We start from the raw sequence: 105,698 nt of genomic DNA, 5'->3' as shown, positions 1-105,698 counted from the left end.
AGTTCTGTACGACAGTGTTAAAGTATATTTCTCAAATCTCGCTGATTTCATGAACGTACCCTGAAGAAATAATTTGGGAGTTATTTGGCTGCTGAGATAAGAAATCCGATTTTGACAAAGGAACCAACATGGAATTAAGCTTCCTCAGAGCGCCCCTATTTCCACGCCGTTCCTGCAAAGGTAATGCATGCGAGCACAGTTAGTACCTTGGAACATCCACTAGGACATGGCTGCCAAACTTATGCGTTCGTTTTAAAAAATAAAATAAAAAAGACGAAAAATAAATCTGCACGACAGTTCACACAGCTTCTGACGAGGATGCCAATTGCAGAGATCTTGTCAGAAAGAAAGCCGTGGAGAAGAAAGAATGTGTTCACATTCCATACCGGCCATACAGTTTCTCTTAATGTTAAATGACACAAATGCTGAAAAATCAATAAATGATTACTCCGTAATTATGTGTGACAAGCCCAGTATTTCTTGTTTCCTTACTAGTTTCTCTCTTGGCGTATAATATACAAAAGTAATTTTCAACTTCAGCAGAGAAATAACCAAAAATTTGCCCTTTTGTGGTAATAGATTTTTTTCCTTCCATATTGGAGGGACTGTACCTAGCGAGTTTGCTTAATGAAGGAAAAACTCGCATCTAGGCACTTACCTTCGCTAGGCGTGTTGCGAATTCAGATGTCAGCAGCATGGATGATTGTTACAGATTCCTCGATGGTTAAACAGAGTGCGTCCACTTATTAAATTATTTTCGTTTTGTCAACGTCATGACTGCGTTCTACGTGCATATAGCACCCGTTGAAAGAACAACCGTTTAAGACAATTTGGAGAATTTGGCCGTTTTTGAGATCTTTCTCGGCAAAATTTTGGGCGTTAACACCAACCAAACGCACAACAGCTCTGTCTTCCTTAGAATACACGTAGGAGAATCGATCTCGTTAATCAAAACTATGAATTACCACCCTAAGTATAGGTGTGGTATTGTATTGTATTGTATTGTATGGTATGGTATGGTATGTTATGGTATGGTATGGTATGGTATGTTATGGTATGGTATGGTATGGTATGGTATGGTATGGTATGGTATGGTATGGTATGGTATGGTATGGTATGGTATGGTATGGTATGGTATCGCAGGTATGGTAGGTATGGTAATTTACGGTATGGTATGACATGGTATGGTACAGTATGGTAATGTACGGTATGGTATGGTATGGAATCGTATGATATGATATGGTATGGTACGGTATAGTATGGTAATGCGGTGTTCAGCGTCTTAAAGCTGCACATGCGCCATGAGAGAGACCGTAGTGGAGAGCCCCGGGTTAATTTTGACGGGGTCTGTTTAACGAGATCTGACGTTGCAGTGCACAAGGGAATAATATGATCTAAAAGATCTATGTTTCTATGTTAGTATGAGTATTTAGACAAGTAAAGTATACATATGAAGGTATTTCTCCACCTGCTGCCTGATCAGCCAACAAGCAAAATGTGCTTAGGCAGATCAGAATTTATGAATGTGTACGTATACAGACAAATAAAATTTTGATTTGATTTGATTTGATTTGAACATTTGCTAAATATCCAGCTGTTCTGCCACGCACATGGATGTGCATGTTCCTGTGGCGTTCAACAGGCGTATATTTCCTGCCTTGTTGATTCTGAATCTCGCTTCTGAGTGTAGATCGTTGGCGGATATCGATTACGAGAAAACCGATGCATACATAAGGTGATTACGCCCAATTTTTTTTAAAATAAAAGAAAGAAAATGTACAATAAGAACAAACAATTACTATGTTCGCCAAGAACCTTCTCTGATAGGTAATTCTTGGCCCCGTTAGTTTCACTGGAAACAAAATCCTTATAAAAAAGCCTCATAAATTACGATCTCATGCTACTACGCGCGTCGCAGGTCCTATTCCAAAGCATTCCAAATTTGTTCATGAAATTTGATGTCACGTCCTCTATTTTCACTGTTGCTCTCCATCGACTAGAAGTTACATGTGCGTTACGCTTGCGCGTCCTGTAAGAAAGCCAACTTAGTGCAGCAATCAGCCACGTCTATCACGAGTTGTCTTGAGCAACCCCAATGGGCAGTAATACATGAGTTAATGAGAAAGGCTACTGGACCCGCATAGTTGTGCAGGACTTATAGAGTAAAGTTGGTCCACTGCTTTAGTAAGTTAGCTAGAGTAAGCGCAAAAACAGCAGGCATGTAGTTTTCAGTCATCCGCGAACAAGCTGACTGGGAGGGAACAAGTTTCTGTGTACTAGGAACAAACATGGCGCACGTGTAGCTTCGCACGTGTAGCTCGCAGCTTCCATTTAAGTTCGAAGAAGTTTAGAGGCAGAGCATACCGCACGGCTCCGGATTAATTTCGACCACTTGTGGTGTGGTTCTCTACCTGCACACCGCAGTTCATAAATGTAGCCTCCGATGCCGCTATTGAGCACCCGCGCGTGTTCTGAACAACCGAACGCTCCACAAACTAAGGCCCCACGGGGGGTATTACTGTTCCGAATAAACTGACTACTTTGATGCCAAATAGGCCCCATGAAAACTAGGGCCTTGGTAAGGCGAGGACTGAGCAATCGGAAGTACACAGAACGAAAAAAACGCAAAAAAAAGGCAAAGAATGAACGTGAAGCTAATATTGTTAGTTACTCGAAGATCGAATTAAGGGATCAAGATGAGCAGTTTCGCTTTCGTCGGGAAGCGTTTTGTGCCATCATAAAGACAGCATCAACCAAGTGTCACTCGTCCTTCAATGTGCTTAATGAACGAACATTTCTCAGCATGTCGCCTTCACAACGCCAATAACCTAACGTTACTACCACGTTTGTAGAAAGCGAGAAGAATGCGACTGCTTTAGGGCTCGTGCTTTGTTTCACGTAGAAGAGGAGGAAGAACCTGCTGGACCCATTCAGAACGCATCGCGAAGCCTCTCGCCTGAGCGCCGTCCTTTACATGCTGAGGCGGCCTTCTCTTTCGGGACGCGTTATCCCTGGGCACAGCGTGTACGGATCGTCACGAAGCTGTTACTCGAGGCCGAGGCGCTGCCGATCATTGTAAGTTCTTTTTTCATTTCGTTCGTGCGGCAGCATACTGCGCAGACCTCCTGTCGGTACTCAGAAACCGGCTATGCGCTGGCCTCACAAAATCCCCGGCAGCCATTTGGCACGTTTTCCTGTGGTACAGCAAGCGGATATTATGTGCTGTAGATCGCCAAAGTGATTTAACGTATCGATTTGGCACAGCAGGGCATCGCTTTTCTTGGTCCTCGGTTAATATACATGCAACGCAATTGGATATCTCTCACAGACGCGAAGTGGTGCCAGTAACAACACTATAAGGCCTTGCTGTCAGCATGGGACCCATCTAAAAAAGAACTACGTGAACAGCGGGCTGACTACAATGAAACGAAAAGAGAGGCATAAATTGCTTGCAACGTGGCTAAAGTTCCTCTGTGTTAGTTTCCTTGTAATAAAGCGTATTTATTTTATTTTGGTACTTCTGGCCATGATATCTATTTACTACTTTAAGTGTTTATTTTTGCGTTTTTTTTCTGCTGCCATTGTCTCTTATATCTTTGTGGTACGGTTTTTAAGCATGAAATGCTTTTAGCTCCCGTTGTCGGCAGTGTGGTGACGTCACGCCGAGACCGAGAGCCAACATCTTGGCACTGAATTCCACTCATCTGGTCACTGAAACGAGAGCATCCGGGCGCCGTACGAGATTTAAAGAGACTCTCTAAGAGAGAGGGCCGCTTAGAGCAAGAGGGGAGCTCCAGGGCAAGAAGGGCTTTGGGCGGAAAAACTGCTTCCGCAACATCCCCAAGGATGGCGCTGCGGTCGCACACTCACGCATGTAAAAGACCGGCCGCCGGGCCTTCAGCTCATGACGTTTCCCCCTTTGGCAGGGAGATGTATACACGCTCGCGGAGTATTCGAACGCGCTACATACAGGGTGTTGGTTGGTAACAACTTTATTCATAGTCCTGCAGAGCTTTCGCCGACGGGGCCTTAGGTCTCCCACGTGGGGACGTCGAGGCGCTGCCTCGCCGTCGCCTCGCGGGCCTGCTGGACGGCCCAGAGTTGGTCCCCGAGGCTGGGGCTGCGCAAGGCAGCGGCCAACCGCGGCGGGAGGGTTCCGGAATTAGCACCGTGAAGGTTTTTCTTACAGTCCCAGAGCATGTGAGTTAAAGTGGCTACATTGGCGTTGCAGACCTTGCACATATTTGTCGGGTATGTACCGGGGTAAAGCCTGTGGTATAGTTCCGGGTTGGGGTACGTGAGCGTCTGCAGTTGTCTGAGGGTCACCGCGTGCGCCCTGTCCAGCTTGTCGCTGGGCGGAGGGAAGGTTCGGCGGGCCAGGCAGAGGGCCTTGGTAATTTCGTTGTAGCTGGTCAAGCAGTCTTTGGTGCTATTCCACGGACGACGGTCGCCGGCGCGGTTCGCGAGCTCGCGCGCCTTGGCGTGTGCCGTCTCGTTGCGGTTGCGATACGTCCTCGATACTTCTCCCATGTGCGCCGGGAACCATTGAATTCTGGTTTGGAATTCTACCTCCTGCTGGACTTGCCGGTTCCTCAGGACTTGGGCCGCTCTCTGTGAGATCCATCCTTTGGCGAAGTTTCTAACTGTCTGACGCGAGTCGCAGAGAACCACGGTGCACGTCGGATCCGTGAGGGCGAGTGCCACCGCCGCTTCCTCCGCCTCTTCTGCGCGTTCGCACGCTACACTTGACGTTATGCGCGTTTTGCCGCACGAATCGACGACCGCAACCGCGAATCGCGAGCGTTCTGCGTATTCCGCGGCGTCAACGAACCTTGTCCCTCTATCGTCTCCATGGCTGTGCAGGAGAGCTCTGGCCCTGGCCACTCTTCTTCCCCGGTTGTGTTCCGGGTGGACGTTTCGTGGAATCGGGTCGACTCTTAGCGTTTGTCTGATCGCGTTTGGAATGGCGACTTTCTGGCCTTGTTGTACGTGGTAACGGATGCCGAGACTTTCCATGATCTGGCGGCCTGCTGTCGTTCCCGTTAATCTTTTCACCTAAGACTTTCTGCAATTTTTAAAAATAAGCTATTTGAATTAGATGCGCGATTTTTCTGGCATAGCATTGTCAGTGGTGTAGTACATCATAATTCAACTAAGACGTGCTAACTAGCAGGCTTGTTAACCAATATTTAATAGTTAACTTTTAAACTATTACCATTGTGCTCCTTAATTATTGAGAGGCATGCAGCCCACCGTAAGTAATGTCCATATCCGTTTTTAGAATTTCGAGAACGCGATTATCCTCGGCGCTGTGGCCCAACAAATTTCGCCTACATCGCGCCAAAATACATGCGGTTTGAGAAGCTTGCAGGCAAAGCAACCTCTCCAGTGAACCTAACTCGTCGAAATAGCCAAAATTTGTTGGGCCACAGCGCCGAGGATAATCGCGTTCTCGAAATTCTAAAAACGGATATGAACATTACTTACGGTGGGCTACATGCCTCTTAATAATTAAGGAGCTCAACGGTATAGTTTAAAAGTTAACTATTAAATATTGGTTAACAAGCCTGCTAGTTAGCACGTCTTAGTTGAATTATGATGTACTACACCACTGACAATGCTATGCCAGAAAAAGCGCGCATCTAATTCAAATAGCTTATTTTAAAAAATTGCAGAAAGTCTTAGGTGAAACACCCTGTATATATTCGTGTCAGGCCTGCGTCTCGTCGTGTCCGCGTACGCTTCTGCATCGTACTGCATTTCAATGCCGCCACTGTCACAGCTGCTTAAGCCGAGCAGTGGAGCCTGACAAAAACCGGATACAGCTGACGAGGCAGGGCGAAAGAGATTCCCCAGACACTCACAGGAAACGATTGCGTCCACATGGACCAGTGCACAGTATGTGTGGTATGGTGTGGTGTGTTGAACACTAGACCCATTTCAAGATTTTGTCTAGCACCATCTATAACCAATGTGTTATGCCCGTAAACATTTCATGCTTACTCTCCTCTCGGTTACGGGAGAGGAAAAGATTTTTTTAAGCCTCTTTTTTAACCTCTTCGAGCCTCTCCTAATTTTTTCTGGTTACCTGGTTTTCTTCATCCCTCTTCCTCTTTTAACACTGCCACTTTTGTGTATTCAGATTCCTTAGATGACTCCCTAAAATTAAAAAAAATTCAGGGGGCACTTTGACTGTCTAAAGTGCGTAGAGGCGAAAGCGTTTTTCGCACCACTTTGACTGCTTCTGTGGCACTGGTGGCGCCACATGTAATTGAGTACTAATTACTAAGTGATGACAAATCACTAATTAATGGATAATTACTGATTTGTGCCTGAATACCAATTAACTGCTAATTAATGACGCTTAAGCTTTGCCTTTAGGAGTGGAACTCGACAGCGTGTTGTTGCGCTGCCAGGCAGTCCACGGAACGCCACCACCCGTTCGGCGCGATGCCTTGCGCTTTGAACACTTTTTGGGGAAAGGAAATGGAGCAGTGATTCTCTGTCATCTCGGTGGACACCTGAACCGCACCGTAGAGGAAGGGAAGAAGTGGGAGTGGAAGAAGAAAGACAAAGATGGCCTGTAATGAAGAAAATGAAAATTGTATTTGAGGAAAGGAAATTACGCAGTAACTGTCTCACATATCTCGGTGGACACCCGTCAAAACTCAGGGAGGCACTTTTTTACCTAAAGTACGGTCACTGATGTATGGTTAAGATGTTAAGCTTCGCCTCTAAGAGTGGAACGCGACAGCGTCTTGCAACGCTTCCAGGGAGTCCGTAGAACGCCATCGCCTGTTCGGTTCTACGCCTCGCTCGTCGGTAAATTGGTTTTTGAGGAAAGGAAATGTATCTGTCTCTCATATCTCGGTGGACACCTAAACCTCGCCGGAAGAGAAGGGAGGAGGATGGGAGTGAGCGAAGACACCGTATTCACTAGACGCACCTTTGTTCTTTCCAAACCACCGAGCTGGCATGGCGGAGTGGATAGCATGCTCGTCTCGCACTCCGAAGACCGGGGTTCGATTCCCGAGCTCGACCAATTTCCTACTCGGTTTTATTTATTTAGATGGCCTGACTATAAAAGTTAATTAAGCTAATTGAGTAATTAAGCAATTAACTAAGCTCAGTCCCACTTACTTGGAGCATCACTATACGATCCCTTCAATTGGTTGCCTGGTTACTAGGAGGAGGAGGTAAACTTTATTAAAGAAGAGGTCTTAGGCGCGGATTGGGGTGGTGTTCCCCTCCCCGCGGTGGGCTCCTCTTCTAGGCCGGACGCCAGGTGGCCGACCGACGATGCCGTTCGGCGACCTCTTCGGCTCGCTCTGTGACTCGAAGTTGAACCTCCGGGTCCGAGCTGAGCAGCGCGGCCTCCCACTGAGATTGGGTAGAGAGCTGCAGACTGTGGGATGGCTTGTCTTGAGTACATGAGTATAGGGTGTGCGGTGTGTCTGCCTTTTGGTGCCCACAGAGAGAACAGACGGGGCTGTACTGCTCCGGGAACCATATGGAGTACATGTATGGATTAAAGAAAGTGTCTGTTTGGAGCTGCCGCCAACTGACTTGTTGTGTTTTACTGAGGGATTTATGTGGTTCTGGGAAGATCTGTCTTTCTTTCTTGAAGTGGGTAGTAATTTCTTTGTAGGTTGTCATTCGCTCCTTGGCCGACCTGAGCTCGGGGTAGCGCACCTCCCGGTTAACCACGAATCCTCGGGCAAATTGGTGCGCCGCCTCGTTTCCAGGATGGTCCGAATGTGCGGGGACCCAGATCAATGTTATCTGGCGGGTATTGGAGATTTGTTGTAAGATTTTGATGGCTGCTGAGTGGGCCCTTCCTTTTGCAAAATTCCGAATTGCTGTTTTGGAGTCACTTATGATGCATTTGGCAGTGGTGGAGGTAATGGCTAAAGCTATGGCAGCTTCTTCGGCCTCCTCCGGAAATTTTGTTTTATCTATTGTCGCCGATGCAAGGGGAGAACCGCGATGATCGACAACTGCCAGAGAAAAGGCGTCTCTGTCCGCATGTTCTGCCACGTCCACGTGCGCCGTGTCTTTCTGAACTGAAAATCTTTCGTGAAGTTTTTGTGCCCTAGCCTTTCTTCTGTCCTTATCGTAGTGTGGATGCATGTTTTTGGGCAGAAGAGGGACTGTTAAGTGTTCGTGCACGTGTCTTGGAATTGGCAAGGTGTGTGTACGGATTCCTTCATATTGTGTTCCTGCTTTCTTTAGGATGAAACGTCCCGTTTCAGTGCCTGATAGTCTTTCATATTGTGCAATGAGGTGTGCTTCTATCATTTCCGCTAAGGTGTTATGAATTCCTAACTGTAATAGTTTTTCATTTGGAGTATGACGTGGGAGGTTGAGCGCAATTTTGTAGGACTGTCTAATTAGAGAATCCAGGTCGTCTCTTTCTCTTACTGTGAGGGTGACGTATGGTGTAGTGTAGTTGACTCTGCTAAGAACGAAGGCTTGTATTAGTCTCCTGGTCTCGGCTTCTTTAACTCCTACTCGCCTATTCGCGATGCGTCTGATGAGGAAGGAGATTTGGTTGACAGTGTTTCTCAGTTTCTTAATTAACGTGTCGTTTTTTTGGTTTGACTGTATCAGCATTCCTATACTCCGTTTCATACATAGCTGTCAACGCTGCCAAAGGTACGAAAGTAGTCAGCTACAAAAAAAACAAGCAAAATGTATCTGTCCGCCTCGCGTCGTGGCTGAGTGGTACGAAGCGCGCGCCTGTGTGTTCATTTTACAAAGGGCCTAGGTTCGACTCCCGGCTTGGCTGTTTTTTTTTAATTTCTTTTTATTTTTCTTATAATTATCATTAGGTAGAAAGTCGAAACTGTCAAGCTCGAATGCCTACCTTGAAAAACACTGCGCTATTTGCTTGCGCTGCTTACTTGTTTCGAAGGGAAAAAGCAGTGTAGTGTATTGGCGACGGACGTGATTGCGAAGTGCTGCTCTCGGGCGTTCAGTGACTCTTTTGCATCCGGCACACAATGAATCATTAATTGGGTGGTGATAGAATTCAGTGCGGCGTCGAGTATTCCGAGCAGCTTCGGCTAGCGGCAATCCGGCATTGATCGGCGTACTCAGCGGCTTTAAAGAGAGCGGCGTCTGAATCGGGAAGTCTCCACTTTTGAGCTGTTGTCACAAGGAAAATTCTTTGAAGTGCTTCCGTTCGTGGTAATGTTTTGTATTAATGTCGGATTCGGTGTGTTATGGGTGTGAGCTAGTGCGGTGAGATGGGAATTGTTGAAAGCTGTGTATTTGGACCGTGAGCAGAGATTCCGTTGCGCAGGTCATCGAACGCAACAAGTGGTGTCGTATATTAGTGCACTTGCCGCTGCAGTTGACATTGTTATTGTGAGAAGCCGACGACGAGGTTCCGTGGTTCCTGAATAGGGCGCACAATGAGGTTGACGAAGCTCGCTGTTCGTTCTCCACACAGTAGCTCGTCATCGTCCTCTCGCGGTAACAATATAAACGAGTAAAAATTCGGCTTCTTACACACCAATGAGATGTTAGCGCAGCGTGACTGAACGTTGTGGCTGGCGTTTAATTGTTGACATCCGCTCTCATGTTTTTAATCTTTGTAAATATCATCTTTGTAACTAAAGTTGTCCATTTGCTCGATCGTAATCTACTATGGTTCACTGCTGCCACAACTCACAAGAGTGTAGAAACTGGTGCTGTAGGTTATGGAGTGGTATATATAACATTTGCTACGCGTATCATGTGAGTGGTCTGCAGCGGTTGTACGGTCGGTGATTTTTAGTGAGGAGAAAACAGCGCACCAGGTCTCGGAGGAAGGAAATGCTTCAGGTGAACCACTCAAGCAGACGACATGACCGCCCGGCCTGCGCGGCCGGCCTAGCTGCGAAAACCTGATACAGGAGGGACCGGAAAAAAAAAAAAACTTAAGCACTCTGTTTTGTAGAACATAAAAGAAAAAGCAATATTTTTACAAAATAAAACACCGTTATCATTATACTGCAACATCAACCAACATTTACTTTAATTTTGAGTTCATTACGATTTTTACTTTTGACGCACTACATTACGATGCGGACGAGAAGCGCGAACAGGCGCCGTAGCCTTGGCTGCGTTGACTCCTATGTATGAAACGGAGTATAAGATTCTTAGTGTTTCCACTTCTGGGACGGCTGCCCCTTCCGCGTAGATTTTGATCTCAGGCGCTTTATTTTTCCTTTGACGCTTTGGGTGTAGGATGAGGACTTCAGATTTTTGGGGGGAACACGCGAGTCCCGCGGCTTGTGCCTCCTCTACTACTACATCTGCCGCTTGTTGTAGTGTATCTTGTATTGTGGCGATACTCCCCTTGGTGGTCCAAAGGGTGATATCGTCCGCATACAAAGAGTGTTCTATGTCTGGGATTTTTGCGAGTGCGTGTGCCATTTTGATGAGGGTTATATTGAATAAGAAGGGGGAGAGGACCGATCCTTGCGGCGTTCCTCTGTCTCCTAAGCTGAAGGTGTCGGATTTAATCGCGCCAATTTGAATTTTAGCCGTTCTATCGGAGAGAAAGTCCTTGATGTAGTTAAACGCTCTTTCGCCCACATTCAACGGTGAAAGAGATTCTAGGATTGCTTTGTGTTTGACGTTATCAAAAGCTTTTGTTAAATCTAGAGCTAGGATTGCCCTGGTGCTCCTTTCTTGCTCCTGAGATAGGACTTCGTTTGCTAGTCTGAGCATCGTGTCCTGTGTTGATAAATGTGGTCTAAAGCCAATCATAGTGTGTGGATATAAATTGTCTTTGTGCATGTGAGACTTCAGTCTGTCTAGTATGACGTGCTCTATCAGTTTTCCTATGCAAGATGTAAGCGAAATAGGTCTGAGGTTTTCGAGCGCGAGCTTTTTGCCCGGTTTTGGGATGAATTTAACGATGGCATGTTTCCAAGCCGCTGGGAGTTTTCCCTCCCTCCAACACTCGTTCGCAAAATCCGTGAGGGCTGTGATGGAAGCGTCGTCTAGGTTTCTGAGTGTCTTATTGTTAATGCCGTCTTCTCCCGGGGCGGATGTCGTGCGTATCTTATGGAGGGCTGCTCTTATTTCCGCTATTGTTATGTCAGCGTCCAGGAGGGGGTTAGGTTGTCCTTTATAATCTGGTAGTGACTGCGTCTCTCGGGTTGTGCAGAAGTATTTCTGCTGTAGCGTGTTGATAATGTCTTGATCCGTGCCTGGGTCCATGTTTAAAATTTTGGTGATTTCCCTTTGAGTCGTAGCTTTATTTGATTCCGGATCAAGGAGATGCCGCAGAAGATTCCACGTCTCTCTCGTGCCTAGATTGCCATTTACATTTTCGCACATATGGTCCCATTGCTGCCTTGCGATTTCTGCGGAGTGGTGTTGAATTTCTTTTGTGAGTGTGAGTATCTTGTTTCTAAGCTTTTTGTTGTATTTTTGTTTAAGCCATCTTTTTTCTAGGCTTTGCCTTGCCTCCCACATGTGTGTAAGTCTGCTGTCAATCGCATTTACGTCTAGGTCATGTACTAGTTCTTTAGTGGCCTTTCCCACATCTGACAGGAGGGTTTGTGTCCACTGTTCTAGGTCTGTGATCGGTTCCTGATTTTGGTCGCGGATCGTCCTAAGTTTGTCCCAGTCGGTGATCTTGTTTTTTCTGGGTTGGGGTTTGAGATTGGCAATGGCGATTTTAGATGCTATGATATAATGGTCACTTCCCAGATTTTGTCTGGTGTTGCTCCAGCTTAAGTCTGGGAGATTTTTGCCTATCGTGAGGTCCGGGCACGTGTATTGGGTTAGCCCTCTTTGCTGGATAAAATCAATTAGGGCCGTGCCTTTCTTAGATATAGTTCCGTGTCCCCATTGCACGTGTTGAGCGTTGAAGTCGCCCACAATTAGGGTTGGGTTTTGGCCTGCAATTTGTAGGGCTTTCAGTATAGCGGCTTTTGCTGGTCCAGCCTGCGCCCTGGGGTGGCTGTATGCGTTCAGTATGAACAGAGAAGAGGAGTTTCTTTTGCTGGGTAAAATTTCGATTAATATACAGTCGAGCTCTACGTTTTCAATTTCGTGGTTAACCACGGTAAGGTTTCTATGTACCATCGTAGTGGTTAAAGGTTGTTCTGTGATGTGACATGGCAGAACTGCCCGGTACCCTGGCAGTTTTAGTCGAGATATTCTGGGTTCTTGGATCGCTATTACGTCAGGTTTTTCGGATTGCGATTGAATATGTAACTGCAGATCTGCTTTTTTGTTGCGCATGGATCTGCAGTTCCACTGCCAAATTGTTATGCTTTTAGGATTGACCATTTTGCTGGGATAGATCGATTGGCGCCCCTTGAGCTGACGGGGGAAGCCGACGTAAAATTTCCTGCAAAATGGTGTCGATTACCCCGAACTTGTGATTTACATCCTGTATGTGTTGTTCGAGTCTTTGTGATAAATTGTCAACGGTTTGTGTTACGTTATCGAGTTTCTGACTGTGCTCTTCCACTTTTTGTTCGAGTTTTGGGACTCTATCCTCCAATGAGGGATTTCTAACATCAGCTACTGCTCGTTTTTTGCGAGGTGTTTCTTCCTTGCTTACTACGCTTACTGGGGTTTCGACTGTTGCGGACACAGTTGTTTCCATTTCTGTAACTTCCTGCATGGCAATTGGTTTTGGCGGAGGGTTCTTAGATTTGGCGGGTGCTTTTAGTTTACTGTTTTCCTGTTCTAAGTGTTTGATGCGGTCCGTAAGTATTTGAATGTGGTGGAGTGCCTGATCGAGTTTAGACTGTAATAACTGCAGCTCCGTCCCCTTTCCGTGAGAGGCCACTCCCGCCCAGCTCACCTGTTTCGGTCCGGGGCTCTGCGTCCGGCTGCCGGTGCCGCTGTCACCTCCACTGCGGCTGCTGCTGCGTCCGCTGCGGCTGCTGCTGCGTCTACTGCGGCTGCTGCTGCGTCCGCTGTCCAAGGGCGGGAAGGAGCTCGAGCGGTCCTTTCTTTGGGTGGATGTTGAGTCGTCGCTGGTCCGGGATTTTGATCTTGATTGGTGCTCCGACGTTTCAGTGGGGGGTCGTAGAAATCTTTTTTTGCAGCTGTTATCGCCTGTGCGGTGCCCTTCTCCACAGACAATGCAGACTGGGTCGCAGATTTATTCTTTGAGGTGCTGGTTTCCGCAGTACGGGCACCGTTGTTGCGGTGGCTCTGGACATACGTCTCTTCTGCAGTTCGTGCACGCCTCTACTATTGGAATGAAGGGGTAGACCGGATACAGGACGCCGAAGTATATGATGCTATCTGGCAATTCATCCGCGTCGAAGTGGAGAAGGAGGGACTTTGATGTTCTTCCCATGGTTCGTGCTTGGACGATTTCAGGGTTTCTTTTGCGAAGTTCTTTCATCATTTCTTGCTGCGTTTCGCCATCGTAAGCCCTGTAGATGATGCCCTGCAAGGCCTTGTCCGGAGGAGCGATGTACGACGTCATGATGATGTCTTTGCCTTCCAGCTTGATTTGTTTGACTGCGACGTAACGTAGTGCGTTTGCCTGCACCGGCGTCGATATGGTGAACACATTCTTTGTACAGTTCGTTCTGGATTGGTCTTTGTCAGCCTCGGTCGCGGTAATGCCGCTAGCTGATGCAATAGCTTGCCTGATAGATTTCTCGGTGTAGCGCGTGATGTCTACGCCACCCGTTGGTCTGTAGATTATCTTATAGTCTTCCTCCGGTAGTCGTGGAAGCGGTTTCTTAGGATGGAGTGGAGGGAGAGGTTGCGCCTTCGACTTTTCGGTCTGCTTATTTGGCTTCTGAGCTGTTAATGATACAACTTTGGGGTCCTGATTACGGTAAGACACAATCGTTTTCCAATCGGGCGTCTCGAATTCGTCTGGGGAGGCGTTCGTCCCAGCTACGGCGTACTCCATGACTGCCGCCGTGGCGTTCGCGCCGTGGCGTTCGCGCCGCGCCAGGCCTGGCGTTCGGGTAAGCTAGGGCGCCGGAGCGACGCTGGCTTTAGACAGTCGGAGCTCGGTCGCCCGAGCTCCGATTTGCTTAAAGGAGGTCTTGAAAGGACTCACGCTTCTTGTCCGTGTGTCGGAGTCGAAGTATCCTGGGTTTTTTCCTTGCAGAAGGTGCTCGAACGCGGAGCCCATACGAAGCACATGCGCCTCCGTTGGCCCTCTCCATGGATGGTTACTAGCCAAAGTACAATTGGCCCCGTTTGAAATTCGCGCACTGTGACGTCACGACTGTTACGGCCAATTGAAAAGCGTGACATTTCTGTCGACAACTGCTGCTTACAACGATGAGACATTAAAGGCTTTCGCCTTAATATGTCGTGCAGACAAGCAGGTTCATGTTATGTTGCGTCGACCTTTTTCCAGGACAGCTTGCAGACCTGAATGGCGTCAATGTCGTCCCAAATGCAAACCATTCCAAATGTGGCGGGTAAGTGTTGGTTGCAAATTGCGCACTTCTTAAATCATGCATTCAGAATTTTAGTAAAAGAAAAGAAACTATGAAATCCCTATATTTATTAAAATACGGTCAGAGCCTCCGTGACGTTACCCAATGTCCGGTGGCAAACTAAAGTGCTTGCAACGTGTCTAAGCACACAGCATATCATCAGCTCACCGCACAACCAAAGCTGTTATAGTAACGCAGATTAAAATAGTACAGGATTTCAAATTCCTGACCGTGACTGCCGTACAAAAACGCCATCGTCATCGCTATTTCACCCCCTTCCGAGATGAGTTCATTGCAGCACAAAGGTCTCTCCTAGTGGCCTCTAATTATTCGTGCTTTGCGCCAGCCGCGACCAGGAATGGGGGCGCTAGTCACTGTATGGACTGAATGGGGATGCCGATAAAATTATACTACCCATCCTGCGAAAACATTTCTCTGCAGTCGAGCTTCCACGCATTCACAACGTATTGACGAGCGGTTTGATTTCCTGAGCATAATCTCCGCAATCACAGTGGGGGGAAAGATTCCTAACTCTGTCTTCTAACATGAGGAAAATCTCTCGCAAGAAATGCTTGTTTCAAGATGAAAGGCAATTATGTCATCGCATAACTGACAAGACTGTTCAATTTCATGTCTGCATTCCATCGAGTCGATTGGCTAATCCTCCTACCATCAGTAGTGCCCTTTTATGTTGCACCCAACTGGGAGTTTACTATGGGCTGAAATTTTGAACACAAAAGTGCACAATCCTAATAACTCAAGCACCACATCATGTAGCTCAGAAAAGCAGATTGTGTTGAGTTTTTCTTCCAAATTTCGGGAGCTTGCAGCTGATAGACTCTGCACAGTTTCATGAGAAAAGGAGAACGGCAGATCGCAAGCCACCACCGAGTGTGCACAGAACTAAACTGATTCGAGACTCGGCCCTCCTCCCCGTACGCAGACATCGTGGCGGCGCGTTACGTGTTCGCCGTAGCGGGCTTCTTCGGACTGCTGCACCTGTACGTGCAGCGGCTCAACCTGAGCGTCGCCATTGTGGCCATGGTGCGCATGACGGGCGACAAGAACCTCACTCGGGACACTGGCTGCAACTTCGAAGACGTGGGCAACACCTCGACCAGGGAAATGGTATGGGGGCGGGATCAAGTCTTGTTCTCTGATTACCTTGGGCAGCAGGGGGAAGCGTATGATTCGTGCACCTCCTCTGCGATTTAGAACAAACCTTGTAATGTTATTTGCGGAACATTTTGAGCCATGAGCTAGTGAACATGAATGCATCTGTTTTTATACGCTCTCTAATCTCAATAGCCAACGCAAATGAGTCATCGAGCATTATCGCGCATTATAACTGCATTTGTGGTTTCACCACACCTGATTGAATGTAAGAAGCTACCGTTGAGATGATGCCGAATAAATTCTATATGGCCTACTTATACGTGGTGCAGAGTTGAGCCAGCTGGCTCGCAATTACACAAGTAACCAGTTAAAGGCACCCAGAGTAGTATTGGTCCAGCCAAGGGGCTGAGTAGATCTTCGAGAGACCCTGCGGTGAGGAAAATCTCGATATGACTTTTTAGTACAGACAGCGATGAAATTCTGCAGACAAAAAAAAAATGACCCAACGCACGAAGCCAGTTTCATTCACCCTGCACTTGGAACTGTGCCGTGTGCAGGTGGGCGACTTCGACTGGGACGAGCAGACCAAGAGCTCCGTGCTGTCGTCGTTCTTCTACGGCTACATCCTGCTCCAGTTTCCGGGGGGCCGGCTGGCGGACCGCTACGGCGGCAAGCATCTCATGGGCTCCGGCATCCTGGTCTCGTCGCTGCTCACGCTGCTCTCGCCGGCCGCAGCCAGGCTCCACTACTCGGCGCTCATGCTCGTCCGTTTCCTCATGGGCGTCGCTGGGGTACGACATTCTCTCTGCATTCCTCACCCCTGTGCCTCGCTACGATCGGCTGCTTTGTCAGGTTGGGAGCACCAAGGGACCAAAATGCGTCGTTGGTCATAAAAATGACGTCACTTCCGGCGAAGGCATCAACAGCTGCTAATGCCGTCGCATTGCTAAAAGATAATGAAGTCTGGTGCCCACGAGAATTTTTTTCTCCGCGACACTTAAGCGATCGGTCATTATTGCAGCTGATGCGATCGGCTTAATTGAACCCTGACTGCCTGAGACTAGCCTATTATGATGTTGGTGCTGACTTCTATTTTGTATTTGAAATTGCAATCCTTTTCTTTCTTCATTGTTGTTATGCTTGATGCGTTCTATAGGCTTATTTTACAATAGTATTTTGTTGTTACACCCTCGACTGTTCTTATTATTGTATTCTGTGTACCGATTCTAATATAATTATAATTTTGTTATTTTTGCCAATCCTGATGAGGCCCTTCTAAGGTCCAGCAGTATATTCCAAATAAATAAACAAAATAAATAACGAAATGATGATGATGTATTTTAAGAGCGCAAAGACTTTTTTGCAGCAAAGACTTTGCTGTGGGCAATGACGAAAGTTCGCAAATCTATTATAATTGACGTAGAAGTGGTGGTAGTTTCGATCGCACCGAATCGTGTTCATTGCGTAAATTATGCGGTCATTTCAATCAGTTTAGGTGCATCTCGCAAGGTGGGGTGGGATTCAGACAAGATAATAATTGCTACTAGTATTTTCCTAAGTGCATCCACGTGGGCGTTGACAAAAAGAAAACTGTACAGCCTCCCCAAACCTTCTCATTCAAAATAAAAAGCTCTTGACTTCATCCAGCTGCACTGACGCGCTCACGAGGTTATTAACTGTAATCATTTTCTTCTTAAAATGCGCGGTTGGTTACTTTTAGGAATCGTAGCACGGTGTACAGACCTTGTTGCTTTTTTGAAAAGAAAAGTGATGGCTGATAGGAAGTAGAAGTGGTCCCACTCATGATCATTTCCGTCAGCAAATGACCAACTTCGGTAAACGTGAGGACTACGGCCCAGTCCACGGGCAGCCCACTAATTTTCACTAGCATTGAAATGGGGCCGAATTGAATCTTATCCTTCCTCCGTGAGTTGATCCGTTTTTCGCCTCTTCTGTGTATCTGAAGCGCTCCTGTAGATGTTCACTGTGCTTCCAAAGATGCACTTATAGAAAATTTGTATGCCTTTCGTAACAAGCTTATGTGCTGGTGTGGAAGTGTTCCATAGGTCTCGCAAAACATTTCTCCAAATGTTGTTGAAATCATCTTGGATATTTTCCTTTATATTTCAAATTACACAGTGATCTTCACTGGTCGCTCAGTAACCAACTGCTTTCCTCACAATTTTTCCACGCTCAGTAATGGCCCTCATTCGCACGCCACTCAAGAGTTAGTTCCCCATGCGTGTAACTCTCCCGCGCGGATGCTGTTTAGAAGTAACGCAGTCTAACGCCAAAATGTGTGGCAGCCAAAGGCTTTTCACCACACCCTTTATAGCGCTCGCGTCATTCACTTTGCTTAGTACTGGCCGTTCTGGCTGCTATCTTAAGGAGATCACAAAACGGTTGCCGCGGACGGGAATTGCTGTGCATCAGTGAAGATGTGGAATTACAATAAAGAAATAGCTGCAAAACTAACCTGCTCTATACTATTTATAACGCTTAGGAGGCGCAAGTTCATGAGCCAGCTTCTGGTAGAATCAGCGCCAGCAATAACAGCCATACTACATCTGGTGCAGGATAAACGCCCCTACACTGACCTACAATTAACCCACGATGCGCCAGCTGCCGCTACCTTGGCGCCGTAAACAATGTAATCTCACCTGTACAGCTGACTAACCGATGTCTAAAGCTGCGTTAGTCTTCTCATGGAATCAAGTCATTTACCCTAAGGAGGAACCGGTTATCCTTCCTTCGCATTACATTCCCTGCCCAGGCCATTTATTCTTGATTTGCGCTAGGATATGATTAAGTCACGTTTTTTACCCGACGTACTCTGCTCATCTCAAATCTCTTAATGTTAAACATCATCCATTCTACAGCTGGTTGCGGTGTCCTCATTTTCCTTTGTAGCCTACTCGTTAGCTTCCAAGTTTCTACTCCATAGGTGAGTATTGCAAGAGGATACTGTAATATGCTTTCCTCTTGGGTAATCCTGGATAGTTGCTGCTCATGACCTGACTGCACAATGTAGAACAGCTGTCTTAACGAGCACTCGCCGGGCGGGCTCTTCCGCAGGGCTGCTGCTTCCCAGCCATGCAGTCGATGCTGGCCCAGTGGGTGCCCAAGGCGGAGCGCACCATCATCTCCAACATCGTCTTCACCGGCTCCTTCACCGGCACTGTGGTCGCTATGACGTCAACTGGCGTCATGAGCGACTCGGAGGTCCTCGGCGGCTGGCCCTCCGCCTTCTACGTATTCGGTGAGCGTAGTCGCGAACCTACGTTTGCGAGCTCAGTGGAATTTTCCGTTAATACGTACAGAATGTACAGTCGCGTACGGCACTTCATAGGATCTGGTTGCGTGGCAAAAAATTGGCAGTGGTTCAGCTCTGGTTAAACCTGGAGGATTGCTAAAGCAACGAGGAGAGACAGAGAGGGGATGGAGAGCGCTCGGCAGCAGCAGCGGCCCCGGCACGTTAGCTATGCGCCGCTACGGCGCATGTGCAACTGGCGAGCGCGGTGGCGGCAACTCTGAGTCACCCGCGCAACGACGGCGGCGGCGCGCCAGCTGTGCGCCGTGTGACGTCACTGCTCCTCTCGCATGCGCAGTATGGCCTTTCGTCAGCTCCGCGAAATGGCTCGGCGACTCGCGTAGTGTTGCTTCCGCAACAAAAACAATTACTGCGCCGCCTCTGTGCTCAGTCAACTGATAGCCGTACCAGCGGGTGCAGACTATATATCCCCTCATGCTCCTAGGTAGTTCAAGAGATGGTTCACCTCACCGCTCTGCTAAATCGGATCCCGTAACCTTTTTGTCTCAACTGTGCACCGTTTGCCAAAAGTTTAGAGACCAGTGGATTGGCTTCTAGGCTGCACACCCTGGCTTTTTATTCAACCTCAGCTTTTCAAATCTCTTGCAGATGAAGGGAACTCTGGTCCTCCCCCTCCTGAACGTTACGCTTCTAAGGATGCTAAAAGACACCCCCCCCCCCCCCCCTTCACGACTTATACGCAAACTCGCTTGGGCTCTAAACTTTTGACAAAGCTCGTAGAATCCGCAAGAGTGCTTAAGTTCTGCCCGCAAGCAGCACCGGCACAACGCGTGTGTACCATTTTTGCATACCAAGTGCGAAGCAAACGTAGGCTGAAAAAAAAATAGTCGATTTTCTCGACGCAACAAGGCACAGACTGAAATGCATTGCAGGAAAGACGTAAGGCATTTTTGTACGGCTCAAAGATGCTGGTAACCGCACACTGGTTTATACCATGGCCTTTGGCTGCTCGACGTGCCCCTGTCTTCGGCCGCTTCCGAGCTTCGAACTAGGCAGTGCGCATAGTCTTTCTGGCTGATTAGGCGGCTTCGGCAGTCTCTACCATGTGCCGCTTTTCTTAAATTGATAGCCTGCTCGGCTTCCTTCGCCGCTGCTAGTGCTTTGTGGTCCTCGCGTTCCGTCATTTTTACTTTTCGTGATGGCGAGCGCGTGTAGTGTCCCTCGCTGTTTTCGCCGTTTAACTCGCTATAGCATTTCGTGCGCAGAAAGCATGCGGTGCTGCTTTGTAGCATACATCTTCAAGAGAGCTGAAACTGAAAGGACTGCTTAACAGAAATGACGACTTATCACCTGCATGCGTATGCTTTGTAGCATACAGTGGTTCTGCTGCAGGTTCATTTGCGCTTTCGTAAACAGCTGTTCCCTGTTGGCATTCATCATCATCATCAGCCTGACTACACCCACTGCAGGGCAAAGGCCTCTCCCATGTCTCTCCAATTAACCCTGTCCTTTGTCAGTTGCCGCCACTGTATCCCCGCAAACTTCTTAATCTCATCCGCCCACCTATCTTTCTGCCGTCCCCTGCTACGTTTGCTTTCTCTTGGAATCCACTCCGTTACCCTTAAGGACCAGTGGTTATCCTGCCTTCGTATTACATGCCCTGCCCAAGCCCATTTCTTCCTCTTGATTTCAACTAAGATGTCATTAACCCGCGTTTGTTCCCTCACCCACTCCGCCCTCTTCCGATCTCTTAACGTTACACCTATAATTTTCCTTTCCATAGCTCGCTGCGTTGTTCTTAACTTAAGCTGAACCCTCTTTGTTAGCCTCCACGTTTCTGCCCCATAGGTGAGCACCGGTAGGATACAGCTGTTGTATACTTTTCTCTTCAGTGATATCGGTAAGGTACCATTCATGATCTGAGAGAACCTGCCATATGCGCTCCACCCCATTCTTATTCTTCTAGTTATTTCTCTCTCATGATCCGGATCTGCGGTCACTACCTGCCCTAAGTAGACATATTCTCTTGCTACTTCCAGCACCTCGCTACCAATTGCGAACTGCTGTTCCCTTGCTAGGCTGTTGAACAATACTTTGGTTTTCTGCATGTTAATTCTTAGCCCCACCATTCTGCTCTGCCTGTCTAACTGATTGATCATGCTTTGCAGTTCTTGTCCTGCATGAGTGGCTTAGCAAGGCAATGTCATCAGCGAATCGCAATTCACTCAGGTATTCTCCATTAACTCTTATCCCCAACTCAATAAACATAGGTTATTAGGGCGATAGTAGAAACGCATTTGGTTCATCGAGTAACGACAACGACGATAACATGAAGCTCTCAGTGAAGCTTCCATATGGCTGCAGAGAGTGTGATCTGGTAGAATTGCGCATGCAGGTGATAAGTCGTCATTTCTGTTAAGCAGTCCTTTCAGTTTCAGCTCACTTGAAGATGTATGCCACAACCCATTTTAACATGTTTTTTCCACGTTCATAGATTACTGCTTTTTGAAAGAATCCCTTTAAAGGTCTTATCAAATATGATTAAAACTCACTTTGTGCATTTTATTTATTCAGTAGTAAGCGATCATCTATGTGGCTTTTAAAGCGCGCCTTTGAAAACAAACGGCTTAGCTAAAAAATACGAGCGCTTTAATGTCCCTTTGGTACAATATACACTCCAATGAGATTCAACAAATTTTTCGAACGACTTTACATAGTATCTCCCATCAGTTGGCACGTGCATGTGCTTGAATGCGCTTGTTTACAACCGAAGTTCTTGCGTTTTATGAGCAGTATAATGCCATGAGCAATCAGCACCAGCTTTCGTTATGTGTGCACTGGTCGCTGTGTAATCTATTCACGACTCTTCGTTATCCTTTCAATCCCAACGCGGGGCAGGATTAAGCGGGTGTGCCTGGTGCGTCATGTGGTTCCTGCTGATTCACAACAGACCTGTCGAGCATCCGAGGATCACCCACGGCGAGCTGATGCTGATCACCGGCGGCAGCGTCATCATGCAGGGATCAGCAGTCGTAAGCAAGCTTCGCACTTCTACTAGAAAGTTACGCCTGAAGTCATCTGAGCCAACTTCTGTGTGAAAGATCACTTGAGTAGTCTGCATCATTGTTAAGTTTCTTTTTTAAGCCTGCGTCATTACGCATTGGCCGCACCGTGCTTTCGATTACGTCATCTAAGGTTTGAAAGGTCTAAATACGTCATCTAAGGTTTGAAATGCAGTCCTGTTAGATAGAGTCGCAGTGACGAAGAAATGCGCCTGCCACATTCTTTTCGACACTCTACTTTGTTACATGGAAAGTTAGTCACGATGCTGGCATGATGAATGCGGATCAAAAAAAAAAAATGTCGAGAACATCGCAGCTGCCTGAAATAGCTAAGATATATATCTCACTGTCACAGAGTGCGGTCATCGAAGAGCAGAACTGGCGGATTCCCGAATGACCTGTTAGAGTCTACTGCTCACATCAACGTGCGCTTCGCTATTGGCACGCAGACACGTTCCTGTCAGTGTCCATGCAAACGATATCACCGTAGTGTAGACCCGCATTCATTATGTTGCTGTGTGTGGCACATAGCTTTCACTTTTCGACACAGCGGACCTGTCCGAAGACTTAGATCTTTTCTTTTCATTGAAAGAGTTCTTGACACGCATGAGTAAAGAAGTCAAGGGCGCGCCGATTTCAACTCAAATTCCTCATATTTCATAACAAAACCAAGCGCGCTGTTCGAATGTTTGCCACCGTTAACTAAAGGACACAGTAATGTGCCGCGATTATTCTCAGATGTATTCGGTCAGTACACTGACCTGAGTTGGCGATGGGCGCGTTCAGAGGCTCCCGATCCCCTGGAAGGCGATCGCGACGTCTCCGGCTGTGTGGTCTCTGGCGGCGACCCAATGGGCGCACGCCTACGGCTCCTACACGCTCATGACTGAACTTCCCAACTACCTCAAGAACATACTCGGCTTTGGACTTACGCAGGTGAGCGGTCATCCTGTCTTGCCCAGTTAACGGAGCAGACTCAGAGAAGAAATCGTATTCAGGGAAGGAGGTTCCACGCTTCATAAACTGTCTACTTGAATTGGGACGCCGTCACCTGTCATGTGGAACCCGTTATCCCAGTTGTATTGATACTCATCACCCGTTACGGTTTATTTTAATTGCTCTTTATTTATTAGCAACCGGAAGGCGGAGCGTTACCTTCTCTAGTAGAACCGCATACTCCCACCTAAACTACTACATTCATGCCTGATGTTAAATCGCGCCAGTAACAATAAGTTTAGACGCTGGAATTGGACATGGTGTATTGGGAACGGTGTATGCACTGGAAGACGCGGTGTATTCGTGTATCCTCGGCGTATGCTTTTCTAGAATAACAAGGCCCCCACAGCAAAGAGGTGTTCCACTACTGGGGGAACAAAGTAATTACGCCATCCACTCTTTACCAATAATAAGGCTCATCGTGGGGAAGCTTGTACTACAGACGTGTGTCAATCTTGATGGTGGCCCGCAGAACGGAATCCTGAACGGGGCTCCGTACCTGGCGTTGTCCGTGCTGTCGCTAATCATCGGCTGGATCTCGGACGCCATCAGACGACGCAACTTCGCGACCGCCACCACCATCCGCAAAATATGCGACTCTGTCTGTGAGTCGCCAGCAGAACGGGCTGTAATTGTGTTGATCAGGACACAGATTTCCTCGTAATTTGTACTTTTGCTGTGAACATTATCTAATCTTAATATTGTACTTTGCTACCTTTCCGTTAATACTTCAACATAATAAATTTTTATACGTTCGCTGTATTTATTTTAAGCGCAAGTTCATTTCAGAGGTACAGTCGGCGTGTGCTAGTTAATTTGGATCTCTTTTCTGATAAACGCACTTAACTGTAACGAATCCGTGAGAACTGTATATGCGAAAAAAAAACTTTTCCTTTGAAGACAACGGTGCCAATACCATGATAAACCATGCGAAACACTCCTAACTGAAGCCTTGGTAAAAGTATTAGACAATAAATCTAATATCAACGAACTACAGCAGATAAACCTATCTGCCGCAAATTCTCCCGATATATCTGGCATGTTCGCTCGAGATATTGAAAGGATCCTAAGCTTTCGCTTCGTCCAAAATGCGCCGAGTGTGTATTCGTTTTTTCTTTCTCTTGCGTGTGCAGAATGTTTATAGCAATGATGCATACGGCGTACGGCACCCGCTTTGCGGAGAAAATTATCCGCTTTGATAAACTGCTCGTGGCCAAAGGGAAAGCATGTACACGCGCTCTTTGCAACGCTTGCCCACCGTGCGCGTAATTTCACGACCTTTGGCAAAGGCACCGGAGTCTTAGAGCTTCCTCATGGCTGCTTCGCGTAGCTCTGCTATGCACGACGTACGACATTAATAGAAGCCCACCGGTCGCTAACGCGCGCAGGCGGATGAGAGTTGCCGTTAAAAATTGCATCCCTCTCTTGCAATCCGCTTGCGGAGTATTTTAGTTGTAATCAATCTTGTTTGTACGTCTGATATTCGGTTAGGACGGGCAAGATGGTTTAAAAATGGCTTATGGGGTTTAACGTCCCAAAGCGACTCGGGCTATGAGGGGCGCCGTAGTGAAGGGCTCCGGAAATTTCGACCACCTGGGGTTCTTCAACGTGCACTGACATCGCACAGTACACGGGCCTCTAGAATTTCGCCTCCACCGAAATTCGACCGCCGCGGCCGGGATTCAACCCGCGTCTTTCGCGGCAGCAGCCAAATGCCATAACCACTGTGCCACCGCAGAGCCTGTGCCTCGCAATGGGTGTAAAGCAGCATACGACCATTGCATGTTATAACAGTTTCTCTATATGAATAACCATCGTATTCAGTCAACTTCAGTAGCTCTATTAACACTGACGGAAAATTTCTATGCTCTACCGTTGATCTCCGTAATAGAGAGCACGCTTCACTTCGTAGCTAGCCCTCAATAAAACATCGTAACGCCCCACTGCGGTGGCTCAGTGGTTACGGCGCTGGGCTGCTGACCCGAAAGACGCGGGTTCGATCCCGGCCGCGGCAGCCGAATTTCGATGAAGGCGAAATTCTAGAAGGCCGTGTGCTGTGCGATGTCAGTGCACGTTAAAGAACCCCAGGTGGTCGAAATTTCCGGAGCCCTTCACTACGGCGTCTCTCATAGCTTTAGTTGCTTCGGGACGTTAAACCCCAGTAAACCAAACCAAACCAAAACAGCGTAAGGTTTACGAACAGTGGTGTTTTTATCCGCCACGTACTATAAATTGCTACAACCATATCCCTTCTAGTTCAGAGGCCTTATGCACATTCCCTTCCTTTGTCTCCCTTCATGTACCAACTGCCTCACTTGGTCGACACTTGCAGCGGCGTTCGGGCCGGCGCTGTGTTTGTTAGCGGTGACCATGGCGCCCTGCGAGCGGCTGCTGGCCGTCTTCTGGTTCTGGATGGCCATATCCCTCATCTCGTTCGCAAACTCCGGCTTCAACTGCACCCACGTTGACATGGCTCCTGCCTTTGCAGGTACGCGCAACAATGACGTTGAAGTCGTTAAACATCAGCTTCTGATCTCGTAACAAAAATACGAAGCACCATCTCGAAGTACCGCCCCTTTTGACTCCTTCTGAAAAGTAGAACAAAACAAGTACAAAGGTGTTTCCTTCTGGGAATAGGGGGCGCCCAAGAGACATAACGTTGACGAGTACTAATAACGCTGAGATGTGCGAACATACCGTAATGCGGGCACTAAGTGAAGTATTTCATGCTGTGACGTAAATCTTTACATGCTTTTCATCCTTTATATACGTATGGCACCAAATTTACGTGCATCAAGCTTCAGACTAACATTCATGGAATTCACATGCGTAAAGCATGGAATCCTTCACACGTTTCGTGTTCACTTTTTACGTCTATGTTATCCGCACAGTTATTTTTTTTTTTTCATCGCAAAGTGCACATGTCATTACTGAAGTGAGCTGCGATGTTATCTACATAGCGAAATTTGTCTTAAATTCTTGAGCTTTTCGTGCGTTACCCTCACCCGCCTCCCACCCTGCTGGCAAACCTAAAACGATATTACTATAATTTACTTTTGCAGGCACTCTGTATGGGATCACAAACTGCATAGGAAATACGACAGGAATAATAGCCCCTCAAGTGGTCGGTTTTCTGACCGAAGCCCACGTGAGTATAACGGACAGCACGAAGGTTTTTTTTTTTCTTCCTTATTTATTCCTCCTGCAAAACTTACTCAGGACCAGGTGTTCTGCACTGAATTCATATAATTCGGTGACATTGAGCATCATAGAGTGTGGTCGACAACTCTATAATTAGGAAATGAACATGCGTCTCCACAATATTACTTCTCTCGGTCAGCTGTGGAACTGCGTTACGCACAACTCCATTGTGCTTTATTTTTGCAAAATGTGGTGAATAACTTCATCACTTGCTATCTCAGGTTCGTAGGACATCCACAATGGTCGTCCACTGGAATACCTCGCAAGATGGTTGTGATCTGGTAGATAGCAAATAGCAAACAGTGTGCACGAACCTAAATTCATATAGTACAATGACAGCTTGGTCCACAGCGCGTGGTTCTATTTCCTAGGTACACAATCAGTGCGCGGTCTTTACTTCCTTGTCAACAACATCATCAACGCTGAACTTTCTTCCGAACTATTTAGGCAAAATAAGAGAAATTTTTCTCCTTACTCTCAAAAACCGTGCCGAATTAGATCCCCTATCACCACGACGAAAACACGCTTGCCTATCTGTTTCACAAGCTTTATCACCATGACGTTTTGCATGACGACTTCTTTCAGCCACCTTGCTTCATTTTCCCTCACCGTGATCATCCCTACAAAGTCAATCGCCCAGTGTGTCAGTGATCTCTTTACGCGCAATCATTTATACCTAGAACCATGAGTGACTGGAATAACCTACCATCTGATATTGCTACCGAGGTTCACCCAGACAAATTTCACAAAATGCTGCTTACTCACATCAGAATATAACGTCCCTGTGCACCACTGTATCTTTACAGAGTTAATCCTTTTTTGCTCCCTCGATTACCACTACCTTCTTTCAGATTTTTTTTTATTCTTAATCTGCGCTGAAAGTGGTTTTTCTTTCTGCGTTGTTTTTGTATTCTTACTCTCAACTGTTTGTATTTTTTAGCTTTTGTTGTGCTCTATTGCTGTTGTTTTCTGTTTTTTATTTGTTTCTTTCTGTACTTCAAAAATGGTGTCTCTATTTTAATTTTCTCTTTTCTGCACCTTTGATTTTGAACACTTCTCATCAAAGTGCTTCGTGTGTCCCCCCTATGTAACACCCTCCCCGGAGGGCCTTTAGGGTATTTAGATAAATAAATAAATAAATAAATAAATAAATAAATAAATAAATAAATAAATAAATAAATAAATAAATAAATAAATAAATAAATAAATAAATAAATAAATAAATAAATAAATAAATAAATAAATAAATAAATTCACTGATTATGTTCAGCTTGTTCTATTTATTAGCGTAGCGAGGACATCATTTCCTCGCTCCTACAGCAAACACGTTAGCAAAGTTGCGTAGTCATTCCTTTATATTTTATGCGTACAGCAGTATAAATAATAGTTGGAAAGCTTGGGGAGTCCCGCATGCCGGCTCGTGACAACACCGGTCAGTAGAATAAGCATGGTTAATTGAATAAAGAGCCCTCTAGTGCGAGGACAGACATGCAAGGCGGTGTCAACGCACGTAACTTATCTAACGCAAGTGTGAGTGCCTTGCAAACTCTTGGTTTCACGAAAGCAACTTTACTCAATGCGTTCCAGCGTATTTCATAAGCTGACGCACGCGGTACTAAAAAATGTGCACACGGAAAAAGCTGGCGCAATATCTCTGCAAGCACGGCAATGCCGGTTTGTAAACGTGTGAAGTTTAGAGCCCGCACGCCTGTGATCCTTCTTCCTTGTTCCTATTTGAAGTTAACCTACTTTATGCGTTAATTTCGCATAGCTAGAAGAAAATTACCACTTGCACTCTTCTTTGGCTGTAATTGTACCGTTCTCACTTTCATGTCTATAAGCGAAGTACTGAAGTTATTCAGAATACTAGTGACGTTGTATGTGCGCTAAACTTACTTATTACATATTTAATAAATTAACGGCATTTCTTTTTGCCAACCGTATAGGCAACAGGGATAATGAACTTCACATACATATTCTAGAAACCTGTCCTTGCCGGTAACACACGCCTAGGATATGCATGCTATGCCACTGAAAAGAGGATATCTCTGATGGGTACTTAAGGAGTCACTAAAAGGCAAAGGTATATCGACAGGTTGGTGCCCCAAGAACGCGAATTTTTACCGCGAAGAGAGGTTGAACAAGATAAAAAATTGCGCAAAAGCGAAAGATTGTATTACTACGCCCCTCACTAATTTCGTTAACTGCACATGCTCCATTGAATTCTTCGCCGGCAGCTTTTGGCTCACTCGACAGGGAGTATATAAGCCGGCGAGTAAACGCACAAATATAAAAGCACAGGCAACGATTGCTGCTGAGACACAGAAACTGCAAAGCGTCGCTCGCTTCGCACGTCGGCCGTTCAGCTTGCATGACGCCGTAGCGCGCAGGAAACAAGTAACAGTCAAGCACAGACTCTCAGTGTCGCTTGCGCTCTTTCCGAATAGTGAAGCCCGAATAGGCTGAATGCTGCCCTGTGCGGTGCGTCACAAATCCCTACCTCCCATCTACCAATTGCGCCATATACTCGTCACCGGATTCTATGAGGAGCTCGTTGTGCCGTGCGACAAAGAATTGAGTAAAACATCGCACGAAAGAAGTCAAAATATTACCTGTTTATTCCTGAGAGAACGAGGAGGAAAACAACTGCTTGATATTTCATAAAAAAAAACTAAAGACGAAATGCACGTAGCGAATATAATGTGACAGTTGTGACATAGGTGAATGTCTCGATTGACTCTAATAATTAAAAGGGCAAATAAATTGCCATGAAATACGACCGCTGAGCCTGCAATAAAAGAAAACACGTATATCAGTATGTGCAGCAATTTTCTTGGAAACTGCGCGAAAGGGAAGGGAAAACGCGTTTTCGTTCCCACCTGCAACATTTTAAACACGAGAGCTCGATTTACAAGTTCAGCATTGCGTCCCCTGTAATACAACCCCCCACTCCCCATCCTAGAGCTGCACTCCCTCTCAGCGCTGCACCCGGTGCGCTCTTCACCTCCTGGTGACGTCCCCTAGTGACGCCATTAGTGTGGCCGTTATTAGCTCGAAGGGTGCGAACCTGCTCCGCATGATAAACAGTACGATGACGTCATCTGCTCATATATTGATACAAAAAAACCACTTTAATGTGTCATAAAAACGTTTTTTTTGTTTTCTTTCCATTTTTTTGCTTCGCCGAAATATTTCCCGTTTACCTCACTTGTCAGATAAGTACGCTTCGTAAAAAAAACGTAAAACTATCGCTTTTCTTGTGGATATAAATAAGGGAAGAAATTGGACACTTCATTCGTGATTATCTCTGCAACGCTGTCACCTTTTCGCCTAGAATGAAAAGTCGGAGGTGTTCCTGAAAGGTATACCATATCATTCTAGCGCATATTCTTGCCGCCATTGATATCTACATTCAGTGTCCCTTTAAATAGCCATCTCTCCGGTGCAATAAAGTTCTTCTCTGTACTCAACATTTCCTTTCTGTCTGCGTGATACAACCTTCCCTAGCTTATATTTCTGACTAGACATCAACCTCAGCCGGGCTGTCTTCTGTCTCCGCATATGCGTGTTGCGCCCTCTGCAGAACAACGTGGAGAACTGGAAGACGGTGTTCTACATCACGGCCACCATCTACAGCGTGGGCGGCCTCCTCTTCCTGCTGTTCGGGTCGGCCGAGCCGCAGGAGTGGGCCATGGACGTGCCCACCACCTCGGTGGACGTGTACCGTGAACAGATGAACCGCTCCTGCCAGCAGTGCAACTGGTCCACGCTCTCCATGGCCGGCAGCAACCCGTTGGCCATGATGACCTTCAGCTCCTACTCCAACCAGCCCTCGTCCAGCATCAAGCCCGCCCAATGACGCCCGCTAAGCCTTTGTAGGGCCACAATGTGTCGGGCTGAGAAAGTGCGAGGACACACAATGTTTGTTTTTTTTTTTTTCATTTCTTCCGGTGCTAGATTTTATCAATAAGCTTCGGAAAAACCGTATCTTCGCTATGTAGCACTTTGCCCGGCAGCCGACTTCTGGTCAGTGACAGTGACGGTTAGCCGTCGCTGGTCGTTCTAAACGGCTAGCCGCTCGTGCCAACTTTAGATGGACTTCTAGGTCTCGATACAAAGGCGCTGCCATTCCGCTTCTCTCGGTACTCCAACTTTGCAGTTCCGCTAGAGCTGAAGGAAAAACTCCTGTACTTGGGAAGTCCTTCCGACATAATGCGAAGACGCGGAAGGGTTTTTTGAAAGAAACCGTGTGTTTATGCCCAGTCCCTCCCATTCCCCCTAAGCTATTTTCGCTTTAATATATACTCATCGTTCTATTATGTACACGGAAATGGTGTTTACTAGCGTGTAAAACATTTTACTTGTTTCACTGTTCATATTACGACAGAATGTTTCTTTTACTATTTTTGCGGACTGTTTTCGGTGCTTCTAAAAACTATAGCCAGATTACTAAAATCGCCTGCTGTTGGTTCTCAGCAGCGCTTCTCTGAAGCTAAGTTTGCGCTGCACGTTAAAATGCATTGATGCAAACCTGCAAACGACAAAGAAGTCAGAAGTCCTTGTTTTTTTTTAAAGGAAAGCTAGCCTTTCGCCTATAAACACAAAATATTTAGCTTTACTTTAGTTTCGGTAGCTGCTGGCTGTCATCAGGTAGGAATCGATGTTATCTTTGTTTTGCTTTCGGCTGTTTTCTTGTAGCTGATTCATTTATTTTCTCTGTCCGCGACTGATTTAGCAATGCGCGCTGCTACATATCGCCTTAAGTTTTGGCGGTAGTTTATGTGTTTACAGCTTCGTAAACGCTTGTGCAATTTCGACGAGGGAGAACTCGCCTCTACAGCAGTGCCCCTCCGTTCAGCGTTGTTATCTGTTTTTTTTTTTCGCGGCAGTAACATAAAGGCATTGATGCCCACACGAGCTTTGCTCCTTATTCTGTCCTGGGCATTTTCACTGATGCCGTGAAGTATTGCCTTCTGTTTTTATGTAACGTTCCTTTTACTCTCCGGCCATTTGAAATTTGTGTTACTTGATGGCCAGCATAAATGAATTATCTTGCCTATGAAAGAGTTCTTATGTCCGCGAGACGCACTCCTAGTGTCTCAATGTAAACAGCAGCGATTAAACACCAATGCAATATGTTCACCTAAATTATCCGGTAAAAACTGTGAACATAGCTGGAACTTATTGCAGAAACGTGTCCACTCCGCACACAGTGTTATTAAACGTCGAGTGCCACTTGGTGACTTAGTTGGATATGATAGGGTCTTGATGCTGCTAAGGGCTATTTCTCCTCCTGCTCTGTAATGCGATGCGGAAGCGTCTAGCTTTTCTGGAGGTTTTCTGGATTTAAAATGGCGCCGCGTGTTTCAGCACGAATGCGAACTATAGCTGGAGTTGTTGCCTATATGGCAGCTACTGTAAGGAGGCATGGCTCGAGCCTGGCCCTGCTGAATCAGTGTCTGTGCTTATGTTGGCATTCTCTAATTATTTAGCCCGACTTTGCAAATTTCGTTGTAGTGCCGACCAGTTTTAAAGAACTCTGCTCGCTATAGGATAGAAAGAAATGAGCTCATTAAGTGAATGCTCGCTCGCGGCCTAACAGAACAGTCTCTCGCCCTTCTTCGTCATCGGTTTCACTTCTGAGAAAACAGATTTTTCTCTTCAGCAGGGACGTGGCCCTCCACGGTCAATGAATTTATGTGGACAAATCTATTTCTGTGTGCAAAGCATCCGGTACCAAGCACTGGGTATTTTGTTTCGACACAAGTCGACGTCTGGAGCGTTTGCTCACGGGTCTTTGTGACCGGATACGACACAGAGTTAAGTCGACAGGCCAGCTCCAATGAACGAAAATCGCGAATATTTTATTGGGAGAGCTACATGATACTTGAGCAAGGGGAATAGTCTACGTCCTTGCAACAGAACACCGTGCACGAGGTTTTGTTAAAAAAGTGGGAGGCTGCATGAAGTGAAAGCATAGTTTGACGCGAGCAAACTGCGAAAAGCATGCGCTGGAACTCAAGTCGCGCTTCATTCTCCTGGTTTCAAAAGTAAAAAGGATACTTGATACATCTAGTGGTTGCATACAGTCCGGACATCTAGAGTGAGCATGAAACAGCAGCACGTTTTTTTTTTTGCTCGCAGTGGCACAAATCTGAAGCACGTCGTCACAGGGTTTGCGATTTTATTCTTATACCACAGTGCCCACAAAGCTTCAATACCCCTATACTGCAGGGATGGGAGGCTGCGTGTAGTAAGTGTTGAAATACAGCCGTTCTGGAAAAGCCCCAAAACGCCACGACTTCAATGATTTCCGGATCGCGGCATCAAAACTGAACGAGTTCACAGTGATGTAACGAATGGTTCCGTCTATACCATATTCGCGTGTATAATACATTTTTCTGACCTAGTGCACACCCCAGCAGTATTAGCAAATAAACACGTCTTCAGCACGCTAGTTACGAGCTCTGCACGTCAGATTTCGTTCTTTTTAGAATGCCTTTCAAATGGTAGTGTGGACCTTCGAAGGTCAACTGAGTGTTCGCCTTGATTTCAATGTAATTTGGGCATTTCTGCTATCTCTCATCTCCTCATGTCAGTTCTCGTATGCTACACTGAATATAGAAAATTGAAGAATATAGAAGAATATGGCCGCATTGGCATAAACTGTGCGGAACCCAAAATGAAGGAAACCGTGTTATGTTCCGATTGTATATACGCCGGGCCAATTGTAGAGTATCACCCTAGTGTCAAAAAAAGAAAGGCCGTACACCAATCTGCGACAAATCAGAGCGGAAAAACAGGCTGTAAACTGTATGAACTTTGCGCGCATGCGCGTATTCTTTCCTCTTTTGCCGCCTTACTTAGTCACATGCCCCCCTACGGCCGCCGTTTATTTTTTAAATTTAAAATGTCCGCAATGGATACTGCAGGCAAGCGCTGCCAGTGAAACGCCTCAGTATTTTTTTTTATTATTAATCGCTCTGTGTAGCCCATGCCACGTAAACACTAGCTCGCAAAGGTGAATGGCCGTCTACGACTGAACCGTGGACATTCATTCTCTTCAAGAAGCACTACTCCTCTCCCGCACTCGTCATCGTTTTTTGCACTTGGACGACGACCGTCGCTCTATGGCGGTCAGTGAGCCGTCTGGGAAGCCCACCTGGCCACACCCAACTGAGGTGAACCCGGCGGCAGCGACGCTGTCTGAGCGTCGACGGTGAGAGCACGACGCGGCGTCATCGACCGTCCCAGCAGCGCCCGCCACTGTCCGCCGTGTACGTGACCAGCGTTCGGTCTGGCGAGCGCACCCCTGGCCACGCCGACGCCACCTCACCGCTGCTGTGGTGCTCGGCCACTTCCTGCTTCCGGACAGATTTTGCAGGAACAGGGCAGCCTCGAGCCCGAGTGAACGCATTAGCGAGAAACCTAGCTGCAGACGGGCGAGAGAACACTAGTAAAAATAACAAAAAAAAAAAAACTCCCTGCGTGGACTGAGACCGTTCGAGACGACATTGCGAGCGTTCGGCTGATTAGTTGGGTTTGCGGCAGCCATTTAGAAGGACCACTGCGCGTTCACCGATTTAATTCTCTTTTTTTCTTTAGCCATTCCCCTTATCCCGCTATGCGCTTGCAGCTCTGGAGATTGTTTCTGTTTTGGTTCATCGCGGAGCGGCGCTCGGCGTAGCGCCAGGAAATGTTGGCTGTCTCTGTGAACTGAATTAAAAGGCCGCCTCGCTGTCGGCGAACCGCGAAAATTATTCCCTAATGGAGACAAGTTCCAGTAATCTCGTTGGTGTATGGAGACGTACGATGCGCACGACGATATTGGTAGGAAAATCTCTCCCACTCTCTCTCCTGCCCCGCCCCCTCTTCTTGGCTGGCTTGAGCCGTTGATTCATATTATCGGGCCTCCCAGGACGCCCAGAAAGTAATCGGCGCAACTTTAGCGCTGCTGGACGCAAGAAGCGTTTACTTGGGTCTTTCCGATAAGATCTTTCGTTATATTTATATTTGATGCAGGAAGGTTTCAATGGAAGAGCGCTTTCTGCTCTAGTCTTTTCAAGACAGTGAGGTTACCACCTTGAAATTAAAGAAAACTTGTAAAGGGTCATATCATCCCCTTCAGTGACGAATTATGATCCTCTCGGAGGAAAACATTCAAAATTTCAGATTTCTTTAAGGAACATGCCTTGATCGAACACGAAAAGAATCAACCCTCCCTAATGATTAATTATACGGTTTCTGTTCGGTCGTGATGTCACCAGCTGATGACCGTACACTGTTTTCAGATGGGAATTATACTTACTGCGATTCATTTCTGTAAGATGATGTTATGTGGACATTTGAGCGTATTCTAGGGCTTTTCAAAAGCGTTGGTGCGTGCAATACAAACGAGCGGATGCACGTTCGTTCCCGAGCCACACCGGCGGCCACGAAAAATGCGCAGGCGTCCGTGTTATAATAGATTTTCTGTGTTTATTTCACATGCCTAGCTTACAGTTGTTGCAAGTGGCTTATCGCACAAAATACTCCAAAATATAAGGTCCATTCATTCGAGGCACATTATATCCTTGCCATAACCGAAGCCGACAAAAAAAAAAAAATTGCGCACCAGTTTGCGCAATGTCTGAAGGAGTTATGGTTTCGATGAATACAACAATCACGCATTTCGTGCGGAAAGGCGAAGAACGAAATACAAACGGCACCGCGGGCACCTAAAGGGGCTTAGACCAAATACTCCTTTGGACAAAAGCTATAGTTTTTCTTTACGTAGAGTTTCAGTAACGTACCTATATTTGTGGCGCGCATGATTATTTTCTCTAAAGCTCCGTACTAATAAAGGTAAACAATGTTTTTTTTTTTTCATTTTAATATTGTATCGCGTACACATGCACTCCCCTAGCTTTCCGCAGGCTTTTCCTGCCATACATAAAGTAGCATGCGCATAATTTCTTTAAAAAAAAACAACCAAATTCTGTTGTCCTTTATTTTAAGCTGTTATATGCAGCCGCTCAATACTCAATGTTACTCAAATATTGCACATATCCCAAGTGGAAATGCTATAAGGTCTATTATTTACTGAACGGTTCCAGCACGGCCGATGAAGTGAAGAGAAAAAAGCCAAGTGTAGCGAACGATATAACCACCGCACAAAAACCCGGCTAGCAAGAATATCTTGAAAGCATGTTTTGACCCCATGGAGAGCAATGGAAGCAAGTTTGCTGCCATTAAAAGGTCACCTTGGTAGTTGCGGAGGTCGGCACTGCATGCAGGGAACCTAAACAGTAAACAATAATCTATCGCTTTGTCTCAGCGCCTGAGCACATTGGAACGACAAAGGGGTCACTGTTTTTCTTGAGCATCCATTACACACTGTTGTGTCAACATAGTGCCAAGTTGGCCATCATTTGTATAGTCGATTTGCTTTGTGTTATTCTCGTCATACTTCGTGGCCCGTTTCACACGGCAAGAGGTAAGGAGTGGACGACCGACTCGGAGTCGCCGTCGCTCGATTTACTCAAAAGTGTTATTCCGAGGGAGGAGCCAACTTCGCTTCTTGAGGATAGGAGTGGATGGCTCTCAGCTCACAGAAAGAAAAATGGTCAACAGTGTCCAAATGCCAGAAATCACATATTAAAGCGGGGACAAGACGTATACATGTGAGGCGTATACGCGGCCGCCTATGCGGTGAGCGCCACCCCGCGCCAGGCGTCGAAAAGGGTCTCGCATCTCTATAACCCTATTGTTGGATCGCTTCCATGTCGCGACGGCTGAAATAAGTTTAAGCAGCATAGACAGTTTAATTGTGCAATACGAAAGTATTAGATTTCACATTTGCCGCAGCTTCTACTGCAACTTTTGTGTGTGTTTGCTCCGGTTTCTCTTCAATTTTTGGTCCATCAATCGCCATGTTTGGATTGCTTGCTGCGATAGTAGGCATCCGCTATCCTGTGATGGTGCCGACATCTGCATATATTCGATTTTTTCTTATTTTTGATTTCGCTTCTCTATCTGTTCTGCTGTCTGGAAATTAGATTGCTCACAACCCGGTGGGCACGTTGTGGTGACGTCGCAAGGACATGTGACCATTCTTGATAGATCATTCATTTAATTGCTCCCTGTCACAATGGGTACATTATTCACATGCTGGTGGTTACGCTGCCACCTGCCCTGGAGGGCAGATTGTGATGACGTCACGAGGTCACGTGACCTCTTTCGACCATTCAAGGTGACGCGTCATGGCAGGTTGTGATGGCGCCACAAGGTCACGTGACCTCTCTCGACCAATCAGCGAACTTCATCTCGGCCATCGGAGCAGTTTTGGTGTGGAGACAACAATAATGCTAACGCATTAAAAGAGGCAAAGGCAGCTGAAAGGACTTCAACACGGGAACAAAAGAGTCGACGAGAGCCATGCGGTCCCCCTTTCGTTGTGAACTGGACCATTCTACCGACTCGCGCGCGTGCGCCGGTATCTTTCCCGTACAATCTCCAGCATAGGCGCGTGCGCGCAGGCCCTCAGAGCTCATGCCACAGGAGCAAAGGAACACGATGGCCTTCGGAGTCGGAGGCCTAACATGTGTGCTATCCAGGGCGTACAAGGTAGACGAAATATGGCCGTAATAGAAGGCGGAAAGAGGGAGACCTAGTAATTTAGTGAAAAGAAAGTTGTAGAGGTCGGCCGGCGGTAAGGACCCAGGCCTACTACTACACACTGGGGAATGGGCAAAGGGAAAGCAAAAGGAGACTGAGGGTGCGAATGAAGGGTGATGATATCGTAATACTCCAGGGCGGAATATTTATTTCCAATACTGCCAGTCTCACTAAGAGACCGTAGCAGGTGGGCAGTCAGTACAATATAAAATTCAAAACAATAAAGAGAAATTTACAAGCAGATCAACAAAAAAAAAGAACTCTTACAGTAAGTGTTAGATAACTACTAGCAGGCAGGTTACCAAAGAATACCTTGAAGATTCAGAACTGCAACAAAAAAGAAAACAAATACAACAGCAGTCGTTCATGCCTGTAAGCATGCTAGTATTCGAAGTATTTAACAATAAGAACTAGAAGAAAGCGAAAGAGGAGGTAACGGCTGGAAATAGGCATGCAGTCATCCTTAAAAATAACATATCAAGAGATATGAGAATATGATCAAAAAGAAACAGCGATGTCTAAGTCAGCTACTACCGTTTTCACAGCAGAGCCTGCCTACACCATCAGATATGGAAAGAAGGGTTGAAAAAAAAAAGGTATGTGTGCTTAGCAAGAAAAACAATAGGAGGAAATACGTTACGTTTTCTGACATTCGTCTGTGTTTTGTTTTCTGTTTTGGTAGCACAACAAGCTGACTGTGTTTTACACTTTTGTACTACATCTCGCTTTCGTAATAATCATCGTCAGCATAAGAAATAGACATCTTTATACCTCAAATAAAAGCAAATATTGCTCCAGTGAATTTGACACCATAAGCTTTTGAGCTAACCGTGCTCTAACAATTATTTCATGAGGTGCATTGCTCGCACCGGACAGTTGCGCTGGCTTCATTACATAAATTGTTAGGTTATATCAAATGAAGCAAGACAGTACATGCCGCTGTGCCAGCAACGGATGCCAGCAAATACACTAGCCACATACAGCAGGTGAGGTGTATACACCTCGCCTGGGGACCCAGTGGAGACGCATATCGGAGCATGGGCCGTGCGTTCCGCGTCACCGCAATTGTCGCTGCCGTTTTCTTGTTTGTTTGTTTCAGTTTTTTAGTAGCCAGCTCCATCTGTCGAAAAGGTTTCCTAACTGTCCGTGAGGTGTGGACGGTGGAGAAGCAGGAGAAGCGTGAGCGACGTGAAGACATTGACAGGAGTGGACGGGAGCAAAGGTTGTATATCCTGAAAACAAAATATTGCTGTTCGTTTCTCCGCTCTATATCATAAGCATGGTTTATTGCTCATAAGCGTGTTGTTGAACCCAGTTCTAATTATTTAGGAAAGAGGCTACCAAGATGACATAGGGAAGCAAGAAACAAACTTAAGCTTTGCATTCACTCACTTGTTCTTTGTCATATCAGATCACGCTTCATACGCATTAGGTAGTTAATATGCACATCTGTGTTTTAACGCAGAATACGCGCTGTCTCTATTTTCCAAGGGTTGGATTTTGAGGGCCTCAAGAGCTATTTAAAGGACAATGACGAACGCTGCGTCAAAACTATATATGTATAAAATTTTTCAGGATGTAGGAAAAAAACACACGAGGGCACCTGTGCTTTCCTCCACTGTGTCCTCCATAGCACTGTTTCCTCCCATAAAAAGCAGCAGTACTGTCAGGAAGCGCCGTTGATTCTATCTTCGAAATGCACACGTGCCAACAGCAGCGCAAAATTTTAACCAGGAGCCGGCTATGTTGAAACCCCTGCACTTCTACTCTTAGAGCACCACCCTAGCCCTCCTTCCAAGGTCTGGCCGGTGCCATGCGCTGACCCAACTGTTTTGCCTAAAAAAAGAGAGCAGCAACCCAATTGCCCCTGAACATGCAACCTTCCTCCAAGGCCGACGGTCTGGGCCCGTTTCTTTTATTCTCCTAATCGTTCGCCGAATGCTCGCAGTGAATGCGCCCGCTATACCCCGAGTGACCTGCCATGCACGTTGCGTGCGTGCTCTTTGTCGTTACGCATTCTAAGAAGGGGAGGCGGGAGCAAGCCTGCTTATGTGGGCCCCGCTCAGACCTGATCTGGGTCGGTAGCTCTGCTCCTCTATTTACCGTGAGGTTTGCTGTCTTGCGGTCCCAGTGCCAGTACCGTTCACCCCCGACTGATATAGTATACGTGCGTCAAAAGCATTAGATGTGTCCCTGTTTGTCATGGATTGGGAATTGCGTGCAAATGTATGTGAATCTGCTTTCTGAGGGTCGATAACAGAAAGGAATTTTAGACTAATGACCTATATAGACCTGGACAGATGTAAGAGACTTTAACCTTATCAGTTGAAGTTTAAACTCTACCTTAACACACGCGATGCACTCAACGCAGATATTCTTTTCGATGGGAGGAAACTTAGTTAAATTGGACTATAGGCATATCGATCATGCCCGAACACACGGAGTAGAGATGGCAGGAAAGTTTGAAAATAGATAATCAGCCGTACGGCTCTTTCAAAGAAACCAGGTTTCTTAAGTGGATTATTAGTGGTTCACCTCTTCCAATATGAGCGGAGGCCCTCAAGGTTAACCACACATGCTAAGACCTACACCACCACTGTACCGCTCGTGGCTTTAAAAGAAATTAGTACTCCATAACAACGAAATTTAAATACCTAATACTATACCATACCTAACCGCATGGCGATTCACCAGCAGCGAAAACGTGGATGTCTAAAAATTTATGGAGCACTTATGCTTCCGCATAGCCTGCATGACAGTGGCAGCTGTGCGGTTATATGTTTACTCCAGCCGCGAATGTCAAAAAGAAAGCACAATTACACCAACACGCTGGACTCTTCATAAGATTTGAGATAAGTCCAAGCTCGTAATTTAAAATTAAATGCTTTAAAAGTTTCACTTGAATATAATTGGAACAGTGTCCCAGATGCGGTAATCAATGAAACATGTGTGACCATGTTTCAGGTAAATATATGAAATTTCAAAGCTGGAAAACGTTCTCGATAGCGATATAATAATCTATAGCTAAGGATTACAGATACCGGTTTTATTTTTTGAAAACTCGGTCTACTTTTATCGGTGTTTATTTGACCACAGATTGTTTGTTCCTTTTTCGGCGTATATTATTTTCTAAGGGCGAATTACTGCCTTTTATCGGGGAAATGAGTGTGGCATTTCTGTGCTGTTAAAAGCCCAATTGCCTTTATCTCTGCTTTTATCTTTTTGTGAGCATTAGCAGTATATTTTACTGATATTACTGCGCACCTAATAACACTTGCAAAGAGCGGTCATTACGCCTTCGATGCTAAAACAAACCGCTGAACTATTCTTCCTTGCTAGTGTATTATCTCCTAATTTTGCAGTTCGCGTTTCATTTGACGCTGATGTAAGTACGTATGCAAAATCCCAAAGCGGATCTACGACTAGATTTCCTCTCATTTCCTAGCAACACAATGGCCTGCTGTGGGAGCGTACTACTAGAACCTAGATTTTTTAAATATACTACGGAATTCACCCAAGAAGACTCCACACGAGGGAAAAACGCAGCGTAATTATTAGCGCACTTAGGACAGCCCCTGTCGCTAGCGTCGCCGCACGTCCGCGTCTAGCTAGGGGCGCCCCGAGACCCTTATTATTTTGTTTCCCTCTTCCTACGGAATTCATTGCCGCTACCTGCCGTCACCCTCTTCCTCATTCTCTTTCCGCGGTGTGATCACACTAATGGGCTCAACCAAAGCGGCGAGCCTGGCCGCTAGGGAGAAAGCGCCGAACTAAAATAAAAGCAGAAAGGGAAAAGGGCAAAACGAAGTTGGGATCCTAGAAAGAGGAAGAGAGAAAGCGAAAGTGGGGACTAGGGGAAAAGCGGCAGTTGCAGGCAGCCGAGTTCACTGACCCCTGACCTAAATTTCCTCTCGGTTTTTCCCTTCGCACCGGCTACTTTATATCGTCGCTTATGGTTGTCTTCCTCTCACCTGATTTGTTTGTCATTTATATTGGTGACCGAACAGCGGCGATCCTCTGCCGCCATCCTTTGTGCTGCTGGCGGCTGTGGTAGTCTTGGGGAATGGTTTGGGGAAAAAGAGAGGGAGGTGGTTTCCCTGTGGAGCGCGAGAGTCGCCAGCCACAGTGTCACGGTCTGGTGCCTGGCGGAGTCATGATGAATCTCGTCGCGTCTTGCGCCAAACATGGGCGCACAGTTCCACCTCCATAGCCCCCCCCCCACCCCCTCTTTACTTTTGAGATCCCTTTATTTTTTCTACTTGCAGTTCTTCGTGCGGCATTTTCTGGGGGCTCTCTGCCAGAGCTCGTACGGAATGAACAAAGTCGTGCATTAGTGTAACCGAGCGTGCATTTCCTTGCTCGCACAAGCGAGCACGATGGACTTAGTAGGTCCGATACGCGACCAACCGGGAAACAACGATGTAACGCGCTTGTAACGCTTCACAGCGAATTGCGACGGCTCACATGGCTGCGCTAGAGTTGCGGCTGGCCTGGTAACAGTATGCACGTTTGGGGTCAGGTTGCCTAAGTGAAAATCTTTGCGCAAGTGTTCCCGAGTGATAAGCACAAAAAATTAAGATTAGATGGCCATTCCCACATTAGCCTGTACATCAAATTGGCTTTAATTGCCTCTCGTTTTCTTGCGTTAGTGAACTTCTCGTAAGGTACCACAGTAACTAGTACAGCTGCCGATTAAGAAGTCAAATAAGAGACACTGCAAATAAACTAAGGTTCCCAAGTCCCCGTACGGACAATAGAGAACCTCTTATCTAAACTCCTTGTCTTCTCTAAACACAGTAGTCTAACGTAAAACTCTAATATCAATTGCACTCGCGGTTTTCAGGTATACCAGCAGCTCCAACTTGTTCTCTAGGCATGTTTAATTTATGGCCAATTCCAATCGGCGCTCCGCAGCAAGTTGTCTTCTTCCACGAAACCGAGGAGCTGTTTCAATGAGCGATTTAGATTCAGGCCCTGAGTTCTGATCGGACCTTGACGGTACGGTTCGTAGGCTAACTAGACATCTTACGTGCTCGGAGAGCACTCTGGATCGCCGTTGAAATTCGCCATTAGTTTCGCGAAGTTCCGCAGCAGTCTTTCAGAGATGTATGATAAAAGCTTTCAATTCATTTAAACAATTTGTCGTGCTTTGATAAGTAGATAAATTTAGTAATTGATAGCGTCCGCCTCGTCTACCGCTTTCCTTATTCTTGTCCCTTGGGGGGGGGGGGGGTGTTTTTAAAATTCTATGTATATAACCAACTACCTCCTCTCGCACACTACTGGCAAATTGATTACACGAGCAGGTTTTGCACTTTGCTTTAAAGTGCTGCCCTCGCAGCCGGTTACCGAACCCACGATCTCGTGCTCCGAGATAGAACGCCGTATACGTACGCCAGCTCGGTGGGTCTTTTTCAAAAAGCCAAGCTGCGGTTTACCTTAAATTCCGGGAGAGGAATTCATTCTAGGAATATGCAACTGGGTCGGGCGGCGTAGAAACCGAACACACCCAATAACCGGACAACTTTCTCGGAAAGCAACTCGGCTACTGGCCGCAGTGGGACGGACGGAAAAACCGTAGAAGCGCGACCGTTCTACGTGTGCCGTGAAGCGTCCAAGCGTCGCAGTTTCGCTCGTCGCGCAGCAAAAGTAAGTTCGCGAGCCGCGGCGGGAAACCTAAGGGGAAAAGGGGAGCGCTGAGAAGGCGAAGAAAAACGCAAAACTGTGTGGGAGAGGGGCAGAAAGGTGCATGCTCCGTATCGCGGACTCCTCTGCTGTAGAGCCCACTCTTTCCCATTCGCTCTGTGCCCTCTCTCTTCCCTATGGCCCAGGGCGCTCTGCGAACGGTGTAGCACTACCTCCGTTCCCTAGGAGACCACAACCTGCCGCCGTGGAACGACGGGGCAAAGAGTTGCGGCGAGGGCAGCGCTTGTCACTATCGGAGTTTCGGTTCCCGTGGCCGCTGATCGCCGCGTGGGGGCCCCGACAGAAGCGCGCTAGAAGGCGGCGAAAAAAACAAGTTCGCCGCAATGACGGCAGTCATTTCACAAGCGTGTTACGCTGAGTAGCTCGCGGGACATTTTCTGGCTGCAGTGAAGTTTGAAAGACAGAAGTGTCTTGGAACCGCCTGGGCGACGGTTCGGGGAGGCACTCGACAGTGCGTGCGGTATGAAACGTGCTCGATGGAAGCTTGCGCAACGATGCCAGCAACAGCTGATGTGACGGTTCCGTGCGTATCGTAACGCTGTCTGGATCAGACGGTGAAGTGTCGCAATTGTCCAATCCGTGTTGTACCCTGCGGTTCACTATAGTAGGCGATGATGACAGCCGAGTGATCGACGTCAGCGACTGAAGAGAGGAAAGGGCGAGGACAGGTCCTACCGGGCGTAGTGGACAAGTTATCAGATGGCAGCGGCGAGTAGCGATGAAGACAGCGACAACCACCGGCTACCGAGAGTCGCGGTGGCTGACAAGCCGGACTCTCGCTGGGTCTACATGTTTCTCAACGGTGACGAACACTTCGAGCCGCTCAAGACTCTTGTGAACCAGAGGCACTACCGCAGCCTCGAGTCCCTCCTCGAGAAGCTCACCGAGAGGATACGGCCCAGTTTCGGTGCCATCCGCAGCCTGTACACTCCGCGCCACGGGCACCGCGTCTCGTCCATCGACGACCTGCGCGGCAACGAGCGTTACGTGGCGGCTGGATACGAAAAGTTCCGCCAGTTGCCCCACGGGTGAGTGGTTTACGCTGAGAGACGTTGCGCATTGCCAGCCTTTAGATTAACCGTGTGTTCCAAGCGATAGACCCCCCCCCCCCCCCCCCCCCCCTCATAAAAGCTCTGATGGCTGCCGCTGGTGCTGCCAGTGAATATAAAAAATTCTGAACAAGGCCAAACATTAACTTTGCGCGGAAAAGTGCAATACGGCTAGGTTCCATTGCTAGTTAAGTGCCGATATGCCAGGTGTGCTATTCCTTTGGAACTTTTGTAACAAGCAGCACGTTAAGGTATTCCGTGTTATCGCTTTGGTACAGTACGTTTTATGGATTAGTGATGACTATCATTTCAGCGCTATGACCTCATTTCATCTTTTACCACATTGTTGTCGCATCATATGAGTACCCCGAAAAGGCACGTTGCTTGAATAGGCGCAAAGATGACTTTATTCATTACACTTTTGCTTCTAAAAAGTAGAGTTCAGCCTTTAGATCACTCTGAAAGCGGTTTATATACATTTTATTTGACACTCAAATTTGGGAGGAAAGCGTCTTCGCTGAATTTGTGTTCACTTTGCCACTAATGGCCGCATATTATTGACTACTATGGCGTATCAGCAAAGTAATTGAAGAGCGTAAAGTTATCCAGTTGGTGAGACATGACGACTGCAGTACAGAGGTTGTTTTCCGACGTCGAATAGCAATAAAAATTTTCTTCAGTGTTTTAACCCATGCAGCTACTGGCTGCAGAAAGAAAGCCAGAAGACAAAAGAGACAAAGAAAGGTTGATAGTGGATTGTTCTGTATCCACTATTTATCTTTTATGTGCATGTTAAGCGTCTGAGAGCTGACTACCTTAGCTGTCCAAAATATCATGTTTACTCTGCTGTCACCTAAACATACACAACGTAACGCCTAATCAGAAATACCTGGCTTCTTGCAAGTTGCTCATCCGCCTGCGAATCGCAAGGCATTCGGCTTCTGTAACAATATCATGTCGCATATGCTAAGCCATCTCTTCTCAAGAGCTGCATGCATGTCGGCATATGATTTTTGACCGAGATAACAGGTATGGTTGCAGCTGCTAACAGTATTAGGTACATTCTGTAGAAGTCGAGGCTAAAAATACAGAAGGGCGATGATCTGTGTACTGACTACAGTTTTCTGCCCAGCATCGAAATAAAAAAAAGCTTCGAGTTATTAACATTGAACACCTGTATCACTAGAAAAAGGCGCTTGAATTTGCTTTACGCTTGAATCCCTGCTTTCTAGAAGCGCTCGTGGGAGATTTCCGCAGCAGGCAGTGATTACCCTACTTATCAGACACAACTTCACAAGTTTATTCGTGAGCCCCAAAGGTATTCCGATCGTACGTATATTAGCACTTTCTTTTTTTTCCCGCATCCTTTTTACGCGACGAATCCGAAGACCAATTGTAACCATTCGTGCTCGATAGCTTCACGTATAACATTACTTGATTACCAGTTTCGGCTCATCGATTACTTGATGGATTTTTGCATGCCAGAACAAGGCATTTTGCTACGAGACATATCGGAGCGGACGGCTGCACACTTATTTCGATTATCAAGGGTTCATTACTATGCACCGAAATCTCAGCCCGAGGACGTTTTCTAAGTTCCCCTTCGTACAAATGTAGCCGCTGTGGCGGGGATCGATCCTGCAACTTTAGACTCTCAGCAGCCGATGGTCACAGCTACCTAGTCATCGCGGCGGGTGGTCTTGTTTATAATTTTACGTTGGTTCCTTTTTTTTCCAGCACTGTAAAGTACTTTTCTCCAGTACTTTTTTCAGTACTTTAACGAAGAAACAGGCTCAGCGCACGTGCCTCATTATGCATTCCGAAACATGCTTAAGGTGTTCACCCTGGAACATGCGACGCGGTTCCCCTTGTGACATCGACCACGTGTTTTTCGCATCGACCTGCGCGCCTACCTACATCGACCGCCATAAGAACCGAGCGAAAGCTACCAAGGGCGGCATTCTTTCTTAGACGTGTACGCGGACCCTGGCATCCCTCGTTTTTCCTGTTTGCTTTTTACGCCACCGTGCTGCCTCTCATGGCGCGGCGCGCCTTGCCCCGCCAGTGGGCCCAAAACATTCACAATGGGCTACGCCGGCGCCAGGTGTCGGCCTCTCATTTCTAAGCCCTCCTCAGATAATCGATGCGGTGCAACAGCCTTGTTCGCTTTTCTTGTTTGCATCTTGGCCTCGTCCCATAACGTCCGGCCTTTGGGCGCCTTCCAGACCAGCGCGCTTTTGTCTGAGAAAGCTCGAACAGCAAAACTCGGCGGCAGCGTCAAGCCAAAACAAATCAAGGGTAGACGCAGAGTATGATAGCATTTTTTTTCCTTCGCCCATCCTTCTTTCTCATTGTTTTTGTTCATGCAACATTTACTCTCATCGAAAGTTCGGTGGAAATATTAGTACCTGTCGATTACAAAATAGAATCTTGCCAGCACTAGCAATTCTGGCATACGCGATTCATTAGCAGAGTCCTATCCAGAGAGTAGAGCTGGATATTTACTTCTTTAACACCTCTTTTTGGACTAGTTGGTGCATACTTGAATTGGAGAAAAAATAGTGCAAAACCATACACACCACAGGAGAAAGGAATGAATACGAGACACAAGCGCTATATAAAATATAAACGCTATAATATTTACTTGTGCTGCTGAATGCTGCATTGCACACGACAAGCTCAAAGTTTACATCAGTGATGTGTTCCTTCGTGCTCCACCATCCACTAGTTCAATTTTCCGTCAGATTGTTTGAAGAACGCCCAGACAAGTCTGTTGAAAGTTGCCGCGTATTAAATAACGAAACAAACCACGTGCGCACAGTAGTAGTAGTAGTAGTAGTAGTAGTAGTAGTAGTAGTAGTAGTAGTAGTAGTAGTAGTAGTAGTAGTAGTAGTAGTAGTAGTAGTAGTTGAAGTAGTAGTAGTAGTAGTAGTAGTAGTAGTAGTAGTAGTAGTAGTAGTAGTAGTAGTAGTAGTAGTAGAAGACCTTTATTCGGCCATAATTTACAGGCCGAGCATGTCGACCGCCTGGGCGACCAGAAGTCGCTGTTCTTCTTCCCCTTCAGCGCCAAGCCAGTCGAGCCAGGTGGTGATGGATAGAGAGGGTGGGGGGTAGGAACCCGACTGCTGAGCAGCCGGGCAATAGAAAAGGCAATGGGCCAGGTACGCATAGATGCAGGGGCAGTTGGGACAGGAAGGGTCGCACATTGTCGTTCTCCGTTTCTCCTTTCCAAGCCCTTCTCCATATTTTTCTCCGCAGAACTTGGATACATACGCCTTAAACCAGGATAACACCGGACAGGCACTGTAGCAATAGCTATCGCATTTAACCCTCTAATGACCGACCTTTCACGTAGTATACAGGCTGCAGAAGTGTGAATATTTTTTTGTTCCGCTTGCAAAATTACATAAATTCATCGCAGTGTCGTATAGAAATATAATTTCTCGACCCATTTATCTAGACTAGGTAGAAGTGTGAGTTGCCAGAGAATACTGAAGCTTTCTGGAAGATAACTTGTTTCTAAAGGGGGCTTAATGGCAGAACAACCTAAAATTCCAGCGGCCGTAGTGCAATACTGCTAGGGGATGAAATAATTTGGAGTTTTTCTCAGCATTTAAAAATCCGTCTGATTTTGTGCACGCAGTTTAAGTATTCACGAATGTTCAGAAATTATGATAGTTTGATATTTATAATTATGCGGCAATTTTGTTCTCGGCCAGCCTGAAAGATTTTTTTTTTTGGTATTCATGTAACTTTAGTGATGATATACTGAAAGGTTTCTACTTTTCTTCGACTTTTTGATTGCATAGTGTTAAAGTAGCGTTAAAGTTGCTTGGAGGTGTCCGTAATGAGGTTGGACGTATTTTTACTAAGGAAGCAAGCGGCGAAGTGAAGTTGAAATATTAATATCTGTGCGATATGGGTTGTGAAAATGTAATAACGGTGTACAAGCGTAAGGAAACAAATGCTAATTTTCAAAGATTGCTACGTGGCAAGAAAAATTTTTGAAGCGGAATTGAATAACCATACAGAAACAACGGAGCGAAAGAGGAGACGCGCACAAAGCGCTAAAAACAAACTGATAAAAAGTCTGCTTCGGTCTCGTTGGCCTATCCAGATCTCAACTGTGCGTCATAATAATTGCTCTACAAAGAAATAGACACACGGAAGGCGCTAGTCTATGCCTCTGGTGTTTTCTGCTCATGCATGCTGTGCGCCACACAATCAAGAAACATGTTTATCGATCATGTAGGCGGTGTGTGTGCGTGCGCCTTCGCGTTAGCGCGTGCATGCATGCGTATGGGGCGAAACTGAGCGAAAATGATGCACCTTTCTTGCAGATAAGCTCATTCCCTTTAATAAGCGTAACTGTCGCGCTGAGAGTTCGACATTTTCTAGCCTATGCATAATGTATAGATATCGTACTAAGAGTATTAATGAACATATTAGTTGCTACTCAGCGCATTGGTTGTATTTGGTATTCGTGTGTTTATTCGTTGAATTCTAGCATGCACCTTTCACAGGCCGAATGCACTTTCACGCTTTTGGTAATTTAGTATTTAGGCTTCGTGGTTTCTGTTCATGAAACTCTTTCGGTTGAAACATCCCGAATGAATAGTACGCGCTCTTTAATGATCACTGAAGATGTTAGTCGGAAAGAGGCAGATCGAAAGTGACTAATGGTGCTTTCCAATCCGCGATCCGGAGCACAAATCTGAATTTGCAAAAAAGTACAAAATTCGTCTCGGCCAATCAGACCTTAGGATTTTAATTCAGATCCCCCACTGAAGCCCGCTTTTAGGTTTTGTGCAGCAAGAAAAGGTGCTACGGATCGACGATTGAAGTACTCCATAAAGCGAACTACGATGAAAGTCGTTTTTAACGCACATCAGCACGAACAAATGTTATCTTTATATTGAGTATAGCTCAATACAGTGGAGCCCATGCGCAAAGGAATTTATTGGAAGTTGATCATACAAAAGTTCTTTCGCTATATAAGTGCCAGCGAGAAAATGTTGCAGAGTTTAAGAATTTAAAACCGCAATATATGAGACGACGAATCGCCTGCTGTGTCCACTTCCCGGGCTTCTCGATTCAAAGTACAGATGGTGCTTATAATTTTCTTGCGATCATTTTTTTTTCTCAACGAATTCACGAAATTAAATTTGGTTTCAATAATATATAAAATATTATTTCACGCGCAAAGTGAAGGATCTAAAAAAAAAGAGACCTCGAACTACTCTAAATCATGAAATACTTTCGCGAGACTCAAATGGTAGGGTCCCACCAGTCGAATGGGCGCATGTATTACAAGGTGCCTGAACTAAAAAGGGTACGAGGCTTCATCTGACCGAGGTACTGTGTGAAAGCCCGCAGGCAAATACAAAGGACGCTCTGAGCTTTGTTCAAGAACTCGCGAAAGCTCTCAGCGCGGCTTCGGCCTACTCAGCGCGTATTGCAGAGCAACCGGACGCTGGCTCACCAGAAACTGGAGTTTTTAGTTGCTACTGGCTGCGACATAGTAACAGTGCGAAAAAGTATACAACGGGATGCGATATGGAGCCGACGGAACACGGAAACGACAGGTTCATATCAACTCCTTTAAATTTAGCTGCAGTACGTACACCAAATTCCGTACACCTAATGCCCATTCAAGTATAAACATCGATAATTGTTTCTCAGTTGCGAAGCATTCAATACAAAACTGCCAGAGCTCGTGCTTCACTGAATTTCAGCGTTGACAGCGCAGAGTCATTTTGTGCTTGGTCAGAAAGGACCGGGTCATGAGAGGTTAGTGCTCGACTTTCACACATACCTCGAGTCGCTTATTTATGGATAAGTCTAACTAAATAAACTTCCGCAAATAGTGCACCGTTCCGATGTGGAATACTAAAACTGTATGTGCACGCATAGTAACTCATAAGCAACCTGCGCTCACTCGGAAGACAACCGAGTCGAGGTGTCGTGAAAAAAAAAACATTATCGTTATATCGTTGATGTCTTCGCACACAATATGGTCCTTAGGAACATGACTTGTTTGCTGTTTAACTAAAAAACAAGAGCTTTGTGCATGACTAGACATATTATACATTACAAAAAATTTGCTGGTGAACGCAAAACACGTTATTGGACAGACATTATTTACATTGAAGTATTTCCTGACAGTTTATGTATCGTTTCAAATCCTGACTTCTGAGATGATAGGCTTTGTGGATATATATTCGTTAACCAATGCAGATCATTCGGACTTAGTTCAAGAGCATCAACAACCCAGCACCATAAAGAAGGAATGTGACATCCCTTCCCGTGCCCTTGTGTCTTCTCAAATGATTGTGTTTAAGCAGGAATACCATTTTAATTGGCCAAATGTATACGCTACCAATGACGGTAGGCACAAATTGAAATTCGAAAGGAGCAGTAATTATTGTTAAGATACGTCCAATTGGTTGCACTACTTTCCCGATTGCATGTTCGCATAAAATTCGATGGAGCGCTGCCAATATTTAAAGCAAACTTGTACCACGTAAACACAAAGGACAGAGTCATACGAAGATCATAGTTATGGCAAAGTTCGCTGTCTGTCTCTTCTCGGCGGCTTGATTTACAGTTTCAGTGACTCTAGCTAGCTTGCTAAGCAAACAGTTCGGACAAGTCATATCTAGTTTGCAATGGTGCTCCAGTTCCATCGAAAGAGGCTTTCAAAGAGCGCAAAGTCATGGTAGAAAAAGTGCTTGAGTTTTCCCGCTCCTTCCAAGCGAAGAAGTGAAAGTTATAGCTGTACCCTCACCCTATGGGACCACCAACACCAGGGCCCACATGTGTCATGGCTACATGCGGACCACGTGCTTTTTATGTACATAGGATTTAGCGTCCTGAAGCGACACATGTGACTACGGGGACGTCATAGTAGAGTGCTCCGGTTTAATTTGGACCACCTGTGATCCTTTAAAGTCCACTGACGTCGCAGAGCACTAGGTCGTCTCTGCATTCCGGCCCCATAGAGATGCGCCACCGCGGTCGAAATTCAATCAGCAGCCGGACACCGCAGTTACTGCGTTGGGCGAGTGCGATTAAGCGCTTGCGCTCGCTCACTGTTTTTGTGAGTTGTGAGTTTGTGAGTTTTTTTATTCTACCTCAGTTGCAAAATTTTACATGCTTGGAACATATGCGAAAAAAACTCTGCACAACAAACTGCGGTAAGGAAGGCGAGAGAAAAGCCACAGTTTTTTTGCACGACAAGCCCTACCTTCCATAAAACATAAATATCTACATCGACAGCGGCAGCAGGGAAAAGAGCAATATCAGCATGAGCTTATAATCACCAAACAGAATATCACGAAAAGAACATCAGAGAGTGGAAGAAAATAAAAATAAAAGAAAGACTAACTAAAACGTCATGTTATTTGAAAAAATTATACATTCAAAGCAATATCAATCGCAGTTGCCCGGTGCGATCATAGTGACCAATTCTTTTTTTTTTTGTCATGCACGCAGGTTTTCTTCAGTGAGCCGTAGTTTATTTGGAGCTTGCGGGAGATTGAAACAAATCACCTGCATGGAGTAATTTGTGCGAGCTCTCGTTACGAACCAACTTTCTGGATATTGAGTGGGGCGAGACGAACTGTTTTCTCTTAATTTTGCTTGTTTTGCAGTGTTTTGCTTGTTTTGAAGTGTTGTGCGCCTTTTATGCATTTCTGGTTTGAGATTTAACAGAAGCTTGTACAGATAGAGCATATTGACTTGAATTACTTCATATTTTGTGAAAAGTGAATGAGTGTGGGCATGACTAGGCTCATTTGCAACTGCGCGTAGGGCATTTTTCTGCATAATGACCAGCTTTTTGAAAGCCCTTTTTGTGTGGATTCCCCAGTCTAGATGCCAATAACGCACCTGTAAATTGAAAAGTGCGCTGTATAGTAAGCGCACGAGTTGTGTAATTCATTTGACGTTATGTTCCATTCGGTCTGTTTAGCTGACATTTAGTATTGTTGCCAAGGCGTGTATAATCGTAGTCGCATGTGGTCTGATCATGTGGTCATGTGGTTATACATATATAGGGCAGTTTCGTCTTTCTCGAAAGCCGACCTACCTACAACAATTTGAACTTCTTGAATCCCTCCTTTTCCATGAAGCCTGCACTCCCCGGGCGCCCCAAGTCCCCGTTCTTATTTATTATTACTTTTTTATTTCTGAAATGTATCTACTCTTTAGGTTCCTTTTCACGCCCTCCTTTCGGCCCCTTCTTTTGAAGAACCAGTTTGTACTCGAATGGTTTCGCGACGAAAAGCACGAAGGGAATGGCCTACTGAGGAACTGCCGCCTCGGCCCTCGGCTGCGGGATCGCTCTGCCTCCCTCGACCGCGGCGCCGTGCTTCCGCCGTGTAAATCACTGGCTTGTCTTGAGGAGCTCTAAATGTTGTGGTCTAACTCGTAACTCACGTTACAATGGTCCTGAACACCTGCACCGCTGAGGAGCGGTCCGTTCTGTGATGTAGTGTACATATGCATGCGTGCCCTTGTTTCTTTTTTTCGTTTGTTTTTGTTGTTTTTTATTTTTTGTTTTTTTTTGTTCTTCTTTGCACTTTCCTTGCTAGGTATTGTATTTATTCTCTCTCCTGGGTTCGAAACCCACACCGAAGGGAGCTTCTTCCGAAAATACTGTTGCTGGCGCCTTCTGAGAAGCAACTAGTTCCCTCCCCATCTATGGCTATAGCTCTGTTACCCGAACCTCTGCCGTTGTCTTCCGATTTCGATTTATTTCAATTTTGTTTTTATTTTTTATTCATATATATATATATATATATATATATATATATATATATATATATATATATATATTGCCGCGTCTACAACAATAGCCGCTCGGCGGCTGTTCGGCACGCAGCTCGTGCGCCACGCGGTTCGCTGCTGAAGAAGACGAAGCTCGACGTTCCATCCTGGCCGTCTCGGTCCCGAAATTCGTTAGAAGGACATCTGCTAGGCCGTTCCGTAGCGTGACGATACCTCTGGCGATGCAGACCCCATGGGAGAGCACAAGCGCAGTGTTCTGTTCTGCTACGCCGTCAGCACTGCACAGGTCGTCACAAATGACGGTAACGAGGGCACAGGATCGCGGAGGGACGGTCACATCGGCGTCGATTATGCGCAGGGCCACTCTGCGTGGTTCGGTGTCGGCTGGAATCGTTCCAGGGGTCGAAAATGTTACCAGACGATCAGGAAGGTTTATGATAGCACCATGCTCACGCAAGAAGTCCATTCCGAGAATCAGGTCTTTGCAGCAGTGCGGCAGAACAACAAAAGTGCCAACAAAAGCAGAATTGGCAATGGTGACTCGAGCAGTGCATCTTCCGACAGGCGTCATGAGGTGACCGCCAGCAGTACGAATTTGAGGTCCATCCCAGGCTGTCTTTACCTTGCTGAGGCGATCCGCGAGGTGCTTGCTTATGATCGAAAAGTCCGCGCCTGTATCGACTAAAGCAGTCACTGGGTGCCCGTCAACGTGAATGCGGAGGTCGGCGCTAACTGCATCGGTGTCAGGGAAACTCGGGTTCACAGAATCGTGCTGCAGCGGCATCGGGATCTCGGCATCGCGCTCCGGCGGCGTTCGGGGGTCTTCGTTATATCCGCTGTCAGCAACCTTCCCCCCTGAGGTCGCCGCTTTCAGTTTCCCCGGCGCGGGCTTGGAGACCTGCCCCGCAGTCCATCTGAGAAAGGCTGGCGGCTGGGCGACGTGACGCGTGCGGGAGACGGAGATCGGGGTCGGCGGTTAGAGGTGGTGTCATGGGCAGCAAGGTACTCCTCTATTTCGTGGGGTCGCTCACCGAAACGGGGACAAGGAGCGTCACGTGGGAAACCCCGGAGGCCGATTTCACGGTATGGGCAACGGCGATACAGGTGGCCGGCTTCCCCGCAATGGTAACAGAGCGGCTGCTGATCAGAAGTGCGCCAAACAGCCGCCTTCCGGGCCGGTGGGCGCATGGCAGGTCCTCGCTGAGGCCGCTGGTAGAATGACGGTGGCGGAGCGGTTGGCGGCGGCGGGTGGTACGGCAAGCATTGCACAGGTGGCAACTCGGAACGGAGAGCCGCGGCGTAGCTCATGGGGCGTGGCTCCGGCATGACTGGAGGAGGCGGTGAAAATGCTTGACGAATCTCGTCGCGCACAACCTCGGTAAGAGCCGCAGCCGTCGGGTCAGACGAGGCAAGGGTCAGTTTCTGCAGCTCTTCACGGACCACGGCGCGTATGAGCTCACGCAGCGACGCATTGTCGCTGGACACGCTCAAAGAAGCCGCACTGGCGCTTGGCTCACCGCACAAGGAGTCATTTCGGCGGTAGCGTTGATGCAAGGCCCGCTCAATGGCGGTCGCCTCTTTGATGAAGTCGGCTACCGTCTGCGGGGGATTCCGGACCAAACCAGCGAAGAGTTGGTCCTTCACACCTTGCATCAGGTGGCGGAGCTTCGCGGATTCCGCCATATCTGGGTCAGCGCGCCGACAAAGACGGGTCACGTCCTCGGCGAACATGGCAACTGTCTCATTAGGCTTTTGGACGCGAGCGTCCAGGAGGCGCCGCGCACGATCCCGGCGGTCCGTGCTAGCAAAGGTGTCCCGGACCTGCTGGCGGAAGGTATCCCAGCTTTGGAGATCGGCCTCCCTGTTCTCGAACCAAATCTTGGCTCCATCTTCGAGGGCGAAATACACGTTCCGCAGCTTCTGCGCAGGGCTCCATTGGTTGAAATCGGCAACCCGCTCAAACTGGTCAAGCCAGTCTTCAACGTCTTCGAAAGTGACGCCATGGAAGCTGGCTGGCACGCGGGGTTGCTGGAGCGTCAAGTGTGAAGCGCTAGCCTGAGCCATGGTGGTATGCTCACCAGGTCGATGAGTGCGTGCCTCTTGTGGGAGGAGACCAAACTCTGGGACCAGTCCCAGGAGGCGGCGGCTGCTGCGGTGAACGGGCGTGCAGACAAGGGGTAGCTGGTCAGGACTCGATGAGCGGCTGTCTGAAGAGGTGTTGGACATGGGACGTCGAGCCCGCAACCTCCACCAGTGTCACGTAGCAGTTGGTACAGGTAGCGCCGCGTCCAGACGGCAGAGGAACGCTAACACCGAGATGATGCCAGCGCGCACCGAGACGGCCAGGATGGAACGTCGAGCTTCGTCTTCTTCAGCAGCGAACCGCGTGGCGCACGAGCTGCGTGCCGAACAGCCGCCGAGCGGCTATTGTTGTAGACGCGGCAATATATATATGCAGGGTGTCCCAGCTAAATGTAACCAAGGTTTTAAAAAAGACGAAGTGCCCTAGCCCAGTGAGACCAACTGAGTGTGTTGTTGCCAGTCGCGTGTCCTAGTCTGCAGTATGTTTCTGTTATGCAAACGTAATTAATTAGCACAGGCTAATTAGCTAACTTTTTAATTATTGCCCTGAGGAAGAAAGTGTCAATGCAGGAATTGTAGCTCCCATAGAAAAATAACCGGTTGCAGTGTTCCCCGCCAAGTACCAATGATACAGCTTCTTCTGTTTGCCTTAAAAGTAAGCCCGCGAAATACAAAAAGCACCACGTGATAGGGAAGCAGTTTCAGCGCTATATATATATATATATATATATATATATATATATATATATTCTCTCATATTTATAACGAGCCCCTCATTCCCCTTCTCTTGTTTGCTTAATTGCTTAGCGAGGGCCTCGGTTCTGGCAGCCTTGACGCCTTAGGAAGCATAAGAGGGTTCTCACACAGCTTCCACCCCCGCCGTTCGATGACGTTCTACGTCACATCAGCGGTAACTCAGGACGTGCCACGTCCGCCGCTTGAGAACGTGGGTGGCGCTGGTGAACACTCCCAAGGTTAGGTTATTTGCAAACATATATACCCCCGAAAGCAGAAGATTTCACAGCCGTCGCCGTAGCTCAGCGGTAGAGCACCGGACGCGTAATTCGGAGGTCGTGGGTTCGGATCCCACCGGCGGCATATGGTTGTTTTTTCTTCTCCTTTTCTGATCATTTAGCTTTAAGCGGTAACATATTCAGTAATATTATAAATTGATCAAGACCGCAAAATAAATTTTTAAAAACCTGTGCCCGTTGGTTTCTGTGGCTGTTGGCTTCTCTCATATTTATAACGAGCCCCTCATTCCCCTTCTCTTATATATATATATTGCCGCCAGGTGTCCCCGAGCGGCGCCGAAAGGACGAAGAAGTGAGGAACTCGCGTGCTCTCGGAGCTGGGTCACTGAACCCTGGCCAATCCCCCGTCGTGGGTATGTGCCATGCCACCAAGGCAACAACAACAACAACGACTCTGCTTCTCTGTTGGCGGCTTGCGCCTAGCCTGTGTGATTAAGGACCCATCCGTGACATTTCTGGTGGAGTGCGCTGGGTACATCGCCCTGGAATATGTCGCACACCCCTCCTAACACCGAGGACCCCAGACCTCTCCCTATCGACACGCCAGTGCATCGGGTCAGTCGCGGCAATCTAGGACTGCCCCCTGAGCATAGGCTGTTGGAGACTACCTCGCCACCTGGCCGGCTGCCTCCTGAGCTCAGGCCATTTGACACTACCTCGGCGCCTGCCCCTCAACCAGTCATGCAAGGCGCCGCGTACTACACCCTCCAAAACCCACGGCTACCAAAATCCTTTCACGGGACTCAGCTGGAGGACGTGGAAGATTGGCTCCTCCAGTTTGAACGGGTCGCCGCATTCAACCAGTGGGATGACGCCGCCAAACTGAGGAACGTTTTCTTCAGCTTGGAGGACGGTGCTCGGACGTGGTACGAAAACCGTGAGGACGCTCTTTTGTCATGGCATGAGTTCCGACGTCAATTGCTCGCCACGTATGTCAGCGCTGATCGTCGGGAGCGAGCTGAACGCGCCCTACAGTCCCGCATGCAGATGCCCAATGAAACGGTTACCATGTACGTCGAAGACATGACGCGTCTCTTCCGGCGGGCTGACCCAGCCATGTCGGAAGCCAAAAAGCTGCGCCACCTAATGCGTGGTGTGAAAGAACAGCTTTTCGCCGGCCTCGTGCGCAGCCCCCCAAGCACTGTTGCCGAGTTTCTAGCAGAGGCTGTCACGATGGAGCAGGTTCTCCGGCAGCGTTCCACCGCGTACGACCGGCCAGTCCTTGCTGCTTCTATAACGGAGCCTCTCCCGGCGTTCAACAGCAATACCGACTTCCTCCGTGACATGATCCGCACTGTCGTCCGTGAGGAGCTGCAGAAGATCTGTGGTACGTCGCAGACCACGGCCAGCTCCTTTATGGGCGTTATCCGCGACGAGGTGCAGCAGGCTGTCAGGCCACAGTTACTACGCGGCGAACCACAGCCAGTACAGCCAGATTACTACCGCCCGACGTACGCTGAAGCTCTGCGACGCCCTGCCCCGACTCCAGCGGCATTTACACAGCCTATCCAGACGGACTACTGCCGCCCGACGTATGCTGACGCTTTACGACGCCCTCCCCCAAATGCAACGGCGTTTGTTCAAGCCCATAACGACGTCCCGCTACCCTCCGTGCAGCCAGTGCAGCACATCCCGAGTGACCGACGATCCCTGCGCAGAGCGGACGTCTGGCGTGGCCCAGACCGACGACGTTTGTGTTTCCATTGTGGGGAGCCCGGTCACCTGTTCCGGCGGTGCCCATATCGTGAACTTGGCCTGCAGGGTTTTTCCCCCGATGCGCCAAGACCCCGATTTGGTCAACGGCCCCCTGCGATTGAAGAGTACGTAACGCAGCAACCACTGTGGTCCACGGCGCGCCGTCAGTCCCGATCGCCGTCCCCTCGCCGGTCATCATTTTCACCGAATCCGCAGAACTTTTCGCGAACGGCAGCGGACCGCTCGCCCAGTCCTCGCCGGGAAAACTGAAGACAGCGACCTCCGGGGGCGTGGTCGCTGGATATCGATGCTGTAAGGACCCCCTGACGACGCCGACATTCGATGATAGAGCTTTGTCGACGTCGACGACAGCCGGTGATCTAAAGGAGCGATTCTCACTCGACATACCCGTGCTTCTCGACGGTCACAGCATTAGCGCGTTGGTGGACACAGGAGCAGAGTTTTCAATTATTAGTGGCAAATTGGCAGCGCTTCTGAAGAAAGTCACGACTCCCTGCTCTGGCATGCAGATCCGGACGGCGGGGGGCCATATCATTACTCCGCTTGGACAGTGCACGGCTAGGGTCCAGATCATCGATTCGACGTTCGTAGTGAGCTGCCTGGTGCTCCGCGACTGTTCTCGTGACCTGATTTTGGGCGTAGATTTTCTCCGTGAGAATGGTGCCGTTATCGACCTGCGGAACAGAACCGTTACGTTTTCTAGAGCGAAAGCCGACAACACCTCCGATGTTCGTCAACGCAGCTCCGCCCTTCGTATTTCCACTGAGAGTGTTTTGATCCCGCCGCGCGCCAGTGTTTTTGCAAGAGTTGAATGCGATGATAGGCTACGTGATGGACCTGCAGTCGCCGAGGGCAACCTTTCCTTGCTACTGACACACGGCATTTGCTCGGCCCGAAGCCTTGTCCACCTCCATAACGGTCGGTCGGAGCTCCTGATTACTAATTTTACCAACGAACCTCGTCGCCTTTTCCGAGCTACTGCCATAGCGTGCGCCGACCAATTGGCAGATGTTACTGAGTGTTTTGCGTCCGAGGGCATGGTACAACCGGAGACGTCCCTGGATCGCATCGATATTAGCTCCGGGCTATCAGCCACTCAACAGCGCGACCTACGCGCCCTACTGCTTCAATACCAAACCTGCTTCGCATCCTCCTCGAAAGTGCGGCAAACGGCGGTCACAAAGCATCGAATCATCACTTCCGATGATGCTCGCCCCATACGACAGCAGCCGTACCGCATTTCCCCGAAGGAACGCGACGCCATCCAAACGCAGGTGAAGGAGATGCTTACAGACGGCATAATTCAGCCTTCTAAGAGCCCGTGGTCGTCGCCTGTTGTTCTGGTAAAGAAGAAGGATGGGACATTGCGCTTTTGCGTCGATTACCGTAAGCTGAACGCCATAACGAAAAAGGACGTCTACCCGCTGCCTCGCATCGACGACTCACTCGACAGACTTCGCCGCGCCAAGTATTTTTCATCGATCGACCTAAAGAGTGGATATTGGCAGATTGAGGTTGATGAACGTGACCGCGACAAAAATTCCTTCATCACACCCGACGGCCTATATGAATTTAAGGTGTTGCCCTTCGGCCTTTGTTCAGCGCCTGCGACGTTTCAGCGCATGATGGACACTGTCCTGGCTGGCCTCAAATGGCAAACCTGTTTAGTTTATCTAGATGACGTGGTGGTGTTTTCAGAAACCTTCGACCAACACCTTGAACGACTGCGGACCGTGCTGGATGCCCTGCGGTTGGCCGACTTGACACTTAAACCCGAGAAGTGCCACTTTGGCTACAAAGAGCTCAAGTTTCTTGGCCATGTTGTGAGCGCCGACGGTGTAAAACCCGACCCCGAGAAAACTGCCGCCGTAGCCGAGTTTCCCCGTCCTACTACAAAGAAAGCGCTCAAGCGCTTCTTGGGTTTGTGCGCCTACTACCGCCGTTTTATCGCAGACTTCTCCAACATCGCTGAACCCTTGACCCGCTTAACGCGTGAAGATACACCGTTCGTCTGGACTGCCGCGCAAGAGGCTGCTTTCACAGAGCTGCGACAACGGCTGCACACTACCCCTGTGCTTGCTCACTTTGATGAGGAGGCTGCTACCGAGATACACACCGACGCTAGCAATATTGGGCTTGGTGCCGTCCTCGTTCAGCATCAAGAAGGCGTGGAACGTGTGATCGCGTATGCAAGTCGCACACTCTCGCGCACCGAAATCAACTATTCCACCTCAGAAAAGGAGTGCCTCGCCGTCATCTGGGCCACGATGAAATTTCGGCCCTATATCTACGGTCGCCCTTTCAAAGTCGTCACAGACCACCATTCCTTGTGCTGGCTGACCAATCTCCGGGACCCATCAGGCCGCCTGGCACGCTGGAGCCTTCGCCTTCAGGAATTTGATTATACAATTGTCTATAAGTCCGGACGTAAACACGAAGATGCCGACACGCTCTCGCGCGCACCCGTTGAGCAAGCTGATGACAGCGCAGAGGACGACCATCGTTTCCTAGGTGTGGTCAGCAGTTCGGACTTGGTGGCAAGGCAGCGTGCTGACGCTGGCCTGCGGTCTGTCATGGATCACCTAGAGGGCCATGCTTCCAACGTACCTCGACCCTTTTCCCGCCACCTGTCCTCTTTTTGTATTCGCAATGGCGTACTCTACAAGAAAAACTCACGTAACGGTGTCCGGACCTACCTCCTAGTCGTACCATCAGACCTCCGCGACGACATCCTTTCAGCGTGTCATGATGAGCCCACATCTGGCCACTTGGGATTTGCACGCACGCTCGCCCGAGTGCGTCAGGCCTATTATTGGCCTAAACTTGCAGCGACCATTCATCGCTACGTCAGAGGTTGCCGTGAGTGCCAGCGTCGTAAGTCGCCACCGCTAAAGCCTGCAGGTTTGCTCCATCCAATTGAACCACCTCGCACACCTTTTGACCAAGTCGGCATTGATCTTCTGGGCCCATTTCCTGTATCAGCATCTGGCAATAAGTGGATTATAGTTGCGACTGATTATTTGACGCGCTATGCGGAAACCAAGGCGGTGCCGCGCAGTACATCCTCGGAAATCGCGCATTTCTTCATACACCACATCGTTTTACGACACGGCGCCCCGTCTTCCGTAATCACCGACAGAGGCACTGCGTTTACTGCGCAGCTCTTGCACGAGGTGTTCCAGCTGAGTCACACGACCCACCGCAAGACTACTGCATACCACCCGCAGTCAAACGGGCTCACGGAGCGCCTCAACAAAACCTTAGCGGACATGCTCGCCATGTACGTCGATGTACAGCACAAGACCTGGGACGAGATCCTCCCATACGTGACGTTTGCCTATAACACGGCGCTTCAGGACACGACTCGCTTTACGCCGTTTCGCCTCGTCTACGGGCGTGACGTACAGACAATGCTCGACGCCATGCTTCCGTGCGCCCCTGACGACCAGGAGCTCACGTCGGACGCCGAGGAGTTTACCCGGCACGCAGAGGAAGCCCGGCAACTGGCCCGTATGCACATCCGACGGCAGCAGGCCACGGATGCAAAACGCTACAACCAACGACATCGACACGTAGAGTACCACCCCGACGACAAAGTGTGGGTATGGACCCCAGTACGTCGCCCAGGTCTGTCGGAGAAGCTCCTGAGCCGCTACTTTGGACCGTACACAGTGTTGCGCCGTATCACGGATGTGACGTATGAAGTCCTCCCCGATGGCACTCTACCGAGTTCGCGCCGTCGACCTCAGCCTGAGGTCGTGCACGTACTGCGCATGAAGCCTTACTGTACACAGTAAGGAACGTAGCCTCTTCCGCGTGTTCTTTTTATTAGTGCCTGCAGCCGTTGAGCGGCATGTGACCGTTTGTTCACTTGCTTACTTCCTCCCGTTCACTCAATGTGCGCCCACGTTTTTGCTTCCTTTTTTGGGGAGGGGGAATAATGCCGCCAGGTGTCCCCGAGCGGCGCCGAAAGGACGAAGAAGTGAGGAACTCGCGTGCTCTCGGAGCTGGGACTCTGCTTCTCTGTTGGCGGCTTGCGCCTAGCCTGTGTGATTAAGGACCCATCCGTGACAATATATATATCCCCTGTCCTTCGCAACCCTCCCCCGTTCTTTTTTAACATCGCCTTTTTAAATGTTTGGTAACATTTAGCTGGGACACCCGGTATATATATATATATATATATATATATATATATATATATATATATATATATATATATATATATAATATGTTGTTTCCTCTGCGTAGTTTAGCGAATGTGTAGCAGGATTACAGCAGACTAGAAACCCGTGACGCCTGCATCGTTACTACACTATACATGCAATGCAGAATCGCCAGCTTACAGCGCCGTACTTTCCGTTCTCGATGCTCTTCGTGGCAAACCTCCAAAGTGAAACTATGAGTAACAAAAAAATTTACATCAGTGCTGCACACAAGATATTTCTTGAAGCAAAACGCTACATTTTACATTACGCCTAACCAGAAGGCGGTGCAGTCTGTTCCAAAATCTACCGTTTCGTCATTGTTGGAAGTTCGCACGGAGCAAAAATGATATTGCGTCAACTCTCCCCACATACGCTCCTTCCTCTACCACACACCGTTCACTTGTTTCCATCGATCAGCGTACCATTTTTGTACGCGGCCGAGTGTTCATGTATATACACTGCCTCGAAGTATCATTACTGCGGCTCATTAACATGACGACAGACTCCTTTCAATTTAGAGCACTATCCCAGAACACGTGAGCTCCCCGCGGAGAAAGCGCCTGGCTCATTCTGGCTTATGCGCGCGTTCACACTAAACAGTAACTCGGAAAAATGACCTCGGCCCCTTACGAAGGCAGCACTTCCTTTCTTACCTATTTTGTTCTACTCCGCAGTCATCTTCAGCGAGATTTTGATTTTAGTACATTTGTACTAGAACTTTGTATTCAGGGATTAGCGTTTTGGTTGTCGCACAGGCCAGGGAGAGGAACTTCGGGAGAGGAGTGAACTATGTATACTCACTGCAAATGCTTCGAGTGGCTGCAGACATGGCATTTACTCGCTTGTAAGCGCAAGTTATAACAAGCAGAGACGGTGCGATGAGTTTCGTCGAGATCGGTTTACTTAGGCGACCAGATTGCTGATGGCACATTTCGTTCAGGTATTTGCTGCCTCACTAACCAGCGCAGTTCCTCTGCAGCTCCTTCTTTTCAACCTGGTTTTATCAGCAGTGAACTGCCGCCGAACACATTTGCGTTAGCACAGATTAGCGGCTCAAAACGAGAAAAACAGGGACAACCTGCGCCCTAAATGTTACCCCGGCGCCTCTCATGCTGGACGCCCTGCTATTTCTAAGGGCCAACATAATTTGTATTGCGAGTGCTAAAAAAAAGAAAACTAGATATCGCACAAGAGTACATGTGGAATATAATTCTTTCGCATCAATAAAAACCCTTTCTGACAGTAAAGACCCGACATGGTATTCACTTCCGCAGCTGTTCTATTACATTTTTGTAAGTTCATTTAATTCGCATTAAGTGCAGTCCGTGGGCCATAACTGGAAGTGCCAAGTAAATATAAATAGGCTTTATATGTGGGTCGTCGATACATTTTTTCAGAACCTTTCCGACGACCTTTTTTTCTTCTTCATCTTGAGTTAGGTGCATTCGATGCTAAACATTCTTTTTTTTTTGCCTTCTAGGTACCCGGATATTGACCAGCTCGGAAGATTAAACCAGGCAAGAAAGCGGAACGCAAAGGTATTCTCCATGAGCTCTTCTAACATGTGTTCTTGAAAAATGTTATTTTTTTTTTCAGGCTCAAAATTTGCAACAGAACTCAAAAAAGAGCACTGGTCTTCCCACACTGAATAAGCTCAACCGGTTCGAAGCACCAATTACTGTCTTGTGAGTATCCGCATGCTACTATTAGTTTCCCAAAAACTTCATTCAGAAAGCAAGCGCTGTGTTGTGTTGGGACATTTATATTTTGTATTGCAATGCACTAAAGGTATTTCTGCAAAGTCAAGAAGATTGTAATTAAGCGAGTAAATTCACATCAGTAACCAGCTGAGAACAGCCAGCTGAATACAAGGAAAGCTATCAGTTTTCTCAAAATCATTGTAGCTGAAGAATAATGTTCTCCAAACCGGGATAACATTTTACAAAGAACATTTGAGAAAACTGTGTAGCCTTTATTACACTGGTGGAGTTGGTAATGGATGGTTACTATCTGAATAGAAATCTCCTTCACCATGGGAAATCCCACTAAATACGTAGGGCTCGCAGCAATAGACATATAAGCACCTCCGGGGTAAACGGCGGAGAGACATCAGCGTACAGCAGTAGAGCCGCCGTTCTGTACTGTTGGGAGGTGGAGATGAGTATAACATTTTCTTTAGAACAAACCTTCCAAATTATTGTCTATATTTTTGCTGATTATTTTATTTTGCGCATTGTGCTACACATAAGTTTTGACGCGAACTCTTGTGTTAGGCGTTTGGGAAGGTTCGTGGTTATTCGTTATTAAAACAGCTCAAAATGAACACCGAGTGGAAGAAGAGACAGCGTTCATGTATATGTCCCTTCTACTGTGCACCGTCCACTTTGCGCCTTTTTAATGGCTGTCGTGTTACCATTTTGTCAAAGACGAAAAGGAAAGCCCTGGAAGAATTTTCCCTCTACTGTCAAACCTTCTGTGCCAAGCAGTAAAGGGCGTTGGAAGTCTTCTCTAGCTGTTAGACAAGAAGAAATGAATACACGCTGAAACAAACCTCAGTATAAAGTAATACTATCCATCAATATGCATGACGCAGAGTAGGCGAAGTTATCCACACCTAATGTAGGGCTTAATCAGCACATGGGTTCAGTAAGAGTCTCACCGAGCAATGCTCACTTGCCAATTCACCTATTTAATAAAGTTTTAGTGTAGAGCGGGCGTATCAGCGTAGACAGCATTGGATTAACGTATGCCTCCTATGCACGAGCAGTGGCAGATGCTGGCGTCATCTTGCTCCGTATATGTGCAACTGAACTTGTGCAGCAGGCATATGCTAATTCAGTAGACGTCTCCGCCAGGCTATGTCGTTAGGCGCCTATCTTTCTGCCATCCTTTATAACACTCCTTGAAAATTTTATTTGTTCATAGAAATACGAATAAAATCCAAAGTCGCGTACGTGAGCCACCGCAACTCATAACCGTAACTTGCACCACACAAAACAGTAAAAACCGAATGTTCGCCATCCCAGCATCCAAGCAAAATAAGCAAAACCATTCTTGAACCAAGGTCATCATGAAGTTCCTGACGATTACTTTCATGGTTTATGCTCATAGCTCAAAATAGTGTTCTCATCCCAGTGATTAATTGATCACTCTGCTTGAATATGCGTCAAACCTTGCATCCTCTAGAAGATATCTGATATTGTCACAGTCCATATTTCAGTTCACTAGTACAGCGGTATTTTTCTGTCTGCAGTAAGTACCACACTTTCGGTCAACTACATTCACCATAACGCAAGCCTTTATCGCAGTAAAAGTGCCTTTTTCAATGCTAGCAACTTAATTATAACCGTTTCCGCAAGAAAGATTGTAAAGCGCCGTGTGCGTGATCAGTACAGCGTACGTTAGTCGCGGACAAAAGTTAGGTACCTTAAATTTCGCTTTTATATCTCTGATTTTCCTTATTTATCATGCTGGTAATCAGTTCGTTTCAAACAGAGAGTAAACATTCCATTTTGCGGGGAAGCTTCCCTTTTATTTATATATTTTATTTTTTACAAGATCCTGCCGGCCTCAGTTTGAGGCCTTGGATAAGAAATGGTCGGCTAAACTGAAAAAGAGAGTGTCAATCTTTGAGTTTCGACAACCTTTTAATGCTGAAATATTCCTGAACATTATTCAGTTATTTTTATGCTTTTCGCTCCCTAGTAGAGCCAGAAGAGCTGCGTTATCAAAAACCAAGTAGCGAGGGGTACGCTTGGTTTCTTTCCAGCTTTAATTCAATCGAAATTTTACCGAAAAAAACGATGCCGAAGAAAAAACGAGGAAATTTTGTGAGCTCAGCTGATTCTTAAACAGCTAAAATAAAAATGAAAAAAGTACATGGCATGTTTTATTGAACGCTGGAATAGTTTACGTCATGCTCCTCTTACCTTTTCTGAGGCGATGGAATTCCTTCACTCCTGTGTGGTTATTTTGCAAACTTTTCTTTGTTTTTCGTTGGAAGGTTACAAAGTATGCGCAAGGATTCATGCGCTACGTAGTTGCACATGGTGGCTGGCAACAACGACCACTGTGATGGACTGTGGTCGAAGCGCCCCGATACTTGGCATATGTACATTGCGGACAAACGTAGACGTAGCATGCTATGGTATTCTAACGTTTTTCAAGGCGGGTTGCTTAATTGAAATTTACAGCTGTGGTAAGTGGACGCTGGTACTGGACACTAGTGCACGCTCTCATGGACAAACATTGTTTCTTGATTTCCAGTGCAGGCAAGGCGTCATTGCACTTAGAATAAAATAACGTTCTCTGTCTACTTAGGTACACACCTGTACATGAGCTATATGAAGAACGAGTAACTGGTGCTCAAACACTAACTCATTAGCTCAGCCAGGGCTTCTCAAAAGGTGTCTCCCTTAGCAAACTCAGGATGCCTACGAGCCGTTCAACAACGTCATCCGGCAGCGATCAACAAGGAATGCCTTTATTAAAATACTCATTTCCCAGTTGCTTAGACACGTCGATTCATTAATTGACGGCGGCATGGCACAGAGTAACATCCTCTGACTTCGGTTGGTATTCCATGGCGTTTCTGATATCACCGTGTGCTAGCTCAGGATATGGTTGCGTGAGGTTAACCACCGTCGAAAGTACTTTACTGGTCGTGAATCAGAACAGATCACACAGGAAAGCACAAAGCGAACTTACAAGCAAACAAACGTAAAACTGAAACTGATCACATCACATCACATCACATCACATCACATCACTTTATTTCCTTAAAGATCCCCAGTTAGGGGGTATTACATAAGGGGTGGGTACAGATAAAAACATACTTTATGTACAAAGATGTTGTTCGTTAAATATGGCAGTTATACAATTCAAAAATGAGGATGGACAGGTGGTCGCAGCGACGTCGTGTGGAAGGCCGTTCCAGTCTTTGGCTGAGCGAGGAAAGAATGATGATATTGATATTGATTAAATTGCTGGTGGCTACCAAATAAGTATTTCAGTGCATGTCATTTCTTTCAATAATGAAAAGTAGACGTGTGTTTTGTCTTTAAGTGCTTCAAGATGACACTTTTTGTTAATTTCGCCGATAATAAAAAGAGCAAGAAAACAGAAAGCTCTGATTAATTTTTCGGCTTTACCTACGCAGACATGTGAAGATACTGAACTACAGTGGTACGCACTTACGCAACAGACGTTTTTCTCTAACAGGCATATTCTTCGAAAAGAGCGAAGAACCTTCCTAAAAAGTTTTTTAAAAAATTACAAAGAAATTAATATTTCTTACAAGAACATAATTCCAATTCCGTCAAGTCAGAATGGGGGAAAAAAATAAAATAAAACCGTATGCGCTATGTGGTTGCCGAGAAATGTGGCATTAATATCCTTGAAAATAATTGCCTTTAGCTTCAATAGGTGCAGCCTTGATCGTTACAGAGGACAATTTTTTTTTTCAGCATTCACAAGAATGACTCTCCGCGGGAGGCGCCCATACGCTGCGCTCTAGTAGGCAGGGACCGTATCAGCATGATACGAGTTCTGCAAGTGGTGGGACAGCGAATGAAGCTGGAAGCGAGCTACGTCAGAAAGTAAGCGCGTCGGAAGTTGTTGCCGCTGTCATTTTCACCCGGATTTACTTTCTTTACTCACGCTTTTTTCTCGTTACTAACTTCTGCCTGCGTAAAATTTTCAGCGGTGCTTAGCATAATACAAAAACTGACAGATTTTTCCAGTATAACTTATGAAGCGGTCAGTTACTCGCGCAAAGAACGGCACAGAGCGACAAACAGAAGCTACATGAGTGCGTTAGTCCCCAGACATTTCACCTTCGATTTAGCGTTTTGTTTTCCCCGTTGCCCACTTAAAGATGTGTACTGTTTGCATTATCCTGAGGCTTTGCTAGCTTCGTAAATTTGTTTACATTTTGTAATTAAATGAATTACCGTCGCTCACTTGGTCACGTGTTCAGGCGTGAGCACAAATGCTTCTTTTCTGGTATTTTCTACAGTTTTCATGTCCTGAAGCGTATCCATAGTGGAATGTGCGTTTTGTGCAACATAAACTCAGAAAAAATGTTTCTCATTCTCAAGGCTAGGGTTCATTTCATACAAGGCGAAACTAATTTTAATTTCGGGGGTTTAAAGTCTAAAAGCGACACATGGGCTATAAGGCTCCGGATTAATTTATACCACCTGGGGTTGTTCAACATGCGCTGAGAATGTATTTCGGCCCCGTCGAAATACGAACGCCGAGGCCAGGACTAAACCTCCGATCTTGGGATCAGCAGCCGAACACCAAAGCCAGTGGACCACCCTGATGGGTACTCATGAAAGGTACTATTAGAGAATAAACAAAGCAGACATCATTCGTACGAAATTTACACCATTTCATTCAGAGAAATTTTGCTTCAGTGGATGTTAGTGGTTTAGTTAAGAATGCCGCTTGTTTCAATGTTTATGAGTGGCAGCTATAATAACATGTAGGACAAAAAGATGCAGTTATATGAATAGGACCGTTTCCATAGAGGCACGCCACGGTAACTCAGTGCTTAGAGCTCTCAAATGCTGAGCCCGATTATGAAGGTTCGATCCCGGCCGTGGCGGCTGCATTTCGATGGAGGTGAAACGCAGGGAGCCCGTGTACTGTTCGTTGCTAATGCGCGTTAAAGAACCATATGTGATCCAAATGAATATACAGCCCACAACTACGGCATCCCTCATTGCCCATATCGCTTTGGAACGATAAAACCCACATACTATATCATGCCGTTTCGATGCAGGCGAAATACAAAACGCACCCGTGTGCTGCGAGATGTCAGCCTACGTTAAGAACCGCATGTGATCCAAATGGATACGGAACCGCCCTCTACGGCGTCCCTCATAGCTCCTAGAAGTAAAACCTACAATTCATATTTCTTTTCTATGTTATTCCCTATCTGCTTAGCTTCGCTTTCTTTTTGTGTAACCCATTCTACCATGGAAATCGTAGAAGTATGGCTGCAAAGCAGAGTACCATATTAATTCAGTTTTCGCTTAATGCACTCACAACGACACCCTCTGAATACTTTCTGACTGTCAGCGTGAGTCTTCTGCCACGTACATTTTTTTTTTAATTTCTTGGAAAAGTTCATCGTTATGTTACTGATGTGCAGCAACTCGTCGCCATCCTGGAGTCTTAGATGTTTTTCGCAGTCACCATTGCAACGCACAGAAAAACAAAAACATTATAGCACTAAAAGTCTAAATGTTCATGCACAAACAGCGTGAAAGCACCCTTTGTGCATGAACATTTAGTCTTTTAGTGCTATAATGCTTTTGTTTTTCTTCGCAGCATGTTCTAAGTCTATTTTTCTTTGTTTTCCCTCTGATTGCACCTCGGCTATTTTATATTTTTCTGCACTCTTTCTATCCCCTGCCCTCTTCCGTAAAGGAGCTGGGCATTTTGCCGCAAGTAGCAGCAGCTGCCAGCCAGCTGTTTTCCTTCTAACGGCTTGAATAAGCACGGCGAGCATGGCGCCTGGAAACCAATCTCGCTACCGCCTCTCGCGTAGACAATGGAACAGAGACGTAATAATGGACGGATATGCAGAACGAATAACCAGGCTTAACGTTCAAAGAAACAGCACAAAAATATTCTCTCTAGAGCACTTTACAGCTAGGTAATTAGAAAAGGTTTATACAGCAGCATGAGGGGTGCCACAAACCAGTTGCTGATTACAATTAACGAGCCTTACACAAAAATAATTGCTCCCAAACGAGTGGTGTAATTTTCGGCCCTTTAGACAGAGGCTGCCCGCACCGCAACAAACATATACAAGTACCCTAGCGTTAGCCAATTCTGCCTTTGGCCTTCGGTAAGAGAGCGCAAGTACTGTCACGAACTAGCTGTACATGGAACAGTTTGACAAGGTCTGTAGATCTTCGGTCCACAGGTCAGTGGGTCTCACACCAATGCGTATCATAGGACTTTGTGCACCTTGTGGACATTGTGCCGAAGTTATTGTGTATCATGCTAAGGAAGTTCGATATTCAAGTGTTTTGATTCTTCCCGTCGGCAGCAGTTCCCCACAAACGTTAATATACAATTGCTGCCGATTTGCGCGTACGTGAACGTTCCTAAAAGTTTTGCGTTTCACTTTTTCTGTTCTTTGAAGTTTCTACTCATTAAATTTATGCATATGCTAGCAACCTTCACGGTGACATAAACATTGGTCAGATGTATGGCATCAAGGATGAGCTTGTATGCTTCTCTCATATCGTATTGTTTGCACTGTATGGTATCAGGAATGAGGCTGTACGCTTGTTTTAGCGAAGCGCCAGCTCGATAAAAATTTTATCTTATATTACCAGGGTGATATGTGCCTTGCAACTTCTCTATAAGATTGCTTTAGCCATAAAAAGTGAGATAGTTACTTTTATCACCCACGGTTCGAATTTTTTCCTCACTCCAATAAAATATTTTAGCTGCTTGCATATGTATCTCAAGAGATTTGCAATAATATGTGTCGGTTGTGTCGCTGATAAGTTGCATTTTTTATTTTTTGACATGCATCCCATTTCAGTCGAGGAGCGATGGTTGACAGGTAATAACTAAAACCGCAAATATTAAGCTTTATGAGCCCGGCTCTGAGTGCATCAAATTCAGCGTTAAACACTGGATGCGGGTAGAATGGACTGCATTAGACTGCCTTTAAATTTGTGTAAAAGACATTCAAATACAAGACAGAAATTAACTTTTGCTCATCTGCATGCTCCGTATAAAGTTAAGTGGTGCTCGTCCATAGCATGAAAATGAGGAATAAAATTCAAAACGTAATCTGCTATCGTGATTCTGTATCTGACAGAAATACGAGTACGTAGAGAAAACAGTGCGATATATAGTTACCGCATTTGTTTTGCATCATAATGCTACATTTGATGCATTCCGTAGCTGCAGACGCATAGATGTAGAAAATGTTTTACTGCCATAATTTATGGGGTATTGTGCCCTCTGTTATCCATTTCTCAGCAACCTTCTAGCTTATACAGCTGTAAGTTACTATTTAGCAGCGGCGGTTACATTTCTAACTTGTCGTTAATGCTTTTACTCTAATAGCGTTTAAGCGAAATATATAAATTGCCACTTGAGCAATTACTTCACTTAATGATCTCCATGCAAATTTCTATAACCTAACAAGGATTCCCTTACACTTACGGGACGAGCTTACCAAGCCTAAAAGACTTTTTGTTTCCTATCATTTTCAGGCTGTGTTTTCCTGAAGGGAACCCGGTACTTGATGTGGAAGACCTCAAGCATGGCGGACATTACGTGGCGCTGCTTCCTCACGAGTCGTTCAAGAAACCTTCTTCAAAGATTCCAAACAACTACATGTATGGAAAGAATATGCATGTGGCTTTGCTTTCATGAAAATTTTTATTCACACTGCAACGGACATAACGCTGATCCTTTAGCACAAAGTTTCACGCCTTCATGTCTTTAGGCATGTATCTTAAACCGCATCTTCATCCTTTCTTTTTCATTGTCTTGCAGGCGAACGTATGAAACACTTGCCCAAAATGCATCAGGAAAGGCTTCCCAAAGTGAAATCGCCGAAGCGCAGGACGAAAATGATAATTATGAAGTGGGAACCAAAAGCCACAGCCAAGAAATGGCAGCTGTTGCCATGAAAGAAGCATCCACATCAACCACTGAAGACAAGGAAACAGCGACTACAATGTCGCTGTACAGTAACCATGAAGTGGAAGATAGTGCCATTCAAACCAATAGCCTCGAGGAAGTGCGAGGGGGAGATATTAATCGGGATATACCGGACCAAAACATGTCCAGCGAGAACGCAAACGAACCTGCATCCTACACTGAGCCTCCCCCAGACACAGCAAACAATGCGGACGACAGCGTTGAAAATCGGAGTAACAGTGGGCATTCCCCTGAGCCTAACATGCCGCTTAAGCAATCAGGCTCAAACGGCGCTGCGCAACTATCTAGAGAAGACGTGCCAACGGACAATATGATAGACATATCACCTCCCATCAAAGAGGCAGACAACGATGATCCATCTGAAATAGCATATACGACACCACCGCAAGATGCCAAACACTTGCAAGATCTGGAACAGCACCTGCACACTATGTCTGAGAACAGCAATCACAAGTTAAAAACGAGCCCCGACAGAACCAGCAAGCCAGAGGAAAGTGATAACATCAGCTTGGCGTCGCTCAACAGCTTTTACGAGCACGAACAGCAGATACTCAGGGCCGAAACGGAAGCTTCAAAAAGTTCAGCAAAACGAAGCGGATCCCGTCTAAGCGCCAGACAAGAATCAATCGACGCGCTAAAACAGCAGTGGGAGCTCTCAGAAAATATCATGGACAAATCCGCTTCAAAAGATTTGGGAGATGATAAAGTAGGATCTACAGAAGAAAGAGGTGCGGCCTCTGAGTCATTAGGTGCTCTACCACAAAGTGAGGCGTCTAATGGAACCCAGCTGAGCGACACTAAAGCTAACGCGAGCGGGGAAAAACCACGCCCAGCTGCTCGAAGGAAGTCATCCGGGTCGATTAACGCAACGAGCTCAGGACTCGGGAAAGAACCACAAGTCGCGCCCAACGACAGCCCTTTGACGCAGAGGAGCATGCGAGTAAATGAAACTCGCGCATCTGTAAACAGCACGTCGTCCGGGGTAAGGAAGGACTTGCTGAACGACAACACCAGTCGAAGAGAGCGGCGGTCTTCAGTTCACAGCGTCGGTTCCCAAGGCCAAAACCCATCAATAGAGTCTAGTAGTCGCGCCGCTAGCCTTGCTAAGCAGTCCTCTTTGGACGAGTCCAAGAGCAGGAATTCTGAAAAACGGGCCACCAAACCAAGCCGCACACCATCGCAAGACCGCACACCCGCTTCAGTTACAGAGAAATCCGCCATGAAGAACCCTTCCGGCAGCATCTCGCATTCGTCCCGTAAAACTAACGAAGATGGCAGGCGAGCAACGCAGTCGAAGACTTCCAAAAACGGCACGGAAAAGAGGGTACCTGGAGCCAAAAGCAAGCGGCCCCCAGAGGAAGATAGAGGGTGGTCGCGGTCATCATCCGTAGAGTCTTTAAAGTCCAACAAAGACAGTGGCTACTCCCCTGCGTCTGAGAGGTCGAAAGACAGCTCCGAGGCACCTCACCGGCTCAAGGACACCAGAGATAACAGGACACAGGGCACAGCTAGTTCCTCTAAGCTTAGTCAGGAGAAGCCGGGTTCCATCTACTACGCTCCTTCGCCCCCTCATTCACCCATCAGAACGTATGCTTATCTTGTGCAGGAAAAGCCGGTGGTACCAAGCTACGACTACCGAACATTAGAAGGCGGTTCGGGAAACCAAGCACTTTACTCCTCCGCCCCGCTGAGGTATTCGTCCGCTGCTAAGAATCAGTGGAAGCCGGACACATACCCTATCCTTGAAGAAGACGACGTCTTCTATGCCAAGTCCTCCCGAGGGAAAAAGCTGGACGCCTACAGGGAGATTGATTTGGATGAGGGTGCGTCTTCTTTGGCGTATTTAGTGTAATGTATGGTGCGTACCCTTCGTGCCAAATTATGAACCCGATAATTAAGCGCGAATTAATAAAAAGAGTAAATGACCGAGTCTGAAACTTACCTGAAGCAGTAGTTTGCAACGTTTTTCTTTGTTGTTGTTGTTCCCCGTCATCTGTGTCGAACGCCGCAGCCTACTTCACCGGGAGCCACGACCAATGAGAGATGACCCGAGTAAAGGAAAACAAAACATAACCAAATATGGCCTCAAGTTTGTTTAGGCCGAAACCCATCTTAATAAACCGACTAATACGCGCACCATAAAAAAACCTCGCAGCTCTGTCCCTGAATAGCAACTGTTGGTCACCTGTGGTAACCTAACATTGCGATGGAATGCCTTCTCTTCGGAGAAGATATTCTATTTTTATTCTTTGAATGCTATTAAGGCATCCCATTGTTCACAATGCAATAATTTCAGAGTATAGGCACCTTGCGCATCTTGCTCCAGCGCGACGCGCGCGCCACTGGCGGCGGCGCGCGCGTCCCTGTCAGGAAGGCGGGGGCGGTCCAACAGCTCCCTCTGTGTTGCGCGCGCCGTCGCGACGCAGTTGTGCGCCTCCTTCCCGAGCACAAAATGGCACATAACAACAGCAGGACACATTGCTGTGTTGTAGGACGCAATAATACAGATATAAATTCGCCTCGGACAAGGTTTTATGGATTTCCAACGCGACATTGGGAGACGGCCCACCCTTCGCGACGGGCAACACGCGCGCGCGGTTTCTGGTCAGACAATGGTCAAACCCGTGCGGAAGACGCTTACTTGACTCATGCATTACCTCCTACACAGGTTTTTTAGTCATGGCACATTCAGCAGACTCGGAGGAATGCTAATGGCTCTCTGGGAACCCTTCCATCTTCTTGCACCCACGATTTCCGGTCATTGACCTGGATGTCAACAATATGTGGGCATAAAAAGCCACGCCGAAACTCGCCCGCAGTCACACCTTAGGAAGGAGCCCAAATTTTGCGCTGCATAGAATCGTTTACAAAAGTTCGAGCTATGCGCAGAATTCTTGCTCGTTTCAACTGCGCCTTGTCGTCGAGCGTCTTTTTCGACAGTGAAGGCACGTTTTCAGGGGCAACGGCAACATGCTCCTGATAAATCTTTGCCTCCACGTCTGAACGACTGGGTGATAATATAGTACAATAGTCATTTATCCTAATGTCGAAGAGTCATGGCGCTTGTGCTAAATGCGTAGAAATTAAACAAATTTTGCAACGAAATTCCGCTTTTTGAGTACAAGCATTCTACAAGAATCCTGCATAAAATAGCCGGGGTACTCCTTTTTTGCCGAATCCCAGTTAAACAGTTTTATGTTTTCCGCAGGAGCTTCAGTGCCCACAGGCGCTTCGCCGCCGCTTGCATTCTCTTCTGCTTGCAAAAGCTCGCTCATTGGACATCTCATATCACCAAAATACTGACGCACGTGTTGTAGCGATAACTGATCTGGCATTTGCTGAAAAAAGAGAAAATATGAGTGGCAGTTTACGCAATGGACACATCATTTCAAGGCGTAGTTTGGACAGGGTATTCCACATCGAACACCGAAGGTGCGGCAAACGAGAATGTTATGAAGTCAGGTTTGCGCCGTTCGCTCAGAAACTGGAGTTTTCTAATTACCTTCAATGTTATACCGCCTGGCTGTCTTTGAAAGTAAGTTCAGGGTAAGCCTTTCTAAATGCAGGAACACTCCAGGCTTGAGGGTGGCTCGTTTTGGAGAGCGTTTCACTCCGCTCCAAAACACGGCAACGGCAGCAGCGTGTTTACATTTGCCTGCCTTGCAACTGCAGCTCGCGGCTACAAGCTGCCTACTGGAAGATAGCTACATAAAAAGAAATTGATTGAGAGTGCAGCGCTGACAGGCTTTAGATAGAAATACTTCTTAGCTTTAATTTGATCGTTTTCGGTGGCGCAGTGATGCTTGTCTGCGCAATACACCGGGCTGCTACTTCGCTCCCGTCGCACGACACCACCTCTTTCACATTGTGTACATGGCCTGCTTCTAAACGCTTCGTTACTTTCCTGACGTTCGCTCCTCAAAAGAATTTTTCAGCCTCGTGAATGAATAGGTCGAAATTCCGCCTCTACGAACAGCGGCAGCCGCTAGCAGACGCCATCCCTTCGAGGTCGCGGGGCGAGCCTTCCTGACAGGGACGAGAAACTGGCCGCGCGGGAGAGCTGAACGCAGCCTCTACGGTGGCGGTGCCTGGCGGGTGCAGGGTGCCTATAGCGTTCGAGTACAGAGTCAAAAGTAACGCAGAAATTCGCCAAATGATTTTTTTTTAACGCTTCAAGCTTTTCTGCAGAGAATTCGTCTTTTCTTTTTTTCCCCAGACAGTGGAGGTGTTTTCCGCGCCAGACATCTTATTACTGACAAGGGGGAAGCAGTTGAGATCCAGGAGAGTATGGATACAAAGGTTGACGTACCGATCGACGACATGGAGGCCCTTGAAGTCGAGGTAAGATGTGCGTAAGCAAGAAAGCCAAGGACTACTTCCACTTGTACTGCAGCGACCCTTTAGCTGCCACGTTGTATCAGCGCATTCAACGAGGAGCAATGTTAAATCAATCGATGCACGGCTTACATGATTGCAGTAAAGGTGTCCTGTATTAATTACCGTCCGTGATACTGAGGTATAAAGGTGGCGGCTAAAAGTTGGCAGTTTTCTACGAAAGGCAATATTAAACCCGTCGCTGAACTTCAACAAACGTAGGGGAAATTCAACGAACGTATTTGCACGCATAGTGAACGCACTTGTTTGAGGAACGCACCCTCTAGTCTGCCGGTCAAAAAGTACAACTTTTCTGAATATTTTAGCCAGAGTAATATAAACACCTCCCAAAATTTTCAAGAATGTAGTAGAAGAAAAAGAGATAGTTTAAAAGGGAAGCTAAAAGATCCGCAGCAGCTGAACTGCACGAGAAAACGTCATTTATTCGTAGTTGTTGGCAAGAAAGGGCTGCTTGCAGTAGTGTTTAGCGCTTGCTCTTTTTGCAATCAGAAGTCCTTCGCTAAGTCGGAGTTATTGTAAACTAGCCACTGAATCATCGTAAAGAATAACGTACGAAATTTGTGAGCAGCAGTGCTTGCCTTTGTAAATAGTCCTTTATGACTCATATATTATAAAGCCGAAAACTAAGCGCTTAACTCATTTCATGCAGGCAAAAAAGTCAGTGTGGCAAGCTATGCTGGAGACGACAGACAAACTATGGTCAAGAAAATGGTTACAGCTAACGCCTCTGTGGCTGCACCCAAGCATTTGTTGACATTTCTTACAACGCGGAAGCCTGGCCCCTTCTTAGACCGTCCAATTTTTTTTATATAGCAGAGTTTCCAATTTCTATCTAGGGTTGAGAGTGAGGTGGTTCGCCCAATGCAGCGATACAAATGTTCCCTACCATCAAGGGACGCTACCGCTCTATAGCTTGCTTTTGGCTTCAGTTCGGTCGAGATATAGTCCATAATGCAATGAAAAGTAGAACAAAATTTAGGGGTGATCAACTAAATTGATAGAAAGAAAATGTGATAGCATCTTTCTTTCACTTGCAATCTATTCCAATTCTGGTTAGGTTGGTTTATTGGTTTATTAGGGTTTAACGTCCCAAAGCGACTAAGGCTATGAGAGACGCCGTAGTGGAGGGCTCCGGAAATTTCGACCACCTGGTGTTCTTTAACGTGCACTGACATCGCACAGTACACGGGCCTCTAGAATTTCTCCTCCAAAGAAATTCCAGCCGCCGCGGCCGGGATCGAACCCGCGTCTTTCGGGTCAGCAGCCGAGCACCATAACCGCTGAGCCACCGCGGCGGCTTATTCCAACTCCAATTCTATTCCACTCTTGATTCTAATACAGTCCTATTCCAATTTTGATTCTGATTCTGATCGCTTCTTTTAACTTTTGCTGCATCACTATTAGTCATGTTCTTAGGAGATGAGTGATTGTTAGTCCGGCGTCTCCTTCTCCTCCACTACAACTGAACCGAGAGAAGGTGGAGAAGGAGAGGAGGACGGCTGGCAGCTGTGGCCTCCTGCCGGGGGTGACGATAACGGTCTCCGGGCTTTCGCTCCAACGAGGCTTCTATGCTATCGCATAAAATAAGAAATTGATTAACTATGAAATGCATGAGACGCTATTGGCTTGTGAGAGGGTGGGTAACCAGGCCATAACAGTCATCATTTTTTTGTCCTGGGCGTGGAGACATAAGGGAGAGGTGGGGGAGGGGATGGCGAGGAGGCAAGATGTGTCGAAGTTAGTCTGGCAACTGTGTTTCTCCGCTTCTTCGTGTGATCAACAGGAGGAGTACCTACCCCCGGAGCACACCCGCATCGCCCGCAGCGCTTCCGGAGGACCTGGTCATCGCATCGTCACCTTTCTTCCAAGCGCAGGGAGTGGTCGAAGCAGCTGTGCGACAACTTCTGACAAGAGGAACGTTACAAGATATCTTTCCCGGGACGATGTGCAGCGCATGATCATCTGACACAACGAGGTGCGAGTGTAACCCACAAACCATGCAATAGCTAGCGAGCCTAGCACAAAATGGAGCGTGGAAAGCTGTCCGATTAAACACTTAATGCTAAAACCTGAGTCGAAAGACGTATGAGTTGTGGTCCGAAACATATACACTGGCAGCTTTTGCAATGAGATGTAAGCGGTACACTAGAGAGTGTTTCATGAAGCACCACTTCAATAATAAAAAAAAAATCCTCGAATATCCTAAATATGTCATGGAAATAATCTGCAGCTCGTTAAAAAACTTCGGCTGATAGTAATCAGCTAGTAAATTGAAATTTCAGGTGACCAGAACCGAGAAAATGCACTAATAAACGGAGCGAACTTTGTTATACTGGCCTATGCAGCTATTCCGAAAAGCACTGACAGTTTGGAAACGTCGCTTTACGCTCTGTTCAGGCACTAAAGTTCCCTTGCATTGAATTAAATTTGTAATAAAATTGAAATGAATTACTGACTAAAAAAGCCACATTCCTTGGACATTTGATGCGAGTTTGAGCACGATCTTTCCTTGCCGCAGGAATCGGAAGAGGATGACTAGTGTGCATGGAAGCTTGCTTCTAGACTCCTTGGTGTGAGTGTGTGGACTTCCAATGCGTGAACTGTGCACATTATCAAGTGCGCGCGCTCAAGTCACCAGGCCGTTGCCTCAAGAGGTCTCTGGAACCAGAACACTTTTGATACGTGTTTTCTTTTATTTGTTCTTCGGTATATACAAGAATCTAGGTGTGCTACACTTTTTCCATCTTTGTAAAACGAGGACAACTGCATATTCCACTCCACCCAACTGCGATAGGGCGTCATATCTTCCCTTCAATGCATAGTAACATTCGTAAGCGCTGCATACGAAATATATGACAAAAGGTAGCAGCACCTCCTCCCCGAGGCATTTTGCGCACATAGCAGAAGTGCCTGGCATGTTCGACTAACAGCCGTGCTTTCTTTCCACTAACGCACAGACCATGTGCAGCTAGAGAGACATATGATAGCGGGTATCAAGGCGATCGCAAGGACACGTAATGAGTACAGTACGATCTGATTCAGCGTTCAGGGAGGTCAAAGTGCTCCAAACGAGAGATGTATCAGTCGAGTGATTGCTGTGTACTTTGCGATGCCCTTACCATAAAGAAAACGGGTGGTCAGTTTCAGGCTAACAAGGGCCCCACTAATACCCTTATTATAGATGTGCAAACCAAGAGCCGCAGCCAGCGGGCAGCGTACTTTGAAATAAGCTGTATTATTTTGTGGTGGGTGAGGTAGAAGAAGCAATCAAAGCTTTGCGAGTTTTTGCAGAATCGAATATGTGGTTGTTCTGTAAAGCTACTCATGACCAGGGCTCACTGCATAAGCATAGGTTGGAGTGATATGTGCGATCTGTCTTTCAATTTTTGCTTGCACGCTTTGCGAGGTCTAAGTAGCTAGTCAGACTTTGCAAAGGGCCAGGAACGAAACATCGCGCCAAAAATGTTACTTAGCAAGCTTCTGTTGGTCTACTAGTAGTCCCCAAACCATGGACCATGTAAGCCGAGGGTAAAGTTGGTATTTTCTGCGAACAGTTATTGCCTGGGTTGTCCATGAAAAAAGAGTAACATTTACAACAAGTTTTGAGCGCATCTCAAACAGTGCATCCGTGTACTTCAACTGCTTCTTTTCACGGTATTGTCCTTAAATGTCACTCTTAACGTTAACTCCATTTGAGGGTTATTTTGCGCACTAGAAACTAAGCACTCAGTTCTGTCTGTACTCAGCTGTTTTGTACAGACTTGTCACTTTCCTAGGCCAGAAATGGCACATGTATTTGTTCAGCTAGATTTATTGCATTGTATAATTTGGAACCGAAATGCTGTACTGTGGGTTCACTACTGTTTAAGCCACAAGGACAGTACAGTAAACTTAAAAAATGACAATAAACGCGTCATATACTATTAGTGTCTTTAGATCTCTTCTTTTTATGTTTTTATGGTTAGTGAGTATACGCTAAGGTCCAAAAACAAATAAATTGAAACCGCACTCAAAAGCGTTTATTCCATTCAGGAAGTTACCTTCACTAAGACTCCGTATTCCTTGCACAGATGCTGAAGGAGATCTTCCTTTTCCGCTTGTGGCAGGAAACATGAGCGAGCAGCGTTTATGTTCTGATTAAAGAAAAGAGAAAACAGCTTTGCAGTTTTCGTGTACAGAACTATACCGGCGAGAACGAACCGGGTCACTGTTAGAGATCTGGAATCGGTAGACGCTATCCAAATTATTGTTTGCAATTAAAGTGAAAAATCACCTACCGCTCTGATAAGGTGGGCCTCCGAAAGGCCAAGATGCTTCAGAAAGGCGTACTCATCATCCAGTGTGCTCCCCGTGATAGTGCTGTCATCTTTGTTGATCGAGAAGTTAACATTGTCTTCAGCAAACCTTGAAAGAAGCAGAGATGATATTATATAGAAATCGAAGTAAGTACACTCAACAGTAATCAGCTGGAAGAAAATGCCGCGTCCGTACTAGCCACACACAATAATACCACTTTTACATAGTCGCTTAAGAGCACTGCAGATCGCTACTGGAGCAGCTAAGCGCCACCAGCCATTTATGAGATCTGCATTTACAGCTAAGTATGCCCAGTACCACCGTATCATGACTGCCGACAACGAGTCCAGACTGCATGCATCATATGAACCATTCATGGCATGCTAGCAAGCAGCTGTGTGAACCTGTACTGAAGCCTGTGCGCGTGGGTTCCGCATGAATTTCAAGTCGAGTGACTTGAACATTTCTGTGACCGCTGAATTGCCTCCGGGAAATCGTGAAGATACTCACGACGACAGCACCAATGCTACTTTGCCCGTTTTCGTACGCGGTTGTAACGTATGCAGCGATGATGTCTGGGGAGACTGGATGAGCAAGCTATCAAATTTTGCTGCGCGAGACGGTATAGCAAAGCCCCAAATTACATGACCCTGAATAAGAGGCACGCGAGATACAAATCGACTTTAATCGTAATAATGCACTGGCATATGGCTCCTCTTAAGTGCTGAACGTGGTCTGCGTTCACGAAATTTGCTTCTAATCCTGAACTCAAGAACTTGCAACAGTTATTACACACAGCTGTGGACCCGAATCACGCTGTTTTATCACTTTATCACGCTGTTCACCAGCAATGAAGCGGAAGGTACACCTAGCGTAAGTATCCTTGGCTCGATAGAACTATTTGTGGATGACCGCCGCCATAGCTATCGGATGCTAAGACATCACAATGACCGATGTCATAGGTGCGAGCTAGCCTCGAATTGGTCTTTCATGCAAGGTGCTTTGAGCATAAGGCCCTTAATTTGCCAGAGGTAGCTTCATTTTTCACTCGACAGACAGCAAATTCTGAGACCAAGTACGCTTGCAATTCGAACTTATAAGTACAGGTTTAGAAGAAAAACTTAATACAACCGTCTGATCGCTCACAGAGGAGCGTTTTAGGCTCTGTGACGTAGGCAGCACTTTCCGGGCTATCAAATTAAAGCTTCAAAGCACGGTATCAAACATGTAAGGCAGCATAAAAAATTCGCTTTGTTACTAGAAGGCATAGCGGTGATTTCTTAGTTCATAAACTGATTTATTTATGGTGTATTTTATTTTACGGCTGCAGAACACTGCAGTTATAAAATATTATATCATTAAGAATGCTAATGTGGCGTGGCCCTTTGTTCATATATTTTAACTTTTAATCTATAACTTTATAACCATAAAATAAGTTACAACTTAGACTTATAAATTTAGGTGAGTAAAGATAACGTAACTCAAGTTACATTAACAGCCCTGAGTTACTCACCTAACTATGGAATGTCGTCGGGTATCCAGGGGGCAGCCGCCGGAAAGGACGCTCGAGTAAGGGCAGACTTCGAAGTGGATGTTCTGCTCTCGCGCCAAACGGTACGTCTCGCCCGTCGGATCTCCGAAGACGCGGTAGCCGTGTCCCACGCGATCACAGCTCAGGTTCACGATGGCCTCTCGAACGGTCGTGTAGGCGCCACTCTCGCCGGCATGCGCCGTCCTCGGAATGCCCAGCTGCTTCGCTCTCTGCATTAGTCGTAGCAAGACGAAGAAAGGCTATCAAAAACATGTTTGCTTTGAAGCGTTGGGCATGTGCAAGTAAGAATGGATCTAACAGAACACGAAGCAGAGTCAAATCAAGGCCCAATCATGATTTTCTGAATCTCTAGGGTCCTTCCGCCACACCCCTGTGAAGTCGTTGCTGCAGCAATGTTGCAAAACATCGCTGGTGGCACTCTGGGTGGTGGGAGGAGGGGTAGACACGGTTAAAGGGTGAAGGACTTGGCAAGCAAAGAATGTCTTTTTTTTCAGCCCTTTCTCACCCTCACTGCCAGGCTGCGGCGGAGAATAACGAACTGAACCGACTCTGGAGCAAAAATACATAAGGCAAGAGAGCCGCATGCGTACCCAAAGAAACAAGAAGGAGGAATCGCTGGTACAGTACCTGGTAAACTTGCGCTTCCATGGCCGTATAGCCAGGCGTCTGCACTTCGTCCTTGGCTATGTCGATTCCGACGACACCGATGCTCTGGTGCTGCTCGCACAGTTTCAAGCACTCGATCGTCCAATCTGAAAGAGTGACAGGGACGCTCGCGTCGCATTAGCCGCCTCGTTTGTCGCACCTCATTTCTGCTCCAATCTGGGGTGATTAAGAGAAGGAAAGAGACATTAAAAAAAAAATCAGGGGGCACTTTGCTGACCTAAAGTGCGGTGAGACGAAAGCCTCAAGCGCGCTGTTGCTGCTTGTGTCACTGATGTTTGAAATTCGCGCACTGTGACGTCACGACCATTTCGACCAATTGAAAAGCGTGACATATCTGTCGACAACTTCTGCTTACAACGATGATGCATTAAAGGCTTCCGCCTTAAAAAACACGCAAGAAAATGGTAGAAATGCAGCGTTGGCTCAATGGGTTCTCTAGTCATCATGAGAATATTTAGGAAAACGTTCGCACTAACATAAAAGCAACGAGACCTCTATGCGAACACGACCGTCTACTGTCTGCCATAGAATCGTAGCTAATTCTATAGATTAGCTAGCAACACAGACTAATCGCATTGCAATGTTCAATATTAATTACCACACAGCAACGGTTTCGCCACTGAGTCTGTTTCCAGGTGACACCTGTCTCTAACGTTTCACACCCCGAGAGACCCTTGCACCTAGTAGTGTGATGCTTGTCCGGACAACCAGATGAATAGGAGCGGTATTTGCTTTCGAACTCAGCAAATCCCACAAACGAGGAGTAAGCAATACCGAAGGGTCATCACTGTGGCCACTGAACAGCAGATCTGTTTTCTAATCAATTATCTTTAAAAATAATTGCCCTATTAATCTGCCAATGATAAACGCCACATAAAAAAAAACATCCCCTATACTCCTTCGTTTCGCTGACTGTTGGCTTCCATCATGTACATTCAATACACGGAATGTTAACTGTAAAGTAAAACATGGCTTCGAGAAATACCTCATATAAGAGTTTCATTTTGCATGATTTTCACGTGGTGCTTGCTTTCACCGAGAAAAAGGTCGTAATCGTTAAAATTAGGCAGCGCACTTTTGCCCACGAGTGGCGCGAACGTAAAAACGCAGCGTAAGAGTTAATCGGTTCTGGTGCGTTTGGGCTTAGGAGAGTACGCCAGAGCCGGATAAGCTATGGCTTAATCGTAAATAAGAAAGAATGCCAAATAACTAAACTCTCAAACTGCGAAACAGAAACGCATAGCCCAGCGTAGGAGAGCGTTCCGCATGTGTCACCAACAGCACGCTTTGGTGTAAGCTTGAGAACGCAGCAGTCGCATCGCAATGACGCTTCGTCGCATAGTGTTTCTCAAATTCTCGGGTTTTAGATTTGGAGGTGAAATGTTTAAAGCAAAGCCAAACCTATCTGCATGCAAATGCTTTATTTCGGCGTTTCTTCATGCTTCCTACCGCTTTCTCACTGACCGTGAAATATTTAAAGTGAGCTACTTAGACATTGATAACAGCAGTGAAGTAACAGCAGAAGACACTGCTATAAACCCCAGAAAGCAAGTTTTGTCCGCTTAGAGCACTTCCTTACTTTAATATTACTGTGAACAGTTAGACTGGGGCAACCTGTAGATCAACAATTCAGTACACTTAGACGGTACAGTACCACCAAGTTGTCAACTTCTACGGCAGTTTTACTTTGCGACGTCACAGGAAAAAAATTCAGATAACAAAAACTCTAAACGCGTTCTTGAGTTACAATAAACGAGTAACTAATATCACTTACCGTCCTTTCCCCAGACGGAGGTCACTATGGAGCGAGCCTTAACCTTAAAGTCTCGCTGTCCCCTTTCCAAGCCACGGCTGACTGCTTCCACGACCAGCGATGGTGTCACTCGCTTCTCCGCCGAAGCCAGCAGCTGAGGCGAAAAGCGCGTCTCGAAATAGGCGACGCCCTCCCTTGCCTGGCTGTCGCAGAGCTCGTACGAAATCCGCTCGATCGCCTCCAAATCACCTCTGCAAAATCAAGAGTCCAGATGAGCCGCATTTCCTCTGAGCCCGGCTGGCAAAACAATCGCTGCCGCCAGCCAGCGTACTGGCAAGTAACATTCCGAATCTCGGTGGGGGCTCAGGAAGAAAGCCTTTCGAAGCGTACGACTTCTACAATTCTCCACTCGCCGTCTTTCACTTCCGTTCTTTTCTCGTCCTTTCACTTGATTACGATCTACGGGAGCCAGTACAGACAAAGATTATAATGACACGTGCAGAGATTGAGGGAGCTGTTCGCTTCGCATTCAACTACACGATAATTGCTTTTTTTGGCTTGCAAGATTAACTTGAGCTTTACGCTACCTGTAACGCTTGCGTAATTTCAAAAACTGCAAACGACTGCAAAGCATACAAAAAAAAATGCCGAATAAGCCTTCGTTTGCATAAAGTACATCAGCTTTCACAGACGCAAGTGCATAATATGGGGGTCAGGCAACGACCACTAGCAGAGAACAATGGAACTGATGTGTACTTCAAGCACGAAGGAGGATATTGTTTTACTCACACGACAGTCGGCATGAATATCGCAAAGCGATCCAAAAAGTCCTTCAAAGACGATGACTCCACTTTCTGAAGACGCCATCGGAGGGTAGCTATTGAAGAGCAGCCAAGGTCAATCTTCTTCTTGCTGGAATAAAATAAAACAAACTTGCCATAAGGACCGTGGTTACTGAGACAAGGGTGCGGTGCGTTGTCGACACACAAACGCGAAAAGTGGAAAGCCTGCAGCGTTGTGCAATGCATTGCTTACCCTTCACTTCGTATAAGTGTGCTATGTCTGCATTCTGATGCAACGCTTGTGTTGTGCTCGGTTTTCACTGAGAGCTGTTGCCTCGCTAAAACCGCTGCTTGACCGCCTATGACCATTTTGTACGGTGACGAGCACAAATAATGGCCTTTAATTATGGATTCTGCTAAGCGATAAGCACAGAATCAAGCTCGATTATAACACACCATGTGCTCACGGGAGTATTCTCAAGTAATATTTATTTATTTATTTATTTATTTATTTATTTATTTATTTATTTATTTATTTATTTATTTATTTATTTATTGATACTGCAGGCCAATAAACTGGTCCTAGAAGGCCCTAGCATTATAAAAAAGTTTAATGAATAGAGTACCGAAAAATACAGTAATGCAAAGAAAAGTAAGTGTTTTCAATAATAAAACTGTAGGGGAAGCTCACGTGGGCAGAATGTGAGCGAAAGTAAGGTTTCCACTTTGTTTATCGCAACAATCTTTGTACGAATTTTTGAACAGATGGTCTGCCAGCGCAGCTGGACGCATCACAGTTGCTTACATTGTGAAGGCCTGTACTTTCATCAGCATGGTCATTGCCATTTGCCTATACGTTGTTGATCCTGCGCACCTGAAATTACAGGTGCGCAGGTTATTTACCTCGATAACCTAACTAGATAATTATCTAAAAGCGCAGGATAGGCTATCTGTCAGCCAGGCCGCATACAGGAAAAGCACACGCCACATCGGCTAGTACCACCGCACTATAACTCGATAAAAGCACATATACTCGACAACTTTTCAAAGCTATGAAGGGAAGGCTACAGGACCGGAGCTCTGCAGTTGTATCATTCCGCCAAATAGTTCGGCCGCACGAAGATGTGCCTAGCGCTACCCTACGGCAATTTCGTTCCATCACTGGAACAGCTTGCGCCATCCATGGAAGCTTCTTACAACTAGACGTGCTTAGCAAACTTGCAATGAAGAAAACTTTTTATTGGCTGTCAACGCTGAAAGTTTGTAGTTGCGTTAGAAATACGCCTTCAACAACGAATATTGATGGTTGGTTGGTTTATGGGGTTTAACGTCCCAAAGCGACTAAGGCTATGAGAGACGCCGTAGTGGAGGGCTCCGGAAATTTCGACCACCTGGGGTTCTTTAACGTGCACTGACATCGCACAGTACACGGGCCTCGAATTTCTCCTCCAAAGAAATTCATCCGCCGCGGCCGGGATCGAACCAGCGTCTTTCGGGCCAGCAGCCGAGCACCATAGCCACTGAGCCACCGCGGCCGCTCAACGAATATTGAGAATATCGCAAGTTTTAAGAAAAATTAATGAATACAAGCGAGGACTATATTCCGCTGCGGAAGAAAACAGGGGGTGCTTCGGCTCCGTAGCTTCCGTTTCATTGCCAGCAAAAGTTGTCGCGCGTATAGAAAATGTTAACTGTACGTCAGCGCTGCCACAGAAGGACATATTTACACTGACATTAAGTCGATGCGACACCAGTGTGCATTTCCATTTTCTCGGCTATCAAACACAAGTGTGCATTTCCATTTTCTCGGCTATCAACTCAAATTTTCTAAAGATCTAACACCTCCTCCTTCAAACACATCGTACCGCGAAGATCTCAGTATGGAACATGGCCACTTAGTTTTTAGCCTGTAAAAACATTGACCGCCTACAGCAAGTCTGCCTCATTCACCTTCTCTTTCGCTCAATGCATCCGCCTCTCCATGTGTATACCATAGCCAGCCCGGCATTGTCTGGTTAACCTCCCTGCCTCTCTCTCTATCTCGCATTGCGAAGAACCCCAAGGATTGTTACATTTGTTTTGCTCACAAGAGAAAGTGGACGCTGCAAAATACGCGAAATTTTGGTCGAAAAATGTCCATGCAAGCTCTTTATCTTCGGATTTGCTGTACTTACTGCGCGAGCTCCCATATTGTCTCAAGTCGGATGGAGCCATCTAGGTGAAGGTGGAGCTCCACCTGTGCGAAGAAAAGTGCAACATAATATTCCTAGTGATGTTCTCCGCAGGTGTCACGTGAGTGAGAGAACACATGTCTATTACATCAAAATAAAGCCCCCCCCCCCCCCCCCCCCCCCCCCCCCCCGGTTGGAGCCTCTACGGCAACCCTCTCAGCCCAGCCACTGCTGCTCTCTGATGGCAGAGCTAATCAGCAGCACCCAATAAGAGGAATGGGTGAGGTGAGGGATCACTCGCTCGTAAATAATGTGAATTTTCCGGGGCGCTCGTTGAAGGTCCCACTACGAGTCCCACTGACAAGCCCCGCACAGCGCGGTTAAACAGTCAGAGAAAGTTCGCAAACGACCACGTCAACGGAAGAGTCGTAGCAAGCTAGCTGAATGTGCTAGGATCACTTCGAATCGAATGCGGAAGCAGTGCAAGCATCAATTCGCTAACCACGAGGATAGCAGAGCTCATCAAGTTCAGCGAGTGAACGCTCTGCTAGTGAGCATCCGAGAAAGAGAATGCGGGATGAGGTTGTTAGTAAACGAAGTGGCTGGACTATTATGATCTTAGCACGTTCCTTAGGGTAGTCCACAGTATATTTCACAGCGGAGAAATTCCGACTGTCGCTAAGCTGATGCGAGACTTCGAAGAGGGCACCACGCTACCGTCAGTGTCTGCGGCCACAATGAACAGGATGTTGACAAAGCTTAGATTGCAGTATAAGGAGCGGCCCAAGACGCACTACTGATCGAAGCGACGCCCGTTGTGCAGTCTCACCGCCGGTACCTGCACCATATAGCACAGCTGAGGCTCCAGGGCAGGTTTATTTTCCTCACGGACAAAACGCGGTTAAATTCCGGCCACACTCGTAGTAGAGTGCGGACTGACGGGGCTGTAAAATCCGCGCACGAAGTACGCCGACCCGAACTGTCAAATGGCCTTCAGAACCCTCATGGAAAAGGCAGTGCTCAGGTTATTTATTGTGACCCACTGAGGCAGCGAAAACGCTTTTGTTGAAGGTGCAGGGGAAGTGTTCTCAGCAACAATAATCTCGATAGACTATCACAAAAAATGGATGCCGACCACTAAGAAAGGTGGTCCAGAGAGAAACTGCTGCCTCGACTACCAACGGACGTATTGCAATAGATAACAAGCCTTACCACTCGGTTAAGCAAGATAAGGTGTCGCGCATGAGCAGCCCCAAAAAGGACATTCAGCCGTGGCTCTCTTCACTCAGTTGCGACATGGTGAAGGCAGAACTAATGAAGCTTGCTGAAGCCACCAACACAGGCGGTAACCGACACCGGGTGGATTGCAATGCTAAAACTGCAGGCCACCTCGTTGCGCGCTTATCACCCTGCCACTGCGAACTAAATCTGATGGAGCTTGTTTGGAGCGACGTCAAGGGTTTTGTGACTAGAGTTAACAAAACGTTTAAGCTCTGAAACGTAAAACCGCTGCTGTGGGAAAGCTTTAGAAAAGTAACTTGTCATAAATGGAACAACTATGTAGAGCATGTTGCGTGACAAGATTACTTTGCCGCTACGGCATCTGGGGGCGTTACGGGTCCGCGGAAATAAATCCTGCGCACATATCCCAGCTTGGCCAGTGCGGAATCCACCGAACTGCGTGCGTGTTTTTCCGGCCCGGCGGCCGGGATGGCTCGGGACGACGCAGTTATCACAAATGGTGACTGGGATGGAAGCGACGAACTGGACCGGCACAGCACATTGAACGCCATCTTGAACAGCGACGGGAAGCTAAGCGGTTTCGACCCAAGTACGTCGGAGTGGGCGGAAAGCCGAGAGCGCGTCGAAGTGTTGTACTTCAGCGCGAATGACATTCTAAGTGACAAGCAGTCAGCTTTGTCTTTGACGTGCTGCGGTCCACGGACGTATTCTCTATTACGGACCCTCCTGACACCAGCCAAGCCCTCATAACAGGACTAACCGAAATCTTCGCCGTACAAGGTAAGCACGACGCCTTTCGCGCGTCTGATAGGAGTTTCAAGTTTTAGAGCTCTTTGGCGCCCGTTTCTGCGTTTCGCGGCGACGCCGTCGCCGTTGACAGTTGTAAGTTGTAACCAGTAGTGGACACCTTAGTCGCGCTTTAAGTTGTGAAACCAATGGAGCGGGAGCTTGGAAAGCGGAGGGAAGGCGCATAACTGCCCTCTTGAACAGTGGACACCTCAATCGTGCTTTAGCTACATGGGGGTAAAACTGGTATATTGGTTTTTGAGAAAAGAAAATGCAGTATCTGTCCACATCTTGGTGGACACCTGACCCGCGCCGTAGGGAAGGCAGGAAGGTGGGAATGAAATAAGAGAGAAAGAGGAGCCGTAGTGGAGGCCAGAAACGCGGCGCTGAAGCCATAGGCCGTCGGCGTTCATTGTGTTCAATGGCGTCGGTGTTGACAACGTGTTACACTCCTATCATTTTAAGGAAAGGAAGTGCGCATAACGGGACCCCTGGGTCAGTCCACGCCTGAATCGCGCTTATAGGTACGTGGGGTGATGAGAGAGAGAGAGAGATGTGGGCTGTAGGCATTGACAACGTTGCGCCAGAAACGCGGCGCTGAAGCCATAGGCCGAGGCGTTCATTGTGTTCAGTGACGTTGGCAACGTTTTACACTCCGATCATTTTAAGGAAAGGAAGTGCGCATAACTGGCTTCATGGGTCAGTGGACGCCTGAATCGCGGTTATACAGGTACCTGGGGAGATGAGGCAAAGATGTGGGCTGCATGCGTTAGCGACGACAACGGTGAGAGAGCTCTCGCGATCAACCATTAACTCCTACCTGTCAGGGTGGCAGGGTGGGTGGGGACATTAATGTAGATAGATATAAAGACAAAGAGGAATTTATTACCACTTATGCGGGGGAATATCTTGTTCCTCTCGCTTGTAACGCCTCCCACGGCTGTGAGAACCTCGCCAAATACTTGCATAGACCTCGTCTTTGAGAACCAGGCATTGGTGCAGCAAGTCGAGCATATATCCATTTCTCCTACCACAAAGCTTCCTTCATGACAATCAAGAACTGTTAGTGGAGTGTTTCTTGAAGAAAGAATATATTTGAAAAATAACAAGTTGTCTGTAATTGTACATACTTTTCTCGCTCGAATCCTTTGCCTCAATCTATCGAAAAGCTAAAACAGCTGATGAGCTGCGCTGAAATTTCGCATTAGGAAGTAACGCAATCGTCAGCAATTTTTTTCTCGAGACCTTAAGTGACTGTATTGCGTCGCTGAAGAAGTTGGCCGAAGACTGAAATTTCACAACATTTAGAAAGCGCATGCTGCATGCGCGACCAGATTGTGAGCGGTATCAACGACGTGCCAGGGCAAGCTTGGCTTTCAGAAACGACGCATTTGAACTTAGGAATCACGAAAGACACAGCCACAGCCACGAAGGCTGAGCGTAAAGATTCATATGCATTGAGCAGTCAGCAAGCTCAGACACTACCTCACCAAGCTCCAGAGCAAGCGAACATTGTGGCCTCGAGGCAAGAAGACAGCGGCTCCTGTTCAGCGGTCAGAAAGGGCACCTGGCAATAGTGTGCAAATTCAGTCGGGGAGAAGAAACGGCAGCAGCCGATCCAGTCGTGTGCACAATGTAGACGACCTGCCTAACCCAGGTGAAGGGCACGAAGCTCTTGACCTTTTGATGCTGCAAACAGCTAGTTCGGGGCATATACGCGTTCAAGCGTCAACGGCGTACAGCTCGATACGGAGTTTGATACCGGCGCTAATGTATCAACCACTAACAAAGACGACTTCCCCGAGCTTTTTCCGCCGACATCGTTTGAGCTATCTACTGTGCAACTGAGGAGTCTTTTCCAGCGAGATGAAACCTGTCCTGGGGACGCTGGAAGCCGGCGTCAGACTTGACAGTGAGCGGCAGGACTGTTTGTCGTGGAGGGGGCGTTACCTACGCTGTTTGAGAAGACACTGGACGAAGGCTTTCAAGCTAGGCATCATCCGACAAGGAGAAGGCAACGTCGTGAAGTCTGAAGAAGACGTGGTGAGTCAATATAACAAAGTTTTTTTGGAATAGCTCGGCACTTTTCACGGCGTACGACGCCGCGTTTTGTCAAGGCGTGGCCTATATAGCTTGCTTTACATCGGATCGTAGAAGAACTGCAGAGGACGGAGCGGGCAGTTATCAAACCTGCGAAAACGTCCCAGTGGGCCACGCTCATCATACCTGTGCTGGAAGCCGATGGTCCATTTCGGGTACGTGGCGACTTCAAGGCAACGATAAACCCTGTGACAGTGTTGCAGTCGTACGCCATTGCAAGAACCAAGAAACTTTTTGCGAGGTTCACAGGGAGCGAGAAGTTTACGAAGCTCACTGAGTTGGGTCCTGTTGTTGTCAGAGTACAGCGACAGCCAGACGTATCGGCCTGGCTCCCAAATTGCCCATGCTGATGAGCCAGCTGCTAATTTTAACGGTGCCGCCGCGGTGGCTCAGCGGTGATGGTGCTCGGCTGCTGACCCGAAAGACGCGGGTTCGATCCCGGCCGCGGCGGCTAGAATTTCTTTGGAGGAGAAATTCTAGAGGCCCGTGTACTGTGCGATGTCAGTGCACGTTAAAGAACCCCAGGTGGTCTAAATTTCCGGAGCCCTCCACTACGGCGTCTCTCATAGCCTTAGTCGCTTTGGGACGTTAAACCCCATAAACCAAACCAAACCAATTTTAACACTCACTGCCCTGCTGACGCTTTTGTGCTTGAAGGAGTCTGCACCGGGTTGCTGCCGCCGAATGGCGTCGCAAAAGCAACCGCCATGGATCCAGTGTTGTCGCAAGTAAGAGAAGCTCTGTGTCCGGGATGTCATCTGAACCTGAGGTCACCTGGAAGTCCGTGCGAGGCGCGCTTCGTTGAGCTGAGTGTTCAAGGGAACTGTGTTTTACGAGACAATAGAGTAATTGTGCCAACGTCCTTACACAGCGTTCTTCTCTTGCTGCCTGAGAGACGTCCAGGAGTGTCCAAAATGAATGCTGCGCGTAGCCATGTTTGGTGGCCCACCTTCGATAACGACATAGCGGAAGCTGTACAAATGTGCCGTATTTGCCAAGAGCACCAATGAGTGGCTCGACCAGTGCCTGTCATATGCCCTGGCCGCTCCCAAAACAACCGTGGTCACAGGTACGTGTGGACTACGCAGAACCTTACACGAACACCTATTTTTTATCATGAAATGCTTTTAGCTCCAGCTGTCGGCACGCCGCGAGTGATCTTGACGCCAGAACGGAGGTGACCAAGGAGGCGAACCTAAACGAACTTTGACGAAGCTCTCAGTCCACCTGGTGCTACGTGCAGCGCTGCCGCCGGAGTAGCGCATGCGTCAACAACAGCGTCTTCGTGCTCGCGTGGTGAGCGAAGCTATCGTGCGGTGAGAACGAGCCTAATGGCTCATTTCAGTGCGCGATCAGGAGCAGTCAACAGCGCGCCTAAAAGTGATCTCGCGAGAGCGGACGCCTTCCAGTGGGCAATCTGAAGTGGGAGCACTTTAAACCAGTTATAGAACAGATGCAGCTCGACTGCGGCCAGCGCAGTCGAGAGCAGTCCAGGCTGCTCCCTTGTAAAAAGAGGAGTGGCAGAGTGCGAGGAAGTCACGTGACATTAGAACATCAGATTTTTGCCGTCAGAGGGGTTCGAATGCGCGATTCAGGCGATTGTGGAGGGCGAATACCCAAGTTTTATTAAACGCAGATGGTCATCGAATGTATTTTTGACAAGTGACCTGAAATCGACGATTGCTGACATTGCAGGACGCGAATACAATTACTGTGACGGGCCGGTGTGACCCAGTCTGCCGAGGAATACTTTAGGCCGCCAGCAGCTGTCGTCGCCGCCGGTTGTCGACAACAAACTAGGCTGTCTCAGTTAATATAAAGGGTCATCGAACATAGCTCTGCATAAATTGATTTAAAGTTAAGTATTCTTCCCATCGCAGAAAGAAGGGGCAATTAGCGAGAAACGCCGGTCTTGCGCTATGTCAGCATCTTGCTGTCAAGTGTTTGCCGGGCGGGCGATCGCATCGGCACTTCCTACATCATTGTCGCACTGCGTAAACAAGCAAGGGTACAGCCGGCGAATACGAAATTGTTTAACATAAGTAATGCGCACCTACCATTTTTAGTTTTTTGTGCACAGTAACACAATGTATAAAGAGCTAGTACTGGTGCAATCGTTGTCATCTTCGCATTGCCGGGGAAATTTGGCGCGCACGCGGTAAATTCTGAATGCCGTACTCTTATCTTGAAGCACTCATTTAGCGACTACACGAGCTATTTGCTAAACAAGTAACCGAAAAAATCGAGCAGCAGATATCGAGATAAACAGCCACAGAGCGTAAGCAGTTGCACCGCGCGGCATTCGAAATTCTTGAATGTCTCCGCGGTACCCCGTTGACTCGAATGTCGTCTGAACCGAATTCTGTTGGGAAACTTCGTGTATCAGCGCAAGTCGAATGACATTTGATTAGAAGGCATTCGAAACACGCAGCACGCACGCCAATAAGACATGGTGGAAAAAGCGCATGAATACGACAAGACAAGAACCACAAGTACGAGCGTTGTTCTTCGTCCTGTCGTCGTCTGCTAGATGTGCTAGGGAGCTCCGCTGAACAGATTACAAGAGAACTCCTTGAGCTGTACACTTTTGACGGGGGCTGTACATGGGTGTTTAAACATCTGCGCATACGAAGCTGGAGCGATCCGAACGGCCCCCGCTCAGCCGTCGCTACACGCGAGCAGAGATGTGGTGCGCATTCAACTTCTACTGGAGAACATGGCTTACCTCAAGGAAAGCCTCTAAGTTTATAAAGCGGACATAGGCACACAGCACATTAACAGCCAGGAGTAATCTTGCAGTTTCCAAGGTTGCTCCTGCCCCAAAATTTAATAGTTCGCACTCGAAGTATCACGACCAAGCACCAGGAGGAGGAGGAATAAGAGGAAAGGCAGGGAAGTTAACCGGAAGAATAATCGGTTTGCTGCCCTACACGGGGGGAAAGGAGTGAGAGGATAACAAAATGAAAGAGAAAAGAGTAACAGAAAATTGAAGTCACATGAAAGTTAGCATTCGTGAAGTCACAGCCTATCATGCAGGCCAGAAGTCCGCAAGAAGCGGAGCAGTGCCTTTGAGGCCTTCACCGCCGACGGCGGCAAGTGGACGAGAATCTTCATTTCCGTCAGTGGGCGTGGATCTAGACGCTCCCGCGCACGGCTGAGAGACTGCCTTTCGACGCCGTTGGCAGGGTAGTCACAAGGAATGTGGGATATAGTCCCGTCATACCCGCAGATGGCACATGCAGGGCTATCAGCCATACCGATCAAGAAAGAGTAAAGGTTAGTAAAAGCTACACCAAGCCACACGCGATACAGTAAAGTTTAGTAAAAGCTACATCAAGCCACACGCGATACAGTAAAGTTTCTTCACGTCGTGGCAGGCCGGATGGAAGCCGGAGTTTCAGATCTGAGTCCAAGGATTTTAAACGTGAATTGGAAAATTGGCCGGAATTCTAAAGGGGGATCAGCACAAAATCGCCGTCCTGGTGAGCAGTTCGCGCGACCTCATCCGCGCGGTGATTCCCTGCTATGCCGCTGTGCTCCGGTAGCCATTGGTAGATAATGTCATGTCCTGCATTGATCGCAGAGTAAACCAAACACCTCCTCCCATTGCTGGCAATAGGCAGACATGGAGTGAAACAGCCGGTAAAGCTACACCACAACGTGAACCTCACTTATGAAATCGTGTCGACTTGAATTTGTGTTGGTACGACCAATAGTGGAAGGAAATACCTACGCGCCGTCATATCCGTGATACCAAACCTACGAGGAAATTTTGTGAGACACGCCGACTTTGAAGGATGCTGATTGTATCTGCCCGACGTAGTACCTTTGACCAAAACTTCAAAACGCAGCGATCGGATCCGTTCGACGTACACGCCAAAAAGAAATGTAGAAACAATGCGAATGTTCCTACTGGAGTTGCGTAACACAAACTGGCGGCTGATTTTCAGCCAGCACAAACTTGAGGATGCACATTGGCGTCACGGGAAATAATGGGACTGTTACGAAACAGCAGTTAGACCTAAAGAGCAGCGCTAAAATCCTCGCGCCCGCGGACTTCCAAACGCCGTTCAAATCCAGCGCGCAGGCTGCCAAGTCACGTGAGAAGACGAACCTCCCCACCCCCCGGAGAATTCCCGCGTGACACCGCGTGAAGGCAAAGCCGCCCTGCTGGCAACCTGGCAACGACCGCCCAATGTTGCCCACGCGCCGTCTGCTTATCTCAGCACCCCGCATGTACCGGCGAGTTTAAAAAGTCTGTGGAAACTGAATGAGCGTGCTCACCGCAACGATTGTTGACCGCAACAACCACCGTGGGATCGCTGGATTCTAATAGTATCCTATGAGCAAGGTCATGCCAGCCGGCTTTTGTCATGCAGCGCCACGCAAAACACATTCGGTAAACAACACTACTCACCCTAGTGCGTGGAATCTTCGCTGGATCGAAATGCCTCAGAAAACTCATCGCGAAAGCTGGTTCCTGTCGCTCCACTCACAACAGCGGAAAGTCGATATCGCTTCCAAAACGGCACTAAAGTACGACGGTAACGGCCTTGCGTCTCAAGTTGTTTGACAGCTTCAAACTATTTCTCGCTCGCCACCGCCACTCCCTGTTCAGTGGGCGGAAGGCACAAAAGCACAACGCTACGAGGCGCCCAACGGCGTTCGGGAGCCAGTCGAGCCAGTGCACACGGCACTGGCCTCTCTTTCCTGCACCGCCGTGCGTGTGCTGTTGAGAGGAGGGCCTTATCCTGAACCCTCCTTTCAGCACGAGGCGCAGTCGCGCGCTCTCGCCCCCAATCATGTGCAAACACGCATTGATAGAGAAATACTAAGCGTCGCTTCAGCTCGGAACATCTGCAGCGACCACGTCAATGTCACATCGGGAAACGGCTTTCGCTGGGACAAAATGTTATCGAGAAGTGATATGAAGACTGCAGAGCTGCTAATTTACGAAACAATGACGACGAACAAAAGGTTGACGCAAGTATCTCCACAAAAAAACTGTGCGCGAACACGAGCCTTATCACCCTTATTTTAGAACAAAGTCCAGAAAATGCACATTGCTATAAATGCATTGCGTCCCTTTTTTATGCGGATGGCATGTCGCTTTTAAGTTGCTTCTGGCGGCTTCTTTTCTTTCGAAAAAGAAAGCAAGTAGGTTTAGTAAAAATACGACGTATGCATGATTAAAGCGATAATGAATGTGCCTAGTTTCCTCCTCGATACAGAAATCGTTTGCGACTGATACCACTTCGTGTGCCATGCATATGCGTGTTACAAACCGGGTGCTCGGAAGGTTTTTAGACTCCCAAGACAAATCAGGAGGAGATTATTGTATGGTGGCGCCATCTCTTTTCGTACTCCTTCACCTTGTTCTCTGTAGCTCCGCCTGTCCGTCACCAGGCGGCGCAACCACCAAAATCCGTGTGTGGAATCGGGCACGAAACATTTGCCGATAATTCATTAACGACGTGCCTTGCTCTAATACTAAGGCTATCTATTGAGTTACTATAGTAGGATACAACTTAAAAAAAGCAGCAGTTGCTAACACTGGACCGCGGTCCGCGGCGTCCTGTATTACTCCGCTAGCCACTCGCAAGTGTAAACGAAATAAGCGTTTTAATGTTTGACTATATCAAACAATCCACGTATCAAAATTCTAGAGCTCGTAATTTTTTTCTTCTGATGAGCTTCTTGCTTACGTAACAAGAAACGTTTAAGCAGAGGACTACTTTTTCGTCGTGGAGGAATTCTGTGCGCGGAGGTTGAATGTGGGCGGAGCTTCACTGCAGACAAGTTGTATCCGACTGTAGTGTGGTTAAGCCGCGCATGATTCAAGCCCGTAATCGTCTGCGCAGAAAAAACAAACAAGCAAAAAGCCTTAAAAGCCAAAAGTTGCTACCGCCCAGTTTTCGCCGAAAGTGGTGATCGTGGCGCTATCTGCTGTGGGCGGGAGAAAGTGCCATGACGCGAAAGGCGCCGAAGTGAGCGATGCAAGCACCGCAGGTCCTTTGATGGCGCCACCGAAGCCCCCGTTTTTTTTGTGTAGCATATTGCAATCACTCAGTTCAGCCCTTGGGCGCGGTCGGGCAGCCACCAAACCACGTGACGTGACGTCACCAAACCACATAAAAAACAGGAAAAAAATGATAAAAAAAAAAAAAACAAGACGGCTGAGCATGGTGGTGGTTGCCACCGCCCCGTTTCAAAAGGGGCGCTCCTATCCATCCATCCATCCATCCATACGTCGCGGAGGGAAAGCTGCTGAGAAAATCGAGTGCCGCCAAGCAATACCTCGCGCAAAAAGACCGCGCAATATGCAACGCATTCTTGGCTTAACGAAGCTAAGCCTGGGCATCTTTTTAATTCGAAGTTTGCCGTGTGACATAAAAAGAGGCTGTCGATAAGCTAAAGTAGATCGCGGAGGCTGTTCTCTTCCAGAAACCTGAACAGGCTCCTGCTCTTGGTGTTGTCCGTAACCACAAGGAAAGGCTATACGCTGTCGGAGAGGCTATATATGTACACGTCAGTTTAATGGTCTCTAGCCGAGCAAATATGCTAAAATTAATGACGCCATGGTTCTTAAGGTACCAAGTAAATAAATGATCAAAAGAAACTGAAAAATACCCAAGCTCTTGGTAAAACTTCATAACGTTATTATTCGAAGTGAGAGAAAACACTGGGAAGCACAAACATTTCCAGGTCAAGCAAACAATAAAATATAACTAGGGTTCGGACTTTTCGGTTTCAACCGAAGAAGAGCGATAAAAGTACGCCGAGTTTAGTTTTTGAAAATCGTTTTGAACCGGAAAAAGCCAGTGTTCCTGGCATGAAAGGATTAGCTAGCTTGCTGTTGAGTACGAACTACACTCAGTCAAATGTGAAAATTAACTATGTTGGGAAGCAAGGGGCGTGATTCCACGTGGGCATGCATTGTTGGACAAGCCCCGAAGTTAGGCGATTTTAGACATTTTTCCGGTTGTTTACACTACTCTGCTGACAGGGAAGCACCACTTTCTCGCAGCCTGCTAGCTAAGCACTGTTTGTTCACTAGCATTTCCCGCTTAGAGCAGTTAGTCGGTTAAGTAGGTTTATCAACTGCATGTCGGACGCTGACACGAAACCGTGCATAGACGTCATGGAGTGTGTCATGTTCTGGCTACCGCGACGATTGAACCGCAGTTCCATCGCTGCCATCAACACGCAGACCACGTGATTCCCCGTCCTCTAGCTCGACCAAGCGCGACAACCGAAAGGAAATATGTCAACCTGGTTCTCAAACGTAAATTTCACGTACATTTTTGACTGCCGGCTGCCTCATTAAAGTTTCGTTTTTTTTTAATTACGACAGAAATTTCTTCTGCAAGCAGATCTTCAAGTACAAAATTACTGCCAAATAATATTGAATACTGGCAAATGAACCGTTCATGCCGACGGAAATGCCGAGATAGATTAAGTGAAATTTAACCGTACATAATTTCCACATTAAATTTCCGAAAAATGTCAGTAATTCATTCGTCAAAAATAATATTCGCCCCAAAAAACCGAAACTTGCTGACTGAAATGACCACTGAAAAAATTCCATTGAATTTTCGAAAAATAAAGACCGAAAAGTCCAACCCCTAACTACAACAAACATATTTAATATTAATAATAACAGAGATTTATTCATCACAACGATGAAAAGAAACTGTTGAAACTGTCTTAAAAGAAAAATGTCTAAAATCGCCCAACTTCGGGGCTTGTCCTACAATGCATGCCCATGCCGCATCACGCCCATGGCTTCCCAACATAGTTAATTTTCACATTTGACTAAGTGTAGCTCGCACTCAACAGCAAGCTAGCTATGCGTTTCATGCCAAGAACACTGACTTTTTCCGGTTCAAACCGATTTTAAAAAACTAAACTCTGCGTACTTTTATCGCTCTTTTTCGGCTGAAACCGAAAAGTCCAACCCCTAGTTATATTTTATTGTTTTCTTGACCTGGAAATGTTTGTGCTTCCCAGTGTTTTCTCTCACTTCGAATAATAACGTTATGAGTTTTTACCAAGAGCTTAAGTATTTTTCAGTTTCTTTCAGTTTTTTCAGTTTCAGTTTGTAAAGACCATAGGGCTTTTTTATCCAGTGGTTGTAATAAACTGTTCTAATACTTATATAATGTTTAAATCAGTGCAAAGAAGACGAACAGTGACAAGAGTGGACACACACTGTTGCTGTTCTTTTCGCTATATTAAATATGAAGCACGAACAAGCCCACACCTACACCCTTAAGTCCCTGAAATACTATTAGATAGCATTTTCAGCCACAACCTTCTTGTTATATTTTGTTAAGGTCAAGTTGCACAGTACTATCGGCGTCAAATGGATCGCGAGCAGCAGAACGCGTGGCGATAGGCCCAATTGAGGCCGCGTGCCTGTCGTTATCAGAGAGAGGCGCTAATTTCCAGTTCACGACACTAATCCTATTTTCTTTGGCGTTCGTTTTCTTTCTTTGCCACTATAGCGCCACATTCATACTTACCACCGATTGCACCTTGCACAGCGCTTTTATTTTTCTTCCACCGATGCCATGTTATCAGCATCTGGTTGCGATGCGAACAGCGCAGGAGGCCGATCGGGAACGGTCGGTGTGCAACGTGATGTTTTTAAGCGCTCTTTTTTCTGATAATGCGCACAAGTTTAAAACCACCAGAAAAGCTGAAATACACTGGGACCGATCGTTCACGCGTAATTTGAAACTGACAATACCGAGTGTAAGTCCCAAGGAAAGAGCTCGAATGGTTGCTCTTTGCAGTCATGGTGTGCGACAACGTGGGATTGAGAGAGAACAGGTCGTGCACTGCCTACAATTAATAGAATTTACCAGGCCTACCGCGACGAGGGACGGCTTGAAAACTTGCTTCGTGGGCACAGGCAGCGGGCTACACGAAACGATGAAGACCTACATATTGTGGCCGTTGCAGCAGATGAACCCAACATCACTGCTCGCTTCATCACTGCTTCGCTTTCGAAGGACACCTTCGAATTGTCTACCAGCACGTCCACTAATAGGCGCCGTCTCCACGAGTCTGATCTGCGAAGCCGCGTGCCGTCGCAGAAGCCGCTGGTCTCAGCAGCTAATCGAAACGCAAGACTCCTGTTCGCACAAAGCCATGTACCATGGCCTGCAGAGCACTGGGGCTGCGGGATGTTCTCTGATGAGTCCACGTTTTCGACTCGTTGGGATCAGCGTCAGCGAATTTGGGGAGCCGAAAACACCAGGTGTGTCTTTCCTACCAAATACGCATGTTGACACAGCTATATTTGATGTGGGGTCCCTTTAATGATATGGCTAAAATATTTCATATTGCGACGCAGAAGGAGTCCTTTCATTTATTTATTTATTTATTTATTTATTTATTTATTTATTTATTTATTTATTTATTTATTTATTTATTTATTTATTCACTTATATGAATTACCCTTAGGGCCAAACGCATTACAGAGGGAGTGGCTAGAAAAAATACAAATACAGGTATCAGTCCCTCCTAGTTATAGAATGTTAGCTAGAATAGTTTACAAGCTTTGTTACATTCCTAGGTATACAATGTTAGTTAAGGCACTGCGAAAAAGATAATGATAATGACTGCAGGCAGTTTCTCGTACGTTAAAAAGCGACGCCAACTTTTTGTGCGTGATAAATGCCGAGAGAGATAAACAAGGGGGGAATAAGAATGTCATTATAAACAGGGGCTGTAAAAATTTTTGTGAAATAACATGCAGAGACGAGAACATTTACGACGCGAGGTGAATGATACTAGCTGCAGTGACTGTTTTATTGGGGTTGCGCTAGCCAATCGATTATAATTACGGAGAATGAAACGGACGCAGTTATACTGAACTAATTCGAGGGAATAAAGTTCTCACTGCTGGAGTCCCAGATGAATACGGCATATTCAAGCTTTTGTGTGCTGTATCGATATTAGACACCTATGTACATATTTTTTGTTCAGAGTTCTTACCTAAGTATTTTCGCCGTCTCTGATTATGAAACATATGATTATCAAAGAAATTCTCCGTTTTTTTTTATTCAGGTTTGAGCCCTCGAATCTCCAACGCGCTGCAAGCTGCGGCCGCTGCGCCGTGAGTGTGTGGGGAGCAGTGTCTAAAGATGGCCTCGGACCGCTGGTTCGTCTGGAAGGCAGATTCAAAGCTGAAGCTTACTGCGACGTCATCGCGAGAATCATGGTGCCTTATGCACTCGACGACTCATTCCCCGACGGCCTCTACTACTTCTAGCAGAACCGCAGCCCCATACACATGTCGAAATCGGTGACGTGTCTGCTGGAACAGCTTGGAGTTGTGGTGTTGGAGTGGCCTCCTCAAGGTGCGGGCATGAACATCTGCGAAAATGTGTGAGGTGCCATAAAGAAGGAACTTCCGCGGCGGCCACTCCAGTGCGGCTCCCATGATGCTCTGTGGGCCGCTTTGCAAGAAGAGTGAGGCGCCTACGCACTTCGTACTTTGCGGCCCGGCTCTTAGACAGCATTCTGCGACGAATGGGAGCTGTTGTGGCCACTGGAGGTGATTTCACCAAGTATGAAGACGGAACCTATTGGTTCCGTGATTGAAAGATGCCAGTGCGCGCGCTCAGGACGACTACACCTCTCTGGTAATTGTGCTTCTAGAACCTTGCTATTCCCCTATCCGCCTAACCTATACGGTGTACCTATCCTAGATCTCCCTCTTTGTGCATCATGAGGCAGCTGCAAATTTCTCATCTAATGCACCTCACCGACATATCGGCAAGACTTCCATGAATGTGTCTCGTAAGTATGGTGCTGCAGTTGCTGTGAATAAAGCCTTCTTGTCTCCGCACGGAGAATGTGCAGATTTCAGCGCACGTTTGGATTCACGCATAAATGCTCCCGACGGTATCACCTTTGTGCGGTCATAAACGACAAAACCTGTTTTCTTGAACCGGTCGACCTTTATTTGTTCGCACCGTACCCAGACATTGATAACACGGCAATGATAGGAGCAAAATCAAAGTGCTGGAGCTACCGGCGCTCGCTTCACCCACGCGGTCGACAGCCTCTCTAGCCACAGAAACCGCGCTGCGGCAGTTGCGATCGATGGTAAGTATGCATGTGGCGCTCCAGTGGCAAAGCAAGAAAACGAATGCCAAAGAAAATAGAAGCAAACTATCGTGAACTGGGAATTCGCGCCTCACTCTAACTACAGGCAGGCGGCCTCAATTGGGCCTATCGCCACGCGTTCCGCTGTCCGCGTTTCATTTGACGCCGATGGTATGTCTGCCTCGCCCTCGGCAGCAAGCCTTTGCTGAGCTTCAAGAACAGGGTAATTTATAGCAAAACTATTATTGTGAGACGTTCTTCATGTTGAAAGCAGACAGCTAAGTTACAGGTGGCTTATCTTGAAATGCGAGCTCATATTTGGTGTTTCGGGTCAAGACATGATTTGGGTGTTCGGGGAGGGTACCATGGATCCCTTGACGGTGTACTGGATGTAAAGCCCTTGATGTTTTCATCCTTCTCCTTTGTTCGCGTGAGGCAAATTCAGGTACCCGAAGCAGCTTAAAGCTGTGCTTAAGGCTGTGCTGTTCTTGCAATATTTAAGCAACTGCAGTTATTTAGCCTATTTGTCCAAAACCGTGCGCAATACTGAAAGCTGCTCCCTTAGCCCATCGGGGAGGGAGGCATGGGGGCTATGCCTGCACTCACCGGCTTCACTATCTTTGTCTGAAGTCTGCTTTACCTTGGAAGTCGAGCCTTGAACCGAAACCGAAGGGAAAAGCGCACTGCTAGAGCGCCAAATTTGCATTAGGCCGGGCCGCACTAAACCGTCCGTCATTTTTGTCATCAGTATCATACAATGTGCACAACGGAACCGGCAGGTCCAGTGTGAATGGCGTAGAAGGGCAAAATTATTTGTCTTGGAGGTTTTAATGTGCAGAAGCCAGTCAGGGGTAAATTGGTTTTTGAGGAAAGGAAATGGCGCAGTATCTGTCTGACATATCTCGGCGGACACCTGAACCGCGCCGTAAAGGAAGGGAGGAAGATGGGAGTGAAAGAAGAGAGAAAGAGGTGCCGTAGTGGAGGTCTCCGGTGTAATTTCGACCACCTGGGGATCTTTAACGTGCACTGACATCGCACAGGACACGGCGCCTCTTGCGTTTCGCCTCCATCGAAACGCGACCGCCGCGGTCGGGTTCGAACCCGGGTACTCCGGCTCGGTAGACGAGCGCCTTACTCCTCGCCTTATTCGATTATTTCTACATAATTTGGGATTGCTTTTATGCGAAGCATATTACTAGAGGTACACTACAGCCCTTCGCCGTGGTTACGCGCCGTGCACACCACGTGACACATGACGTCACGACAGAGGAAGATGAGGGTCCACCTCGCGCCGTCGCTGTGGTTGCACGCCGTGCAGACCACGTGGTACAGTGACGACACACCACGTGACATACCACGTGACACATGACGTCACGACAGATCGCCGTCACGCGCTGGGAGAGGGAGAACGATGCCATCGCACAGACACCGGAATGTCCTCGAGCGGCATTCCCGCGCATTTCGAACGCGCGTTCACACTCGGTGTAGGTGAAACGCTGCGCGGACGCGGCTTCCGTGGCAATCCAGGCGCCCACCCAACGCGCGTCTCGGGGTTAGTCGGCGTTCCGCTGTAGCTATGCCGTTGTCTTCCCCCACGACGAAGGCTTCTAGTGGTTGTATTAAAATGATCAAGTATTCAACCAAGGAAAGCCATGTATTAACAAGCCTAGCCATCCATATGTTTCGCATCTGACCAGGGTTAACCAAGTTAAGCCTCAGCCATTTCTTTTAAATTATCTGTAACTGGCCATACGTCAGGATCTACGAGAGGCAGTGCCATTCTGCTGCTCTATATACTAATAATTATCAGAATCATCCCCACCATCAGCAGCAGCAACCTTACGGCGTCCAGTGCAGGACACAAAGTCCTCTCCTCCCAGCAAACCAAAAACCTCTCAGAGACGTCTAGACGTCTCTGAGAGGTTTTTGGTTTGCTGGGCTATATCTATTTAATCCTGTCTTGTGCCAGTTGCGGCCACCCTATCCCCTCGGATTTTTCTCTCACTCGCCCAACTAGCTTTCTGCCGCCCACTGCTACGCTTTCCCTCTCATGGAGAGAGAGAGAGAGAGAGAGACTTTAATGATTAAAGGAGAGGTCTGGCATGTTATGGGCCTATCGTGCTACTCCTGTCCCTCCCTTGGAATCCAGTCTGTTACCCTTAGGAACCACCGGTTATCTTGCCTTTACATTACATGCCCTGCCCAAGCCAATTTCTTCCTCTTGATTTCGATTAGGCTCTCCTTAATCTGTGTTTGGCCCCTGTCCCCCTCTAGCCTCTTTCTGTCTCTTAATGTTACACCTGTCATTTTTCTTGCCCTATATCTCGCGGAGCTGTCCTTAACTTAAGTTGAACCCTTTTCATTAGCCTCCACGTTTCTGCCCCGTACATCAGTACCGGTAAGATACAGCTGTTATATGCTTTTCTATTTAGGGATATTGGTAAACTGCTATTTATGATCTGAGAGAACCTGCCATATGCGTTCCATCCTATTCTTGTTCTGCTAGTTGTCTTACTGTCGTGATCCGGATCTGCTGTTGTTACCTGCCCTATGTAGACGTATTCCTTTACCACTTCCAGCACCTCGCTACCAATTGCAAACTGCTTTTCGATTCCAAGACTGTTCCACATTATTTCGGTTTTCTGCATATTAATTTTTAGGCCCACTGTACTGCTGTGGCTGTCTAACTCATTGATCATATTTTGCAGTTAATCTTCTGCGTGACTTACCTAGCCAATGTCATCGGTGAATCGCAGATTACTAAGTTCTTCTCCACTAACTGTAATCCCCAACTGTTCCCAGTCCACGCCTCTGAATATTTCCTGCAAACAGGCGGTGAATAGCATTGGCGAGATCGTGTCTCCCTGATTGACACCCTTTATTTTTTAATTCTATTGCTCACTTTAATGAGGAGGAGGAACAACTTTATTTTAAGAAAAGAACAAAACGTCTTCAACGGTCGGCTCCTACTTGTCCAAGAGTCCACAGACCTGGGCTTCACGAAGAGCTCTGTCCCCTAGCCATGTTTGGCCAGCTGGTTGAGCAGCTCGCAGGGATATGGCAGCTGTACACCCGCTATGGATATCTTCCCGTATTTTTACATAAGACTCTTCTACATACTGATTCCGCCATGCCTGCTTGACTGCTTAAATTTCGACAGAGTCAAATGGTTCCGCGTAATCTATAAAAGCCATATATAGGGGTTGCTTATATATATTCTGCACATTTTTCTATGACGCGATTGATAGGCCTAGTGTCGAGCATCCTTTACGAAAGCCGACCTGACCATTTGGTTTATTTATGTCTTAGGTGGTCCTGACTCTATCAGCGATTCAGTACATCAGGTTCAGTTCATCAAATCCTTCTGTCCTCTTTCATAAATCAAGAGCCTTGCCTGTTCTTTTGCAAAGAGCGTTCACTGCCATAGTAAAATTAAGGACGGACTCCAAAGTACTTGGGTAGAGTAGTGGTACACGATATACTGGCGAAAACATTCAGGACCGTAACCCCAAACCAATGTCTCACGCGCTGCTTGTTCTAATCGGCTGTCTCTCGTTCTACTGCTTTAATTCGTCCTCTTTCATCAGTTAGCTCTGCGCCTCTGCGGTCGGAAATGCCGACGCCAACAGGCCGTTGTTCAGCTGGAAGATAAGGAGCTGATGACGGCGGCTCTTCACGCTTCGATAGCAGACAGGGAGTACGTGCGCGCTGACCGGCTTGGAGGACAGAAGCGATAAATTGCGATGGCCGATCCCGTAACCAAGGGCCGATTTCCGAGATCGGCTATCATATGCGAGGCGCACTAGATTG

At 47.1% G+C, this 105,698-nt stretch overlaps 3 protein-coding genes across 7 annotated transcripts; 2 read left to right on the top strand and 1 right to left on the bottom strand.

Annotated features, from left to right (window-relative positions):
* Window positions 1-10,519: 10,519 nt before the first annotated feature.
* Window positions 10,520-29,997, top strand: LOC149372791 (putative inorganic phosphate cotransporter). 3 transcript variants are annotated; one of them, XM_089567335.1, is made up of 11 exons: window positions 10,520-11,392; window positions 14,351-14,414; window positions 15,376-15,560; window positions 16,106-16,339; window positions 18,624-18,807; window positions 21,718-21,851; window positions 22,668-22,817; window positions 23,350-23,482; window positions 25,210-25,365; window positions 25,940-26,025; window positions 29,662-29,997. In XM_089567335.1, exons 2-11 carry the CDS (start codon window positions 14,369-14,371, stop codon window positions 29,935-29,937), a joined length of 1,584 nt encoding a protein of 527 aa, XP_089423461.1. In that variant the 5' UTR covers window positions 10,520-11,392; window positions 14,351-14,368; the 3' UTR covers window positions 29,938-29,997. The 3 variants fall into 3 exon arrangements, with proteins under 3 accessions (XP_089423461.1, XP_089423462.1, XP_089423463.1); XM_089567336.1 differs by lacking the exon at window positions 10,520-11,392 and having other exon boundaries at window positions 13,306-14,414; XM_089567337.1 differs by lacking the exons at window positions 10,520-11,392; window positions 22,668-22,817; window positions 23,350-23,482 and having other exon boundaries at window positions 13,306-14,414.
* A 7,887-nt stretch (window positions 29,998-37,884) lies between these two features.
* Window positions 37,885-79,342, top strand: LOC149372790 (uncharacterized). Of its 3 annotated transcripts, none has more exons than XM_089567329.1 (10): window positions 37,885-37,956; window positions 62,800-62,857; window positions 62,916-63,004; window positions 66,785-66,916; window positions 69,889-69,909; window positions 70,571-70,696; window positions 70,857-72,847; window positions 75,241-75,365; window positions 77,203-77,394; window positions 77,938-79,342. In XM_089567329.1, the coding sequence occupies exons 4-9, from the start codon at window positions 66,855-66,857 to the stop codon at window positions 77,383-77,385; spliced, it is 2,508 nt and encodes an 835-aa protein (XP_089423455.1). In that variant the 5' UTR covers window positions 37,885-37,956; window positions 62,800-62,857; window positions 62,916-63,004; window positions 66,785-66,854; the 3' UTR covers window positions 77,386-77,394; window positions 77,938-79,342. The 3 variants fall into 3 exon arrangements, with proteins under 3 accessions (XP_089423455.1, XP_089423454.1, XP_089423453.1); XM_089567327.1 differs by lacking the exon at window positions 37,885-37,956 and adding an exon at window positions 42,613-43,468; XM_089567328.1 differs by lacking the exons at window positions 37,885-37,956; window positions 69,889-69,909 and adding an exon at window positions 42,612-43,468.
* A 74-nt stretch (window positions 79,343-79,416) lies between these two features.
* Window positions 79,417-95,489, bottom strand: LOC149372789 (adenosine deaminase-like). Its single transcript, XM_089567331.1, has 8 exons — window positions 95,185-95,489; window positions 86,643-86,704; window positions 84,476-84,598; window positions 83,708-83,937; window positions 81,895-82,019; window positions 81,229-81,476; window positions 79,697-79,823; window positions 79,417-79,552 (listed from the first exon to the last, which is right to left on the bottom strand). Exons 1-8 carry the CDS (start codon window positions 95,230-95,232, stop codon window positions 79,448-79,450), a joined length of 1,068 nt encoding a protein of 355 aa, XP_089423457.1. The 5' UTR covers window positions 95,233-95,489; the 3' UTR covers window positions 79,417-79,447.
* Between the last annotated feature and the right edge of the window lie 10,209 nt (window positions 95,490-105,698).

This window comes from Amblyomma mixtum, chromosome 1 (genome assembly GCF_055824585.1).
Source record: "Amblyomma mixtum isolate Tamu chromosome 1, ASM5582458v1, whole genome shotgun sequence".
NCBI classification, from domain to species: Eukaryota; Metazoa; Arthropoda; class Arachnida; order Ixodida; family Ixodidae; genus Amblyomma; species Amblyomma mixtum.
This window is presented reverse-complemented; position numbering and strand designations above follow the sequence as displayed.

Coding starts and splice junctions, on each gene's coding strand:
- LOC149372791 (XM_089567335.1), top strand. CDS start 14,369: ATGGCGTCAATGTCGTCCCAAATGCAAACCATTCCAAATGTGGCGG. Junction 14,415..15,375: donor AACCATTCCAAATGTGGCGG/GTAAGTGTTGGT, acceptor CCCCGTACGCAG/ACATCGTGGCGGCGCGTTAC. Junction 21,852..22,667: donor TCATGCAGGGATCAGCAGTC/GTAAGCAAGCTT, acceptor GGGCGCGTTCAG/AGGCTCCCGATCCCCTGGAA.
- LOC149372790 (XM_089567327.1), top strand. CDS start 43,140: ATGGCAGCGGCGAGTAGCGATGAAGACAGCGACAACCACCGGCTACCG. Junction 62,858..62,915: donor CAAGAAAGCGGAACGCAAAG/GTATTCTCCATG, acceptor TTTTTTTTTCAG/GCTCAAAATTTGCAACAGAA. Junction 63,005..66,784: donor GAAGCACCAATTACTGTCTT/GTGAGTATCCGC, acceptor TTTTTTTTTCAG/CATTCACAAGAATGACTCTC.
- LOC149372789 (XM_089567331.1), bottom strand. CDS start 95,232: ATGAGTTTTCTGAGGCATTTCGATCCAGCGAAGATTCCACGCACTAGG. Junction 83,938..84,475: donor ATATTCATGCCGACTGTCGT/GTGAGTAAAACA, acceptor TTGATTTTGCAG/AGGTGATTTGGAGGCGATCG. Junction 79,553..79,696: donor AGGCCCACCTTATCAGAGCG/GTAGGTGATTTT, acceptor TTCTTTAATCAG/AACATAAACGCTGCTCGCTC.